The following is a 144,179-nucleotide window of genomic DNA, read 5'->3' on the forward strand; positions in this document are numbered from 1 at the left end:
ATGCAAATCTGATATAAACAGGAAAATGTTGGAGTGTGGCTGGTGACCTTTAAACTTGTTTCTTTCATGCATCAGTTAATATTCTGATATTTCCAATTAATCTATGTTTCTGACTGAATCTTTTGATCTTATAAAAACTAGACATTTTTTTTTCTATTCAAGTACACATTTTACCCAATTTAACAAGGCACCACAACCCAGCTATGCCTTGTCCAGCATTGGATCTGTTAGTGTCACCCAGCCTAACTAGCAATGAATTTGTTCATCCTTTCTCCCCATCTATCCAATACTGGAACCGTAACCCTTGCTTTACCAGCACTGGACATGTCCATTAGGGATCCTTGCTCCATCACAATTCATGCAGTACCTACCCAGTACCTGCTTTGAATCTTTTGGCAACAGCAGAAGGACTCCCAGCTTCATTTTCTGTCCCCCACCATGCCAGTTCTTGGTTACTGCTACTTTAACACAAGGTTATCTTGTCACCCAACTTGTGCGAGTTCAGAAACACACACAACACACCTACCCACTCTACGGAGGTACAAGTATAATCTAATTGGCATAAAAGCATAATCTGAGGATAAAACGTGTAATCTAGAAATTACATGCCATAAACACAATAATCTATGAAAACTTTATTTATTTTTACTAGTAAACAGGTTCTGCAGCTGGTTCAAGTTCTTGTTACAAATAGGCAAAATCCATGTGAATTAGTACTTGAATACAAAAATAAAATATACTGACAAATTATATGTACAACAAACAAATATATTCTGTCTGACTTTCCGCTTAATGATCAAAAGGTCAACTACGTACATCATGCAAGCTGCAATGAGCATGGTGATGCGCTAAACTTGAGCGCTGTATTACTGCACCAATCACGTTTTTTTCTTCTTTGAAATTTCAAAAGCTGATCCAACATGTTTTAAAGTTTAAAAAGATTCCTCTCCTCTACTGTTTTTGAGTCCTTTAACAATAACAATTCACACCAATAAAGCCAGTGCACTTGATATATTGTGCTGTTAGATACAGTACTGACTGGCCATCTTACCACTGTCTGCTAAGGAAATGCTGTCGTGTACAGCTGTTATAAACAGAATATGATGCTTGGAATGTACATATAGGTCAACAATGGATGGTGTACTTTTATACTATTGTTATATAGAAGCCTTCTTATTAAAGAATATTCTCAAATTTATATGTTGTGTTGATTTAAAGATATAATAATAAAAACAACACAATTTGTTTCCCGATATACCAAAAAAGTGTAATTGATATACAGGCAATCACAAGATATAATTCAATGAAAAACAGTGTAATGATTACGCCAGAATAGGAATGATTAGCAGGTATGTTACAAGCTCCATGTTCCTTCCCCAATCTGATGTACAGGAGAACACATACAAGTATGTCTTTATAGCATAGTGGTCACGGATACAGGACAGCACATGGACATATATCTTTACTGCATAGTGGACTTGAATGAGTGAGCTTCATCAAGTTTACAATTACATTTAAGGGGTGAAATAAAAATTTACTGTTAATATTTTGGATTTTGTAAATATTTTGTGTCTCTTTGGAAACTAAAATTAAAATGTTCTAGTGGCAAATGAGTAAACATCACCTACTTGTAATTAATGGAAAAAAATATCTGTCCTTGCATAACCCATGTGCTAACTCGAGCCCATATCTCATGACACTACACTTATTCTTGTATATTAGGAGACTTAAGACTGGGCCAACTCTAGGGCAAAGGGATTTAACTAGCCTTTCATCTAACCTCTTCTCCCCACTTACTATAATCAGTAAATAGATTTGTACTAAACTTGCTGCTTCTCAAACTGTTCACAGTTTATTATTTTACTTTTAGGTCCAAAATTTATAAAAGTTTGACCATCAGTTTCAATATTATCAATGTTTTTTCTTCTTCTCCATTTGGTGATAATATCCTTGTCTTATTAAAGTACAAGTAATGATAATTCATATGATACAATTTTTTTACAGTAATAACATTAAATAATGTTAAAGTTGTGTTATTCAAACACTAAATATTTAAAAATCTGCAAAATACTAAGTCTTCATATATAAAAGCAGCAATATCTTTATAAAGAACTCATCTTTCATAACAGTCGTATAAAGACTATTGCACTTATGTCTGAAACAATAAATAAATTCAATTGAATCATAATGCAGCAAGTATTCTTCTACCATTTTCATACCCTGAAATTTTCAGGAATTTAAAGCAGAGTACAATGCAATAAAAGAATCTAAATGAAACAAGTGACTGGTTCTAGTTAAATGTACACTTTTAACACACTTGTAGATACTAAAAGTAAAATCAATACTGAAAAGCAACTTAACAACTGGATGACTAATCAGGCATACAACTATAGCATTACATGCTATAAATTTAGAACATGTTACCTCATGCCTTTAGATAACGGAGGTCCAAGCAAATGAAGTATGAAAGCTCAGTGTTCACTATGAAAAACTCACAGGAAAGAAAATCTATGGAGTTGGAAAAAATTTTAGCCTGCCAGCTACATGTAACCTGCATACATTGCTTAATGTTTATCAATTTGTGAGATCATAATTTATGCTCCCAGATTTAAAAACATGCATTTTCAGTAGTTAATGAGAATTCCTTTTCAAATACAAATTACAAACAGCTCTCATTCCCCCACTTACTCTGAGCCATATATAGTTATTTTATACAATTTACATTGTAGGAATATATTTTTTTCTTCTTACTGGTTGCCATATTTCACCACGCTCACTGCTGAATCTGAAAATATGTAATCATCTTGACTGATTTTTCTAATGTTCAACTTCAATATTTTACTTTTTTTGTTGCAATTAGCAATCATAAATTTTATTTTTTAAATTATGAGGTGTGCATACGTAAGACAGCCAATCTGAACTTAACATGCAATATTATATGACTGACTGGCATCTTTACATTCCCAGACAGACAGCACTGACCTCCAAGCATAAGAAGAAACACATGTCAGATTTATATAAAATTCACAAAACATAATTTTTCAGGCCATTTTGTGGGAAGGTGACAACAATTTGCAGCACATTTTCAAACTCCTGGATTTTTACAATCACATCCAAGATTCACCCTATACGTAACTGTCATAAATTTGTAACATCATATTACTTAAGATTAACTCTAAATACAAATTTTAAATGGAAGCAACTTTAAATGACATGAACTTCCAATCTACACTTCCTTTTCTACATGATCCATGCTTCACTTTTTCCACTTCCTGCATTTTCATCTTCACACACAAATACATACATGAATATATATGAACAGAAACATTTGAAAAATGATATCTAGTAATTTTTAGTCTTTCTTCACTGATGTAGATGTTCCTTCAGTAAAAGCTGCATATACAAAAAGTCCAAGAATAATGTGAATGGTTCCTATGGCAACAAAGGCTGCATAAAAGTAACTGTCTTGGCTGGACATTCCCAGAAAAGCTGAAACAGAAAGAAAGAAAATTTTGAAAAAATTGTGTTTCTCCAAGAAAACTTGCCAAATTACATTAACATTAGTGATATAAGCTTCCTACCTAGAGAATCCAGCCCAACTAAAAGAAGAAAATCATCTTTTTCTGTCTAACTCTTGTCCATTACAACTCCTCTACCAGCACCAGGTGTCACTATCTTTTAAGCTGAGCAATTTATTAACGAGGATGCTCACATAACAGGGTAGCTGGGAGGGATTTTAAGTATTGTGATTGGGTAAGTATTCTCAGAGAAACACAATTTACTTTAAAATCTGCTTTCTCCTTCAAATATGTTCCCCAATCACATTAATATTAGGAGAATAGGTAATAGGAGTAGGGAATGCTGAGCACTATAACCTCTTCCTCAGATATCCTTCCAGGGAATGATGGCTGGATTCCCCAAGCTAAAAATAACCAGTTCTCCTAAGTACATATGCAACAGACGTGGCACAGAGTGGCCTAGTGGTCTAAAGCACTCACCATTACAGATCACTGCCATCTTGCCTATGCGTGGGTTGACACTATGTGGGTATGTGAGAAAGCTTGCCAGTAGCTTCTCATGGGTCTGTGGTTCTTTATGGGGTTTTCCTCCACCATTAATACTGGCTGCCATGTAGAGCTTATCTTGAGCTGAAAAATGGTGTTAAACCCCAAAACAATAACAACAACATAAGCATCACAGGCTAGGGCCACTTGCTGTGATCCCTACATATGGCTAACAAGATAATTATTGAAATTTTCTTACATGCAAAGGCTGTGTGTGTGTGTGACTTTCAAAAATGGTACCAACAGCTGCTTCACTTGGCTCTCAGCATTAAGAGGTTAGTGTTAGGACTGGTCGGCCTGGTGTCAGGAAAATGTGACTGGGTGGGACATGCCACAAGTTTGCAGCATGATGCCCCCATGCTAGACATCACTATAAACTGTCACACTGCAGACATCGTAGAGATATGACTGAAACTGTTTAAAAACTATGTTAAAAATCCAAATCACACACACACTTAAAAACTAGCAACACCTGGCAGTGGCAGGGGGTAGTAATGGACAAGAGTTATTACCCTTTGTCTATACCAGACAAACAGGAAAAGTTGATTTTCATCTTTTAGTAAGGCTGAAATTGCATGGTAGAAGGCTTATAGCCCTACCATTAATGTGACTGAGAATGTATTTGAAGGAGAAAATCAATCATACACATCTTCAAGATGGGCAGAAAAGAAAAAACCTTATCTTTCTGATTAATAATCAAACTTCTAGCTCAGGTGGCCACAAGGTCAAGTCAGGTTATGGTATGGCCCTGCATATTTAGTGCATCATCTGTCGACCTACTTCCATCAATAATAATAACTGTAAATTTCAATTTCTCACAAACTAATTTCCTGCATCTTTTCCCATTTCCCCTCCCTCAGAATGCCTAGTTTTTGTGTAATGCTCTGTAACAATTTCTCCTAAAAAGAAAATGAAATTTGGGACTAAGTCTTACCTGTGATGCATAGCCCAGAGGATGCACTGCTGACCTACATACAGCTTTACCCTATGGCATGTACATCACTGATCATCACAAAAGTTGCCCTGTGGCATGTATATCAATGACTACCAAATAGCATTACCTTGTGGCATGCACATTGCCGAACTATATGAACCAATTTCAACTAAACTTGGCAGGAAGCATACTGGCATGAAGGTCTTTCATATTTGTGTGAATGATGCCAATCTGCCATCCAATATGGCCACTGTTCTTAAACGATTATTTATCCAACAATGCTCAACATCATATGACCACATTTAATAGCATCCTGGCATGAAGAACTTTATAATTTGTACGAATCATGGTAATCTTATATGCCACAAAATATCACTGCCATTCCTAAAAACAGAAAAATCCTGGAACATCTTTTTCCGAAACCAACGCAAAATCTTAAACAAACTTGACAGAAATCACCCTGGCATGAAGCCATTTGAATTTTACACAATGTGTGCTGACCTGCCATCAACTATGGTCATCATTACTAAAAACAGATAAACCTTTAAATGGCTTATCAAAAACTGATAAAATAGATTTCATCAAATTTAACATGAAGCATCACGGCACAAAGACTTCTGACTGGGACTGAAAATACCAATCCTCCATTGCATATAGTCCATGTTACTAAACAAACAGAATACACTGCAATGACTTATTAAAAACTGTTTAACAGTATATCATCAACTTTAACGTGAATCTACATGGCATGAAGACCTTTCTAACTGGTACAAATAATGCCAGTCTGCCATCAAATATGGATGACGGTACAAAAGCTTGAGAAACTTTGAAACATTTTTTTTTGCATAACATATAATGAACAGCAATTGCGAGGTTCAGGGATCATCCTACTAACCAATTTTGCACCCAACTGCTCTTGCACTTGGTTATTAGATGGATATCAGTCAAGTGTGTGATTTCAGGCCCACATCGGCCACTTTTATGTCAGGATGTTCTGTGCCAAATTTGGTTGAAACTGGTCTGAAGATGTTTTAGGAAGTTGAAAATAGCAATTGCTGACAGATGAAAATGAGAATGTTGCTTCTTTTACATTTTTCATTTCATGACCACTGCTGATGCAAGTGGAAAAAAAATATTTGGTTTTTACATTGTCTGCTGAGACCTATAAAAAAGCAAGAATAGAAAGACTAACCTTCAAAAAATACACCTTTACTGAAGAAATACAGGAAGACTGGGAAGAACAACATGGCCAGGCTGAATATGACCATTGTCTTCAATACACCACTGTTTTCCTCCTCCTCCTTCATCATCCTAAAACATAAAATGCAAATTACAACTATGATATTTGGAACAACCAGAACAAGAGAATTGGTTATTTGCATTGTTGGACCCAAATACCCTCTAGCATGTTTAGGTTCCTGCTCTTCTCATACTGTTTCAGACTAATGTAATGCTGTTCCCTCCCAGCTGCATGTCTCAAAAAGAATTGATAGTCCAAAGAAATATAACAAAATTAACACTTTTGATATTGTTGTAAAATATTTTTAAACGCTTCTCTCTTTCCAAAATTGTCCAAAGGAATTTGCTTTAAATACAACATGACCAGAGGTATAAGAAATGCTTAACCACGTGTATTTGGACACAATTTTTTATATACCTGGGATGCAGAAAATAACTTATACAGGAGTCCTCTGTACGCACACATTTGCCGGACAGCAAATTCAAGGGCTTGCCAGTCCTGCTTCAACCATCTGCTGAGTGGGAAAAACTGTTGATCAAATGATCATTTTAGTTGTGCTGATATTTACAATGAGAAAATTCAGTGGCTTAAAGACCACCCAGATGTACATGTTGTCACTCTAAGAGTACATCTGAAGAACATGACCCAACAGCTTGGCGGCAAGTTCAAAGACTTGACTAGCGAAAGAGTAGTGGGAAAATGTACATATTTACAATGACTGAATTCAGAGGCAGAAAGACCCAGTGACTTACTTTTATGTAAGAGTACATGAAATGAGCAACTTTACCTTTCATTATTGTGTTCGTTTCCAAGTGTAGCCGAATAAGCAGTACATGTGACCTCGAAATCAAGACATGTTGAGAGTTAGACAAAATGCTGTTTGCAAATTTGGATAAGTATTTTGGGGAAAATTGACAAAGATTGTAATGAGATTCAGCAGAGTACTAGAAGTTGCTAGAACTGATATTTCACATGGAACAGTGTGCAGTGCTTAGCTTAGTGCATGGAGTAAGACATTTCCTTGGCCCGACATAATTCACTCTTATAGAGTTTAATGGACAAATAAGATTTATATGTCAGTGGTGTAAAGAAGTTAGAAAATGAAACTTGATTACTCGATTGCAACCACTGGTTCTACTCATCTGGAATTTTAGCCACTTTATGTATGCCCAATTCGCTTCTGGTGGGGGACTGCAACTTAGCTGGTGGGACTACTGTTTTTTTCTTTCAAAATAGGAGACCTGGACTCCTAGTTTTAAAATCCTAGCAAGACCTCTGACGATTTTTGCATCCTGTGGGGATTAACTAGAGCTGTTAGTGGTGGGAGCATTGCAAAGGCTCATGCTCAGTACAATTTGTAACACAGCACCACAAACAAAGGAACCTGCGTAGGGAAAAAAACTTTAGGAGAAAACTTGCATTCTGAATCCTTTAAATGACGACGTGGAATGCTTGAAATCCTCGTCTTTCAAGGACTCATCAATACATGCAACATCCCAGATAAAGATAAGTTACAAGTATCCGAAATGTACAAAATGGAGCTGATGAATTGAAACCTATAATAGACACATCTAGGACTATGAAACAATGTTCACGTCAAATTATACCACAATCTGGGTGGCCAAGTGGTTTAAAGTGCTCACTGTTCACTGCCAAATAGCTTCCTGTGGGTTGGTATTTCTTACAGATGTCCCTGGTTCACCTCCACCAATTATACTGGCTGCTATGTATAACCTGCACAGAGAAATGGTGTTAAACCCCAAAACAACAACATCAGAATAATTATGCTGAATGGTTCTTGAGCTGTGCTGTTACAGGCTATTTGTCAACAACAACAAGTCCATCAAAAATGACATAAAATCCCATAAAAGGCATATTCTAGGTCCATAAGACAGAATTTATAACAAAGTGCATATGATTCTTGAGCTATACTGCTTACGGTGAAGCTTTAATCTTAATGAGAGAGGGCAATGACTATGTTGACCCTCCCATGGCAGTGTTCAAACAACTTAATACAGCTATTGTAAGCCAATACGTATTCCATGAATTGGTGGTTGTTTATTTGTCTGCCTTATGTTTTAATTCCCTCTATGACAATTAACCGTAAAAACTGCCCCAAGGAAGAGCACTAAGCAGGACTTGGAGCTAAATGTTACAGGCAGATATTGCAGTGGTCAGTACTGCATTAGATGAAAATCACAAATAAAACTAAAACATATTATTTATACTGATTACAACTACAAATTTACTGACATACACACACTTCATGCTATTCGTCATGATATGATGCTGTGGCAGACTTGAACTTCCTCAACTAGGCAACGGTAAATTTGTTTTCAAAACAGTTCAGGCTTCTTGCTTGCTGTTCAATCTTGGTGACTAAAATTGTTGCAAATTTTCAGCACCTAAAAGCTAATGAGGTACTATAATTTTTCTTATTTTTCCTTGCAATGTGAAACACTCTATCACTGTCACCGATATCCAACTGAGAAAGGCAATTTATATTCAACATGAAAATTCACAAACAGTGCTTCAGCATTTGTAGCTTAAATTACATGAGTAGGAGGCTTACTCCGAGTTGAAATTTGTTGGGTGCTCTTCATTTTTCTAATATCTATATCGTTGCTTACAGTTTATGTCATGCATGTACTATATAATAACGTTATTATATATAATAACATTATTATATAGTACATGCATGACAAGACAATGGTAACAATACGAGCCTCTGTGCACATTCCAAGTTCTATAATTCACATCATACTAATGTATGAAAAGCATTATGTACATCGATGTTTGATGGCTGAATGCATGGCCAATTTTTGGTGTACTCCAATCTATATTTCATTTCGTGGAATACACATCTGTTTCTGTGGAGGCGAAAACATTTTAACTGTTGTGTAGCTTAATTACAACATAGTATTAATCCATAAAATGAAACACTGAATGATTAACGATTTATGGTGGCTGACGCATGTGCGGTGAATTATGAACTAAAACAAATTACAATAAATGCTGACCTTTCAATATCTGAAAAATTCCTACACTTGAATAAGATCTTTTCATTTTTGGTGTTTGTTTTTTTTTTAAATTAAGTTGCTACGAGTATGTAGATATGCCATTTTACAAACAAACAAAAAAAATCATTTGGGGCCTGACTTTCTTCACAAGTATTTGTAAAACTTCTGTTCTAAAAATAGATTATATACTTTACAATGCTTGCAATATGGCACATTGTAACCATCTGATATTGTTCTACAAACATCGTGACTAGCAATACACTACCATTATGGGTATCAGTGACCACTGCTGCTATTTTGACTAACACTAAATGGAACAAAATTTATTTTATTCATGATTTAAGCCAACTGAGAATTTGGGAATTCATAATTTTTTGCTTGTGGTGGGAATCCGTGAATCACTATTTAAAGTCATGAAAATCAAACCAAAATCTTGAGGGTTGGCAGGTCTGGAGCAGCCATTTTTTGTTATTGATATTATGTAATAACATGTAAATGAATAGGCAATTTTCAGAAGTTTTTCTTGAAATTAACATCATGCTTTGCTGCAAGTAAAGAAAATGATTCAAGTTTGTCTAAATCCCGAAAGTATATGCATTATGCATAACGAAGACATAAAAAACATAAAATTACCTAATACACTTATAAACCCATTCAAATTACCATTATTTTTTCATGTCAATGAATTTAAAACCCTGGTGCAACTTTAATGTTGTGGTCTGTCAAATGAATATAATCATGCGACTTATCTCCACCCACTTTGCATTTTGTTTTCCCTATTTTGCTGTTGAATTTAATTTCTCTCTTTATTTCCAGTTTTGAATGTTAAAAAAAGAATGTAATATATTGAAATCAAAATATTTTTTAAGAAGAAAATGCAGAGTGGTCTAAAGCGCTCTCTGTTACGGACCGCTGCCATCTCATCTCTGTCTGGGTGGGTTCAAGTCCAGGATTCGGCCAATGTGGGTATGTGAGAAAGCTTGCCAGTAGCTTCTCATGGGTCGGTGGTTCTTCTCGGGGTTTTCCCAGGTTATTCCTCCACCATTAATACTGGCCGCCATGCATAGCATATTGTTTGCTGAAAAATGGTGTTAAACCCCACAACAACAACAAGAAGAAAATTATTTATATTTTGGTACGTTAACATTTACTTAATTGTAGAAACAAAACAGTATCAACTGTTCTAACCCTTGTGATTAGTGTTCACTAACAACCCATCTCTAGTGAAGACTTTGTACAGCACCCCAGGCATTAGTGATCATGATACGGTGGTAATTGAATATGACATGACACCTCAAATTACCAGGCAAAAAACAGGGAAACAACTTGCACACTCCAAAGTTGATTGGGGCAATCTATTTAAAAGCAGAACATCTACCCCAAAAGATTAATTAAGAATACCAAAACGGAATAAATGTCAAAAATCTATGGTCTCTCTTTAAGAATATGATCTGCACCATCATGGACAAAAATATTCCAGCAAAACGTTATGAAATACAAAAATCTTGCCATGGTTTAATCACAAACTCAATAATGTTAAAACGTAAATCAAGGCTTTACAACCAAGCTAGAAAGACAAACCAAAGGACTGAATACAAATTATTTCAGCAACAGTGCAAAAAACAATTGAAACTAGCAGAGATCAACCTTATAAATAATACCATCACAAAAGGACTCAACAATAAAAACAATTAACTGTTCTGGAGATATGTAAAATAAAATATACATGACACCTCTGCATAACACCAAAAAAAGTTTCTTAGTAAATGGCAGCAAAGGAGAAGATCAAATACTTGACAACCAATTTAAATCAGTTTTCACCAAAGACATTTCCAACACTATGACAAAAATGTAAAAATCCTACAAATACAACCTACCAAGCATTATGATATCAACAGATGGTGTTGAAAAACTGTTGTTAAATATAAATACTTCCACAGCAAGCAGACCAGAAAACATTGCCAACTGAATCCTAAAAAACTGTGCCACTAACTAGCCTCTGGAATGCAAATAATTTTCCAATTGTCAGTTGACTCTTAAAGTTCACCAATAGGCTGGCTAAATGCAAATGAGTCCCTAGTGTTCAAAAAGGGGACATACACCTTCCAGAAATTTACCAACCAGTTTCCATTACATCAGTTGCATGTACACTTCTCAAGCATATAATATGAAAAGCATCTTTTTAACCACCTGGAAACAAAATAATACTGTCACTAAAATGAACCATAGCTTTAGATCGGAATGCTCATGCGAAACACAGCATCTTACAATAGTGCATGACCTATTTCAAAACAATGACAAAGGAATACAAGCCAACATGGTGATAATAGACTTTGCTAAAGCATTTGATACTGTGCCACATCATAAATTACTGTTCAAGTTGGAAAACTATGGAATCACTGGGTCACTACACCGCTGGCTAGAGATGTTCATGACAACTGGTAGTAGATGAAGAATCATCTGAAGCAGTCACTGTTGACTCCAGTGTCCCCCAGGGAACCATGCTGGGACTACTCCTGTTGAATCCAGCGTCCCTCAGGGAACCATGCTGGGACTACTCCTGTTGAATCCAGCATCCCTAAGGGAACCATACTGGAACTACTCCTGTTGAATCCAACGTCCCTCAGAGAACCGTGCTGTAACTGCTCTTTTTCCTTTGCAAAATGAAAGACCTTCCAGAATGTGAAATCTCAGGTCAGGTTGTTTGCAGATGACTGTCTCCTTTACAGAAAAATTCAAAACCAGAGTGATCACAATACAATATCCAATGACCTCACAGCCCTCAAAAAATGGGCGAGAGATTGTGGTATGACTTTTAATACCACTAAATGCTATCTCATGATTATGACCAGTAAATCAACAAAATCATCTCACTTCTACACTTTAAATGACCACATACTACAAGAAGTCAATGAAAACCCCTAATCTGGACTAACATTATCCAGGGACTTCAAGTGGGATTCACATATTATCAAAATGAGGAATAAAGCAAACTCTACATTGGCATTTCTCAAACAAAAACTCAGACACCATCCACAGTCATGTAGATGATCTGCCTATCTAGCACTAGCCAGATCCATATTAAAGTATGGTTGTGTCGTCTGGGATCCCTACTATAGTAGGGATATTGATCGAGTCAAGAAGGTTCAACGCCAGGCAGCAAGATTTGTATCTGGCGACTACAAAACCAGTCAAGCAGTATGTACGTGTATCACCAAACTGTTAAATGACCTGGGTCTACAAGCACTCCAAGACAGGTGTACTATGATCCGACTGACATACCTAGTAGCTAGTACTGGCTCTCTCACAAAATTTATTTTAAAACCATTAAGACAAAAATGACAAATTGAAGCCTCTGTGTTTCCTAATTCTGAAACTATAAAAACTGTAGAAAAACAGGTAACATATAACAGTAGATATTTTGTAGTTGAGCAATGTAGAACAATTTAGAAATTCTTTCTCTGTAAAAACAATTGTTGACTGGAATCATCTTGGTGACAGTGTTGTGTTTGCACAAACAATAAAAAAGCTTCAAGACAGCTCCTAAATTATTATTATTTTTAGTGCCTCTCTTCCAGTTCAATTTCATGCTGTAGCTGACCCTGCAATGTATACCTTCAGATTCAGAACCCTGTCATAAATGCATTATACTGCATGATTTTCAGAATGGTTGTTGTTGTTGTAGGGTTTAAGGCCATTTTCAGCACAACATAGACTATACATGGTGGAGGAAGAACCAAGGAAAACCCCAGAAAGAACCACCTACCCACAAGAAGCTACTGGCAAGCTTTCTCACATACCCAGTGTTTTATCTACCCATGTGTCATGCATCAAATACGCTAACTGTTTCGATTATACACATATAAATTACGATCGGTATGTCAATTGATGCACCTCAGTGTTGTTTCATTGATTAACACAAAACAAAGGTTTGGTCTACTTTTATGGCTAGGTCACAACTCTCACAAAAAGAGAAAACATGTGCATACCAGTATCTTACACAGGGTTATAATTGAGTGTGGACCCAGAAGTTGACCTTATATGACCTGTAACTGTCAGATCATTTGTAGAATCATGATGTTAGAACAATACAGTACCACAACGAAGAAAGAGTCAGAAAATAAACACGTGGTTTTAATTTTATTCTCAAGAGAAACTTATTTTATGCGTACCCTTGTCACGCAATGAAGCAACAATTTCCGTTCACTTAATTGTATGCCTTGTGTTGTACCAAGATACTGCCAGTGTTTGACTAAAATGTTATCGAACCGGTGGAGTCATCATTATCTAAAAGATGAGATGAAGGTTCCTTGGAAGATAAAACATACTTCTGTGCAGCAATGGTTGAAAACATACAGCTGGCTACATTTTCAAAAAGAAGTCAAGAAGTTTTAACAAAAGCAAACAAGATATTAAGATGATGTGATGTGATTTGGATTTTTAACGTAGCTTTAACAATTTTTCAGTCATTTTGCTATGATGTCTGCAATGTGGCAGTTTATACTGATGTCTAGCACTGGGCATCATGCCACTTACATGTAGCATGATGTACCACCCAATCACATTATCCTGACACCAGGCCGACCAGTCCTAACACTATCTTCTTAATGCTGAACACCAAGCAAGGCATCTGTCAGTACCATTCTTGAAAGTCTCTGGTATGACTCGGCTGGGGATCGATCCCACAACCTCCCATATCCGAGGTGGACACTCTATTAGGCCACTGGAGCGGTATTAAGAAAAAAATATTGATTCATATTAACATTGTTATATTTGCCATTGTTGCCATTTCCTAAGATCGAACATTTCTTTTCTCATATCTATACAAGAGCCGCCAGTGGCACTGTGATAAACAGCTCATAAACAGATGACGTTATAAGGAAAGCAAAATGTGGTACTCATACATAAACTGCCATGAAACATGTCTGCAGCCACATATAGTTTTACGTTTTGAATTTCAGTAGATATAATGATGATTCAAGTGTAAATGAACTTTTAATAAAACTTAGTGTTTACTAATTATTCTATGATTTCTTCTCAAGGGCTCCAAAACTGATATCGTGAGGATATATTAGTCCTATAATGTAATAAGTATCACATGTTATTTATGTTTTAGTGCTATATCTTACTACCCAAATAACGGCCTTGTATAGCATGTTCTGATGTCGACTGACATTAAAATGATCAGCCAAAGTTTCAGGAATAACTCACACACTTGGCAGCCCATATAGACACTCTTCCACAAACTGATATGTAATTAATATACTTACTGTGCTGTATTTATTCTGGTGGAATCAAATTCTGACACAAGCTAATGGACGCATTTTCATGTTCCACTGATATACGTTTGAATTTGCTGAAGTGCAATGGTAGTCGAGGTATGCGAAAGCATATTCAAGTAGGTTCATGTGTGGGATATGTTTCTTTAACGAAACAAAACGATGCTTACAGTTCCAATAAGCATAATGTATTTTTATTTGTTTCATTAAGGAATAACATTTCAACTTAACCCGATTTCAGAATTCCTGGCTTTGATAGCTTTCCAAGCCAACTAAAATGTAGGCCAACGAAACTTGAAAACAGGTCCATTTTTTTTGTAAGAATCTGCATTAGAGAAGACACCAGAGTCAATAAAGTCTGACTAAAAGATTATGACTTTACCTTGTGGAAAATAAAATCTGACTTTCAATATGATGTCAGACAACATCCTACACAACGCCATTAGTTAGACAGTAAGACCCAGACTCCCAAAAACAAAAATGTCAACATCTAGGTCTTACATGAAATAGAGGACATGTATATGTGTATATATATATATATATATATATATATATATATATATATATATATATATATATATCTGAAGCATGGGACTTAACACTGTGTGAATAGCCAACGCTCCATCTTTAAAACAGGTATACAATTAAATAATATCCATATAAAGCCCCCCAAAGTCCAAAACAGGTATTAATATAAACAATTAAATAATATCCATATAAAGCCCCCCTAAAAAGGGGACTATTAGAGTAATGTTTAATTCTGTTCTAATTTAAAAGACAAAACGTCAGAATCCTATTGATCTGGTCTATGACAAATTCATAACGGGAAGCTCTGACTCAAATATGCTAATTAGATGGATTGGATGTGGTTAAGTCAATACACATTTCTCTCATTTGCAAAACCGGTGAATTTCTACGAGGTGATAACCAACAGAAAGGAGAGAATCTATAAATAATTAGGAAATGATATGTAGTCACGCGCACCTGGTTCTTAAATCGTCTGCCATTGTTTACTAATCCCGCACAGAAGGAACATAGTTCTTTAATTGGTTTATAACATATATGTCACAACTTTTCTTTTTTTATATAATGAAATAAATTGCAAGCCAATAAATATTTACTTTTCATAAATTATAAAGCATAAAAAGTATGTTGAACGATTTATAATTTGCTTGCTTGATTAAAATATAACTTACCGGAAATCATCTTCTGCTAAGATTTCCGATCCAGACCCATTTCTTTGCAGCGGTGTCTCGCTTGCAGTGCACTTCCGTAACAAGAACCGGAAGTCCACAGCGAGAACCTCTGCCCATCATCGACATTGCGAACCAATTCAAAAGTAATTTCCCTTTAATTAAGAATTGTGCGGTAAAAAACAACAGCAACAAAAGAGCAAATAAATATGTTGCCCGTCTCTTCAAGTAAAGAGAAATGAAAATATTTCTTTGTGCACGGAGTACTGTAATGTAAATTGATTTTTTATCTTTTCTTGGTCGGTGGTTCTTACCTGGATTTTCCAGGGCTCTTCCTCCACCATTAATACTGGCCGCCATGTATAGCCTATCTTGTGCTGAAAAATGGCGTTAAACCCTAGAACACCAACAACAATCGTCTTTTCTTCTCACAGCTAAAGCGACGTCATATGAAAATCTCTCTCTCTCTCTCTCTCTCTCTCTCTCTCATATTTCCATGCAACATGACGAAATCGTCACATACGTTTACAGAGAAATTTTGTTTGCAAAATATTAAACCTCAGTTTAGAGCTATCATTTGTTCATGTTAAATTTATCATTAGTAAGTAAAAACTGAATCCTTTAATAAATAATATATCAAAAGTGACTCTCTCTCTCTCTCTCTCTCTCTCTCTCTCTCTCTCTCTCTCTCATTTAGATACATCATCGATAGGAATTAAATAATTGCACGAGCTACCGCACCTTACAGAGCGTATTGTGCAATTTCAGGTGAAATTAAGGGACTTTTGGAATCCTCGATTAATAATGGTAAACTCTGACATCGAACAAACAACTCCTAGTACAATGGACGTAATTATATTTCGTATTGCAGGCTTCCTTACACCATCCTCACCACGAACTAACGCCACTGGTTTCGGAAGCTATGATTTAAAACATAAATATAAGAGATATAAAAAGGAAATACATGAAAGTAAGATTTTACCATGTCTACCTTATACCAAATGCCACTTTTTCAATACATTGCTAATTTTCACAAGTAGATACATTTGGTTAATCTATATTTTCAGGGACGTTTTCAGCAGGGGGGGGGGGGGGGCCGAGTGGTCTAAAGTGCTATCCGTTACGGATCACTGCTATCTCACCTCTATCTGCGTGGGTTCGAGTCCAGGATTCGGCCAATGTGGGTACGTGAGAAAGCTTGCCAGTAGCTTCTAGTGGGTTGGTGGTTCTTCTCAGGGTTTTCCCTGGTTCGAGTCCTCCATTAATACTGGCCGCCATGCATAGCCTATTGTGTGCTGAAAAATGGCGTTAAACCCCACAAATAACAACAACAACAATCAGCACTTGGTACATTCTCAAACTGCTTGAAGGTGGAAATCTGAGATTGACCGTTCTATTTTGTAAAGATTCAAGCAAGTAAATCAGATGCAACAAAATAAAATAATAATTTTCTTTAGGGGCTGAACATGCTAAAGTAGTTGTACAATAAGATAGCCCAGGCGTCAGTATTGATGGTCAATTAACAATTAAGAAAACTAAGGGCAATTTTCTTCGACATTTGTAGAAATCAAGAGACCTGGTTAAAAATAATTTCTTATTAAAGTATTTATTGTTAGAAAGAATTTTGTTAAAATTTGATATGTTATTGGAAGGACCATAGAACAGTTTCACCAGTTCTCACGAGCAAAATCAGAATTGCATCCAAAAATACGTGCGTTTTGTTTGGCTGCCGAATTGTGACTTCGGCAAGCCCCTTAGATCCTAATACACTGGCACTAAATAAAGATACGTGCCTTGATGTTAATTTTTGTATATGTGAAAAGGGTACCTTAATACGTTTTTTTCAATTTTGCATTCGTATATCGTACATAGTTTATCGATCTATCTATCTATCTCTGTGTGTGTGTGTGTGTGTGTGTGTGTGTGTGTGTGTGTTTATATTCACAGCATTACACCATTGTGTTAAAGTAGAAATTCCTTCAGATAATTTATCCTACATAACCGCTAATGTAAAATTACAAGATTTGACAGAAAGCATGTAAGTATTAAGGCCTTGCAGTAGCACAGGTTACTAACGTTCCACCAGCTAATATGACGCTGTGACAAAAAAAAAACATAAAAATATAATAAAATAATAAATAAAAATCTTTAAACAAAATTGTTTCTTAACTCGTCTCTAATAAAGAATAAAAATGAATACAACTGGAACACATTTGAAAGAAAGTACCCTGGTATAAACACATTTCAATTTATACCAATGATACAGATTTGCCATTAAATATGGATGCAAGAGATCCTTAAAATAATTGTTTATCTTAACAAGTCAACTGGTTTTGTCGAAAGCTTCACATGAAGTATCGAACTAAATGTAGTTATGTGGCTTGATGATAAGGTATATGCCAGCAAGAGAAGCAATATCAGGAATGATGAGGTCACTTTCACTCCTTGTTTGGATCAATCAGACAGTATTGATCACAGTGATCCTCTTTTAATGACTCTCTTTATTCTAATCAGGGTGATAAACGACAATCACTTGTCGTCGAACAGGAAAAAGATCCTGACATCTCCTATTTGTCTCAGAAGGCCATTAGTGAAACTATAGCTACTGAAGTTCCTGTCTGTTATTTCATTAAAAATTGGATTTCTTATGAGAAACAGGAGACCTCCCGATGTACCTGCTGATGACGAATTGTCAGTGAACTATCAAGCTAAAGTTTCAAAACCTTACAGACAGGAAATACTTAGTCTGGCTCATGAAACTCCATTGGCTGGTCATTTAGGGATCAATAAAACTTATCACAAGATCTTAACTCACTTCTATTGGCCAAAAATCAAAATTGATGTTGCCAAATACTGTAGATCATGTCATACTTGTCAAATGGTAGGAAAACCAAATCAGAAAATTCCCAAGGTTCATCTACAACCCATTCCTGCCTTTGACGAACCATTCAGTAGAATTATGGTAGATTGTGTTGGACCCTTACCTCCGACCAAGTCAGGTAACCAATACCTGTTGACGATTACGTGTGGGTCAACATGGTTTCCAGAGACAATTCCTTTGAGGAATATAAAATCTAAAATGATAGTAAAAGCTGTGATAAAGTCTTTTACTCAATTTGGCCTTTCTAACTCTATCTAACAGACTCAAGGGTCAAATTTTAGGTCTGGAACTTTCCAGCCTATTGTGCTTGAATTCGGCATTCAGCAGTTCAAGTCAGAAGTGGATTTATGGTTTGACAGAACTAAAATGGAGAGAACCTTTGAGTTTTGTAATAGTGGAGTTCTGTCTCTCTTGCTCATTCTTCAAATTTTTCTTCAGATTAGATATAACGGCCCTTACAAAATTAAGAAGAAAATGAATGAGTTAAATTGTAATATCAGTGCTCCTGGGATCTAAATAAATTATAGGAGTACCAGTATATTGAAAGAGATAGCCAGGTTAAACATGCAATTAATTTAGTTGTACCTGTCCCACTCAGTGAAGATTTTTAAGTGAAGGAATATCATCAGAGTCTACTGACACTGGAGTGACAAATCTTCGGAATTCAGAAATTATGAAAGATCCGGACCAGAAACTTTCACATTTGCAAGAGCAAGAAAGAATTGAACTTAAACAGTTATTATTTGAATATGAGCAATTATTTTCAGATGTTCCTACAAGGACAAACACAGTTTTCCATGACGTTGAAATTGTAAATTCCAAAGCTGTCAAACAATACCCGTACATGACGGACACTCTCAAACAGGAGTACTTGAAAAAGGAAATTCAATATTTGCTGGAGAATGATTTTATAGTGCCCAGTAAAGGTGACTGGAGTTCACCATGCATACTTGTTCCAAAACCAGATAAAACTTTCTGCATGTGTACTGATTATAGGAAGGTGAATAGTGTGGCAAAAACAGATGCATTCCCATTACCAAGAATCGATCACTGTATTTATAAGATTGGGAATGCCAAGTATTTCACCAAATTTGACCTTCTGAAAGGATTTTGGCAGATTCCATAAACGGAAAGAGCAAACGAAATTACGGCATTCGTGACTCCAGATGGACTTTACCAATATAAAGTAATGCCGTTTTGGAGGAAAGGGTCGCCAAATACATTTCAATGCCTCATGAATATGCGTACCTCTGGTCTAGACAATTTTAATGCTTACATCGATGATGTCATCATCTACAACGACACTTGGAAAGAACATTTAGCAACAATTCGGAAATTCTTTGACAGACTCACAGATGCATGTTTGACAATTAATGTATCTAAAAGTGAGTTCTGCCATGCCAGTATATCTTTTCTATGACATATTGTGGGACATGGACAAGTTAAACCTATAGATGCTAAGGTCGAGGCTATCTCTGAATTTCCCGTGTATAGAAATGTATTATTTCATATACACTTTTCGTAATTCTTAAGAGTACTTCTTATGTTTTTCTTAAAACTCATGGACTAATCTATGGTAAGAAAAGAAAGCTTTATCATATAAATCTTTCTTTTTTATGGGGGAAGGTGTTACGTATATCTGGTTTAATTCATGTTTATTTTTAATTTAATTGTTTGTCAGTTTTAATTTTTTTATTCTATTATAATGTAAATTTATTCACTAGAGATGATACTTTTTCAGAAAATTGTTTGACCTTGACTCTTAGTTTATAAACACAAGGCGTTGATCTAAATTCTGTCCTTGATTCAAATTAGTAATCAAAGTTCTATTCTATTTTAAAATGATTGGTTGTTTCCATGGTCATAATGGGTTTATATTTAAGATGTAAATAGCTTTTTTTATTTTAGAGAGAATTATTGGTCCAATCAAGGCCATAGTCTGTGTACGTGTTATAAACATAATCACGTGACCCCCTTTTGATTTTGCAACTCTGGTTTTTCCATAACTACGCATTTGCTAGTTTTAATAGAGATGTGTAGAGAGAGATTTCTCAGTTTTGGGCTTTTCACACTGATGTCAAGTTAATTTGTTGTAGCCAGATCCTGAGCTATAATTTTCTTCAGATCATTTGGATTTCAAAATGATTAATTCTTTATTCTCTGGAAATATTCTGAGGAGTGCACACACAAACATTTTGGAAAGACATTGCTTGCAAATTTAATTTGGATTTCCAACACCGGAGTGCCATTATTTTATTTCTACAAGGACTGACTACAGCATATGTCATCATCATCCATCTTGGATTTTCGATCAGGATTCAAACTTGAAAATATTAGAACATTTATTACTAGGACTTTTGCAATTTAATTCGTGGATTATTCTTAGATTATTTTTAGATTTGATTCTTGAAACCGTAAGTTCTTCTCCTTTTTCATTTTTATGGAATTTTCCAGGAAAAAAAATTATTTGTTAAATTTTAAAAAGCTTGTTGTTTTCACTCTTTCTGTCTTACGGTTTATTCGAGCCTAAACAGGTAACAAACTGATCGACAAGATTTTGAATAACTAAGGGCATGTAAAAGTTGCCTGTATAAAAGCTTGCTACCATGCCACAACCTTTATCAGTAGTGTTGCAACATATTCCATGGGAGGACACTATTCAGACGTTGGAGGCTTGCCAAAACTTGAACTGTTTCCTTCGCATTTTCGACGTCGTGTCGTGTGCGTAGTAATGAATTGGTTTCTATGATTTCATTTGCTCGCAGATTCCTAGTGTAATATTTACAGATAGTATCTACAAGAAAGACATTTTGGTGTATCTTTAAATGCGCACGAGAGACTCGTTCTGTTAGAATTGTTGCACTTTCATCTCCAAACTTGTCAACCTCTGCTTGAAGAAAAGTTTCTTCGTAAAACTTTAGCAACTGATGATGCTGACGAAAATGTGTGTATAGCTTGTGACCTACACCCTGACAGGAAAGATGCACATGACTGGAAAAGTCTTGGATTCGAAACTTACACGCAGGAAACGGCTAACATTGCCAAAGATTTGTGTCATTTATTTCAGCACAAAAGTGAGCAAAAAAGTGAGCTAAAAACACACAGTGAAACATGTGACAGTTAAATCCGTGTTAGCCACAGTGATAGAAGAACCCGATACTGACCGTCATCGAAATCGACACCCCCAAAAAGTCATTGGGGGAATAAAGATATGATACTGTGCACAGTGCAGAGACTAAAAGAACATTTCCATGTGTCCCTAGGACACCACACCTTCATAAAAAATGCTGTACCGTGATTTTTTTGTATAGCATTTTGTTCAGGTTTGAAAGGCTTGGCACACAAGATTTCGCCATCTCGACTGACTTTGATATTGGACGCATTGTAGTGCTGACACTCAAAAGGAATTTCCTCGAATGTGCCGTTGAAGGCTGTATTTTTTACTATACCAATAATGAAACGTGTGGGTAACTGTCCTTCGAACAGATGATCTTCGATCATCGATTGATATGCAGCGGGAATGGTAAAAGGTTTCACTTCCACGCGTCTTATCGGATATTTGGTGATCGTTCTGCTCAAAGTGACATTGTAAGTAGAGTCTGGCTTCTTGAATTACTGTTTTCTGATAGGCATACTCCACTATAAAAAGGAAAGGGGCACTGCTACGGTTTAGTCTCAGGTGGACGATTTTGTTTCGTCGACCGTTGAATCCCACATTGTGATTTGGTTCTTATCTGTAATCAAATCGGTATCGTAGAATTTGCCTGTTGTGTCAGGTTTCCATATGACACAAGCATCCAAATGGGTGTTCTTGGCTTCTTTTCCGTATGTCAGGAGATTTACCAGGTACACTCTGTATGGTAAGTGTCCATGCTGATACTGAACAGTTTGCTATTCAAGTACAAATCCACTCCACTGAACAACAAATGCTTGAAATTGTTGACGGGGGCTACTTTATATTAGTGCTTTATATCGGGACCGTCCGTCAATGTGGCGATTACTTTCACTTTTAAGTACAAGTAACTGCTATTCAGATCAATGTAATCGTCGTTTTTTTATTACTATTATTTTGAACTCCATGGGAGCTGATTCTGAGTAATTGACAGGAAACGGGAAGAAATTCAAACCTTTGGGATTCTTGCATCATCATCATCATGGTTTGTGGCGTGGTAAACAGACCCAGTCTCGACTTGGAACAGGCGCAAAACACTCGGTGCATCATATTCTTTCTATCTTTTTTCCTCTCTGTTTTTAAATAATCAAACGCCTAAGTATCAGACAGTTCTTCTTTTCATGGTCTTTCAAGCTTTATGGGTGTGAAGGCCTCTTGAAGGGTGTCTTCTTCGTCTCTTTCAGCCTTGTCCTTGCTGTGGCATCAGGGAAGCAGAAACGCTTGACTCGGCAGCATCCAGACCATTTATAGGAGTTTCTCGTCAGCCAAAAATGTCTTTGCCTGTTTGATGCTAGACATTTGTACCTGCTCTCAAGAAAGCTTCTTTGGGGTTTTGTTTGTCGATGACATTTTGGAGAAATTCTTTGCCGTGCGTTAATGAGGTGTCTTTCAGAGCGTGCAGTCATTGTGTCAGCATCGGTTTCAACATCTGGGCCAAGGAACGAAATGTCGATTTCAGCATATCTCCTAAGCTATTTCCACGATATCGAGCGACACCTCGGTACACTGGAGACATCACTTACAACTCGTTAGAGAATCGTTTTCGCAAATGGAGTTTCACCTGACTTTCCCATTGGAGAATGGAATATTTTGTCCCAGATCTCTTTTTATAGTAATATTGACAGTGTCAAAGTATGACTTACTGACAGGTAAATAGTGAGGATGCACAAATTTGTGGTAAATGTTATAGGTGTTTTGACCTTCCGGGTCATTGGTCGTCGTAGAATCCACTTTGAAAGGAATGACACGTAACATGGTACGGAGGTGTGTCAAACTACGTTGTACTCCACCACATCAGAATACACAACGATCAACTTGAATTACTGATTCAGTTCTACAGGGGATCCAAAAGCCCTGTACAAAAATCATATTACTGTTGATCTCCGATTCAGATTATGTGCTACCATATGTGGATGTCCAACAGAAATTTCAAACAAACTACCATTAAACCAAATGGAAAACGTTTCGATATTATATGGTGATAGTGGTTGAAGCTGTTTTAAAGGACGTGTTGGTCACCTCTTTTTATAGTCAATGACTTGCAAAGCATCGATCCCAGAATCAAAACCGGGAGGATATCTTTTCCAACGCACTTCGACTTCTTTGACGCGTCATTTTCCCCACTTTACGGGGTCTTCAAAAATGATTTTGTACACTTTTTCTTCTCTTTTGGTCACGCACTGAAACTCGGGCAAGTAAAACGTTCCTTTTAATACTTACCAGTTCATGCCTTCCAATTTATAGACAGCAGGATGATGGCCACGCCCATGTCCAGTGACACGAAACAATTTGGTGGTCCAGTTGGGTAAGTAACCTTTGTCGAAAGTGTGTTTGATTTTGTCAATGCGTACCCAATCTCCTCATGACAACACTCCACCTTTCTTGGGGACAGCCACCGTCAGGGACATACCAAACAGGCACTTAAAAACAGTCACCTCATTTTCGGTAGTCACATCTTGGTGGGCATATCCGATGGTAAGATTGGTTGTACGCTTGGACTAGGTACGTTAAGACGTCGATGTACTTGAAAGTGTGTTGATGTGTAAAAATATTTCCATATGAGCTCTTTCAAGGTGAGCTGAAAATGTTCCATGATGCTGGCTTTGGTTTCGAGATTCTCGGTGGTAAAAACATGAATGTCTCGTTTCTTTAATTCTGTTTGAAAAGCTTGATACATAAATTCGGTGCCTTTGTCAGTTTGCCATCGAAGAGCGTACCGACCACTTTGTTTCAGCACCAGTTTGAGGGCTCGCACTAACTCACTGCTCAATTTGGAAGTCAATGGCACGGCCCATGCAAATTTGGAAAAGACGTCGATGACACAAAACAAATATGTGTAACCACGATTGTAGGTGGCCAAATGAGAGACATCTGCTAAATCGGCCTGCGATTGATGATCGATGCTCTCTACTCTGGTGTGACTTCTGGAAATAAATTTGTCGAATGGGCTTGTGTAAATTGTACGTGGATAGTTGTTGGAACCATCATTGCACTTGAGGTAAACGGAGTCTTTTGAGACGGGTTTTGGCAGCACGATACAATTTCGAAACTCGTCCTTAACATGAAGGATGGGCTGGATCGTAGTAAATGCTGGTTAACACCTTCCCCATTTGTTTAATAAGTCACCCACTCTTCGATGGTGCTACATTGGATGGGGAGAAACGGTGGTTTGGAAATGGTTTTACGTGTCCGATGTGCCGTGGTAGTAAGAGTCGAGGGTAGTGGTGGCAGTGGTGGTGGTAGTAATTGGATGGCTTTTGTCTTATTTTCTTTACACATCTGGTCTCCCTTCATTCTTTTTCACTTCTGTTGAAGGAGGAGTGGATATCATCTTTATAATCAAGTTTTAAGTTATTCTCGTTGAGGGGTGGGGAAGGGATCAACAAGAATGCAAACTCTTACTAGGGATTGGAGCTGCTGATAGTGTTTGAAAGACTTCTTGTACCTCTTCTGCATCAGACATTCATGGGGATGCATCTGTCTCTACAGCTGAAGGGGAGGGGTGGCGGTGGCGGTGGTCATGGTCCTTTCATCAGAGCCTTAAAACATTTCAGAGTTGGTAGAGCTGTTTCGTCTAAAGCTTTCTGGTGAAAGACTTGCAGTCGTTGCAATAGTTGATTGTATTGTTGCGATTAGTCTGTTTTGGACAAATCGATGCAATCATTCAATGATTGCATTTGGTGTTCTATCTGGAACATCTCGGGCAAACGACGGTTGGGAGGCAAATGCGAGGTCCTTTGTTCTTGCCATCGATGGTAATCCATCCAATGTTTGTAAGGCACTAGATCCAGCTTTCGTCTTTCCATTCGATTATAATTATCACTTCTGAAACCTTTTGACTCCAGAGGTTCATTTATCTTCTTGGTCCATTTATCTTGGACACATGAGTGAGACATATCCCAGCATGACTCCCGCTATTCCTTTGACAAGAGGTCTTAAAATAAATCCTCCGCGTTGCACCATCATCTTTTTCTTTTGACGGATGGGTAATTTGTTTTGGACTATTTGGCAAAGAACATGTCGATGTTTGGCTAAGCATTTTCTTCTGCTGTGGATATCGTGCCTTTCAAGACTGAATGAGTTGTTTTCACATGGGTTAATGAGCTTTGGACAGGACAGACAACATGTCCCAATGTTTTGGCTAAACAAGGAGGAAGTCCTTACCTTTTCATTCCTTTATTAGCCAGAGAGTGTTGTGTACTTCTTTCATGGGACATAGTTTTTGTAAAGGAGCAAACAATACACTGAAGTCCATCGTTTGACATACGTCCTTTTATCTTATTTGTCTGATAAGGTTTTAAAAATATCATCACTTTGGTTGCTCTTCTTTTTCTTTGGACGACTGCTTTTTCGGATGACGAGACTGTACTTTTATTTTTCATTTTCATTTTGGGACGGAAGAACTACGATGGTGGCGGTGTGTGATTCTTTGAGTGGACATCTTAGGGCGTTCAGGAGCACAAAAATACTAAGCCCCATCCTTTACCGTAGGTCGTTTTTATACTGGAATGCGTCGCCACTGGTTGTCTTTACGTCGTATCAACTTGATGACAGGCATCATAAGTCGTACAGGGACTCGAAACGGACCAAATCGGGACAGTTCTTGCTTGGGTAAATCCTCTAAACTCTGTAGCATGCCCGATCTCTCTTGAACATTGATTTTGGGAAGGTACTTTGTGAGCAGCTGCTACTGCAGCTAAAGAGGAGGTGGGTCTCAACGCTGGAGAAGATCCTGGAGACGAAGGTTTCCATTGTTGCATCCAATGAGGAAGAACGGCAATCAAATTGGGTTTTGGCAGGCAATACCAGCAACGGAGAAGTGGAAGAACCTGAGGCGTCTGTAACCACGGTTACCGTCGCTGCAGATCGTGGTTTGCAAATGTAACGTAGCGTCCTAGCCGAAGTGCTTCTCGTCCGGATATAACCTGTTTTCTGTGGCCTGCTCATGGGACATTTCTTTTTCATTGGGCTTTTCTATTTGGTGGCCGTTATCTGCTCTTCAATCCACTGCTCATTTTCCTTTGGTTCCGTCTGGCTTCTTGTGGGAAAGGCTTTTCTCTTGGGGAGGACTTTGGGGACATTGGGATCCCATTTTAAGAGAGAACGAACGATGAACCTCCTAGAGAATCCCCACCTCCAGATTTCAAAATGATTTGCTTTTTGGTTTGTCGATTGCGGGATCGGCCAGCTGCGTCAAGGCTACTTTGTTTCTCTCAAGAAAATGTTTGGTTTGACGAGGAATGTGAATGATGTCTTGTAGTAATTGACATGGTGTAACCGTAAACCATCGTATGAGTTCTTTGAGACTGGTTTCTAATAAACTAGCACGTATTTGCGGATTTTTTCGCGACTGAATTTCACGGGAAGATGAGAATGAAGGGACGTCATGTTGACGCTATATGAGACAGACCCAAAGTGTCCGAGGTTTGTACAGATTTTATTTTGTTGCTGTTGTGAAGTCAACGACGAGACGTGTACACGACAGGCCCTCCGTCTTGGCACCAATGGCGAAACAAATGGGTACATATTGCAAATAATCGGGAGTAATATATTTTAAATCCACGAGTAAATAGTCGTGTGAGGTTTCAGTGGCAACCTCGTACGCGTGAGTCTAGCTAGGATGTCGTAGCCTCAACTTGATTTGTTGTGGTTGAGGCTACGAACTGATCCCATATCATGTAATGGAGCAAAAACAATCATCACTAAAGTCAGATAAACAAACAGTGTAGAAATCAACTACATAAGTATAATCATGTTGTGAAAGAAGTTCGGCTTATTTTGAATTTATTAAGCCATTACACGATAAAACTAACCTTATCCTGTCCGCCATGACAGATAACGCGAGACTCTCACCGTGACCCCTTTTCTACGTAAGGCTTGCCAGAACATATTTTGGATATTCTACGCTATAGTATTATCAATCAAGTGCGAATAATCGCTTCGTGGTTAAATTTAAAAGTTGCCGATAAACCATATTTACTTTTAATGCGCAGAATTTCTGACCCAAAAGGCACTAAAGTTTTACTACGATTTGTTTACATTTCCAAATAAGGCGTCAATGTCCTTATATGGCACACAAACCAACGAGGCTGAGAACGGAAGTAATCATTATTTGAAAAAACATGGCGGACGATCTAGACGAAAATATCGGCTGAAAAAAGTAAACGAGATTTTACAACTATTTCTACAATGATTTTCGATACGTCCGATATTAAATAAGAGGACTACTCTATTTATTGGATTATATGCAAGGAATATGTTTAAAGTGCTATTATTAGGCTAAAAGAGCGCCGGGTGTGATTCACACCCGGCTTGCTCCATTAACACGTATAAGCTCATGTTAGTACCCTGTCCACGAGGTACGAGTAAGGGTACTAATATTAGTACTAGCGTGAGTCAGCCAAGGCGTTCCTAACTGTTTAAATTCTTTCTTCGTCTTTTTCCTAACATGTCGACGAAGACACGATCGCATCATCGTCGCCAGGAATGCCTTCCACAAACACGATGGAATTCACTTGACTTTCTCGCAATAGACTGTACACCGATTGCCACACTTTGTAACATTACACGATCCGTTCAGGTGGACGATCTATCAAAAAATATTTTTGTTTGATCAGTCGTTTGACAAGTTCGGTTTTGCATGAACTGCTGGGTCCGGCAATTAACATGTTAAAAGGATGGCGAAGATAAAAGGCCTCCCAACAGGCACGATCTAAGTATTTGTCGATGACTTTGAAAGTGGAAGAAGAGTTAGCTAAGACCGTAAATGTAGCCATATTAATAGGGATGTCACTTTTGACACAAAGATAGACAAGACAAGAGTTTTTATACTTTTTTCATTAAACGTTTATTGTTTTAAAATGGAACAACACGAAAGACAAAAATAAAAAAGAGCCAAATGGTTAAGTACAGCGATAAATACACATCATAACGATCAAAGTGAAATATAAACAAGTCAATGTACATGTTTTTGGTAACAAAGTTGTCCTAGGGACAGTGTGTAATGTTCTTAAGTCTCTTCGTTGGGTACAGTGTCACAAGTGCCCTCTCGCACTGGCCTTTAGGGAATTTCGATGACAGCCCTGTCCCGAAGGGAATGGTTTTCCTCGGTGACGGGTTCTTTATCTTCGGTCTTTGCCACTAACATAGGTTTAAGAGTTAATTTTTTCACTGGACGTTTGAACGTAGGATCACAACTCTTGGGCATAAGGGGCCACTTCTTTGGTCCAAGCCTCGAAACTCCAAATATTCCAGTACGTTTGTAGTCTCACCTCTGTCTGCGGCGGTTCGAGTCTAAGATTCAGCCAATGTGGGCATGTGAGAAAGCTTGCCAGTAGCTTCTCGTGGGTCGGTGGTTCTTTCCGGGGTTTTCCGGGTTCTTCCTCCACCATTAATACTGGCCGCCATGTATAGCCTATCGTGCTGAAAAATGGCGTTAAACCCCACAACAACAACAACAACAACAACAACGTTTGTAGTCACAAGCTACACACACATCGTCGTACACATCTTCAGTACCTAAAAATTGACGAATCTTTTTTTTCCCCGTAGAGGCCGAGAAGTATCCAGATGAAAGAGCAAGGCTTTTAAAAGAATGAGTCTCTTGTGGACATTTAAAGGTGTAACTAGATAACCGGATGGGATTTCGGATTTACAACAGAATACTTGAATGAGCAATTAATTGTGATTAATATGTGCATGTACGTGGCACTACACAGTCCAAGCACAGGGGGTGAATAATTCACAGTGATTTCACAACGAAAGAATGATGTGTTTTACTCAAATAGTAAAGAAATGTAGTATTTTACTAGTATAGTAAAATGTATTCATTCAAATAGTGAAATTATGTAGACAAAAAAGACATATACAAATCATCTTTACGGTCCAAGAAACACACTGGGTTTTACAAACCCCAAAAACTATCTCACAGCTAAAAGATTACAGGTTGGAGTTGCACTCCGCCACCAGCACACTTGGCTACCAGTCACACTGGCCAATCAAGCCGTCGTTATTCCAAGCTGGTCAATCAAGCAATCAGCATCTCCCCAATCTCGTTCAGCGACGTCCGATCACCTGCTACTCGACCGTCAACACTGTTGATTCAGTTCTACGGCTGCAATAGTACAGCTTCAAAGCTGATATGGTCAACAGCTTCACAGCTGATATGGTCAACTTCTAGGGTCGACTCCGAACACTCCGAAAACTGATTGCTCTGGTCAGCTCTACAGCTAATCACTCTGGTCACTCGGGTCAGCTGAAAATATATCTAACACCGTGTACTATATATGACACTGGCAAATACAATAAAACATAATGACGTGATATAAGGGACGTTATACAGATTACATTATAGACACAATTACAAAATAATCAAACAGTTTCAGAAGTAAACCTATCAGTGCCGGAAAAAGAATCCTACGGTACTAAACGTTTCTTGAAAATGCAGCTTTATATTGCTAATTTAAACCCCTTGTTAAGTCACAAACCAGAATAGAAAATAATTGCATTGCACTAATGTAAACCGAAGCTAAGTAGCAAATATACAAAAATAAGTGTGGTAGTACAATAGTTATAAGTTATGCATAAAAAATTAATATTTCACATACCTCTAAAGATAAATATGTGCAAGTCCTTAAAGTAGACCCCCTCACAAGACGTTCCGTAATGTGAAGATTTAATCTTACGGTGAGGCATTTATACACAGACGAAGTCGTCATACATTGTCTGTTCGCTGGAAGCATTCGGTTTTTCCCATTGAAAGCACTTCACACGGGCAGCATAGGATGAAAAACCGAGCTCACTATTTCGAAATTTTGTACAATATACATAAATCTCCAACGGGTATCGTTGTGCACAAAAAACGAAACCCGAGTACATGTATTTAATAAATAAAAAGATTTATACAATTCCGTGACATAAGGGAACACTTCATGTTGTTTTCTTTGGCGTAATCCCACTGTACAAATCGTACAGAGCCCGCCAGGAATGGGCTGGTAAACAAGTTCCAAGAAAGCAAGTCACTAAGACACGCCACACGACGATCCCAATTCATGGGACACAGTTCTCGTAATACCTGTTGGTAATCCTTCACCGTCTGAATACTCTCATTGATTTCCTTCCATGGAATTTGTTGCATCACCACTGATAAAGACCGTGGCATGGTAACCCGTTTTATACATATTTTTTTCAAAGGCAATAAGTGTACTTTCTGCACAGAGATGATCGTACTCCAGTGGCAAATCTGAATGGTTTAGTCACTAACTTGCACATCACACTCCGTTCAAAAGTTTCCCCTTGAAATAAGTTTTCACTGTGTAATATCTTGTGTTAGGAGTTTAGGCTCTAATAAACAGTAACAAAGAAAGAATGAAATCAATAAACTTTAAAACATTTATCAAATGATTTATTTCCCTAGAAAAAAAAACGTAAAAATGAAGAAAAAAAATAAGAATTTACGGTTGTAAGAAATCAGATCCAGAAATAGTCCAAGAATAATCCACGAATTCAATTTTAGAAGTCCTAGTAATGAAAGGCACATTATCGAATTCCACTTGAGAGTCACCGAACTTGAATGATGTCTGTAAAAAAATGTATTCATCTTTCTCTCTTGGTCTTTATAGCAACAATGAAATACCGGTCTTGAATGTTATCCCTTTTTATATGGTGACCAATATCGACTTGTCTGTACGGCAACGTGAAGTGGTTGTGAAGTCGCACTCTCTTCTGATACATGATTTGATACACTTTTTCTAAAGGCTGACTGACAATTTGGTGTGTGGGTAAACGTACAATCTGGTGCGGTTCGTAGGTGGTTACTTTAAAGTTGCCTTCCTTTCCAGACTTCAAAGTTTCTTTCAGCACACCAAAGTTCACCACTCGGTGTGCACTTCATCTTGTTTGTCCCGGAATTCGTAGCCTTAATTTTTAGGACCGCCACTAGCAAAACTTAGAATCTTGTCGCTGGGGTACTCGTCCGTCCAGGCTCATAAACGGTCTCATTCGATGTCATGGTGACATTGACCCAGGTGATCGATGTTGATGCAACTCTCTGTGTCAAAGTACAGGACGCGATCTCCTAACAGTTCTAAAGCTTCGTACAATTGGAAGCGAGCATGGGCTGTCACGTAAGTCGCAATTATGACATTTCCAAATTCATCGGCTTCTAAAAGGTCCAGCTCTTCTTCGTAATTGACTAAATCGATTGCTCACGAACGACTTTCGAGTTTTTCATGTATTTGGTTTTGTCGTGAATCATTTGGAATTAGCGTGAAGGTTCGGTCAAATACTCCGTCTTGGGGAAACACGGTCGTTGCGCCTTTTAACCCCACAAGCAATTTAACATCACTTTGGCAAGCGATCGCCTTCGTTTGTATTTCTCCACGTGGTCTAAAGTGATGCCTTCCAGATCCTAGTATTTCTCTTTGATATATTTTGGTCTTTGGGAGTGTGGCACCAGTAAGGATACCCACTGCTTATTGCTTCAGTTTCAAAAAGGCATCCACGTAGTCTGCGAAAATGTCATTCTGAGTGTCATTGCCCTTGTGGTACTGTTCTGTCTTGGGAAAGTGGTACATTTTGTAAACTTCTAATAGTTTGTATCCTAGGTCCAGAGCTTTAAACAATTCCAAGCTGACCCACGTTCCCGTCTAGACGCGTTCTTATTGGATGTGCTGACAAAGTTGGTCTTGGTTGCACGTTTCGAAACAAGTACGACACACGTGAAACATCAGTTTTCCTTGGCATTGGTAGGTAAAACAGGATGGTACAAGTCCATGGGATGCAAGACTTTGCACTTGACCAATCCTTTGTATTGTCGAATGTTGTCCAGGTCGATGTGTTCTGTCAGCAATTATGGGTGCCCTGAGGTAAAGATGAAGATATTTGCACATGTTTGGATAGAGCGAACATACTTCCAAGTACTTGATTACCTCTCCTTTCTTCTCGTCGCCTTGGTACATCAAACAAGTGGCATTCGCCCGCCCTCCGTACAAACTGTGTCGCGGTTTCAGAGGGTCCACCTGCTTGTAGCTTTCCAAAAAGCATTAAACCTCGGGATCGGCTTTCCAACGGTGATGGTACTCATGTTCCCAAATTTCCACCACTTGGTATCCTTGCTGTGCTAACTTCAATCGCCGCTGACAAGTTGCCTGGTACAAGTCTTCCATGGTCCGTTTTCAAATCTGATTTTTAGTTTCACATTGAGGGTAGCAGAGGGTACATTCATGAAATAAGCATCCGTTAAACTCGTACACGATCTTGGGGTTTTCTAAGTCCCAGTTATCCACCGAAAACGTTCCGATGGTCTTTTCTCCTCTTCAGTTGCGTGCGTCTTGAATCAATTTGCCTTTCTTGTCGCACAATTAATGTAGGTAGAATAGAGCTTTGACCGGGTATTGACGTTTGAAGATTTGTTTGAAAACAGTTCCGTGACATCATCCACCTGTTCCATTCCTATTATCCCTATACAGTCCCAATAATTGATTGTCCCTCTATAGTTTCATTCATATTAAAATTCCCTAGGTTAAATTTCCATTGTCCCTACGGTACAACCCTCCTAGTTTAACACTGAAGTCCCATTGTCGCTATACTATCTCCTTTCACTACTCATACTATACATAAATAGGACATCTAACACGCCAAACCCATATCTTCTTAATAATACCATGTGATAGCTACGGTGTACAAGAACATAACAATATGAGTTGACCATTCCATTCTGTTCTTCAGACCATTTTAACTAATGCCAGATCATTTGGACTCTGAATACATCATTTAATTGTTTGGGTTAAATTATTTTATTTTAGACAAAATAATTTCATTTAATACTACGTCATTTGGAAGTAGATTTCATCAATCCGTTTTGTTCTTTAAATCATTTTATTTAATACCACATCATTTGGAATCTGAATTCATCATTTCATTTTTTTGGGTTAAATCATTTCATTTCAGACTACGTAAATTCGTTTAATAATACGTCAATTGGATTCAGAATCCATCAATCCCTTTTGTTGTTAAAATCATTTTATTTAATGCCAGATCATTTGGAATTTAAATTCATGATTTCATTTGTTGAGTTATATCATTTCATTTTAGACTACATCATTTCATTTAATAGCACATCATTTAGAAGCAGATATCATCATTCCGTTTTGTACTTTAAATGATTTTATTTATTACCAGATCATTTCATTTAACGCCACATCATTTGGAATCTGAATTCATTGTTTCATTTTTGGGGTTCAATCATTTCATTTCATGCTACATCTTTCATATCACAAAACATCATTTGGAATCTGAATTCATTATTTCGTTTGTGGGGATAAATCATTTCATTTCATTTAATACCACGTCATTTGGAATTTAAATTCATCATTCGGTTTAGTAATTTTTGCGGCGACGGCTGCCCATAGACTAGTTCTTTATGAATTTAGATCAATGTTACAACTGTCTTTAGCGTATTCCAGTTTTAAAATACATCTGTAAAGTCCAGTTATTTAACCTGATAAAATACTTTGATGTGTGTGTGTATGTGTGTGATTTGCATTTTTAACGTAGCTTTAACAATTTTTCAGTTATTTCATTTCATATGATGTCTACAGTGTGGCAGATCATGCCACAAACACAGTCACATTATCCTGACGCCATTGTTATGTTCTTGGGCACCGTAGCTATCATATGGTATGAACACTAACCTCTTCATGCTGACCGCCAAACAAGGCATCTGTTAGTACCGTTTTTATAAATAACGATCCAAAAATGGAGTATAACAATTATATTTGCATTAATAAAATCAGTGTAAATCTAACTTTTTATACTCGTAACTGTGCTGCAATTAATGGTCATATTGATTATTGTGAAAGAATGTATAAGTGGTGATGAAATTCAGGAAGTCTTTGCAACTTTGTTCACTATGCTCTCAGTAGACGGTCAACAAGTCCACGAGTGAGCCTAAAGGTCAAGTGTTTGGTAGAATAAGAGAATCCATATTTTGGTTTGCACCGCGACAAACAAATCCCAGTCGTGTGGTTATATTATTTGTCTCCCCACATTGCTCTTCTCAGTACAAACCCCACAGCCATCTCACCTCTGTCTGCCAATGTGGGTATGTGAGAAAGCTTGCCAGTAGCTTCTCGTGGGTCGGTGGTTCTTTCTGGGGTTTTCCCGGGTTCTTCTTCCACCATTAAACTGGCCGCCATGTATAGCCTATCGTGTCCTGAAAAATGGCGTTAAACCCTACAACAAAAACCTATTTTTGCAGCTCTTAAGAAGAATACCAAGAAAAAAGGTTTTAATTGTTACGCGTTTTAAGTAATGCACCACAAGCATCTCGAGCCACGTGTTAATGTTTGTAAACACCAGGCATTAATAGGAACATGTTAATGAGGGCAGCGGGTTGAACTGTTGATCATATATGCATGCATTCTTTGCATGAGAAAATAGAAACATAACAAACATTTTATATTATTACTGTCTTATATAATGTTTGGATGTCAACTGAAAACAATAATAATTAAGATTTTGTATAACGTTAAATTTACATTACTTCTAATTTGGAAATGTTCTTTGTTAGCGACTATTCATGGAGAATAAGTGTTACTATTTTATATCATTCACTTTTCGTTGCGATAGATGAAATCATATCTGACATATTGTTGTTGTATTTGATATTAGTTGTAATATTACCACCGTGTATTAAAGACCCATCAAACACGATACCCAGATGAAGACCATGTCAGGAAATATCACAAGAGTTTGACGTTTATCAATTACATAAGGTGATATCTCTGACAACACGAAACCACTTTATCTCATCGTGCTGTATTGATGAAACGTCAGACTCCTGAGTTAAATATAGAATCTATGTTGGGGTTTGGACCGAGACAAGGTCATCCCAGTCATGGGGTTACATTATTTGTAAAATGTAACCCACGACTGGTATTTCCTTGTCTCGGTCCAAACTCTGAAATAGATTCTTTTTCTCAGCCAATAATTTCATTTAAAGTATAAAAAAAGAACTTATCACTTTTGCAATATAGTTTACGTGCCAATGTTTACATGTGGTGCATTAATACAAATAAGTTAATGAGGACTGTGGCGTGACCGTGTCACCTGAAGTGCACAGTTTTTATGCGTGAGCCAAACAAAATAACAACATAAAACGTTGCATAGTATCGAGGTATTATCACATTTAATATATGGATGTTATATGAAATTAACAATAAATAGTTAACATTTATTACAAGAATAGGTTTCATTTTCATCAGTTCAAATTTAGAAAATTGTATGTAAATAATGAAACAATTCTGGGCCCACACCTATGTTGTAGTGTATAGGCTATTATCATAACGAAAAGTTACACGTAGCACAAGTGTTCGTGCTTGGGTTATTCACGGGTAATTAGTGATCTGTGTCACTATCGTATAACTCCTTTTCTTTGGAGGACGTGAAGTTATTTGTGACATACTTGTGTTGTTCTTAATATTGATTGTAAAATCATGCCCTTGTATAAAAAAACCTCCAAAGACGGGCCATGGCGGATAACCATGTGCTTAACTTTCAAGTTCACGGATTCTTTCAAAATTTATTTTTGGGTCTTGGAAATATGGCAAGTGCTTTTTCTTGTTGAGTTTAATTATAGTGGCGTGCGCACAACTGTGCATGTGCCACTTTGGCAAGTGCTACCGTGAAATTTGCTTATGGATTAATGTGTTGACAAATAAATGATTCCTTCTGGTTGGTAAGTGCATTATTTGTCAATGAATATTATAGGTATATTTTTTATTCAACTAAGGCACAATGGAGATGCTTAACAAAATTCAAATAGAGCATGTTTGACATTTTCTGCTGTTACTAAGTTTTCTGTAGTTATTAAGAGAGTTGGGAAGCTATGAAGTGTATAGGTCTATAGTCTATGTGCATGGATCAGTGCTTTTGGCTAGCGTATATTATTGTTTGTTAATTGTTTTTGTTTCTTAAGTCCAACATGTCCTTGTCTTTGTCTGTCTCATTAAACTCGAAATGTTATAAATTATGTTCACAATCCCACTTGAAAGAGATGTCTTCTCACTTTAAGTTTCTATGTTCTTTCTCTACCCGAAGGTGCAAGATATTGTTAAAACTTAAAAGTGTTTAATAAAGTTGATGGTATGTTAGGGACTATCAGAGAGGATTCAAACATTTTATTCAAGTACTCCGCACTAATGCTCTTTGCAGTTTTGAATTATATGTTACACTTTCATGTATGCATTATACCAAATAACTAGACAGTGTGTGTGTGTGTGTGTGTGTGTGTGTGTGTGTTGCTAAAAATGTTTTGTATGATGAGTTATCAACTTTGGAGAGACCCTTAGTTGCTTTATGAGAGAAGTTCTTTTTGTAATATCCTTGTTGTTGCTGTTGTTTGAATTAAGACACCTCTTTCTGGCACATCAGAAGAGAACAAGGGTTTCTTCCTCTTGAAAAGTAGTTCCTAGCATGAAGATTCCACAATTGAGACAACCGGTATGAGAAAATCCAGACTGAGATAAGAAAAGTAAGGTGTGCCAATTAGCCAGATTCCTCTGTTGCATGGTGGGAATACCACAGGTGTTGCATACTTGAAAACACGATCATACACAAATAGGAATTGGAGACCTACAAATTACTGTTCCGGTCTGACATGAACAGCTTTTAATTAACTGTGCATATGTTGAGATTTTAAAGTCTCAATGATGTTGATGATGTACATTGTTTCAGGCAATGTAGAACTGGGTTTCCCTCTGTGAAAAACTCATGATGAGTACATATGAGAAGGAGATAACAATGTTTGGATTGTAATGTTCGCTCTCATATGATTGTTAATACATGTACTTACATTGTAAAATATTCACTCTCATATAATCTGTATATCTATTCGGATTTTAAAGGTAGCTAATGTTTTTTTTTATCATGCAAGACCTGCAAGACATAAGACGTGGAATTTTTCTGCACAGCTGAATTTTGTTGAAAAAAAGTAACACTGGCAAAACCTCTAATAATAAAAGAATGAAGAGATTAATTCGGTTTATATATTTATTGTAAATGTTTGTATGTTTGTCAAAAATGATTCATATTGCATGAGTATAGTTTATATTATCTCAATTCCTTTTCCAATCTGTTACTTTCCAGCATGAGCCCTGGAAAAAGAAAAGAACAGAGCATTTATTACCAAAGAAAATTCTATATTGGCTACTTTATCTGTCTGAAAATAAAATTTTCCCTTTGGTAAAAAAAGCAGGACAAGATCCTAAATTTAGGAAACTTCACAATTAAATGCACACTCAAATCCACATATTATTCATGTTGCTTCATATTTCTTACAGTTTAAATAAATTTCATCATATTTAAAGACATTATGACCAAAATGTATTGCATCTTTCAGATCACTTGCATGTAACATAGTTTATTTATAATTTTAAATCAAAACGTTGAGTTTGAATACGCAATGAAACTGTAGAGTCTCGTAACCTCTGTAAAGTCTCGTAACCTAACGCTATTTAACATGTCATAGCAAGATGCAAGTATGCTGGCTTATCTACACTTATGCTAACATATTATGCATGGCTTGCGACTCAGCTGGAAAAAGTGATGGGTTGATGTATCTTGGATATTTGCCTTGTCTGACACACAAAACAGGGCATCTATGAAGCTTTGTTATCATTCCTAATGACCATGAACTCAGATGTTGTCAGAATGTGCCATACATAAAAATGTATCCATGAGAAAATGTGGAAAACAATATATTAAGTTTTCTCTATAGAACATTCTGCCATTACACTTACCTGCAGTTAGATATAACTGACCACAATAAATTAATTTCCAGTATCATCTGATGAGATAGGAAAATAGCTGTTAATAGAGTAAAAGCTGATTCTTGAAAACAAGCAAAAAAAGTAAAAATGCAGTCCTTAATATTTAATACAGCCCTTACTATTTAGTACAGTCCTTACTATTTAATACAGTCCTTACTATTTAATGCAGTCCTTACTATTTAATACAGTCCTTACTATTTATTGCAGTCCTTACTGTTTAATACAGTCCATACTAACACAGTCCTTACTATTTAATACAGTCCTTACTAATAAAGTCCTTACTATTTAATACAGTTCTTACTATTTAATACAGTCCTTACTATTTAATGCAGTTCTTACTATTTAATACAGTCCTTACTATTTAATGCAGTTCTTACTATTTAATGCAGTCCTTACTATTTAATACAGTCCTTACTAATACAGTCCTTACTATTTAATACAGTCCTTACTATTAAAGTCCTTACTATTTAATACAGTCCTTACTATTTAATGCAGTCCTTACTATTTAATACAGTCCTTACTATTTAATACAGTCCTTACTATTTCTGGATGAGGCTGGTTTTACTTGTTTAAGTCCTCTGATTTTGTGATGTCAGCCATACTGGAACATCCAAATTGCACATGTTGCTTAAAAACAAGCCTTTCATGTGAAAACAACCTTTTCCAGCAAGCATTTTCTACATAAATTATAGTGAAATTAATTATTCATGTAGGTATAATGATCATGCAGTTTATGCAGGTTGCCTGGGACTCCAATCCCTGAGTTTAACCTACAGCAAACCTTGTTATGCAGGAAACTGCACATGGTTTATGTGGTAAGATTACCCATATACGTTAAGAATCACTATTATCTTTATCCTGAACGTACCTTGCTGCCTGGCAACCACACTCAGCACATACGTCACAAATGTCTGAGTTCTGCAGTACATGTGACTGGTAGAATTTCGTCACTTGGTTACCTATATAAAAAACTCCAATGTTTTATTCACTGTGAAAAAGTGATAATAAAGAAATACCTTTCATTATGCAAAAAGAAATAATTTATCCTTTCCTAAATCACGTACAATTTATTTTACAGTATAGGCAAGATGCAAGTTATAAATAATGTGGAGACAATCCATCATTCCACATCGAAATACTCCAATAATAGCTTTATTTGATAGAATCTTTATTTTGTATAATTTTATTATGATGTTTACTCACCAAGTATGATTTAACGAAAAATATTTCTCCTTAGCTTCAAAATATAGCAGTATATACCATGCTCTCTGATATACAATTCATCCCTGGTATATATATATTTATATTTAAATAAATAAATAAACAATTTATCTATTACATAACTTTCAAAATATAGTTCCAACATAAAGCAACGTTGCAAAAATAGTTGTAAAGTTAACATGTACAAACTTGATCATTGTAAATGACGGATATTTGCAATCTCTAATTTTAACACATTGTCTATTTGACTTATTTGGGCATTCTTCATGTTAATGTGCCTTCATAAGGTAGTGATGACAAGTAAAATAATGTCTTACAGCAACAACTATTAGACTAATTATATTCAGTTGGTTTATTTAATATTGTTATTACTTAAAACAAAAACTAATTAATGAACATTAATACTACTATATTGCTAATTTAGAATTAAAATAATTTTTTTTTATAGAGTTATATATATTCTCATAGCACAAATTATTTGTGTTTTATTTAATGAACAACTTAATATGATAATGGTTGCTTTAGCATGCAATGTCTTTGTTAGCACATGTACCATTTGGTATTTAGCAATTAAAACAAAAACCAGGAATCACAGTAATGAATATTTACAGATAATTTAATTTATACTGGTTGTTATGTAATTACTTTGCAACATTCGCTGTAGTTTGAAGTATACAAGCTCTTGGCCAAATATGACCCATATATTCGAGACCAACAGACATACGTTGCAAGCAGATGACGAGTTAACAAAAATTTAGCGAGAAGTACAATTTGGTTTCTGCATGTTGATATCAACTAACTATCCTCCAAATGTCTATGAATGGTTATGCTAATCAATTAACCTCCAAATGTTCATGAATCAATGTGCTAGCCTTCGACCAGACGGGCATGATTAACTGAATTTGAACATAATATAGTCTATATAGTTGACACAGTATCAGACGTGTTTAATTTATATTAAAATTTAGAAATCAAATTTATCTTCAACAACCCAGATAACTGCATATTGCAAATTATGAAAGGTTGTCTCTTCGTTGTCTCCTTTAGAATACAAAGTAAAGTAAAAGAACTGCTAAGCAAAACCTATTCCCATTCTCATTGCATGTTTACTCTAGGTAGATATTAATCTTCATGTCTGATCGGTGATTGTGTCACAAAATGACAATCTACCTAGTTTTAGTATATCTAACAACTAAATTAAAAAACTATAATTGGTGCCAATGAGCAGTTAAAATTAAAAAAAAACAGGTCATTAGAAACGTGTAATTCTACTTTTGAGTGACCAATATCAATGTAAGAAATAAAATTGAAGATATTTTCTAAGATAACTATATTCAACTCTTACCTGGCTGGTAGTAATCATACACCCTCACTGCCACTGGCTGGGACTTGGCCACAAGCCCAGTACGAACAACATCAATGGTTAGACACAGTGGCGTTGTGCTTATCTTGTTTAGATGAAAAGAAAATATTTCAAATGAATATATGTGTATAGTAGGCAACACATGTTCCAATATTTTTTCTAGTAGTTCAAATGAATAAAATGTGGAAGATTTCCTGTTTTAAATATTTATGAGTGAAATTAATGAGGACAATTTAGTCACCTAATTTAAGAATGGTATACTTTAAATTATGAGTATAACAACATCTATCAGGTTTGATATTTTCTCCTTAATTTATTCAACCTTACAATGAAATTTTTCATGCAAAAAATGGATCCTTAAATTCAGCTTTCATTTATTCCTGAAGGGATTAAAATAATACAGTATTTGCTGATACTGATTTGTACAGTTTTAACTAATACATGTCCCATTAATATATCTTATGAATAGTATCACAAATATGAAAACCCAATATCATGTTTACCTCATCAAAATATAGGATAACTTTCCTGTTCTGTGTCTCAACCTTCTTAAGCCCTAATACTGTGCCAATACTTTCCAGGTCCGCCTCAAACCCTGTTGGGACACCGAACTCCTGTACAGCCATTCCACTTGCCCCTTCTTTCAGCCACCTGCAACACACACCATATGACAGGCCAAAAATATTCAAAACGTTCTGAGATTTCTGCCAATATTTACATGGTACAGTTTCCTATTAATGATCTGATATTGCAAGTCGGTGATTATTGTAAGAACTATGGGACGAGGCACGTAGAGAAGTTATTTGCACCAGATAGAAGGCAATGTTTTCAACAAGTCTAGAACTATAAAAGCCTGGCATCATTTTGTTTTATGTTAGTTGTGCATTTTAGAGCGATACCATTTGCAATGGATGTTGATATTTAGTAGGTTAACAATAGCCTGTAAACTAATCTAATCTAAGCAAACAATGCCTTCTACCAATTTCAATACATTAAAAGCTTTCTTTAATGTGTGCTTCAATCGCAAACTAAAACCTTTATCTGACATGTATAATGTTTTTGTCTCCAACATGCTCCTAAATTTCTTTGCATCTCAATCAACATGAGATAAAATGTGGACATCAAAGATAGGAAGTGTTTATTTAACAGCATCATTAAAAGCCTCAAATAAAGCATATAGATTGTTTATTTAACATTCAATGTTTGAAAAAGAGGGAGTTGAAAGAACCTTAATTTAGAAAAAGTGATTAACACTTTCTAAAATGCAATAGAGATTAATTTATTAGAATGGCTTGAAGTTTGTTTCTGTTTCAAATATGCAGAGCTATTTGTGTAAACATCAGGATTGTGAAAAGGTGAATGCAAACATCAGAAATCCAGCTGAGATAAATTGAAATCTGTAGTGAAACTTCAAAGGGCAAAAATTCAAAATGTTCTATCTAAATAAGTCTCCATTTCATTTAATCTTAGAAAATAAAGCTCAGAGTGGAATTAACTGTTATGCAACGTATTTAAATTGTTCAGTAATCAGAGCATCAACACTGAGGTTCTATACTCATGTCATCATGTTAAAACTTAAAATATAAACCGGTATGATGAACAACAAACCTGAAACTCGAAGGCATTTTCCGTTGTAAGTAAATATGTTAGTTTTTACACAAAGCTTTTTTTGCAGATAAAATCATAAAACATCATCCATGTTCTAGGTTCAAAAGTGTGATAAAGACTTGTAAAAGCTATATCATCATATAGTTATGGGGGGAGCCTTCTAAAAAAAAAAAACAATGCATGAATAGTGCTGAGGAAAGAATGCCTGTTTTTTTAAACAGTACATAAAATGATGATGTCTTAGTATAATGTTCATAAACACTGTAATGTTGTATACAGGAAGGCAACATATGCCAAATATAATTCATCTCTTTCTGTATTGCATTTGAAACCTCTGCTACTAAAGTCTAAAGGTGACTTGTAGCACACTATTCATATCACAAATTCTGCCAACCGAAAGTAGCACATAAATTACATGTTTGGCTGTACCATTTGGCCAAGAAATCTTATTATTCAGCTTTGCTGTGTATGTTTCCAAATCACAATCGATGATGTCCCAATCTTTCAAAATCTGCATTTGAAAGTTAAGATCACACTATTCCATGCTATCTAAATAACCATGACAAAATCATCATAAACCTGACAAACAATATTCAGACACAGGCACACACAACTCAACCTCAACCCTATATGTTTATGTGTTTTATGGATGATAGTTCTCAAAATGTGGATAAAGAGACTAACGTTGCACATGTCTTCACGGTCAGGAAATCAACGGTTTCTTTCACCATCGTGATATCTACTTGAAAGGACACTTCCTCGATTTCCTGCTCAACATTGAAGAAAACACTGACCTGAAATAAAAAAAAAGCTCAGTATCTGTTTACACAAATTATGAGAAAATTAAATTATTTTTTGGCAATAAATTATTATTAAGTAACAATATAAAATAGAAGTTACAAAGGCCTGTTATCTGTGGTTTCATCAATATCTACCTTTGTGTATTTGGATAGGTATAATGAATCTTGATTTTTAAACAAGTGTAGCATAAATCCTACTAAAATCTATTTTAGCTAAAAGCATTTCATCCCCCTGTTTGCTTTTTGTTATTTTAATAAAGACTTCCGCATTGTACATAATAAAGCAAAACCTGTATATAAAGAACACTCTAATAAACACAAAATTTGCTATTTCATATGTCCCACTCAGCAGTTCTTAAATATTGTCATTTATGAGTATTTGTCTGTATGTAAAGGTGTCCTGGTTGGTGGCTGTCACTACATTTCAGCACTGTTTCTTTTTGGGGGCTTTAAATACCACAGCATATATTTATCCTAAAGTTCTCTATAAATGCAAGAAAAACTAGGATATTACTGCAAGTGAGGGTCAATGGTACCCTTCTGACTTTCAAAAAGAGCACTGTATGATTAATGAATACATTAGCTTGCAATTCGCTAAAAGGATACTTACTTCAACTAGGGCCATTCCATTGCCAATGGCTGATACACGGACTTCACTGGGAACACTTGGAAGCTGAAGCAACAAAAACGACAGTAAAAAATGCAGCCATCTTAAATAGTTCATGTTCAACAAAGCACTGAGCAACTCTTAAGTTTTTGGTATATAATGAAATTATGAAATCCAATTGTTGTTGAATATATGTTTAAATCAATGGCATTCATTATCTAAATCTTGAAAACACTGACGACTGTATTTCGAAGCAAGCAAGGAACCTAAAAGTGTCCAGGAAATATAAACATTCTGTAACTGGGCTTTACGTTCTTTGAGCAACATATTATTTTTAAGAAGAGAAACTGTCCATGAAGTAAAACCTCAGAACTGAAATATGACGTACTTATGAAAACGCCCGGATGTGCATGAATCATTTCACCAATATGTACACATTATTTTCAGGCAATAATTATTACACCATGACTACGATCAGATTAACTCTCTCTCTCTCTCTCACACACACACACACACACACACGTTCAAATATAATATGATGTTTTCTTCCTCTAGCTAACTAAAGAATAATTTAGTACCTCAGTAGTCTGGAGGACAAGGGCATTAATCTGACTGATGTCAAAGGACTTCAGGACATTTTCCGTTGTTACGTTGACATGGACATTAAAATTCTTTGAGTATGCCAATCTGGCAAATGATGACAGAGCTTGAAGGGCCAACACTGTGTCCTACAAATAACAAAACAAAGTGGTCAATATCATACGTGTTTCAAAGACGGTGGTACCTTAAAATCAGTAACCAGCCAATGATAACTATTAGATTTTCCTTCTTGTACATAGGTGTCACTGAATCATTAGAGGTATTTTGTTTACATGCCATTATTAAAATAGTAGACTGTACATTTACTACTAAATTCAAGTAAATCTCCATATCAATCTTTAATTAATGCATCCATTCATTATGTCATTTAAGTTGGTAGAGGAAAAACCTTATGAAAATTCAACATGTAAAATATTCTTACAACAAATTTAACACTTATTGTATGAACTATGCAATATGCCACACCCACAGTATGAACATTACTGTATTTCATACCCACAATATGAAGCATACCATATGCCACACCCACAATACAAAGCATACTATATTCCACATCCACAATACGGAATGCCATTACATAGTCCATGTACAAATGCTTTGTAAACTCTGTCAAGATATTGATAGGTCAAATTGCATGATCTTACATTGTCTTATAAGTATCTTTAGTAGCTACAAATATATTTGACTTCAGTTTTCTTGAGTATATTCAAAGTCATAGACTTGAAAGTTTTAAATGAAGTCAGTGGTAGTTCTCATCATAACTGATGATGAAAATATCTCTTTCTGGAGAACTATTTAGATTCTAGAATTACTGTATGGAATGCAGGTTTTATTTGTCTAATGTTTTCATTGACTGCACAGCCTCAAGTATGAACATAGGTCGGTCTGATTACTATAACATTTAGGCAGAGAAATGCTTTAAAAACGGTGTAGTCTTATGAATCTACACTTGTGGAATTAATCAAACGAAACACCTTGACAGTCATACAAATATCGTGTATTTGCCACATGAGTGGCACAAACGTGAGAGTCCCACAAAATGGCTGATAATGAATAACCAGACCTTAAAGCCTGCATCTGGGACTGAGAAAATTTACCCTTGGGTTTGCAGAATTCAACACGAGTTTATTTTACCATTGTACTATAGATAAAGATGAATAATTACCTGGGTTGAAGAGAAACCTCCTCTTGGATTTCTCTGGGTAATGATCCACTTCATAACATTAAGCCCCGCGCTGAACTGATTCTTTTCAGCATATACCATTAAAGCATAGGCGGTCATCTCAATGTCTGTTGGTTTGGATTGTTGATTTGGAGGTGTCCAGATGGCACTGCCATGTCCCGTTGTCTTGCTTTCAGGTTTGTGCCAGTGTTTCATTCCATCTAGTCAGATAAATGTTTTAAAACTTAGCAATAATTGTATTTAGGGGAATATTAATGCTAATTAATCCCTGGCAAATTTGTTTAGCTAAAAGAAGCAAAACTCGAATTGCTTTACTAATTTTATCACTTTAAATTAGATATAATATTTTTAGGATATTTTACATATTACATAGCAACATTTCTCTGAGTGATCAATGAATATTTTTTCCTGCTTTCTCTGTCTCAAAAGGAGATACAAAGAAATGCAAATTTATCTCCTATGGAATCATACTTTAGGACAAGAAGTCAAATACCAAGAAGACAGAAACCAAAAGTGTAATTAGTGAAGTGTTACAATACATATTCAAACTCATTACCAACTAGATTGTTTTATATAAGGCACTTCAAAAACAGTCTGTGTGAAGAATATGATGTAAGGAATATGAGGTGTGTTTATACCTTTGACAATAGCATGGCTTTCAAGTGTAGCAAAGACTCTGTCAGCAGAAGTGCTATGAGCAAGAGTAAGAGCATAGCTGGTAATTGCTAGAGGATAGTCATCGGTCAGGGTCGATAACTGCGATTCCAGGTAAACTATTGCCTTGTCGGTGGCCTTCTTGATCCGTTCTTGGATGCTCTATTAGAAACATTATGCAATTAAATTTTATTTTAAGAACAAAAATACACATTGGCTGAATTATATCATACAGTAGGGGCAATACATACTTGATTGATCATTAGTATGGGCATACATACTTGATTCATCTTTAGTAGGGGGCTTTCATACTTGATTCATCTTTAGTAGGGGGCATACATACTTGATTCATGTTTAGTATGGGGCATGCATACTTGATTTAAGTTTCCCACAGGATTGTGCAATCAACATTGATGCAATTTCTTTGGACAATAAAACTGTTGAAACTGATGGCTCCCAATTGACTCAAGAATTCTAATTTGAAAAAAAAACACATATTTGATCATTTTTCTGTTGAACTGAATGCTATATGCAAAGTAATCAATTCGTTTTCAAAACCTACCACATAAAACATAAATACAACTGCATTCATTTACTATACGTATAAATTAACACTGATGCACATAGCTTTGTAAGGTTTCTTATCAAGCTATCAGCTTTCAAGACAAGCTTAATGATTATTAAAACATGCCCATATAAAACTGAAGATTGTTATTGCTTTGATGAACCACTGAAATGTTGCAATAATTATTTTGGTCAAGGGTTCGATACCAGCCCAGGACAGCTATGGTCAGATGCCTTGGTGTGCCTTTCGGAAAAGCACTTAACCCTCATACGATATAACCAATAATGTGTTAGATGTGCCATCAAAACCATACAAAAAACACGTTTTATACATACATGTAGAATAGATAAATAGTTAAAATGATAATTAGTATATGATGCCGAGAGAGTGTAGATAAATTCAATAAACGGTTATCATCAATCAAGATTCTGAAAGAGAATGTGCATTTCTACACACAATGTTATAAGAATGTTGAAAATGTTTGAAATTTAACTGCTCTAACACTGCATTCGTCAGTTTAATTTTTCAAAGAATTGCTAAAGGTTCCTTCCATCAATGTCTACAAGTCCTCAGAATTCATAGACAAGCTGTAAATTAAATTTTAGTATACAATATCAACAAGAGTCAAATGTTTGGATGTCTAAGTGGGGAGTAGCAAAAACTGCCAGCTACAATGGTTCATACATCTATATAAGCCAGGCTGACTCCATATGTTAAATTTGTCTTCAGCTGGGTATAGTAAAAGTCCAAATAAGTACAATGGAACCCCCACTATAACGTGATAATTTATAACGAGTTGCAATGGTCACGAGTCACTTTTATATAAAAAAATTAAGCTGAACGCATAAAGCATAAATTATTTACTGGTCAACTGATTGCGTTTAATAACACCATCAAGCCCAGCAAACATGTAGGCGGCTTTTGTTTTTGATGTTTATAAAACTGTATGAATCTTTTATCGACCACCGCATTGTCTGCTGCTTGGTTGTGTATGCAGTTAAAGAAGAAACACAAGTTGGCTATTGTTTGAGCAATGATTGTATACAGAATTAATTGAAGACAATCACATAAACAACTTACTGGCTTTACTCATGGATCAGTAATAAGTAACATTTCCGATAATGTTTATTTTGTCATAACACTTCAAGAACCTCGTGATATTGTTAAATTTCAGAAGCTACGCCATCATCATATTATATTAAAATTCATATGCAAAGTCTTCCCCAAAATGATAATAAACATTTTACACACTATTTATCATACTTAAAAAAAAATAATGTTTTCCCGGTATAAGAAAAATACATGTATTTTAAATTTCAGGAACCATGCCACAATCATATTAAATTCGAATTCATAAGCGATCTCTTCCCCATAATTATAATAACTTTTTTATACACTATTTTATGTACTTTGAACAAAAAATATTTTTTCATGTGCGAATGAATATACGACATTTCAGGAGCCACGCCATGACCGCGTTATATCTGAATTTGCATTATAGCAGGGCACTTTATAATGGGGTTGCACTGTATTATAAATTTAGACTTCGTAAGTATAATTAAACTTAAACAAAGAAATCAAAGAAGGTATATTTAAATTAGCTTACTCCACCAATGTCTTTGTTTTCCAGAAGAGCGACAAGAACAAAGGCTGTAAGAGCTGGTCCCGATGACGAGCCGCCCTGAAAAAACCCAACATAAGTCTATCTTAAGTATCACCGTCCTTCGTAATACATTGTTTGCTACAAATACTCATGATGGCTGCAAAATGTGACAAAGGTAATAATGTTGAAATAAATCACACTGAACTAGAAAATTAATTGTTATCGGCTACATCAACCAAAATTGGTACCAGATTCATTTAAATTTTGTTTTATTGAATGTGAAATAATAAACTTCGATCTTAGAGAAGTTGAAGCATTCTTAGCCATCAATTATCATCAACTGAACATGAGAGGTGCATTGTTCTTGAAAAGACGATAAAATATGAAAATAATTAACACATCTTTAACCTGCATATCTGTGTGAATGACCCGGCCAGGCTCAGGGAAGGAACCATCTGCATTCTGTCTTGCTACCATCCAATCAATAGCCTTCTTAATAGTGTCATCATCAATAAAGATGTATTTCTTTGCTTGATGGAAAGATTTTACGACAAAAGCTGATAGCCTGAAAAGACAACAAAGGCACATTAATTGAATGTCATTGTAAATATCTGGCACAGATATAGGGAAATCTCAGTCAAGGGATTACTTTATTTGCTTTCTCACAGGCTCTGCCAATAAAATGGCAAATAAAGCAAGACTTACCTTGTTAAATATTTTTTTACCCATTTACTTATTCTTGTCTTTTATGAATGATTCACATAAGAGAAATGAAAGAATAAAACCGACAAATTGATTCTAGCATGAGAATTCATATTTGTAACTTGATCTAATGTAATTCACATTTTGTATTCTCCTGAAACTGGCCCAATGCAAATGTTCAGAAGACCCTTAATATATATATTAAAAGTTGAAAGGCACAAAAATCCTAAAAAAGTTAAAATCTAGCAGCCCCAGGTGTATGTCAGGTGAACTCAGTTCATTTGATCAATCGAACACTATTTTAAATGTTATTGTGTATGTAACATAAACTACCTTAAATTAACCGACTTTTTCATAACTGTGATCAAAATTGCAAGGCAGCCAAGCGAAATGAATACTTTGTAAAATAAAGAGCTTGATTTCACAGATACGGACCATTATGGACAAGCAAGTTTCAGAGAATTCTTGAACTGGCATTCAGAGATATCCTCAGGGATGATAAGAAGTTTCATTATTACTTCCAATGAAATCATGACATCAATATTGTACTAATTGAACAATACAAAAATTGTATTCAACATAGACGATTGTCTCATGAAATAAATGTTGTGTGTTTTAGAAAAAAAAGGTATCTTGTTTGGTGGTGTATCAACAGTTAGTCTAGTTCCCTGCTCTAGGGACTCCTGATTTGGCAGGATACTATTAAACACCATTAGGGGAACCAAACTCATCAAGAAAACAAAAAGCAGTGACGTAATACACAGATTTTTTTGCATATACATGATGGTTATTGACACCAGTTGGAATGATCTTTCACATGTTGGACATTTTGAAAATAAATGTTATTTAAAATAAATAACGAAAAACTTTATTAGAAAAAGTGCAATATTAAAAATTATTATCAACGTGATTGTAGAATAAGGATTCAGTCATTAAACAGAAGTTTTTGAGATCCCTTGGTAACTCGCGCCCTCACTTATAGTGCGGTCTATGTTTGTGGACCCCGTTGTGTGCGAGTTATCAATGGAGAGGTGTATATGGTTTGTATTCAATCCAATTTTTAATAATACAGGAATGTTTATTTGACTATTTACATTATTTTAGATCGTGACCAATTTTAGACAGTAATGAATAAATGTAATACACCCACAAAGTAATAGTTTTTTGGGGGGGTTATAAAACTATTTTGACATTGCCTTAAATATAGTTCATAATACAATAAAGTCAATCACTTTCGAAGGCTAACTGCTTTTGTGTGTTTGGTGTCTGAAATAAAATTTTGAGATCTATTCAATCAAAGTTTATCATGAATTTGCTATTGTGCATTTGCTTACGTTACAACATTTCATTTAATTTGTATTTAAATTAAACTAAATCTTGTATAATTTCATTTTGTTTTTCCTGATAAAATATTGTTCCTAGGTGTTTTATGACAGCTATACCACTGGATAAGATGGAGACTGTAAAAATGTAGATACTTTTCTGTTCATGGCAAAATGATATACTGCTTACTTTTCTGTCAAAACTTGTAAATATATATGTTTGTGTGTGTGTGTGTGTGTGTGTGATTATCTCAGATCTATTTTCCAACATACCACATGCTTCCAGACTGATCTGAATCACCAAAAGCACTGAAAGACCCATCCTTGTGTTGGAATGTCAGTTCCCTCTGGTAACCTTGAAATTGAATACAAACAGAATATGATATCAAACCTACGACATATGGATGATTATGCCGAATCTTAAAAATATCCATTGGAAAATTTGCTTCGCAGATGGGATACTATTAATTTCTGCTGCTGTAGAGGTACAGATTTAAGCATTACAAGAATTGTGGATTATCAGACAGTAAAATTTTACCGATCAATATATTTTCCATATTGCTTACACACCATAACTTGTCAGTTAATCGTATACACCTCAATTTTCAGTGAAACGTTATCGATTCGTTTTGCAGTTAAACGCATTTTTTAAGTTATATTTTGGAAAACATTTATTTGTTTTCAACTTCCGAATATCTCTATAACTTTAGGAAAGCCCTAAAAATATGTAATGCAAAATGCTTTAAGTCAGGAATACATTTTAAATGAAATGGTGTAGTTCAATGCATTTTTAGCAGATATAAGTTATGGCAAAACTGAGACTACAATCTCAAATAAAACTTTGATATAATATCACCGGATACGGCATACATATCCAGATCAAGGGTTTCAATTACATTTTTCCAGGACAAAATCCACAATCATATAAATATGAGCTTGTGCAATTGTTCGTCATCTTACTTTTGAAAGGTCCTCATCATTTTATTATTGCTCCTTCACAATATTCCAGTTTATATCATTGAACGAACTGCTGTTCATTTCCTAAAATTTGCATGATAATCACAATATTGATAATAATAATAATAATAATAATAACAGTTATAGTAGTGATAGTAGTAAATTACAATCATTGGTTTTGTCGCTAATAACGTGAAACTTTTCTCACTAATGGTCATTACACAGACCTTTCTCCATAAAGTTGATAGCCTTGTCATGTATTTCGCCTGTTAGCTGTCCTGTTGAGGACAGATAATCCGCGACAAATATATCTGGGGCAAATCCAATCATCGTCTGTTCTCCGCATCCATATGGCATGGTGAGAAGCTGATCCAGACCGCTAACAGTAGGGCCCATTAAATCACCTGAACAAAAATTAACAAGACGAAATATATTACCTTATGTAAAATAAAAGACATGTCAAAAATTCTATCAATTAGAAAAAGTGACAATAAGTTACTTTTGTTTAAAAACTGTGCGTGCTTCCAATTACTCAATGAAAGGAATTTATAAAAAGAAAATTAATTAATGTTGTAATTTATCAAAATGCTTCAATGAAAACTCAACTGTAATTTTGAATCTCTGGTGGTTTTACAGCATACAAAACACATGGTAATTATATTTCATGCCAGAAAGTAATATGCCTTGACGACAGACACACCACAACAGCCAGACTTGTCTGAACCAAAGGCAGAATTTGAACCTGCACACTACTGATCGCAAACCGGGCATGCTAACCAATGAACTACTGCTGCTCTTGCTAATAACATATTATACCATTCTAAAAATGAATCTGATTCGTCTAGAAAAGAGCAGATAATACGCTACCAAAAATATGTATGGCTTAGTGTATGAAATCTGATTTGTATTAATAATACTTTATATTATTTTCATAATTGCTACTCCTAGAAAAGTTCTACCTATTTATGAGAAATTATAAATCAATTTGAATTTATGCAATAAATAAAGTGAAAACCATCCAGGTGTTTGATCTCAAAAGAGACTAGGATCTCACAACAGTAATTTTGTTAGGTGAGATAAAGTAATGATTTGCAATGTGTTATATTATAATACTGGATGGTGGTCAATAACTGTCAATCTTGCAAATGGCATGATTAACTGAGATTTACCGATAGCTGTTACTCTGACCCTCTGCGACCCAGCAACAACACCAGCCGGAAGTGAGATGGGAATTGTCTTGGTGAATGTGGATGTGTTCTTCAGGTCAATGAGTACAGGGAAGTTGTATTCCTTTGGAACTCCCTCTGGCTGTCAATCAAAAAAGATAACTGTAGACAATAAATAACTGCTTATTCAGAGCTGTAATATAGTGAACTGGTATCTCGGCGACATATGGAATGTATGCTGGTGATATACATATACAATTATGGCAATGCAAATGCAACTAAAGTACAAGACCTAATTTCAATGTGTGCCTTAGGATCATCATGATTTTAATTATGTCTCCCTCTCCTCCCAACCCCATAATTATCCCCTGTACTGTAATTTTATTTCATGGCCATGACTAAAGGATAATAACCCAAAATGAGAGAGAGAGAGACAGAGGTTAATAAGACAAATAGTGAACTATAGGAATTTAGATGGTTTGTGGTTTAGATTTTTTTAACGTAGCTTTCATAATTTTCAAGTCACATCGCTACAATGTCTGCAGTGTGGCAGCTTAAAGTGATGTCAGACACTGGGGCATCATGTGGCATGATGTCCCACCCAGTTATATTATCCTGACACCAGGCTGACCAGTCCTAACACTAACCTCTTAATGCTGAGCGCCTAGTGAGGCAGCTGTTAGTACCATTTTTAGAAGCCTTTGGTATGACGGGGTTTGAACCCACAACCTCCTGCATCTGGAGCAGACACTCTAACCACTAGGCCATCGAAGCGGTCTGAATAATTGAGATGGTATTACTATGAGGATTCTAATTTTGACACCCACTGGATATGTACAATAAAAGATTGATAGAAATATATGTATAGATATATGTATGGGATTTAATTAGTTAGAATAATATACCTGGGATATTTTTTCAGACAAGTTAGAGCTGACTGCTTGTAATATAAATCATACATTTCCTATTTTTCTTCAAGCTGAAAAATTCTGTGAACTTTTGCGGAATATTAGAAGACATTATAACCATGCAGGATAACATTATTTTCTGCAGGTGACTTGCGTGGGTTATTACTTTCAAATGCTCCCAGACAGGCGAGCACATCCTGTAAAGGTATGGTATCTTTGAATGACTGATTGAATTGTGCTTGCATTAGCAGGATTGAAAATATTATAGAATCACCTAATGGGTCTAGAAGTACTTGCTATAATCTGGAATAGTGGAGTGGGTGGCCAGGGCAATAGAGGGTGATCACGGGCCCTGGTTGCCCTCCCCTTATGATGGCCCTTGGGGTGACCTAAGTTTTGGAATTCCGAAACATGATAATACAGGCAAAAATACAGCTCTTCATATTTTAGATCATTGCAGTATGTTGGTCTTTCTACCTTTCTACATACCTCGGTAATGTCTTTGCCATAGGCCATCCTTTGCAGAATATTAGAATATTACATACACAGAGAGAGAGAGAGAATGTTGCCATATAAAATATTTTGAGAAAAATATCACATATGTCACTGCATTTGCAGGTTCTAAACCTAGGATTTCCTCCTTGGGACATCAAGACGACTGCATAATTATTACAACCCTCTTTCAGACGCTCACCACTAAACCTGGTTTGGTGTATTTACAGCCAATGGTTTAGGAGAAGATTGAGTTTAGATCAGATGTATAAGGGACAGACAGTCGTAGGGTATGACATCAAAATATTTCGTTTCCCTCCCCATTCTGTCAAATTTGCACAAGCGTGAGGATGAAAATATGCAATACATGTAAAACTCATTATAAAATGCAGCTGTTGAGGTTGTATGTAATAAATACAGATGCTATATTTATAATAAATATGCCATATGCCCTCGGAATAGGTCTAGGTGAGACTTCCCAAAAATATTTATAATCTATCAACGTACTATAATACAAAGTTGAAATGTATATGATATATATGCTGCAATGCACACAGAAACACACACTTTATATATCTATATATAGTCTTCATGATTTATTGTGCCCAAGGGACATTTTGTACAGGCCAAGACGTTTATGATAGAAAGGCATAAAAAAATGTACATTATGTGAAGCACCCTCACCCACAAAAAGAAAGATCATTTCCTTCATTAACTGTGCAAGCATTTGTGACTGAGTGTTTAAATGGCATTTGAAAGGTTATCAGAATCTGGCAGCCCAGAGATTGATTCCACATATAATAGAAGTTATGGGCCATTTACCCATGCAAGAAATTATGTCCCATTTGCTTTGCGTGAAATTATGTCCAATTTGTCTCTGCAAGAACGTATGGCCTATTTATCAATGCAAGAAATTGTATTATTTACCCATGCTTGATTCGTTGGTAATAAGTTTTTGAAAGAAAGAAATGCGTACCTCAACCAGCAGCTGTCTTTTCACGGCATCAGCTGCAAGAGTGGATTGGGCCTTAACTGTGATGTCGATCTTTCCCAAAGATGTTGGAACTATAGGGAAGAATACAGATTTGGCCTCACCCGCTGGCACCTAAAGGACCCAGATATGTCAAAGTAATGAACTTACAATGTACCAGTAGCATTAAAAACAGTTACAAGCGTATTTATTAAGACTTATTGTAGCAACTTATACAACATACTCTCATAATACACTTTTGTTTCTCTAAGCATCATCTTCCATGCAATTTTTATTTACATGTCTAATTTTTTTTAAAAAGGATCCTTTCTACATTTTAAAGTTTACTACTATTCTAATGAACCATTATGTCAGAAAGAAAACTATGAATAAAGTTCAGAAATATGAATAACTTTGGAGGTGAATTTAGGATATTAAGATCGGTAAATATGATTAAAATCAACAGTATTCCCGGTACTTACATGAACTTGTTGAGTTGCTACCTGAGACAAGAACTGCTTGTGTCCATTTGAATCATTTATAATGTTCTTGAAGTCATTGGATTTCTCAAGGGTCACCAAAACCTGTCGAAGCAAAACAAACAAGATTGATCTGAGGAACAAAAGTTATCAAGTTGAATATAATTTTCCTTTTCTTACATTTTGTCAATAAAATTTTTAAAAATCCTTATTCACAATCCAGAAATACAGATTTATTTTTCTTCTCTCTTTCATTTCTTTTAATTGGAATATGTAACCTTCCATAACGGTAACTCATTAAATGTCATTCATACCCAGCTAGGCACTAATTTCTGTCAGTTCTATATTACCTTTATATACTGTAGACAACCTATGCAACCATATCGCTTGTACAGTCCAACATAATTCATCCCCTAGGTGAATATTGTGATGCCGACACTAAAATGCTGGTAATCATAATTTCAAACATTGGATAAAGTGGAATAAAATTTAACAGAAATGTATTAATATGACATATCTGACACTTTTAATGTCAATAGCAGGAGAACGTATGGCCACACTATTTGCTGCAAGATATTGTCTGCGGCTTAGACAATTGTGTTAAACTTAACAGACATGATTAACTGTGAATTGTGTTAATGCTGAAACTCGCTATTGCATTTGTGTTTAAATTCACAAAATTGAAAACTAAACATTCCCCATAACCCTCAGTTTTATATATTAGTCAAACAAATTTAAAGATATTTAAATTAATATATCTGTGATACAAAACTGAAAACAAGGTTAAATTTGTAGCCCATTGATAAATAATCAGACTACATCTGAGATTTAAAACTGAAAACGAGGTTAAATTTGTAGCCCATGTTTAGACATTCTTATACATGTACATGTTTTACGTAGGTACATAATTATGATGATAAAGCCTGTCCCATGTTCACTTCATTTCCAGGTGAAAAATCTATCGCTGGATGCACTGACATTTTTTAATAAAATTTGTGAACCTAAATGCAGAAAATAAACAAATGAAAACAACTTGTGTGCAATTATAATGACCGCTTTGCTTATCTCTGTATGTTACTCCTTTTTTTCTCCTTTTCTTTTTCTTTTCTTGTTGTTTTCTACTGAGATAAAATGTTTCCATTTTAAACTTACGTTCATATCCTGGGTCATGTAGTTGAAGACGTTGGCCTGAAGTGCCAGCTGTTCATCACGTACAACAGAGTAGGGTAGGTTGAGACTAACAAAGAAAGGACGGAACGTCTCAATCTGGAAATAGATGCGGTCTGCAGGTGAAGACTAATGAATACATCATTCAAAACATTTAGTCTTACATTGTATTAGATATGTATATCATAAATATTCACAAAATAAAAGAAATACTTGGTAAGCAATCTAACTCTCACCATATTTGTACATAGTTATTAATAATCAACACACACAGACAGACATACACTATCAAACTTGCCTCCATGCCAATACACTATTCATTTAGGTGAAAACAACCATAGGAAATAAAAATGCATAGGCATACACACCAAAAAGTGCAAGTATGCAGATATAATTTTATATATTGTTGCCTTGAATTACCTTAGCTGTGGACGGAGATACACCCAGCCCTGATACAGTATTTACAGCAAATGCACTAGCTATCCAAGATGTTATTGTGTCAGGTACTGTAGTTGATATCGTCACTTGACCATCAGCTCTGTTAATATATATATATATATATATATATATATATATATATATATATATATATATATATATATATATGTATGTATATATATCACATCATAAAATAGATATGCAAACAAGAGTTTCATATCGATTTAAAAATTAAAATAAATCATTGTTAGCCATGCTTGTGTAATTAAATTGAATTTTACATTTATGAACTGGAATGAAATAACATGATATTTAGCAAATGTATACGTCCACTCATGTATAATTAGCTTTTAGTTGAATATATATTAATATATATAGTACATATACAATTATGATTATTGTTATCATTCTATGTATGTCGAGTTAAACATTATATTACTTTTTCTCTGGTTTATTTAAATGTTGTCATTGACTATGTATTTCTTTTGTTCCTTTATCAGAAACTTCATTACTTTTATGTCCATTACATATTCATATACTTTGAAATATTTTACATACGATTAACATTAGATCCAACATACACTATGAAATAAATATAAAATTTTTAAAAAAGGTGAAGGCTAGAACTAGAAAGACATCAAGCGCTTTTATAGTTACAAGCAAAACAGAAAGCGAGGCTTGCCACAAGCAAGGTCAGTATGCTATTCCTAAAAGCTCATTTCAGAAGAAAAGATGAAAAGCAGTGGTCAAAAGCATAAATGGCAACCATTATAAAGACGTTATTTTAGATGACGATCTAGAACTGTCTCTCTTTTAAAAGCTAATTTTATTTAAATAACTAACAATTATTCAATTTGAATCCGTCAAAAAGTTTACAGTGTCAGTATTTGAAACACACTGGGATCTTGCATTTTTGTTAATCATTCTACATTGAAACAAGAGCACCTGTGAAATACATGTTTAGAGACCAAAGCAACAAACATAACAGAAACTGTAAAATTGTTGCAGGTTGTAAGTAATAACACTTCTTATTGTTCCTCTGTATCGATAATTATTCGAATGATTTAGAAATGCATTATCTCAGAGTCTTGTGTATGACTACCTCATGGTCATAGACTATTTTTGGGCCCAGAAAAAAAAGAATCCTTTATTTCTTACACAAATACTATGTAACACGTCTGACTATTAACAACACTGACTGACATCTCCATTTCTCCCCCAACCATATCTCTCTCTCTCTTCATTTTCAGATTTTGTTGACTTCTCCGGTGGCCTGGGGGTTAGAGCACCTGCCTCAGATCCGGGAAGTCGCGGGTTCGAACCATGGCCAAGTTATGCCAAAGACTTATAAAAATGGTACTAGCAGCTGCCTCGCCTGGCGCTCAGCATTAAGAGGTGAGTGGTAGGACAAGTCAGCCTGGTGTTTAGACATCATTATAAACTGTCACACTGCAGACATCATAGCGATATGAATGAAAAGTTGTTAAAGCTACATTAACAAATCGAATTCACACACACACACAAACATGCACACAAACACACATATTCTGTTTCATAATGGCTCTTTGTGGAGTGTTTGAAATCATCAGCAACTGCAATAATTGTCCCTTAGCAAGTTTGACTGAAAATTTGCTGGTTTGTATTTTAGTAAAATATTGAATTATTTGTTGCATTTTAAATAACCGAGTTCATATATAAAATATTTCTGTCCCGTACAGTGGATGTGCAGTGTATAATTACTGTCAACATTTCAATAATGTTCTTTTGTTGTTGTTTGCTTTATCACAAAAAGCAAACTGTATAAAATATATCTCTAACAGGACCCATGCAACGTAGTTTTGGTACCCACGGTGAGCCTTCCACTTTTTGCAGCTCCTTCCCGGGGATATCACTTATTATAAACTGTTCATTAGCATTAATACATATTTAGCATGATAAGTTATTAATTCCATTATTTAGTCCTACATATTAAATGATAAGAAATGAATAATCTGAAAGTGTACTTCATTTTTGTCGTCCCCAAAATCATGGCATCCTATTCAGCCGCCGAGTTTGCCTATTGGGTAAACTGGCTTTGGTCTCACAAACATCCAAACATAGGGCAGTGCAAGACTATTTTTGTATTTTATTTTAAACAGGCCCTTGCTCGACAAGAATAAATCACCACTTTTTGTTAGGAAATCATGAACTTAATAGTCCCCATAGCATAAATGTTTGGAGAAAAGTTGTCCAATATACGTTTCCTGGAGTCATTCATTAAACTTCATTGCAAACAAAAGTAGAATATTACACATAATTGAATATCATGGAGGCAATCTTTGATGTCTGTCAATGCAAGGTATTTACTTCAAGTGTTGGTCTGCTCCAGAGAAAATACTATAGTGACGGTCAGTAAATGTACATAGGAATTGAAAACAAGTTAAGCTTTTGGTTGTTTCAAGCTTTTTAACAATAATATTACTGGCTCAATCATTCTGAAATATATCTGACAAATGGCAGCAGAGTTTTCCATGGAGTATATGACCGCTTCAGTGGCCTAGTGGTAAAGCGTCCACCTCAGATATGGAAGGTCATGGGATCTAACTCCGACCAGGTCTTACCAAACACTTTAAAATGGTACTAACAGCTGCCTTACTTGGCGCTCAGCATTAAGAGGTTAGTGTTAGGACTGGTCGGCCTGGTGTCATGATAATGTGACTGGGTGGGACATCATGCTACATGTCTGTGACATGATGCCCTAGACATCACTACAAACTGTCACACTGCAGACATCATAGCGATAGAACTGAAAAATTATTAAAGTTACGTTAAAAATCTAAATCACTGAACATTGCTCACTGATAAGTTTATAAAGGTGTTTTAGAAGGACTTGTCTGTGGTCCCTCTCTCTCTCTTTTTGACATACACACACATACCATTTATGGAATATACATGGATTACTTTAACAGTAGATACAGGGCCCCGAGTGGCCGAGTGGTCTAAAGCACTCTCCATTACGGATCACTGACATCGAACATCTGTCTGCGTGGGTTCAAGTCTCGGATTTAGTCAATGTGGGTATGTGAGAAAGCTTGCCAGTAGCTTCTCGTGGGTCAGTGGTTCTTTCCGAGGTTTTCCTGGGTTCTTCTTCCACCATTAATACTGGCTGCCACGTATAGCCTATTGTGTGCTGAAAAATGGCGTTAAACCCCACAACAACAACAGCAGACACATTCATACTCATGCAAACATTTTCATGGTAATAAATTCTCTTCTGTCATATATGATCATGCAAAAATTCGTAATGCCATCAATTAAAGGTGACGCTTGTTGGAACTCTTATTAAGTGTTTATTGGTGACATCATATGTGCATGGATGTTATAACTGTGGTACTGGTAAAGGCAGGATTGGAAATGCAAAATGAACTTAGCAATGATTTGCATCATTACATCTACAGTTTGCTATGTATTCTTCTATTCTTTGACTCTTTGTAAATGTATTTACTTTTAAATTTGGACTGAAGTAGACAGAAAATTATACCAGACATGACAGATTTTGCACGGACCAAGCCTGATGCAAACTAGGCACAGCATTTCATGCAAAAAAGGTATACATGTTGAAGTACACAATATATAACCAGTCGATGTTGAAGTACACAATACATAATGAGTCCATATTATCTGCCCGTGAGAGTATTAAATTAAAAGGCCAATTATGTGACATGTTAATTTTCTTGATACGACTGTATACAGAAAATATGGATCAACTGTTTGAAACTATAATGAATACATGTAACTAATACTGCCACAAATGCGAGTAACAACTCACAAGAACATGACTGCCTGGAAACATAATATTTTATATAGAAAGAAATACAAAATGAAAATTCAGTCATAAAAGCATATTTATTTTGATATATCACGGAAATATGCAATTAGGTACCGTCTTCTTAGAGACTCAACAAAGCCCATGCAAACTATCAAGCTGAGGACACTGTGTCTACAAAGCTGGAGTACATGTGTACTTTAGAGACTCAACAAAGCCCATGCAATCTATCAAGCAAAGGACACTGTGTCTACAAAGTTGGAGTACATGTGTACTTTAGAGACTCAACAAAGCCCAGGCAATCTATCAAGCAAAGGACACTGTGTCTACAATGTTGGAGTACATGTATACCTTATGGTTTCATTTATCCATAACCATGTCTCTGGAAAAATTGTTCGAACTTTTTGTGGCACTTTTAGTTCTGAACCAGATGATGGAATCTGTGCACCGGAAATTAGGTTGTTTGATGCATGAGCAAATGCTATAGGCCCCGATCCTGCCATTAGGAAACCATGAAATCTTGGAAAATCTGCTGGGTTGAAAGAAAGAAAACAACCGCTTCTAAGACTATGTGTATTATGATTTCCCACCGTTAAGTTGTTTGCCTTTAAAATATTTTCTCCACTGCTTAATATGTAAAATAATTTGAATGACTTTACATATTAGGTTGCACAAATGTAGGCAAAGTATAAACACAAAGGAAGAAAAGTTATGACACAAAATCAGCTGAAATGGTTTTCACATCTGTGCCACAAATGTTTAGAATATATGGATTCATCATGAATTTAGACTCAGATGTCTTTATTCTAATCTTGTGGTTTTATTTATTAAGATTGTACACTGATTTTTAACTGTAAACAATCATTCAACTCAAAAGAAGAACAATGTGTATGAGTATGAAATAATGACGCTAATTTTTTATTGCAAATAACTGGCCTATATCACAATCTTGGAACTTGGTGAAACAAAGTCGCATCTGATTCGACTGTGGTCAATAAAAGCTATGATAAACCAAACTACACCAATCAGAACCAATCATTTTTTAGAGAAACTCATTCAGATATTTGTTTTTAAAATGTTGTGATATGTTACATCAAATATAAAGAATCTAAACATGTCAAACATTTTAGCTACAGCAAAACAATTTAAGAAAGTAAAAGTTCTGCTGCTTTTAAGAAACATGTCAAATATATTTAAATGTGGTTCGAGCAGTTAAAATTAATATGCATTATGAAAATCATTAAGGTTTAATTTCTTAACATTTCTATCATGTGTCTTCAGTGGAAAATAGCGATAACATGCTTGGAGAGCAACCAAAAAGCTTGTACAAATCGTATTATAGCATATGCCATGCAATTTCAGAAAGGTCAGAAGGCATTGTATATACATGGTAGTCCCTCAAAAGTAGCCAGTCATGGCATACTAGTATTTGGAAGGAAGCTGTTTGCATGTAACAAAAATATACAAAAAATAAAGGGAGGTGACAACATGCAATGTATGAAGGGAAGTAAAAATCAGAATATAGCTGGGTATGCGATGTACTTGCTGAAAGGGGTGAATTTTAATGGAGGTTGGACTGTACTGTCCAACATATTTACCCAACTGTATGATTTATCCAAAGCCAAGTCTCTGGGAATACGGAGCGGACCTTGGTCACTTCCTGCAGGCCCTGTTGACCCCCTGACTGGGCCGGAGCCACTGCACTAAAAGCCATGCCCGCTCCGGCTCCCATCATGGCTTCTGGTCCTCGCATGAATTCCACCATCTCCGGCCGGACAAAGTCTGGGATGTTTAAGATTTTGGTGTAAATTTAAAATCCAATAATATTTAGTGGGGTATGCACAGAAAACGTATCAGGCATTATGTCTTGTCTGAAAGAAATTCAGTATATCAAATGTGCGATATGGCCTGCTTTTAACGTGATCATCACTTAAACTGATGTCACAACAGCCCATCACAACTCTGTACAAATGTAAACTGATGTCACAACAGCCCAACACAACTCTGTACAAATGTAAACTGATGTCACAACAGCCCAACACAACTCTGTACAAATGTAAACTGATGTCACAACAGCCCAACACAACTCTGTACAAATGTAAACTCATGTCACAACAGCACAACACAACTCTGTACAAATATAAAAAGTTGGTGTAGCATGAAAACATAACATTATAAAATCATTAACAGCAAATGTCTACCACAACCCTAAATTTTACTGAAGAACAATGGTAAGCTTTATTAGTTCATATTGAAAGGTAATATTTAGATTTAAGTTTAACAAAAGGATTTTTGGGGTGTGAAACTTAATGGTTGTCCAAATGTTTTGGAAAGAGAAAAAAACGTAAAAACAAAACCAAATGAATGAAAAAAACCTTCCAAAATCCATTAATTTGAGAATTAATTAAAATAGCCATGGTTGAATACCAGAAATTGCTTATAAGAACTGACATCAGAGAGGAATCCAACATAGTGTCATTCAACAAACGGATAAAACAAATTAAGACATTGTCGTGTGCTCACGAACTTGTCAAGTATAATGCGAATCAGAAATCAATTGTTTATAGTAAATTTAATTAATTTAAGTAAAAGCCACCTGTGTTAATTTAAGATAGTAAAGAAGACTGTTTCTTGATGAATTAAATCTGTTTGTTTTCAGAATCTGTTAAAAACTATACATGCTGAGGGTTTCGACTATCACTATCTATTTAAAACTATACATGTCAAGGGTTTCGACTATCTCTGTTTAAAACTATACATGTCAAGGGTTTTGACTATCTCAATATGTTCAAAGCTAAAAACGCAGAGGATTTCACACATATCTGACATGAAAAGGCACAAATAGATGTGTGCTTTTATCTTGTTTCTGGTACATTTCTTGATCAATGAAAATCACATTGCTCAGGACAATTGGACGAAATAAATGAGTCAAGACCCAAACTTTATTTCATAGATATTGTGTTGTTTTTGATTTCCTAAGATGAATCGATAATGTCATATGATCATTAAACAAACCATCACCATATAAAAAAGCAAATTGTTTTAAAATGCATGGTTGATATGATGGAAGTGTTTTCCTGCCAGGAATAGTCAGTATGACAGACATGGATATGTTCACATATACGATGCTTACATTTTATATCATATCAACTCACTGAGACGTCCTTCATTTTTTTCTTTAAGAGGAAATAGCTTAAATGGTTATGATTAAGAGGGTAAATCTAACGTACATAGAACTGTTCTAAGGTGACATCAAGCAATCTTCCAACCCTATGAATAATAATCAGTTTCATCCAAACTCTGTAATCTTCAAGCCTCTGAATGATAATAGGTTTGGTCCATGTCCTACGACTAGTGATGATTCAATGAAGCTGCAAAGTTTATGGTATCAATGATGCTTAGACTAATTTGTAATGTTTATATGAGATTTAGAAACGCTTAAACGTAGTTGAAGAAATGTGTATGAGTCTAGCACAAATTAAACTCAGCCGTAAAATACAATATTAGTAATGCTTCAACTCAGTTGTAACATTAATGAAAAAAACTAAGAATAAAATTTTGAATATATTGTTAAATAACTGACTTTATGACAGAAATTCTGAGTCAGGCTATGTAGCATATGTTATTCACAGGGGACAGGTAAGCATGCTTCACACACATGGGAGACTGTGAAACAAACCTTTTCCATTCTAGTATATAGTCATTCAAAGTTTGTTCTATAAATATTGATAAGATTTTGCATCAGATGCAAAAGTCCACAAAAATACTGAATGAAACGCTATAAAGGTGTAACAAATTAAAAATGTCTCAACTGCTCTTTAGAAAAAAAGAAGTAATGCGAGATGAAGAATTGAACTATATTATGCGTTTTAAAGCAATGTAAATTATTTCAAATCACATGCAGTAAATAACCATAAAAGAGTTTTGTCTAGTATTTTCTATTAATTCCGCTCCAATTAATTTCAGGTAATAAAAGAACAACCCAGAGTCTCATTGCAATGCATTAATAAGATACTGCACAGTTTAGGCTTCACAAACAACCATAGCCATTAAGAGATACTGCATGGCACAGGCTTCACAAACACAGTAGCTGTTATAAGATATTGTACAGTATAGGCTTCTTGAAAGGCGGTAGCCATTACAAGCTGGGCAAAACTAATATAGTTGGAAAATCATCTGCACAGCAAGGGCATTGTACTTTCAGACACAGAAGCTACTGCATTGAAACTAGAACAGAAATTTACCCAACAGTTTGATTTAGCCAAAGCCACGTCTCCGGGAATACGGACCGGACCTTTGTCACTTCTTGCAGGCCTAGTTGACCACCTGATGGTGCTGGTGCAACACTACTAAATACTCCCATCATAGGTGCCGTTGGCCCTCCATGCATGAAATTCAGAATTACCGGATGTGTAAAGTCTGAGACATGTAAGATAAGTTTTAAATCCAATGATAACAAGTGTCATGCACGATTTTAAACTTGGGTTGGGTGGGGGTGCTAAGAATTTGTGCGTTTTTGTACGCAATCATAAATGCATGGACTCTTTTTATTTCTTTGTAAAAGATCAAGATATAGAACTAAATTAAACAATGTTGCTCAAAATACGAAATACCTGAAGGTAACACTACCCCTACAAATTCAAGTTGAGCTTTTATCACAGTTTTACCTCCTAGGAGAAAACAAGGGGATTATTATATGATCGAATGGCTGCAAAAGACAGAAAAGAGCTTCCGTAGATTACAAATACTTTATTTAGTAAGACTAGATATGGAAGCATTGGTAATATTGGATGCAAGCTACTTCTTCAAAGACAATCTTATCAATTCCGACATTAAATCAGATTCAAACAAGAATGTTCATGTAACCTAGTCTGAAAAGAACTGTGTTAAGTCGCTTAGTTTGTGTGGGCTTGAAACACAGGCTAATGTAATATCTATGACAGTTAAATTGGAGGGCGATTTATTTACCTTTTTTCAAATCTACCATAATGATACATCTAAGCCAGTTAACCAGTCAATAAGACAATACACCATAAATATCATGAAAATAAGCCAGAATTATATTACATGTTATCATTACTATATAAACCCTTTGCTTTAATGCAGAGAGTAAATATTTTATGTCAAGAAAGCAAATAAAATTGTTAGGACAAAAATATGCCCTAGTTAAATACGGAGTCTACAACAGAATGTACGAATTACAAACTTGAGACGCCAACAAAGAGTCAGATGACTTTAATAACTTTGATAGATCAAGTATGTTTTGTATACAAGAAGGGCAATATCTGTATCAAAGTATTTTCTGTTAATAATCTAATAAGATCTTGGATATATAATCCTTATGTGACCCAGTAAAAATGTTGTTGTTGTTGTTGTAGGGTTTAACGCCATTGTTCAGCACACAATAGGCTATACATGGCGGCCAGTATTAATGGTGGAGGAAGAACCCGGGAAAACCCCGGAAAGAACCACCGACCCATGAGAAGCTACTGGCAAGCTTTCTCACATACCCACATTAGCCGAATCCGAGACTCGAACCCTCGCAGACAGAGGTGAGATGGCAGTGATCCATAACGGAGAGCGCTTTAGACCACTCGACCACTCAGGGGCCCCAGTAAAAATGCAATGAGTCGCTATACATTCAAGCATGAAGCAAAATACATAGCAAAGTCTTACAGAAATGATCTTCAATTTTACAGCTCAGTGAAATGTACCCAGATGTTTAATTTTGTCCAGGAAATACAGCCTGAAATTTACTGCACACATACCACCAAAAAACTTTATCTGGCGCCTAATCATACATGTACCAGCTCTAGGCATTGTAAACTTAGAAACTTAGTCCAATCCATCATGAGCTTTGGCTGGAAAATGTTTGTGATGATTAAAACAAATCCAGTATCTTAGAATACTAAAAGTAAAGGAACATTTGAATAAAATTTACCTTTGATTTGCACAGCAAATGGTAGCAGTAGTTCAATTGTTTAATGTTTTATCCTTTAATACATGCTGGTAATGGCACCAGTTTCAGAGATGACAGCATGAAAAATTTTGATCTTGAATATACAAACATATACATCATAGTGTCAAGTCATTTATTTTCTGGGTTGTCAATGTTTGCAAATTTCTAAAAAGTTACAATTTCGTGGATACTTAAATTCGTCGACTAGTTAAGGGTCCTATTATTTACAGAACTGTTCACACATCCTTTAAATTTGTGGCTTTTAGGAAATGGAAAATCCACAAGAACCATTCCAACACAGAAAATAAATAGTACAACTCACGCAAAATCCATGACAACAATTACAACACAGAAAACAAAAAGCACATGCATGTGAAATCCACAAAACCCTTTAGCCATAAAAACAGTAAACTCACAACATGTGCAGAGAATAAAACAAATGACGTTAAATGTTTCTGTATTGCTAAGTGATTAAAACATGGAAACTACTTAGTTGTACACAAAAAACATGCATAATTAATACACTTGCACAGAGAGAGAGAGAGAGAGGTATACATTGCGGCACAGTACTTTATGCAGCATATGTGATTTTAACTAAACTGTTTTACAGGACTTAGTCTAGGGGAAGGAATAATTAATTTTATGTACACAACTGAGTAGATCTTGATTTTAAAGAATACATATTAGACTGATTAAAAGATTATTAAAATGAAACTGCATATTAGAAATAGTACAACAATTTAAGTTTGGCACATTCGCAGGAAACAACACTGATGGGTTGCATTTTATCAACGTTCATACAGCAAATAGTTGATATATGTACATATATTGACTACAATGAATACGGAGAAGAAAACAGAAACTATTTCTTATTAAAGTAGATTTACTAGGCTTATGGGAATTCATAAAGTAAATGGGAACATTTATTTCCTAACGACGTAGTCAATCAGAAGTCCTGGCCACATTAAATCTAGTGAGCAAAGTCAGTTAATAGAAATATAATTTTTTAATGTGAAAATTCATGCCGCTTAAATTAAATACTAGTAAGTATTCATTAGAGGTATGGTTCAGGAAGAGGCAATAAACGGCCTTCAGCAGCAGACATAGAATGTATTGCAAATAATTAAAAGCCTCCAAGTAAATAAATGCTAAAATTAAATAACCAGTCACGGACAAGATGCAGCAAAAAGGTCTATGTTCTGTGCAGACATGTATTCAGCAAACATGGTGCCCTTTTAGGGAAATAGGAGCATGTTAGTTATTACATCAAGCCCTTAAAAATTACATAACAGTTTTGTTTGTTGAAAATTATGTTTTCAGAAGCATGGAAGGGATACTGTTCACTTCCTGCACATTATATTGAAACCTGATGGAACCTGTGCCATACGAACAAAAACCCATACCCATACCCATACCAGCTATGGCTCCCTTCATGGCTTCCATTGGCCCTCCAGCTTTCATGAACTCAACACCCAGCAGAAAGAATGTCTGTGATATAAGCAATGAATCTGAAACCTTTCTGAATATAAATACTATGCCATGTCCTTGTTGTCTTCACAACTGGCACTGGCGTATAAAATGTTTACACATCTTTGTAGTTTGCTCAATGTCAGGGAATCATAGCACAGTGCCATCACATATTATTTCTAATTTATGCAAGCTGGAATACTATTAGTATTTTAAGGGAAGTGATGAAGTGCAGCAAATAAGAACATCTAGTGTGAAATATATTGACAACCAAACAACAAAAATCCAGCATCTCCAAAATATACTAAAAAAGAAATTTGGTTGAAATTTACTGAAGGGATGGAGATTTATCTAAAATGGCATGGCAGTTTCAAGCAAAATAAATATTGATTTTCAAGAATCTGGTAAAATTTAGAAGGAAATCAATGAAAAAACCAGTATAATAAAGATAATTAAATCGATATAAAAGGATATGTCACACACACACACACACACACACACACACAATGAGGACAATATTTGTTGTTCAAAGGTATGCTTCTGAGACTAAAAATGCTAACCTTTTCCATTTCTTGCAAGTTGGTACAATACCATCAGGTCCCCTACCGCCTATGCCCGACATGGTACCAAACCTCGCATATTGAATTCTGGCTAAACAGCTACAAATATGTTTCAAGGGCGCATAGGGGTCTGAATCCCATGCTCTTTTTTACTTTTTTGAATTTGATAATTCTAGAGATTTGGGTTAAGTTTTTAACACTGATGTAATATAAGGCATTTGTATCTTAATTTTGACCCTGCCAAGTGATAAAAGGTTACGGTGATGAAACTGAAGTAGCTACCAGAAGATTAAAATTAAATGGACCAAATTTACTCTACCACAATATTATCTACATTTTCATTGAAAGATTTATCTTACATTAGAGCTGAAGAAATTAAGAAAGTACAAAACAAGAAGACATCAGTAGCACGAGAAAGCATACAAATAATAACTCTAATTATAATAATAATATATAATTTTTTCAGTAAATGCTGTAATTTTCACTACTCTTATGTGTAATAATCAACACAAACATCCTGGTCTTTTAAATGAAGCCATGAGTATTATGATCACAATTAGAAGTAATAATTCCAAAGCTGACCATGAAAGTATATTTAAGTGGACAGACTGTATGCTCCCAGCTATGGAAAAGAGTTAAAGCATTCAAAAGTATTTGCAAGCAATTTTCTTTCTCCTAAGATAATTAGATCTCTGATGACAGTAGCAATTACAAGCTGAGGAAACTAATATTGTTGGAAACCATCTGCAGAGCAAGCACTTTGCACTTTCAGACATAGAAGAAGTTAATGCATTGTAATCAGAATGGAAATTTACCCAATGGTTTGATTTATCCAAAGCCACGTCTCCGGGAATACAGACCGGACCTTGGTCACTTCCTGCAGACCCGGTTGACCAGCTGATGGTGCCGGTGCCACACCACCTACTGCTCCGGCTCCCATCATAGCTGCCATTGGAACTGGGCCTCCATCCATGAAATTCACAATCCCCGGAGGAAAAAAGTCTGAGACATGTAAGATAACTTTTAAACACCAAGATAATATGTTTCAGCCACAAACCAAACAGGGGGGCGGTGGGGGAGTGTGTCAGGCATCACCAACTTGCAGTTTTTGCAAGCAATTGTATGGCCTCTTTTTATATCTTTGTAAAACATTAAGATATAGAACTGTATGTTGCTCAAAATCTGTCTGCTAAATGCTTGAAGGTAACAATACCACTACTGTACAGTAGGTAGAGCTTTTATCAAAGTTATACCTCCAAGGAGAAAATAAGCAGATTAATATATGATCGAATGGCTGCAGATGATATAAAAAAGCCTCTGCAGATTACTATTACTTTACTGTAGCAAGACAAGATATGGAAGCATTGGTAACATCTGATACAATCTACTTCTTCAAAGACAATCTTGAGGATTCCAAAATAAAATTATTCAACCAAGAACATTCATGTAACCTAGTTTGAGAGAACAGTACCAAGTTGGTTAGTTCATGCGGGCTTGAAACACAGGCTAATGTAATATCTATGACAGTTAACTTGGAGGGTGATTTATTTTCCTTTTTTCAAATCTACCATAAGGCTACATCTAAGCCAGTTTACCAGACAATTAGACAATACACCATAAATATTACAAAAATAAGCCAGGAACTGGATATTGTTACTAGATAATCCCTTTGCTTTAATGCAGACAGTGAATATTTTATGTCATGTAAGCACATAAAATTGTCAGCATAAAACCTATGCCCTAGTTAAATATTGAGTCGACAACAGTCAGAACTTATAAATTAAAAACGTCAAAAGCCAACAAATGAGTCGAGGTAACTTTCATAATTTTAAGAGATCAAAGATGTATTGTATGCAAGAAAGACAACACCTCTTTAGAAGTGTTTTGTGTTAATACTCTCATATGAACTAGGATACATAATGCTTATTAGACCTGTTATAAATGAAGAGTCTCCAAGCACAAAGCAAAGTACATAGCAAAGTCATACAAAAATGAACTTCAAATTTACAGCTCAATGGAAATTTACCCAGATATTTAATTGTTTCCAAACATATATCCGGAAAAATAAAGCATGCTTTTGACATTCCTTGTTAAGTTATAGTACAGACGTACTAGGCGGATGACATACCACTAAAAGCTTTATCTGGCGCCTCATCATACCAGCTCTAGGCATTGGAAACTTAGAAACTTAGTCCATTCCACTGTGAGCTCTGGATGAATCCAGTATCTTATAATACTAAAAGTGAATGAACATTTGAGAAAGATTTACTTTTGGTTTTGCGAAAAATGGCAGCAGTAATAAAACTGTTTTATGTTTTATCCTTTGGTACACAGTCGGTAATGGCACCAGCTTCATAGATGAGAGCATAGAAAATTTTGATTGCGAATACACAAATATATATATCATAGTGTCAATTCATTTATTTTCTTGGTTGTCAATGTTTGCAAATTTCTAAACAGTTACATTTTTATGGGTACTTAAATTCGTCAACTAATTAAGGGTCCTATTGTTTACAGAACTGTTCACGACAACCATTACAACACAGAAAATAAATAACACATGCACGTGAAAGCCATGAGAGCATTTAGCCATATAAACAGTAAATTCACAGTATGTGTAGAGAAATAAAACAAAAGACGTTCAATGTTTCTATATTGCTAAGCAATTAAAAGGAGAGAAAATGGAAACTACTTGGTTGTATGCAAGAGACATACATAAATAATTCTGAGAGCGAGATTTGTGATTTAGCATATGTGATTTAAAATAAATTGATTATACAGGACTTAGGCCAGAAAAGGAATAATTAATTTTATTTACAAACCTATAAAATTCTTGATTTAAAGGAATTTATGTAAGACTGATTAAAAGATGTTCAAATGAAACAGCATATCAGAAATAGTACAACAAGTGAATATCGGCATATTCGCAGGAAACACTGACAGGATGCATCTTGTCAAGGTTTATACGGCAAGTAGTTGATATATGTAAATATATTAACCACAAATGAATACTGACAAGTAAATAGAAACTATTTCATATTAAAAGCTCTAGCTTTACTAGGCCTATGGGATTTGATAAAATAGATCATATTGTGTATTTCCAAACAGGAAATCTAACAAAGTCCAGGCTACATTAAATCTTGTAAGCTAAGTCAATGAACAGAATATCATTTTACACTATGGAATCCTCTGACAATTAAATTTTTCCTATAGTCAAGACTCAACTACAAGTAATTATCATTATGGAGTATTGTACAGGAAGTTCCAATAGACAGTATTTGGCAGCAGACATAGAAATTGCAAATAATTAAAACCCTCTAAGTAAGTAAATGCCTAAAATTAAAATAAGGTCATGGTCAAGATCCTGCAAAAGCTTTATGTTCTTGGCGGACATGTATTCAGCAAACATGGGACCTTTTCAGAAAACAGGAGCATCATTGATATTATACCAAGCCCTTAAAATTACCCAACAGTTTTGTTTGTCCAAAGCCATGTTTCCGGAAATACGGAACGGACCCTGGTTACTTCCTGCAGGCCCTGCTGACTACCTGACGGGGCTGGTGCCACACCACCAAAACCCATACCTGCTATGGTTCCCTTCATGGCATCCATCGGCCCTCCACCTTTCATGAACTCAACACCCGCCGGAAAGAAGTCTGTGATGTTAGAATTTGTAACCTTTCAGATTATAAATGCTAAGCCATGTTCCAGCTGTGTTTGTATAGAATGTTTGCACATCCTTGTAGTTTGCTCAGCGTTGTGGAATCAAGGCATAGTGCCATTGATTTTTATTTCTAACTTTTGCAAGCTGGAATACTATTAGTATTTCAAGGCCAGTGTTGAAGTATCAAAAATAGGAACAATATATTTTTCAATATCTTTACAACCAAACAGCAAAAACCCAATATTTCAAAAGAAATTAAAATATAACATGTGGAGAATTTGGTTGAAACTTAACAAAGGACAGGATAATTGTGTGCTGATAAATAAACTGTTATGGCAATAGCAAGCTAAATAGATATTGACTGTCAAAAATTTGCCATGCTGTGGATGGAAATCAGTGCAAAAACAAATAGAATTAAGCTAATTTAAGTTAATATATAAACTCTAAATTGTAGAGACCGCTCCGGTGGTCTAGTGGTTAGAACATCCGCCTCGGATATGGAAGGTCATGGGTTCGATCTCCAGCTGAGTCATACCAAAGACTTACAAAAATGGTACTTTCAGCTGCCTTGTTTGGCTTTCAGCATTAAGAGGTTAGTGTTAGGACTGGTCAGATATATAAACTGTCACACTGCAGACATTGATGCAATATGACTGAAAAAATGTTAAGCTACGTTAAAAATCCAAATCACACACACAAACACACACACACACACACTAAATTGTAGAAATATAATCACACACACACACGCACATGAAATAACAATTACATTTGCTGTCCATAATCATGCTTCTGTGACAAAAGATGCCACATCTTGCAAGTCTTGATCATAATCTAACTGGATTGGTACGATATGCCCAAGTCCTCAACCGTAAATGCCCACCATCATACCAAACCTCACATCATATTGAATTTTGCTAAAATTAATCTGACATATCTTGATAAATTAAAAGCCCTATACATATTTCCTTCTTCCATATACAGACATCTAGATAACATGCTCTTTGTATTTGTTTTGAATTTGATAATGTTAGGGATTGGGTTAAGATTAGCAGCAATATAATTTAAGGCACTCATATCATACTTTTGACCCCGCCGACTTATAAAAGGCTAAGGTGTTGAAATTGGAATAGCTAACAGAATGTTAAAAAAAGACTGCCACTTTATTATCTACATTTTCATTAAAACATTTATCTAACCTTAGAGCTGAAGAAAATAAGGAAATCAATAGCAAGAGAACCTCATTAGCACTAAGAAGGCGTACCAATAATAATTAAAAATAGAATAATCACATTAAAAATATTCAGCGATTGATGTAGTTTTCCATGACACTCTAGAGCCATACAAATATCTTGGTCTTTTAAATGGAGACATGAGTAATATGACCACAACTAGAAATAATCAAGCCAAGGCTGACCATAAAAGTATATTTAAGTAGACAGACTGTATACTACTTGCTACAAAAAAGCAGGTATAGTATTCAAAAATATTTGCAAGCAATTCACTTTCTCCTTAGTTAATTCAATCCATGATAAGCAGGTCAACAAAAGACAATCTGGACATTCAACAACACTCAAGGTTTTGTTGATGTAAATATGAAACCAAGATTTCAATAAGTATCGAAGATCGAATCTGCGGTATTATACGAACGTTATAATTTTAAACGGGGAAACCATTATGCTCACTCAAGATACTGTTAAAAGCTTCAAATTCAAAGTGTAATAAGCTTTGAAAAAATTTTGCTGACAAAATGCAAAAAATATATGAAGCCTTTAAACAGACAACTACAATAACAACAATGGAGATAGGGAGGGGATGGAAACTGACCTTCGACTGATATGTATATATAATTAAAGAAAGCAACAATTTGCAAAATGCATGTTTTTCATGACTTTCGTCAATAAGGATGGCATAAAATTTAGTGTTTTCAAACACTACTCATTCAATGCATAGATTTCCAAGTGCAAGATTATAGCAAGCATAAAGCGACACAGATGAGGTAATCGCATTGTGCTTTAACGACATTATGATAGTTTACCCCACTGTTTGGTTTATCCAAAGCCATGTCTCTGGAAATACAGAGCGCACTTTCGTCACTTCCTGTAAGCCTTGCGGACCAGAGGACATGCTGGATGCCATAGGAGCAGGAACCATACCAGGCATAGGCATTGGAAATCGAAAAGGGTCTAAGATAATAAACATAAATCGAATATTGTCAAGATTTAGTGAGTAACCTGCCCTTAGAATGCAGCTATCTTTAGCAAAACAGGTTCAACAAAAATACCAATATGCTAAAGATATATGATCTGTGCGTAAGTGATTAAATTTCTAAGACCGCTGATTTAATTAAGAAATAGGAATGATGACACAAGAAAACAAGTCCAGCAGTTAATATTTTGATACACTGCCAAAGATTACGGTCTCATTTAAAAAATGTGATGAGTGAACTAAATTGAATATATGGCAACGGATCAGGCCATGCAATCACCTTTTCATGCATTGAATGTGTCAAAATGACTCCATGCTGAGAATCTAAATAGGTTTTATAATTGTGACATCATTGGTTCTTTTCACCTGTAGCACCATCTGAAGAGGTGATATAAAAACTCCAAAATATGACACTAAAAATGCATGTACAGTGTCATTGGTCCTAAAAATTTCAAGTTCGCATCTTTATTCTACTGTACAAGGATTTCAGTGACATTATAACACTGTACATGTATATACCATCATCATAGATACATACAAACAGACAGTACTGTCACTGTGCTTCTTTCACAGTGCAATTGATATGGAAGAAAATAGTGGGAAATAGTCGTGTTAATATTTTATCTAAAATTGGCAGTCAATTTGATATAGAATATCCATTTCAAGTAAATAAAAACCTCTCTCTTTTGAGTTTAGATTTGCAAATATATAGTAAAATAAGTTTTTGCCACCTGGAATATGGCTTTTCCATGAATCCCCTTTAAACATGAAGTAGCTTGAACATCTTCCTATCTTTAGCATGAAAAAGATTTCCATGGTGTTAACTCAGTAATTGGTGAAAATTATTTGGCATTTTTTTTTGTAAGGATGAAACATGAATGTAGGAGTTTTGAAACTGTATTTTGATTCTGACACAAGTCTTCTGAACACTTTTGTGTCCTGCTTCCAGAATATTTCACACGTTGAAAGTTAATATAAATGAGTCAAACATAAATATTAATTCCAACAATAGTGTTAATTTATAAATTCTCTCTCTCTCTCTCTCTCTCTCTCTCTCTCCCTCCCTCCCTCCCTCCCTCCCCAGATGACATGAAAAGAGCATGGAACTTCCACACTTGCTATTTCAGAAATCTTTGTTTATGGACACAATGTCTGAACAAATACAAATTAACAACTATAATGTTGTTTCATAACTACATTATCACACTATGAGATTTGAAGCCATGCTTTCTGCTTCATATATAAAACATTAGAAGGAGAAGGACAATTTTAAGTTGATGAAACTGTAGTTTGATCCTTGCATCCCATCATGGTAATGGACCATGTCTAAACAAAACACGCTGTAAAAGCAAAAAACAGCAGCGCAAATGATATTTGATTCGATTGCATGAATGAAAACCTCATTAAAATAGTATTGCAATTGTTTTATCTGACAGTCATGACAATTATTTTATTTCAGTTTGGGCAATTGGACTGCAAAGTGGAAAATATATTCACCCTGTTCACCCAGGGTCCAGCATTTATTCACAAATATGAACCTTTAAGACACTTTATATATACATTTGCCCCTTTTAGATAAGTATACAATGTTCTTAAATTTAATTTTTCTGTAACATAACTGATCATATTTTAAATTTTTCTTTCAGAAACGGCTACACCTAGGATGCCAGGCAACGAAGCTTTTTATTTCTCACTTACCTAAAATATTTCAGAGGAAATGGCTATCTTCAACAATGCCAGAAACATGCCTTGGGAAGAAACCACTAATCGTTTATGCATATTAAGCGCAAAACATTTTTAGCGATAACGGGAGAAACTAATCTGATTTGTATGAAAGTTTACCCAACGATTTTGTTTGTCCAAAGCCATGTCTCTGGGAATATGGAGCGGACTTTAGTAACTTCTTGCAGGCCTTGTTGACCACCTGTCGTGGCCATACCACCAGCTGCTGCACCATTTAAGACCATGCCCCCTCCTCCTCCCATACCTGCTCCCATCATTGCCATCGGCAGGAAAAAGTCTGAGATATTCAAGATAACTTCAAACTCTACGATCACATTCATCACGCATTTACAATGCCTTCGCTATGTGTATAAAGTCTTAAAGAGTCATACATAACCCCAAATCCTTCTACACTGTTACCTCTACTAGTAACATCCTGATACAAGAAACCTTTCCATTCATGATGCCAACTTTTGTAAGGTATACACCATCCAGTTATGATACAATACCATGTTTGATGAAGAGATATTAAATGGCCCAGGTGATATGATCAGAAATAAGTTTTAAGACAGCATCGATATTGCAGAAGTACTTACCAAAATAAAACCACTATAATATGCAAAACATGGTATAGTAACGATGCCTGTATATAAAGATTCATGACGACAGTTCAGGAGATATGAATAACACATGAAAGTGTAAAGAGATAACTAAATTTTCTCATAAAAGGAAGATACTTAAAAAGTGCTTATCTTACAAAGCCCATAACTCCACACTGTCTTGGCAGTGGACAAATACATTCCACATTTCATGAAAATACATGAAATAGTTCAAGAACCATTAAAGAAATACAAAAGTGGGACTGGGATACGAAGCAACTCTCAACCCGAACTCCCAAGTCTGGGGTAAATAGGGCAAATAAGGTACATACCAAGCCACAGGGAAAGTCAAACCACCAGTACTATACACTACACTGAAATGTTTACAGACTATTTATACTAACTGTAAAAAGAAGCATTTATTGAGATAGGTTATGTTAAAAGTGCATTAAAATAATATGTAGTTCTTCTGGCCAAATGATCCTTTCTAGCTGGATTTAAATAACGCATAGTTATTCTCGACAACTGATCCTTCTAGTAATAAAGCTGGATTTAAATAATTCATAGTTAATCTGGCCAACTGAGCCAACTGATCCTTTCTAGCAATAAAGTTGGATTTAAAACCAGTCATAATGTCCATGACTTGTCTCCAATTTGTTTTTTAAACAAATGAAAATCATGATCCATAAACAAAATAATAAATGTTGTGAAAATGTGAAAGCAGCAAGAAGATATTAAAGAGGACAGGCCATGTTTCAAATTAACTAACAATAATGTTGACATGTAAGCATTAAGTATACCTTAGGATCTGATATAAATGGAATGGTTTCGGGAAGAATAAAAATGTTTTAGCCGAACAAGGGCCATAATTGCTTTTTGGTTAAACAAAATCAACTCTAAATTCATTCCACATCATTGAGATACATTGACCTATAAGTAAGTATTACTAAGCAAAACCTATCATTTTTATTTATGCAAAAGATGTTTCACACTGCAAAACTGATGAAACCATGGTGACATGGGTAGGCAGACAGCTAGAAATTGTGTTCAAGCGTTATTCCATTGATGGTTCCTATTTAGCAAATATTAAATCAAGTGGATGCATGACTATTTATATTGTACAAATGCATAATACTTTCTAAAGCTAGGAAATTAACCACACCCTGACACTAGTACAACAGAGAAGTTATAATGTTGCCATGGGACTTGTAAGCATACTGCATGCCAGAGACGAGAAAAGTACAAGTCAACAGGACTATTTAATATACCCAATAGTTTGGTTTGTCCAAAGCCATGTCTCCGGGAATACAGAGCGAACTTTATTCACTTCTTTCAGACCTTGGTTGCTGACAGACTGAGTCATAGCCATCCCACCACTAAAAGCCATATCGGGCAATGCCACGGGGGCTCGATCTCCATCAAGCATGAACTCCCAGCGGGAATGGTCTGATATGATTAGAAATCATTAGTATTTTGCGATCGCAAGCAAACTGCGCAGATTAATCCTATTGAAATATAGATTTGTGTCAAAATCTGTAATTAAATGCGAAATTGTCCACAGAAATAATGCCACACATGAACGGACACATTCAAGAACCAAAAACATTAGAGACATTAGAGTTGTAGTTATATCATATTGTTGGTTGTTACATAGATACTGGACATCAAATTGTGTAGCATTTAAGCTACCAATTTGTATTTTGATGTAAACACATGAATCACTCAAAATGCTGGAAGAATCACTGTGCGAACACGAACCAAGCAAGCGTATAGCACACAAGGGGAAAATAATTTATTTTTATATATATATATATGCATGTGCGATATTTTACCCAACGGTGTGGTTCATCCAAAGCCATGTCTCCGGGAATACAGAGCGGACTTTTGTCACCTCTTGAAGGCCTTGATTTGTGACAGACTGGGGCGCGACAACTGAATTAATCATCCCTGCCCCAGATGCCATACCAGCCATAGCCATAAATGGTCCATCAACCATCGGCCCGAAAAAGTCTGAGATATTTTTATTGCAAATGTAAAGTTAATACCGACGAGAAAGGTTTATGTCTTACAAGCACAAAGAGTTTTTCAAGGATATTATGATCAAAATTAATATTGAAGGAATGCATCAATACTTCAACAAAATCAAAATGAAATGGACCCTTCTACCCACAAAAAAATTTCCTTTTCAAGTACAGTCTACCATTTAGTCACAGCAGGGTATTTTGTAATATTTTAATTTTCATTATTTTTTACTAAATCAGTCCAATCAAGTATTTATTTAATAATTACACTGAAAGATACAGTGCATGTATTAAAGGGAAAAACCAATTACAAAGAAGAAAAATAACTTTTCTATGGATTCCAAAAATTTTCAACGATTAGCCTAATTGTCCTAATTCTAACATTTCTTTATCACTGTATCAGATTATTGTGTTTAAGTGACCTGCTTCAAGTTATTGAATTCTGAATGAACTATATCAAGTCAATGTGTTTTAAATGAAATGTCCGTGAATGAAATTTGCTGAATAATGTTTAATCTGATCAGCACATATATAATTTTCTCTAAATATATCAGTGTGCAGGGGTATAAAAAGCTATTGTTTTGCAGATTACTAACAAAATATAATTAACCCAAGATAATAAGAGATGGATTAATAGTAATAGACATTTCAGTACTCTCATTGGGGATCAAACGGCAGTACAGTAATTGTACTTGAAGTCTCACGAGTGAGAACAGTGAACACCCTAAAAGCACCTGTTTACATGTTTACATTCAAAACAGTTTTCTCTATACTGCTGCAAAGCAGCCTTAGATAAAATGGAAATAATGTCTCTTGATGCAAAAAGAAAAGATAAAATTCAAGACAAATCATTAAGAACACTGCATTAAGATCATAGCATTGATTAAGACCATTGCATTGATTAAGACCACTGCACTGATTAAGACCATTGCATTGATAAAGACCACTGCACTGATTAAGACAATAGCAATGATTAAGACCATTGCATTTAGTAAGACCAATGTACTGATTAAGACCATTACATTTAGTAATTCCACTGCAGATGACATTAATTACAGATGATAGCCATTCATATGTCTTGTAAACTAATGATATCATGAAAGATGGAAACAAACATACCACTTTGAGGAACATGTCATTGTATGAGAGTTTGCAAGATGAGGCAGTTTTGAGGAAATTGGAGCATCAATGCAATATACATATTTCTGATATTGCTGCAAAACACACGTATTTCTGATATCACTGCAACATACATATTTCTGATATCACTGCAATATACATATTTCTGATATCACTGCAATATACATATTTCTGATATCACTGCAATATACATATTTCTGATATCACTGCAATAATATATTTCTTACATCGATGCAATCCATGCATTTTTATATCATTACAATAAATGTATTTCTGATATCACCGCAATACACATCTTTCTTATATCACTGCAATACACATATTTCTTATATTACTGTTATGCACATATTTCTTATATCACCGCAATAAACGTATTTCTTATATCACTGTATTACATGTATTTCTGATTTCACAGAACATATTTACTTCGGATATCAACGCAATGCACATATATCTTATATCAATTAAATGCATACATTTCTTATCTCACTGTAATACATGCATTTCTGATATCAATGCAATACATTTACTTCTGATATCAATGCAATGCCTGTATGCCTTATATCAATTCAATACACATATTTCTTATATAAGTGCAATACACATATGTCATACATATATGTACACATTGTTTAGAATGAATTTCCCTATAGGAATAATTATGAAGAAGTTTTGTTTGGTTTTAAAATCTGTGTATTGCATTTGCAAGATGGTACACCCTGGAAAATTCATCATAAACACCGACTGTATCTATAATTTACCAGTGGAACAATTTCAGATGCATGACCTTGACCCTGTAACAGCTGGAGAGCCCATTATATTGAACTGCCACGTTTAAACCATTTTGATATCTGTACTTTGCTACCTCAAGCACAAGTCTTTCGACATATATACTGCTGTTATTTTCAAAGGTCATTTAAATGCATTTTATTAAAAGACCATAATAACATTAAAAATGAAACAATAAGCAAGCAAAGACTTACAGTTGGGTGTTGGATGATGATAAACAGTGGCATCTGTGATGACCTTGACCCCAGCATTCTGGAAAGATGTACAAAATGAAGATTTATTCATAATGTTTGGTGCTGATGTACATAATGTAAATTAGAATTAAAACTACCTGGACAGACATGAAGTATTCATGAAAAAACTTTATGAAAAATGAGGAAATCAAAGAAATGTGGGACATTAACATTCTACTATTCTCACAAACATCTATGAAGAAAATATATACAATCATTTCAAAATTTAAGTACACAGTAGTCCCTCCCTTTAACATACCCCTTGACCAGCGGTCAACCACTTCTTATGGCCAGAATCCCCTGGCACCAACAAGTATGTATTCAAAAGTACCCCTCAGGAACGACCACCCCTCTAACTCAACCAGCGGCCATCATATTAATACAAAAATGTAAAATGTTCCCCTTACAAGCAGCCACTTTTTTTCCAACTGTATCCAAAACAAATAAATAATTAATATCGTGATGTAAAGTAAGCAATCAGATTATCTCTATCATTGATACAGGTCTCCCATTGTCAAGTTTCCATTACTGAAAGAAGTGTTGAGTAAAGTACATGTAACAGTAAGATTAATATTGTATCATTGTCTATAAATCTGATGTTTACAGGAAATGGACTCAAAAATGTTATGATGGAGTTTTGGGCTTCATTCAGCTGTCAAGCTGTTCTCTTTGTTGATTACAACTGGACGTAATTGTCAAGATCATAATAGGTTCAGCATAGGCTAAAAATAGATTTTGTGCATTAACATACACATGCATACAGAGAAATTAACCTTGACCTTGAACAAAACAGGGTACCAGACAAAGACCAACAAATCAAGTGACAACACATCTGTTGCTTCCTTTACGAAGAAGGCATTACGTCCAATCAACACCAAGATAAATCATTACCAAACATTAATATGTCATCACGTAAATGGAGACATATTATTTTAAAAGAAAGTTGGTTATTCTACTTGACTACATTGAGTGATGTGGGGACTCCCTCCCTTGCCAAACAATTTTATGCACATAAAACTCGAATAAAGTAATTTTATGTGGAAGGACTCTAATAAACAACGTCGTAACCAATATGGAGGTCATTAAGTTACAGAGGGAAAATGGAGTAAATAGAAAGTGAATTAGGTATGTACCAAGATTTAAATGACGTTTTTGAATGGTTTTGCAATGTGCATGACAACAATACCTGCTCGCATATAATGTTTATGCCAAGAATAAGAACTATTAATGCATATTCAGTTGAAATAAGTCTACTATTATAACAAAAAGAACATTTTAATAATCAATGTTACTTTTAAATGAAGATATTAAAGGATGATATTAAGTGCTTTGAAGTATGTACATTACTTATACTTCTCACAAAAATTTAGTTCCCCTCTGGAAAGGCCACCAGTCTTCTAAGGCCAAATTCTCAGTGCAGAACAGGTGGCCGTATAAGAGGGGTACCACTGTACTTTCATTTCTTGTAGAATGTTCTTTAGTTCTCAGTCATTGTACTTGAATTTCTAATAAGACTCGTTTCCAAAATTTACCTCAAATATCTGTTGAGCATCAGATCCTCCGTAATATGTGGGGTATGGCCACCAGACCATTCTCTTTTTTCTTCCGAGGGGCATCATACCACAACAGAAGGGATTATGGGGTTGGGTGATGGAGTCATATGACTTCAACTCATCAATTACCTATAAATATTGGACATATGAATACTATGATTTGAATTCATTCATAAAATACTTGCATCTTTCTGACTGGAATTAGTCAATGCAAAATGGATTGACATCCTAATAAACTAGTTAAGTTACGATTTGCAGGAGGTTCAGATTTTTACTTTATGTCACAGTGAAGTATCAATTATCAAATACTGCAGAAATGCAAATGAAGAATTTTTAATGCAATTGTTTTTAAAATTTTTGTGTGAAAATCATAATATGCCGTTTTGCATCCATTAAATTTGCCATGGATTTCTATCAAGAGACAAAAGTCAATGTGATCCCGTTGACCAAAGTTCATATACATAGTCATTTCAGTTCTCTACAAACTGATTACAACAAGGCATCAAAATTAAGTTGTTTGTTACTTTTATCACTATCAATAATGCAATCAAATGATTCCATTGTTTTCTGGTTTACACAATGACACATACATACGCACATGCACATGAGAACTGCAATGATTAAATGGGATCTCCCGTTATGGTAATCAGGCTATAATGTACAACATACTATTTTATTAGTTCCACCATAAGTTTAGGATTAAAATATTTATATAACACGATTTAAAAATGAGTTAGTCATTTCGTGCTGATGAAAGAACACTCATAGCATTTATGCATGTAAACTTTAAAGACACTGCAAGAAATTTCACGTCTCATGCTGACAAATGCACATACACGCATGCGTTATCTTGTGGGTATGGTGTGCGTTCATGTGCAAGGCTGTTGTTTTCTTAGCATGTGCCAAATGTTAAATGGTTAGGCAAACCTGAGTGGCTGTAACATCATTTCCAGACTTCAAAAGGAGGACACTCTGGTCAACAGCCAGCAGATGAACCACGGAATTAGCATCGGCTTTTACTACCACATGCACATTGTCACCAGGCTGGGCTCTGGTTGTATCAAAATCTATGTCGACCTGAAATACATACAAGTCCTGAGATAAGTATGAAGGAGTATACCTTACTTTATCATCAGCGAGACTGTTAATTTTGACCTATAAATTTGATTATAGTTTTGAGTTATGGCATTCTTGATTCGATCTCACGAGCTGATACTATCTCATTTTTTAATAAAGCAGATCATTGTTCTGGGCATGCCCAGAATGGAACCATATACAAGCATATTAATATATTGAAGACAACAGTGCATCTAAAGAAATGTGCATTTAATAAATCTCGAGTCTTTCAAGCTATAATAGTAAAACAATTATCTAGAATGCTCTGTTGTTTGGATTTTTGAACCTGAACTGCGAACCTTTTTGCAAAAGGATATTCCATTGTAAATATTCATTCATTTCATTTCTCTCCTAACCTGGCTGGTCATAGAGGTGCTACATATGTACATATGACTTTTGACAATCCCTCTCCATTTGCCATGTTCTTCAGTGCTATTTGGTAATTTGCAAAGTCCATGCCTGTCCACTCTTAGATGTTACCTTCCATTTCTTCTTCTGTCCGGCTCATTTTCTCTTTCCTCTGACTATACCCTGTAGGATTCTCTTTGGCAGGCCAGATGAGTGAGACGTGACCATACCATCTTAGTTTGCCTTTCTTTACAGTGGTAATCAGATCCTCATATTGTCCAACTGCACCTTGGATTCTAATGTGCACCACCTCATTATATAGAGGGGTTCATTAAGGTCGTTTATATTGTATAAAAATGTTGTATAATAATGCATAACATTCCAGAATTTAATAAATAGATGCCAATATTATATCAAATAGTTAGATAATAAAGATTTTATGAAACTATTAATAAGAAGGCTTTGCACCAGGATTCGCACACATTTTGAAATATAATATTTATCATTGAAGGAAAAGGCTGATACTGTGAAATAAGAATAATCTTAACCTTGTTTTGGAATGCTCCATCCACATCAAAGCTGATGCTATCAGCGACAACTTCTCCATCTGTTCTGACGTAATACACAACAATGCGTGCATTGGGCGCCATCTTGTCGGTAATATGGATGCTAAAGCTGACAGTGTTAGTGTGGTTTCCAACCAGACCTCCTGTGGCCACAATTGAACCCCTAGACATAACCTGAATTGGAAAATGTGGTGTGATTATATATCAAATATTACCTAAGGTAATAAAAATAGAAGTGTACACCAACTGAAACAAACATGACACCTTAAATATGTGGTACTTTAGCTTGAAATAGACATGTAAGTCTATATTGTTAGGCCTCTGCTGTATCTATGGAGGGGACAAATAACTGTTACTCATGTTTGTCACATCATAAACTCTGTCTCTCATGAATTTCGTTCCTGCATAATAATGTTTTAAGGACCTAATGGATTAAAGCCAAATTTGATGAAAGTTTTTAAATTATTTTGCAACCTGATCCTTATTAATAATTCAAACAATCTCGTTTCTAACCATTTTAAATAAATTCTGCCACACATGTACAATAATTATTTTACTGACATGGTCTTGTTTTGTTTAATTTTATTTTACTGGTTTAAATTATATCTCTTGGGAAGAATGTTGGAACTGAAGTAATTTTTTTTATATCTTGGACAGTTAATGTTATAATTAGATGCTTTATCGAGGCCATATTGATACTGCAACAGTGACATAGGCTTGATACATATATTGCTTACATATGTGGTAGATTTTTCATGTGTATATATGGTCTTGTGGATTAAGACGCAGTGATTACAAATGCCTTCAACAAACTAGTTGATAAAAATAAAAAGATTAGAAGAAATTGTTATCAGAATCATACCTGGTATATGGCCGATGAAACAGGCTCAGTAGATTTTATCTCAAAGTTGGCAGGATGATTCGGCTGAAAGGAAAATAACAATCTGCATATGTTCCAGCATTTGCACCAAAAAAAAAAAAAATAAATCAAATAAAGTAATCAGATATTTTGTGAAAACTTTTGCACCGATAATGACAAAAATGTTAAATTCAAGCACTACTATTAATGTTTAAAACTTTGTTTTGAAAAATGGCAGAGCTCAAACTTCTGTGTGATATGATATACACTTTAACTGCAACGGAACAAAGAATGTGTACTAATCATGTCATGAATATTCAAAAACATCACATACACATGAAACATATCCAAAACGTATTGAGACAATTTCTAAGAAAATATGTGGGATGTGTAACTTGGGTATTAAAAATGACTATACCAGTAAGATAAAATGTTTCAATAACTGCATCTTACTAAGTTTCATAAAAGGATCTCATTTTACTATGTCTTGTGAAAGACATGAACATATTATCTCAAGAAAGGTCTCCCATTACTATCTCTTACAATTGGCTTCATCATACTATGTGTCTTGAAGGGCCTTATAATAATGTCTCATGAAAAGCCTCAACTTACTATGTGTCACGAACAACCACATCTTACTATGTTTAACGAGAGACTTCTTCTTACTTTATGTCAATAGAGGCCTCAGTTTAATGTCTCACAAAATGCCTCAACTCACCATGTTTCATGAAATGTCTCATCATACTATTTTCATGAAAGAACTCATCTTACAAAATGCCTCATCTTGGTATGTGTCACAAGAGACCTCATCTTACTATTTTCATGAAAGAACTCATCTTACAAAAGGCCTCATCTTGTTATGTGTCACAAGAGACCTCATCTTACTATTTTCATGAAAGAACTCATCTTACAAAAGGCCTCATCTTGTTATGTGTCACAAGAGACCTCATCTTACTATTTTCATGAAAGAACTAATCTTACAAAAGGCCTCATCTTGTTATGTGTCACAAGAGACCTCATCTTGCTTTTTTCATGAAAGAACTCATCTTACAAAAGGCCTCATCTTGTTATGTGTCACAAGAGACCTCATCTTTCATGAAAGAACTAATCTTACAAAAGGCCTCATCTTATGTGTCACAAGAGACCTCATCTTACTATTTTCATGAAAGAACTCATCTTACAAAAGGCCTCATCTTGTTATGTGTCACAAGATACCTCATCTTTCATGAAAGAACTAATCTTACAAAAGGCCTCATCTTGTTATGTGTCACAAGAGACCTCATCTTACTATATCTCATGAATGACCTCAATTTACTATGTCTTAAAACAAAACCTCTTTTACTATGTTTCTCAAAAGGCCTCATTGCTGTCTCAAGAAAAGTTTCATCTTACTAGATTTCTTGACAGGTTTTTATCTATGCCGAGTAAATTATGTTGACTCAAATTATTAAAGCATAATTTTACCTCACCAGAACTTAAGTCTAAAGGCTTCCTCTTTCTTTTAAACATTTATAATATTATATGAAAGAAAAACCTCATAAAAATAAGTTTTCTCGCATTTTAGCGAGCTTCCTTACATGTGAAATACCTCTAGGGCTTTGTATCTTTCAAATTTTAATAACATTAAATAATTCAAATGTCCTTCCGAGAAATAAGTTACAATGGGAAAAGAAAAACATATTCATAGTATGCAACAAAGGTTAGGATCATTAATCATCACCTTTTGTTTACTAACATGATTCTTTTATTTCCATTTCATGGTTTGTCAGATATCTTACCTGCAAATTTGTTGAATGCAGGAAAAGCTGAATGTAATTGCCACTGGGGGAGTAGGTCTTGTCCAAGCTGAGGAAGGCCGTCACACCGTCATAGTTGGCCTAACAAGACAAAGTTATAGAATTTGAAATCAGTTTTGTTGTGAGCTACACATCTATTTAACGTTATATCTTTGATATGGCTCTCAATTCTAATGTTCAATCCGCATTAAAGTATTTGACACCAAACTTGAGCAAGTCAAGTCTTGTTTCACCTTCATCCATGTGTGGATACTTTAAAATCTACAAAGTCCAATTTTTAAAAGTCTCAATGTGATTCTGAATTAAATTTAAATTGTATAAACAAAGATACAGCAAAGATGATATGTAAAGAATATCAAACAATATTCTTACATTGAATAAAAGTGACAAGAAATAGTCACTGAACTATGAAACATATTATATAAAGTAACAATTTTTAAAAGGAAGTCAAAATTCATGTTTACAAATGACATGTCAAATATGTGTATTTTTGTTTACATTATTTTAGGTGATTTTGTCAAAAAGACTTGCATAAAACAGTCTGGACTGAAAATAGCTAAAAAAGCTAGCAATGAACATGAATCACGGATTACATAGTATATATGTCAGTTCAGCCATTGATTACACTGTATATATACAATGTCAGCCATGGATTTCAGTATATGTACGATGTCAGCTACAGACTACACAGTACATGTATATATAGCATGGATTACACAATACATCTACATGTCAGCCATGGATTATACAATATACATACATCAACCATGGATTATACAGTACACATACGTCAGCCATGGATTATACAGTGCACATACATCAGCCATGGATTATACAATATACATACATCAACCATGGATTATACAGTATACATACAACATCTTTCATGGATTATACAGTATACATACAACATCAACCATGGATTACACAGTATATATACAACATCAGCCACAGATTATACAGTACATATACAACGTCAGCCATGGATTATACAATATACAAATGCAGTCAGCCATGTATTATACTTTATTCATGGATTATACAGTATACCTACAATGTCAGACATGGATTATAAAATATACATACAACATCAGCCATGAATAATATAGTATATATACAGAACTTCAACCATTATTATAATTATTATCATGTGCAGTGCATGCTCAGCCTTTTTAACAACATCATCATCAGCAAGGTCCAGAGCCTGCTGTCCACCGGGGAACTTTGTGAGTTAGTGGTTTGGTCCCATCGGACAAGGATGACTGCACAACAACACTGTCCTGTCTGAAAGTGGTTCAGTGTGGTCTGCAGATGACAATGAAGGTTGAAGCCATGAGGGCAGACAGATAGCTCAGGTATGAGTGAGCGGTTTACAACATATACCACTCGATACTGCATGAGGAAATAGCTGTCATATCTTCCAGCAATGGACCTAACCAAATTGGGCATCTCGAAGTCAAGCGGACTGCTGGAGGTGATGTCCATGTACAGTGGAAGTTTCTCATTGGCATAGACCTTAGCCAACACTTTTGTGATTGTTTCCTGGTGACGCAGCTGTGGAGGAGGAATGTTTCTGAGTACTGGCAGCCGTGGTAAAGGAGTAGGACGTAATGTTCCAGTGTATTGTTGTGTTGAGCTGGACATCAATTAACTTAGTGTAGGATGATCAAGCCCAGACAGTAGAGCAATACTCGGCTGCTGAATAACAGAGGTCCGGTGCTGATGTCTTGTGTGTCTGAGCGGTAGCGACCCAGATTGAACCAGCCAGCTGCAGAGTACTTTTGTTTCGAGAGCTACGTTTTGCTGCAGTTTTCCTCAGGTGGTTGTAGGATGTCAGTCATCTGTCCAGATTCACACCAAGGCATGTTGGTGTCGGGTCATGTTTTATTTGCTGCCCAATGAGGAGGATGCAAAGTTCACAGCTTGCATTTGCATTGATAAAGTGGAAGACACTGGGGACTGTCTTTGTTGTGCTTGGCTGTAGCCATTGATTATGCAGTATTCTTTCAATGTCAGCCTTGGCTTATGCATTATACTTACAATGTCAGCCATGCTTTATGTCATATCCATATGTCTTTCACACATTACACAGTATACATGCAATACAAAAGAATTCCTAATTTCATCGACAATATGAGCTGAATAAAAAACATTTCATTTTTAGGGTAAAACAATTATTTATTAAGAGAGAGAGAGAGAGACAGAGAGAATGCATTCCTATCTATACTCACATCAAGATTGATATGTGTAGCATTGTTCGGGATGTTCACTTGTATCGCCACAATGCCATTGTCAGGCAGTGTATAATTGACGGAAGGAAGGTTGTAGGACCGTTGTTGTGGGGAGTAGAAAGGGTAGGGTGTTGGAGTGACTCCTGGGAGATCGTAGGTTACTCTTGTATTGACAGAGACTTGATGTCTAGCTCCAGCCAAGGGGCGGTCATCCTGTTCTACCACCCGCAACTGTATGGACAAATATGGATCAATTATCCAAGTTTCAGTTTTTCACTAAAAGTTTTATAATTTCTTATGAAATTGGAAAATATTATATTGCCCATGATGCAATATGACTATAATGGAATTTTGGTCAAATGTAGAGACAGAAAAATAAATAGAAATTATATACATACTTAGCATAGTGTTAAATTTGAACATGGAAAATACATATCTATACGTACTCAGTATGTAGTTTAAAATTTGAACATGGAAAGTACATGTCGATATGTACTCAGTATGTAGTTTTGAATTTGAACATGGAAAATACATGTCAATATGTACTCAGTATGACTTTATTTTGATTATATTTGTTTTGTAATACTGAAACCATAAATGACTTAAAAACAACGAAGTGGCAATTTTTCAACAAAGCCAAATCTGCCTTAAAGGTCGCCTGTATCAAGCAATTATCTTTCTTAAGCAGCCACCTGTATTAGGACGCTAATCTCTTATTTGTCCAGTATGAATGGTTCAGGTATATTTGAATACTTCTTAAATATAAAGCATCTCAATTTATGTACAGCATGAAAAATTGCTTCACTAAAAGTATGATTCAGAAAGGAAAACAAAGCAAATACACAAATGGTAGAAGTCATACAAATACACAGTTTCGATGCTCGTGGTTTTGACCCTTTTATCAGGAACATGTTCAACGTCAAACAGTACATTTTCTTAACATCCTTTGGTAAACAACAAAAAATATTTTGCCGAGTAATAATGCCTGTAATTATAAAATGAAAAATTGGAGAAATGCCTCCTGGAAGTTAGTATAATATGTTCCAAAATTTCTTGCTGCAAGTAGATATATAAATAAACACAAAAAGTCTCCCAATTTTTTTTCCGCTAATTTTGATTTCAATGAGGTACAATACAGACAACCTAGCTAAAATCCCATGAAGTATACTATATATATATATAACTTACGTAAGCGGTGTAGGGGAGATTTGGCTTGAATGTTTTGGGGTTGGATTGCAAAAACTCCATCTTGACAGCCTTCTCATAAAACTGGACTGTGCTAGATCCTGTCCTGGTGATTTTATTTAGACTCTCAGTAACATTGGCTTCCACCACCAAGGATCGACCACTCATGTATTGAGAAATAGTCTTGATGTGATCCAGTGGGATGATTAGAGTTGCCTCCCCTGTGATCTTAAAAACATAGATACACGCAAATTACACAAATGCCTCCTTAAAAGACTGAAATAATGATATAGCCTTTCAATCAAAGTGTCCCATGTTCAGAGCTGTCATACAGAAGAATGATACCTGCATAGTCCATGTACTGTAAAGCATTGTACATCTTGTCTTTTTCATTAAGTTAATCGAAAATCAGTCCAAAAGAAATAAATAGGCCTGGCAAAATATATTAGGACTGATTCATTTACTCATGCAATACCTAAGCCCAGATATATTAAACATTAGAACAGTATGAATAAAAATGGCACACATTTTCCCTGTAAACATGATGTCTTAGTTAGAATTATTGAAAGTGTACTTCAATGTTACTCACTTCTGCTGTAAGATGCACCATAGGTTCATCGCCTTGATAATTCCATGGTCTATACCAATAGTTAAGTTTTGCTAGAACCGAGACGGTGCCTTTGACGGGTTTCCCATATGTATACCTGAAATAATGATGATATTTATTTTATTATTTGTCCTGTTTTTCTTGTTTGTTTGTTGTTTCTTTTCTGATGCTGAGATGCTTAAAATTGATTCTTTACAAATGGTATAAATCTGCAGCTTAACAAAGTTAAAATAATTTTGAGGTTGTAGACAGTAACTGTAATTCCATCACAACAATGTACAATGCTTTTTACAGCAATTTATAAGCCACCTCAGCTCTATAATGAGAGAAAGAATTTGTATTTCCTACTATCAGCAGTTCACTGACAGGTATACAGACTCTGAAATCCTACTATCAGCAGTTCACTGACAGGTATACAGACTCTGAAATCCTACTATCAGCAGTTCACTGACAGGTATACGGACTCTGAAATCCTACTATCAGCAGTTCACTGACAGGTATACAGACTCTGAAATCCTACTATCAGCACTTCACTGACAGGTATACAGACTCTGAAATCCTAATATCTGCAGTTCACTCACCGATACTCAGACTTTGAAATCTGCCCAAAGTAAGAATAAATTTTTCACATTCATGTGATAACAAAAAAGAATATTTCATTTCCGTCATTTTTTTCTCCGATTGAAAAATATATAAGTCACCTAGAGTAATATTACTTACATAGCTTTTACTTTAGCAGTGATGGAATTATCTGATGAGAGGGCAAATGGAGGAAGCTCAACTGTCACCTCAAATTTTGGCAGCACTGTAATTTATTATAAAACAATTAATTGCTTATTGAAAAATACAGAAATAATACTTGCAAATTAAAATCAGGGAAACTCAGATTTAAATTTAATGTTCTTATTGAAACATTCTGAAATATAAATGATTTCAAAAACAGAATTTTAGAGATTAGTGTGCAATAACTGAACTTATAAATGATGAAAGAGAAATAAGAAAGGAATACATATGTGTATTTTAAAAAGGGAAGTAAAACATAATAAGTACAGGTATTTAAAGATATTTAGTTCGAGAAAGTTGAACAAATAAAAACAAAACACACATTGCCAATAAATACAATTAACTTTTCAATACCACAAACAGTATTTAAATCTTCTGAGATTGGGCGTATACAGAAATTCACAAATAGACATTTTAAAATTTGTTAATATTTGGCGAATGTCTGTTGACTATTGATGAAAATGTAGAATCATTATATTATACATTATTTGTCATATTTTAACCGTGACATAAAACTATTCACTTCATCAGAGTCTTGTAACTCTCGTACAAAAGTGAATGAACAGCAAATGACATTGATGTTACAGTTAGGATATCGGACATTGATAGCAAGAAAACAACTGATAGCAGTGAGGACATGATATGACACGCTTTTGCTTTCCCATGACTAGTTTATTAAACAAGATTATGAAATTATTTCCCTTTAGGATTCTTTATTTTGTTTGGGCTAAATAAACACCATTGAAAGTCACGGCAAATGACCAACATTTGGATACTTGTTTTAACAGCTTATGCTTTTTACTTTTTGAAGTTAAATGGAATAAAAAGACATTCATTTTGAAATAAAGGAACTATTCCAATTTCCATGTCAGATCCACATGTACATTAGAATGGACAAGTAGAAAACATGCATTTTAAATAAATGAAAACCCCATTAATTTAAATAGATCAAATATAGTTCACTTTTGATTTTGAAATAATAATTATTGAATGAATCAACCAATAAATAATGTGTAAGACGATTGTCTGATTCAACTATTGAAATGCATGCTCCATGGAAACCAATTGTTTGATTCTACTATTGAAATGCATGCTCCTTGGAAACCAATTGTTTGATTCCACTATTGAAATGCATGCTCCTTGGAAACCAATTGTTTGATTCCACTACTGAAATGCATGTTCCTTGGAAACCAATTGTTTGATTCCACTATTGAAATGCATGCTCCTTTGAAACCAATTATTTGACTCCACTTTTGAAATGCATGCTCCTTGGAAACCAATTGTTTGATTCCACTATTGAAATGCATGCTCCTTGGAAACCAATTGTTTGATTCCACTTTTGAAATGCATGCTCCTTGGAAACCAATTGTCTGATTCCACTTTTGAAATGCATGCATCTTGGAAACCAATTGTTTGATTCCACTATTGAAATGCATGCTCCTTCAAAACCAATTGTCTGATTCCACCTTTGAAATGCATGCTCCTTGGAAACCAATTGTTTGATTCCACTATTGAAATGCATGCTTCTTGGAAACCAATTGTTTGATTCCACTACTGAAATGCATGCTCCTTGGAAACCAATTGCCTGATTCCACTTTTGAAATGCATGCTCCTTGGAAACCAATTGTTTGATTCCACTATTGAAATGCATGCACCTTGGAAACCAAATGTCTCATTCTACCATAAAATGCATGCTCCTTGGAAACCAATTGTCCCATTCCACTATTGAAATGCATGCACCTTGGAAACCAATTGTACTATTCCACTTTTGCAATGCATGCTCCTTGGAAACCAATGATCCCATTTTACTATTGAAATGCATGCTCCTTCGAAACCAATAGTCCCATTCTACTATTAAATGCATGCACTGTTGAACCCACATATCTGATTCCACTGTTTAAATACCCGCACAGTTGAAACCAATGGTCTGATTTCACTATTTAAATGTATGAACCATGGAAACAAAAATTGCCTGATTCCACTGTTTAAATGGATATACCTTGGAAACCAGTTTTTTGTTGCACTATTTAAATGCATATACTGTGACAAGTTATGTACTTTAAAATATGAATATTATTAAAAAAAATTGTCACTTACATATTTTTAATACTATTAATATTTGATGCATATATTTGACTATAATAAATCTTTTCAAAGTATACTCTAAAGCTACATACATACATACATACATACATACTGACATCATTAATCAAAGCATTTCTGAATGATTTACTGACTTGAACTATACGAATGATCAACCACCAATGGACAATAATATAGTTTAATTTCCATTCAGGTTTTAATAGCCTACAGTTCAGTTAAAGCTTTTATGTATCACTACAAATATAAATCAGCTTATAAAACCTGAAAAATAATGATCTCCTCTTATCTCAAAAGACCCAAATGAGGTGCCCACTGCTGTAAAACAACATATACTATATGTGTCCACAAACATGTTGATTTTAATTTCAAATACCCAATTAAATATATAAAAAATTAACAACTTCTAATTTAAGTTAAATAAAGTACAAAAGCCCAAAAAGGTGGAAAAAGCATTTTATGCTCAACCTTTAATTCTGAAGCATTTAAAGGCAGTAATGACAATAAAACTTTAATGTAATAAAAGCATGGTCTTGAATATGCAATGGAGTTTTATTATGAAACAGATCCATTTCATGCAAAATGGAATTAAAATAATTCCCAAGTTGTATAATCAAAATAATCATTTATTTAATGATACTGTGTTGTAAAAAAGTGACATAAATTTAGGGTTTGGAAACTGTTTAGGTCAGTGACAAGTAGTGTCATGAACACACATAACCACACACACAAGCATATACAATCGAGTATATATGACAGGTAACTACGTTAATTACATTTCACATATCTACCTTTACTTAATGTCTCGATTAATAATACATTATTAACTTTCATGATACACTAAAACAAAATTAAAACCGTTATGTTATAAAATTTACATTAACGTTACGAGTCCACCGTCCATGATGGGAAATGGAATTATATCTATAATTAGTTCTAATATTATGCTTACATAGATAGATATGTTTGTAACATAAAAGGCTTTGTTTCTGATAATAATCGAAAGCATTATTTGTTAATGATTTCATTTCGCAAACCGATCTCACTTTCACAACCATTATTCCATTACGTGTGCCGAAATTTAATTTCGCATTACTTTATCAGTCTGGAAAACTTGAAATAAAATATAAATATTTATAACTTAAGCTTAAAAACCGAAAATAGTTTTAAAGGTAATTATTTTACTGATTGAGTAAATTAAGAAACATACAGTGTCAATACTTCATTCATATTACCAGCTTTCAAATTAGCAACACAATTAATATGCAGCAGCATCAAAAGTGATGACTGCTTTTTACTTTTAGGAAGTAAACTAATATTTGCATGACGTTTTAAGTAAAACAGTATTACATAGTTGCTAAATTAAGACAAATCTATAACTTAAAATAATTCAGTTCCAACTTGATATAATTAGACATTTTCACATAATGAATATCTGTTTAGTGCCAAAAAATGTTCCCTTATTTCCATTTAAACAAGATGACCAAAACATGTAAATTATTACAGTATTTTGACTATAATTATAGCAATAAGAGAAAATGGTGACCCAGTAGAGGTCGAGAGAATATTCATATTAATTTTCCAAGTTTGGTTTATGGGTCAAGTGCAGATGGACAAGTATTCAAAATAAGTGTCTCGTTTCTAGAACAGAAATGTTTACTAACTAAAAAAAAAAAGAAAAAAAGAAACAAAACCAAAATAAAAATTTAGTTCGGTAAAAGTAATGATGAAACAATTCAGATAAAAAGGAAACATAATCGTTTCTGTCAAGCTTTAGGTGGCAGAGGACAGTTTCGTAATTGGTCCCTGGCAAATTTCATAACTTACAGGTATGGTGTGACTTTTTGAGCTATCTTTGTGTAATAATTAAAGATATGAATATCTTTGTGAATTTGGTTTGTGTTGTTCTTTAAAATGATGTGAGGCATGTAGTCCTCATGTAGTCATTGCACAGTATGTAGCCAGTGAAATACCAATATTTGGCTAGAAAGCAGAGATAGCCATTTACAACAATAGAAACGGTTCAAGGCAAGTAGAATATATCTAAAACTGCCTCGATGACAACTATTTTGAATTGCATCAAGCTGTTAAGTACACAGTGTTTTTCAAAATTATCACCCAGGGAAAGGGCATTTGTTTGCACTGTGAGCATAACATGTTCTCAAAAATGGCCTTCGGACATGAAAATGCATGCATAATTTTGGGTGGGGTGCATCAACTTTTAATCTTTGAATTTCCACTGACTTGTCAGGTCAGTGAATGATATTCTTGTGTGTTGCTTTATTAAACCTATCCAAACATATGGACCTTTTTGACCAGACTCATGTATTTTATTTATTTATTTTTCAATTTTTATATTAGGCAGGTGTATGAAACATTAAATTTGTGCATAAAAACAGTTCTTTAAGTCTTTAAGTCTTAGCAACTATTTCAACTGTTGGTCTTGACTTCCTGGACAATGGAAACAACTTATATTCAGCAGTAATGACTTTTGATTTTTATTGACTGATATTAGGAATGGCAACTCTTCCACTATGCATATTGTAATGGGACTGTTAAGTTCTGTATACATGTACTTACTCGAAAAAGTATTGGGCAAGGACATGGTGCCTGCATGAACCAAGTTGGATGAAAATCTACGAACTACTGACTGTAAAACATTATAATATCAAAGAGAGACAGAAAGACAGACAGGCAGAGATGGGGAGACAGAGAAATAGAGAGACAGAGACAGAGACCAGTTGGACCAAACCTCCAGAGCCGAGTTTTGTTTCATTTTATTTTGTTTATAGTTAGGTGATCAATATCCCATGGTTAAATTAATATAAAACCAATCTACAAAAGTCCTTGGCTTTCTGAGGGGTCAGCTTAGGGAAGTTTTATGAAAATTTCATTTGTTTTACAAAATTTATAAATACAAATTTTGGTAGGAACATGAGGACAGTTAATGACTGAAATCCTTTTGATTGTTATGCAGAAAACAACAAGATATTGAGAAAGCAAGAGTAAATTTAAACACAGGCACTAGTCAGAGGATTGTTAAATTAAGAACTAATTACCAACAAAAACTTACCATAATGAGCCACTGTAAATACTTTCTCTGTTGAAAATCCCTGAAACATAGGATTGTTTATCGTATACTTATGTTTCTTTGGAAAGTCTTTTCTTGCAAGTAAAACTCATAATAATCTAAGCTGTGTTCAACTTTAAAGGCAAAGGAGTATTGAAAGATATAAAATTTGTGTTAATGCCGTGGCTTGTATATGGGCACACACACTTACACACACGCATTGATTCATGTATATTATTTCTATCAACTATGCATTTTTATTCTTTTCCTTTTGACTAATTAGTATGCTTTCTGTCGATTTAATATTTGTTTAGGTTCTTAATATGTAAATGGAAAAGCTCTTGTTACCCACCTACCATCCTACCTACCTACCTGCCTACCTACACATACACACACACATACATACATACTTGGAATCAGTTTCACCAACCTGAAAATATCCTTCTATCCAAAACATTCAGAAAATACTGACCTAAATTCAAATTTATGTTCCAAAAGTTAAATAAGCAGATTGAATGACATTAACTTCACAAGAGCTTTTTTAAATATCAACCTTTGTTTTATTAATGGATTCTCCCTCTTTAACCTCTTCTTCAACAGCCTCAAATATTTGTGTTCATTTCTAAACAGTGTTGGGCACAATTGAAACTCTAATATGATAAAAAATGAGCTTTACTCTTTTTTAATTCAAGTTTTCTCAATCTATTTGAAGTAAGATTTTTTATTTGCCTATAATTTGCTGTACACCACTCCCTCGATAACTCATTATTACTTCCAATGAAATCATGACATCATTATTGTACTAATTGAACAATACAAAAATTGAGTTTCGATGTAGACAATTGTCTCATGAAATAAATGTTGCTTGTTTTTGAGAAAAAGGAATCTCGTTTTGTGGTATATCAACAGTTAGTCTAGTTCCCTGCTTTTTGGACTCCCAATTTGGCAGGAAAATATTAAACACCACTACAGGAACCAGACTCATAAAGAAACCAAAAAGGAGTAATGTAATACACAGATTTTTTCGTATATATGTGATGGTTAAAAACCAACTGGAATGATCTTTCATATGTTGGATATTTTGAAAACAAATGTTATTTAAACAGAATAGTGAACAACTTCATTTAAAACAAAAATGCGTTATTAAAAATGAATATCGATGTGATTGTAAAATGAGGATTCAGTCAATAAATGGACCAGCTCCCTAATGCCTCCCCCCTCCCAGCTTTCTCGATGTCAAAGCGATTTTTTTAAAAAAAATGGGAGGTCCCTTGGTAACTTGCATCTTGCTTATAGTGTGGTCTTTGTTTGTGGACACCGCTGTGCACGAGTTATCGAGGGAGAGGTGTATTTGCTATATAATCATGAGTTCCTCATCGAATCTCACACTTCAATCATTATATAAGTCTTCTCTATAACAGCATATTTAGCTTGTCTACACCATAACGTAGTGCGAGTATGTTCAGCTATTTGAACACCCCAGCTCAATGCCAGCATGGTTAGCCATTTGACATTCTAGCTCTAATTCGGTCAATTAAGCTATCTGACATTCCAGCTCCATGCCATTATATTTAGCTATTCGACACAATGGGACAATACCAGCATGTTTATCTATTCGATATTCTAGCTCTGTACCAGCATGTTTAGTTATTGCATATTATACCCCCTGAACAGTATATTTGGCTATCTGACATTCTAGCTCCATGCCAGTATATTTAGATTTCATTGGAGAATGTTTTTATTGGTAAAATAATTTTCATTCTAAGGACATTTAATAATTAAAAATATGGTATTCAATATCATGTGTATTATTGCAGTTATACTATACATGAGAGAGATGGAATAATTTTGGTTCGCAAAAGACGATGTGAAAAGGAAATGTTTTAGAAATATACAGTGCACTTATATTTTATTGCTTTACGATATCCTTGGTAACAGCTTATTTTCTTTTCTTTATAGCAAACACTCCAGTTTCTAATTTAAGGAGTGCGTTTGGGAACAAAACTTATCATTTGAAGAGATTTATTTGAAAATAGAAATAAACAGACTCAGATGGAGAAAATAGATGAAATCTTACATGTGATTCCACTTTCAGTTTCCAATCTCCAAGTACAGGCTGGGTGTCCATGACCATCAAACCAGTGAAGACTCCAGATGCATCATTTACGTCTAGCCATTGCTTTATCTTGTTACTATTTGGATCCTGTATTTGTGAGAGAAAAAAGAAACATAGTAAAATTATTGTAAAGTCAAATAGAAATAAATTCAATCGTAAATAAAGTCAAATGGAGATAAGCCTATTCATTTCCAACCTATTTATTTCCAGCCCTATTGACTCAATCTTATCGACTCTTATGACATACGCACACATTGCTAGATATGAAATTTGTACCATACTTCAAACTCTTAAAAGTAGCGTAGCAAGAAAATTTAATTCTGGGACCTCCTACCAATAACAAATGATGTTATACTCAGCCACTCTCAAGTGTCATAGATCATCATCCAGTGTCTCACCAACTGTACACTGATGACACCCAAATACACAAATCTAGCCACTGAAGTTGATGCTACCATCCAAGGTGTAGAGAGGTGCATTTCTGATGAAATCATGGATGACATGTAACAAGCTGCAGATGAATGATGATACAACTGAGGCCATTCTGATCACAACACAAAGACTTTCTCATTCACATCCTTTACCTCAAACAATAAATATCAGCAACATCAACATTAAATTCACACAATCAGTATGAAACCTAGGTGTTACTCTTGACAGTACTCTCACATTGTACCAGCATGTCATGAACACATGCAAGGCTGCATATCTTGAGCTGAGACCCATCAGCTCATTTCACAAATATCTTTCAGTTGATGCCACTAAAATACTTGTGTGTTCATTAGCACTTTCAAGACTGGACTAGTGTAACTCAATTCTGTCTGGTTCATCTCAATATCTATGCCAGAAACTTCAAAATGTTCAAAACACGGCTGTTCAGATCACACTTAGAGTACCACGATCAGAGCACACCTCCCCGCTGCTCTGTACCCTACACTGGATATCCATTCGATCCAGAATCAAACACAAAATTTGTTCTCTGTGCTACGTTTCACTGACGGACTGCAGTCCAACATACCTATCCAACCTCATCCATGTGTACACAGCAGCAAGATACGTACACTCCTCTTCTGACAATCGTATACTCATTATTCCCACTATGAAAACAAAGTCATATGGACAGTGTTCTTTTGCATACCAGGGCCCAGCAATGTGGCATGAATTGCCCACTGAACTCAGACACAAAGACAGTGATACCATTCAAGAGTGCTCTCAAAACTCACTTATTTTGACTGTAGGAACAAACTTAAAGCCATAATAATGTTTCCTACCTTAAATATTTGCAGCATGTCTTTTATGTTTTCTAATTTCATTGTGTTTGCTTTTGTAATCATATCATTATATATGTTTTTTATCTTATAGGTTTTGTCTAATGTTGTAAAGTGCTTAGAGCTTCTAAAGATTAGGCGCTATACAAAGTCCTCATTATTATTATTATATATACTTTTGGGTCCATGCTAGTCAAGCCTCCACCACTGTAGTTGCAGTGGTTGCATGGGTTATTGCTACGCCACTGTTTTTATATTCATATATCGTGTCTTTCTATCAATCAAATAATTATTACAATAAGGCTTTAAAAAGATGTCTGTAATATATATATAGTGCCAGTGGTAAGTTATTGATTTAACGTCACTATTAAAATGATCAATAAGAGGTATTAGTACATGACTGACCAATACTGTAGCATAAATTAACATGCATTTCAGTAAACAGTACCTTCTAATCGGACCGGACCTTAATACACTTTAGAATACACTAAAAGAAACAAGAGTTTTTAGTGAGCAATGGCTCACAAGAGACCCTGTATTGTTATTCGACCAACTTTAGAAAGTATGTCATGTAAATCTGTTTTGGTCTGATACAAGTTAATCAAACAGGCAACACTCTGTTACACCTACCATCCATATTTCGTGGGAAACAGGTTAAAAGATATTGGAATTAAAGCACAAAAACAACTTTAAATAATCTTTAAAAGCCTGGTAATGGTATAGAGGTTACGTGGGACCAAGTTTTGATATGTGTGAAATGCTATCATCTTCATCTATTATTTCATCTATTATATGCCTCTTCATTGTAACTTTGGTAAAATTATGTGAATAGGTATTGGAATTAGAGCACAGATGATGTTTTAATTAAACCAGTAAAGTTGGTCACACTGACCCAGGTTTGAAGCACATGCTTGTTCATCCCAAAATGTACACTAATTCGTGTTTGAATCATTAGATTGAATAGTGTCAAAGTTTTAAGCAAGTTTAAATAAATTATGGAAAGTAGCAGCCAATGACCCAATTTTGGGAATGTGACACAAATCCTTTGGAAGATATACCATCCATGTAAGTTTGGTGTCAACTGGTGATGATGTATTGGAATTATTACATGGATGCAATTAGTATTACTTAATTAATCAACAATCCCATTCAAAGTCTTTTGCTGCAAAGTTTGGTGTCAATTGGTAACACGGCATAAGAAACTTGGATGTAAATTTACTGTTGTTGGAGTATAGAAATTACATCCCAAATATGAAATTCGGATATAAGGATGGCATTGTACTGTTGGAATATAGAAAAGCAGTTCAGATATGAAATGGACATCCGTTTGCTGTCGTGCATTGTTGGAGTATGGAAATTACAATTCAGTTATGAAATTTCAAACAGTTTTGAAGAGATCCTAAAATGTAGATCAAAACAACCAAGTCTTGATGCTCTAGACAAATTTGGTCTAAGATGCACCCCAAGTTATAGCCATGACAAAGATGATGGAGAATTGGACAAATTGAATGAATATAATATACCTCCACCGCCAACCCCACCCATGTCTTGAAGCTGAACTGTAGAAAATGTCATTGTATTTCATTGCTTAAGGAGAAACAATACAGAATAACGTTACTTACATATATGCTAATGTTCATGTTACCAGTGTAGACGGCCAAGTTAGGGTCCACTCCAAAGGTACGGAAATTAACTGAAAGAGATATAAAAGAACTTCAAATAGTCGCATTCAATTACATTTACTCTGAACATATTTTATATATATATATATATATATATATATATATACACACACACACAGATATAGAGAGACAGACAGACAGAAACAGAAACAGATAGACATGCATATTATAGCATACAACAAAAACAGAGGCAGGGAAAAATAAGTATCAAATAAGACAAACACACAGACATACACGTGCACTCATATACGCATAGCTTGTTCCATTAAAATATATAAATTATGCTATTTTTTTTAATGTGTCTAATATACATAGAGCAGAGTCCAATCGGTAATGTTACCTGTTCATATATATTTACCTGTCTGTCCAGGTTTGTACATGGCCTTGTCAGTCTGAATGAAGAGGGACATGCTCTTACTCTGAAACTCCAGGTCCGTCTCATTATAGAAAGTTACACCTCCTGACCCTTGTACAGTTAGTTTGTAGGCCCCGGAATGCAAGCTGGATGGGACCTGTGATACATGTTCAAAGGATATTTATAACGTATTGTTTTTTATGTAGATATCAATTCACTGGTCATCATTAATACCCGCAAAATCAGGTCCATCTAATAGGCCTATATCATTCTTAAACCATGACTCCTCCATGAATCTCTACATTAAGCGAATGTCTGGAAAAATGAACCTTTACGGTGCTTCATACCTTTTTCCAGGGTAAACAAGAAAAATGTGATAAATGGATGGATGGATAACTTGATAGCTACGTTGTTAAGTAGAAAAAGAGACCTTACATCAAAACCACAGAATATATTCCTTTTACTTGCAACCAAATGTCGCAAATGCCAGTAAGTATCCACCTGTCACATTTACCAGTGTTTATAACACTGACTCTACAACACATATTGTGAAAATGAAAACTGCAGTACTGGCAAAGAATATCTCAATTTGTAGATAAGAAATTTACTGATGTGTGTGTGACATTTAGAAGCCCTAATATGGCAAGTAAAAATGTGAAATTTTTTGGTGACTTTGTGTGCGATGTCAACTTGAATTCTCACTTATGACATTTACTTTTGTTTGTAACATTTACTGTTGTTTTGATACTTAATGTTATTTGTGACACTTAATGTAGTCGTGACACTTAATGCCATTTGTGACATTCACTTTTGCTTGTGATCTTTACAGCTCTTCGGAGTAGCATTGATAGTTGCTACAACAGCCAGAGGGATGCAGAGAAACGATAACTGTAATTAGTACGCAATCTTTATCAAGTTATATACTTTATAACATCTATGATGCAAGTACTAACTGATACAGCAGTAAAACTAAATGATCATAATACTCTGAAGAAGTACACGAAACTGCTCCTTGAAAGGACGGTTATCTGCATTAGCCACTATTCTAAATAGCAGCATAACTATTTAAATGCAAGAGGTTGGTACAATTGGAAGACATTTCCCCAGCTTCTACATCGACTGTTTTACAAATCGACATTGATTATATCTCAAACCACACTTCTCTTCGCATAATGAACTTAGAATTGACATTTAGCTCAGATATCATATAAAATCTACATAAAATAATTCAATCCGCAACATACACATATGACTGTGATAATCTCCATCATTAAAAACAACGATTCACATCCTCATTTACATATCCACATTTTACAAAACAGAGTTTTGTTTTCATTATTTTATCAGCAATTAATACAAGATTCATAAGTCTTGGGAATCAATGAGAGGGTTTTCTAATTTTAGTATCAGCAGCCATATTTGATGTGGGGCATAATTTATGCAAACTTAAAAATGTTGGGGCCTCCAAACCATGATAGTTACTAGCAAATATGATTTCATTCTGCTTAGTAGATTTCAGAAGAAACAGAAATTGTATATATGGCATAACTTTATTATGTTTAGGAGGCCATTTTAATGTTTGGGGTGTTTTGTAAAATTGTGTTACATTTTGCTAAGCGTTTTGGGGATTTTTGTGGAGACGAATTGTTTTTATTATTCTAATGTCAACAGCTGCTGTCTTGGATGGTGGGTCACCATCGTCTGTAGTCCTACAATGTAAGACGTAGCACATATTGTGTTTGTTTTAGTGATATCGGGTGATGTGTCTTACCGTACATCGTTTGTTAAAACCCGAAAGATTTTTAAACCAGGAATGCTTTATGTCAAATTTTGTTGTTTGGACTTTAGAAGTCGCTTTAAGGTTTGTTTTGTATATGTAATAAAGGCGGGCAGTTAGCTGACGGATCGACTTCTTTTTCCAACATGTTTGACTCGCTTCCGAGAAGAGTGCGGTTTTGAGTTATGCCATGGCCAGTTTGGGTCGACCATGTTGGTGTGTTCATGCCCAAGGCCCGTTACTCCGATTGCCTTAGCATCTTTCATGTGTTGATATTTCGTTTACAATAGAGCAACAGTGAGTTTGTGCAGTGCATAGGTCATGGATGCACCTGCTTTCCCTACTTTTGCCGTTTTGAAAATGTTCATAGTGATTGAAACACGACTCGAGTATATTGTTAAAATTGAGTGAAGACTATTAAAGTTATAGAGAATTTAATTTATAAATGTAGTATAGTAAATTATGGTTTTAAGTCCCACTCGGTAATGCAACTATTTGCTTGGTCGCTTGGTTTTCCAATGATTCACATGAAGTTGGGGGTAGAATTGGTTAATGGTCAATTGGAATCTTTGTTACGTGATAGATTTAACATTTGCATGTTCGATGATACTGTAGTTAATTGTGATAATTACTGTATTCGTTACAGACAACTTATCTAGATTTGCCAAACGAGTCAAAGTTTGACATCGATACACTTGGAGGTATGTCGTGTAATTTAGTAGAAGAGTGTAGAAATATAAAAGGAGTAAATGAATAAAAGGCGGAGAAGATGGTTATAGAGATGCTCACCATAATCGATAATGTCCCTGGCTTGCCTGAATAATAATAATAATAATAATAATAATAACAAAAACACGGTGATGATGATATTTATGATTATGGTGGTGATTAGTTAACTGATTGATTTTTGGCAAAATAGATGATTGAATATCACACTTATTACCACCATCGGGTTTATCAACATATATGCCATTCTAAAACATCTTGTTGGATGAGGTATGTAAGTCCCAGTCCATGATTTTAAAGAGAACATGTGGGGGAAAATAAATAACAGGCGATTTAACTCAAAATTAATATTTCTTCTTTCTGTCACCATTTATTATACAGAAAATGAGTATTCTCTCTCTCTCTCTCTCACACACACACACACATCTTCATAGAGGGAGCCAGAAGTATGCTTGATAAAGTTAATATAAGTACCGTGACTGAAGGCTCCGACTGCGCTTGCAATTTTGTTTTTCGCATTGTCTACCAGATCTGCTTCCACGTGGACTACTGCTGTTGCATGGAGAATGTTTACGCTGATTTTGAGTGGAATACCAGGTCGTATAGTCTTCGGCGAGATGACTACGTATGTGCTGTATAAAAATAAAAAATATATATATTGTTAATGAAATTACAATTTAATAACTTTATTTCAGTGTAGCTTGACATAATAATGTCAATATCAATTTTCCTCGCAAAAATATAGAGCAAAAATTGTGCTGACTTTTTTTTTTAAAAATAGTGCATGAAAAAAGAACCAAAACAAAGCTCATACAAAAACAATAATAATAATTTTTTTACGACTTTAGGTATTTCACGTATTTCTGCATAGCATTACAGTTCTCCCACTTCCATTAGTCACGAGCCGTTCATCACGATTATACTGTATATATAAACAATACATTATCATGACAATTTTCCTACGTCCATACTAGTCACGACTGGACTACATATAGGTACAATATATTAGTATGACAGTAACACTTAGTGAATCTGGTCGAAAACACATAACAAGGCCACGCAAAATCGCTTCGACGATAGCCACGTAAAATAGAACAAGTAAACATATTTTGCACAATTAAGATTTTTCTTAAAAATCTGCGATTCCGACCAACAGATATATATATATATATATATATATATATATATATATATATATATATATATATATATATATATATATATAAAGTATTATTAAAGTAAGTTTTCAGCCCTAGTAATGAACGTCTGATATTAACATACATACATCTTAAATGCATGCCCATTATCAGGCTAAATAATTGACTTACATGAAATACGTGCCCATTATCAGGCCTCGTAATTCACTTTGGATAATATTGTACATATACTTGAAATGCGTGTCTATTATCAGGCCCGGTAATTGACTTTAGATACTATTGTACATACACATGAAATACGCGCCCATTATCAGGCCTGGTAATTGACTTTAGATATTACTGTACATATACCTGAAATACATGCCCATTATCAGACCTGGTAATTGACTTTATATATTACTGTACATTTACTTGAAATACATGCCCATTATCAGGTCTGGTAATTGACTTTGGACATTATTATATATTTAAATGAAATAAATGAAAACTAAATTGAAATATTGATGCTAAATTGACAAAGTATTCGATATAGTTGAAGCGTAACTGCATGCAGTATACTATAGCTGACCATTTATGAAGTTTTATTTGAGTGGACTATTTGCACTATTATATACGCAATTTGCATTAGACTAGTTGCACTACTATATATGCAGCTTGCATAGTTTTGGAGGGGAGAGCAAAGCAAAGAACTCTTGTGACGTCTGAGTCATTGTGAAAATAGAAGTAACGGCAATGCTCTTAAACGAGTCACTATTATGCAAATAAAACGGGTGTTTGACTTAAGACTAAATAAGAAAATACATGCTTATGATGATGATAAATATCGATGCTCATAACAGAATAAAATAGGTTTTAGACAATGTTCTTCTAGATGGAGAATTAGGTACGGGGAGACAGGTAGACCGACATACGCACATACAGACAGACGCAGATATATACATACATTCTGTTAGTTACTTACTCTTTCGCCGCTGATAAAGCCAACAAGCTTGCAAATATCAAGCAAGCTGTCTGCATTTTACACCTGAAATGCAAACTTACATGTTTTGAAAAGACACAACAGAATGATGGTTGTAGTAATTTACAATTTGAGTATTTTATTTACTTTGTGAGTGATTAGGTAAAATTTACACATCGATAAATACCCCACCATGATCATTTAATCCTATATTAATTAATAAAAGAACAAGATTAGCAAAACTTAAGAAACAATGAAGGAACTATGTAAGAACATACCAAAGAACTAATAATAAATGTTATAGGAAGAAAGAAATAATCAAGAGAAAATAATGTTTGTGACACCAAAATAATGTGTCTGTAAATAGATGCACAGTAGCATCATCGTCAATAGTGCCACTAGTTCTTGTTTTTATACTGTATTTTCATTAGTAGCAGATAAATACACGGTTACCATAATTTATTATTTCCTAATATGCTACCAATGCAAATACAGCACAAAATTTAAAATAAGTAACAATCGAACGGCCACCGATTCATTTCGGCCATTGGTACACAAGTCCTTAAAGTTAACTAATACAGTGACACAAACCTTTACGTTTGAGAGCTCTGATGAATGTTGTTGGATATCTGTCTGCAGGTTGTTACTACCAGCTAACATTGCTCTTATATAGTGGGTCAGATGTGACACTGCACCTTGAAGATATTCCAGGTGAGGAAGCTATCTGGGTTACATTAATCTCATTTAATGAGATTATTTTGACAGTTACAAGGGTATACCACTAACAAAATACTCCAAGAGATAAAATTAGTTATTGCTTATCTAAGGTTGTTTGTCCTGAAAATAGCCAAATATTGATTCCTTTTGTCAGGGTCGTTTGACAATATCCGAAAACAAGTTCATGGCGTTCTGAATGTTCTAATCTTGACTAAAATGGAAAACTGAATACATGCTGTATTGTGAGTTTGATTCGACTTTGAAATGTCAGCCATAAGATACAAATTGTACGAAAGCTTTCGAGGGAATGTGTCTTACATGTGAATGGTGTCTTTGTTTGAAGTTATTATAAAGACAAACTTATGACGTACTTTTGTTCTTAAATCATTCATCCTACCAATTTATAACGTACCTTTACTTATCAGCCATTCGTACAACCAACTTCTAATATACCTTTGTTCTTAAGTCATTAATACGACCAACTTTTTAAACATACCTTTACTCTTATGTCATTCATAAGACCAACTTCTAACTTACCTTACTTTGATGAACAATTTTTATCACGTGAAGTTGAGCTTTAGAATCCACAATTAACATTATTCAACATATGTTTGAGAAAAATAATTATCTTTGATGTAACCAGGACATTTATACAAGCAGTTTTTAGCCTAGAAACGGTTATCTGATCATCATAAGAAAATATTATACCTTTAAAAATTTAAGAGATACACTCGGGACAAAAATGACATAATTCAGAATCCATAGCAATGTTTTCATGTCTTCAAACATGCCAGCACTCTGATACGGATAATAAAAGATGGAGAATCCACGAAAAGTTCATTCTTTAGTTTAGAAATTGGGAAAAACGCCATATATATATATATATATATATATATATATATATATATATATATATATATATATATATATATATATATATATATAATGTATATTTAATTTGTATTATTTGTGTTGGCTTTTCTTAATGACAATGTTATGTATATCTTTATTTTGTACTTGTCCTTGTCCAAAATCAAGTTTATGTTGTTCCTGTCAATTGACGCTTATTTTGTAAACAACATAATACAAAGCCCGTATTTCTGTATTAGTGCGGATTAAACATTCAGATCATTGTCAGTGAGATAAACATGCTTATTTGGGTCTGGAAGCAGGACATCAGATCTCCATTTGGACAATCCTAAACTTTTTAACAACACTGAATGTTTTATAAAGGAGACTGACCTACATCCTGGCTTTTTTATTGTGTCTTAGCTATTTGCTTAATCTTGTTTAATTTAAATATTTTTCACTCTTGTCCTAACATCTTGAAGCAGAATCAGTCTTACTGTTGTGTTCAGTTTTTCATTGGGATGGATTTATTTATTCACGCTAATATTCAATGGAGATACAAAGTAATCAGTGATATTCTTGGACTGGAACATCAATTAAAAATTACAGTGAATTAAGACAAGACCATTTTGAATTATAGTATTGTGATACACTAAAAAATACAAAATTAGCATATCATCACAATCCAGGCCCCTGGCACATTAGCATATTAGACACACTGGTACATCAGTAAATTTAATATTGGAATTTAATTGGAATGACAATGGGATTCAGTTGAAAATCCATCCATATAATTTGTGATTGACGTTTTAGGACTATTTAGGATTGAATTCACAATTCTGTAAAGTTTCATTTTGTATTCTGGGGAAATACATCTTCGTTGCTATGCATATAGATCCATAATTCTAATTTGTTCATCTTATTTAAGTTCCAATTTATCATAATTTATAGCCGCGTACATCGTGGGATATTGAGAAATCAGAAACAACAGCAATAATAATAATAATAATAATAATAATTCTGGATATGCATATAACAGATTCACGGGCTAATTAAATCTGAAAGTTCCTATGTGATATTTCAATATTTTGATATTTCTTTCCAAAGTTAACTGAATCAGTTTCCATAGCCATCTGACTTAATGTCAACTCAAGTTATTCACTCATAGTGTTGAAATTCAAGCTACAGTTGCCATGCAAATATATGAATTCGACTATCGTTGCCATGCAAATAGATTAAATCAAACTATCGTTGCCATGCAAATACATGAATTCAAACTATCGTTGCCATGCAAATACATGAATTCAGACTATCGTTGCCATGCAAATACATGAATTCAAACTATCGTTGCCATGCTTATTCATGAATTCAAAGTATCGTTGCCATGCAAATATATGAATTCAAACTATAAATCATAACCCCATTGTTGGAAATCTCAGGGACATATAAAAGAAAAGTTGTTTATCAGTATCATTTGTTAGACACATGCATTGTGCTGAAACAAGCAGTTTTAAAAGCAGTTCTTAAGTTGAAACATTTGCAGATCCTAATTCGTGTAATGTGTTTACTGCTATAGAAAGAGTTTATCTACAGGTCGAGCACCTTGATGACTTAGCGTGATATACGTGGTAGGAAAATATCTTGAGTAGAATTGTTACGTTAACAAGGCTCTTTGACTCCATGCAGGGCACTAACATACTAGAATGTTTGATTTTCCCATTGTAGAAGTTCAGATCATACAAGTGCTTCTGAGATAAACATGCTTTAATAAAGAATTTTGTCTTGGCACATCTATCCTTGGGATGGCTCACAGATGGTTAAATGATAATGGTGATGTAGCCTGCCACTCCTCACCACCACTTACGCACCCCCACACCCACGCCATCCCTGGGAAAGTGGGAATGGTTCGTTATTGATGTCTGGGACTGATGCCAAGGTCCATACAGTGCACAGCGAGCGATAGCAATGAGTTCGCTTCTCCTATTATGCTTGGAATCGTCAATCCTATGAAAGGAAAGATAACCGAAGTGTCGTCTTTGGTGTATGCATTGTCAGTTTCAGTTAAAAGTGTAATCACATTTAGCTTGGTTTAAATCTTTAACCTCAATAACTCTGCATTTGAAGCATCATAAATTGTGAATACTACCAAAAATTACCGTTATCATGTACAATTTGCTGCTATTTTCGAGTATTAAAAATACGCACTGCCAAATGAAGTTATTCAACAAGGAAATGTAGAAAACCGTATATGCTGATATGATATGGTTTACACAAATTAATATTTTTGTTCTTTCTTTGCTAAGAGTGGCTTCGATGGATGATGTATTACAATCGTTAATACAAATAAAGAAAGTGCTCAAAATATTAAAGCGATGATTTGTCAAATTCGATCCAGTTATGTTGCGTGTATTTGTTTTAAAGAAGCCGCTTAAAATTGTTAGAACTTTAAAAATGGAAGCTATTTTAGAAGTCGAAACGACTTTATATGTTTGCATACCTTAATTGCGATCAGAAAAATCTAATCTAGGTTCGAATCATGTCAGGATCATAATAGTTCAAACATCACGAGGCATCTCTGGACAGGAGACATTAGTCCAATGACCCTGGAATGGATATAATCTCTCATGTACTGATATTTATTTTAAGAAATCTAAAAGTGAAGTTAGGAAAGAGCAATAAGTACTTTTAATGTAGGTGAAAGTCAACATAAACATACCAGCATTGTCAAGCACAAGGCAGCTTCACCTAGTATGTAGTAAAGGGATATAATGCGTTTGAGTCTTCAGTATATGTTAAACAGATACAATCCATTCGAGTATCCAGCGTGTGTTAAACTGGTACAATGCATTCGAGTCCTCATTAGGTGTTAAACTGGTACAACGCGTTCGAGTCATCTCATCGGTATGTACTAAATTAGTACGGTGCGTTGGAGTCCTAGGTATGTGTTAAACTAGTACAATGCACTCGAGTCGAATTAGGTGTTAAACTGGTACAACTGATTCGACTCATCGGTATATGCTAAATTAGTACAATGCGTTCGAGTCCTAGGTATGTGTTTAACTAGTACAATGCATTCGAGACATCGGAATGTGTTAAACTAGCGCAATGCATTTGAGTCCCCATTACGTGTTAAACTGATACAACGCATTCGACTCATCGGTATATGCTAAATTAGTACAATGCATTTGAGTCCTCGGTATGTGTTAAACTGGTACAATGCATACAAGTCATCGGTATTTGGTAAATTATTACAATTTATTTGAGTCGTGCAATAAAAATTACATGGATCTAGAAAGGTACTGTTCGCATTTCGAAGTGCTTCATGACCATGTATATATTGTTTGAAAATTAGCATTGTCATTTTTCATTACCATATGTTTTCTAATATCGTCTTCGTCACCTGCGCTGAACCTTTTGCATAATACTTTTAGTTTGATTTGCAAGGTATAATTTCAACTTCTAATCCAAAGGATGGAACAATATCCAGGTCTTACCTCCAGAACAATTGTCCACACGAATATTATTTTGTGATGTTCAGTCCTGTATCCATGTGCCGACCGTTAATGTCTGCGATTTTCAAGCTCCTCGCCGAAAGGCCATAAAACCAACATTGGCAGAGCTTTCTGGCATGAAGGTCTATCAGACAATACACTATTTTGTCCACGCCACTTATTTGGCAGGGGCATACAGCGCTTAGCTTGCCTGTTACGAAAGACTCCTCTGAAAATGTGGGTATGTGAGAATGCGTGCAAGTAAGTAGCTTCTATTAGGTTGTTTTTTTTCTGGGGTTTTCCAGGGTTCTTTCTCCACTATTTATACTGGCCACCCTGTATAGCCTATCCTGTGCTGAAAAATGGCGTTTAACACTACAACAACAACTATAACAACAACGAAAGACTCATTTGTGCAAATACTCTTGCATCTTTCAACGACTATATTAGACGTTGACAAATATCGCTGACATGAGATCAAGATGCTCATATCGGTCTTGTAGTCACGTGTTTTGATGTGTTTCTTAAAAAACGACTACGCTTTTTTGTCTTGTTATGTATATACCATGTATCTGAATTCCTTTGTTTGCAACTGTTCCTAGCCAGCGTTACAGTCCGGTAAATTTTCTTTAAGGTTCGATTGGAGGGCTGGGCACATGCGAAACATTTAGTGCAGCGCCCTCTTCTTTATCCCTCGGATTAAATGGGATAATTTCACGTTCGATAACTCTGTTCAAGTTGTCATTTCTAAAAATACCAATGTTATCCTCATCGCCTCTTGATTGTCATATGTTTCCCCCTTTTGCGAAATTAGAAGAAAAAATGTCCTTATAATCGCTTTTATCGTGGATTGTATTGAATTGGAAGATTTTGATAGACAATTACCAATTACATCAATTGGCGCGTCCAACGGCATTCTTGCCTCGTTTTGGACAAGGTAACGGTTATATGGTAATTGGGTATTAATAGCATTGATCATCATGGACAACAATTCGCATGTCTCCAGGTGTCGATATCGCCACAATGTCAACAGCGTGACATTAAGTAATGATAACCTATTTTCGACGGGTTATCAGCGTAAGAATACAAATAAAAGAATACGCTGTGAAAGTAAAATCGTGGACGACTGTACCCAGGTTAAAATGTTCCGAAAGCTAAACAGACCTCTTCCCTTTGACTTGCTGATTGGGAATCCCCTCATAAAAATCACTAAATAAAAGTACAAAATAGCTGTAGTGGACACCATTCGGAGTGTAAGATCTATAAAAAAATTGTTATATCTCTGTAAAGCCGGTTGCATCAAAAGTTGTATTATATCTCCTAAAAGTAACAGTGTCAATGAATGATGCCGAGAATGTCATGTGTTAGGGAATAAAACAATGTGTCTCTCTTACTAATGTGAGAGTGTGCCTCTCGCAATCGTGTCTCTCTTGGTAGATCGAGTTACTCTAACTCATCCCTGCCTGATTCTGTATAAAATAAACAATTTATTCCCTTTGTTTGGAGGTGGAGATTATGAAGGTTTTATCACCTACGACAGGCTATTTTCCACGAGGGCTTCACTCGCGCAGAAGACGACCAGCCTTGCCTACAATTAATCTTCATAACAAAGGCAATACATATATAATACATGTAGTTAAGGCGCAAACAAGGATACTGTAAGACTCCAGGATCCCAGCAGACAGGTTATCGACAGTGTAACTATTCACAGCAACCAATTCTGATCGAGCATACATCATTTATTATTATTATTATTATTATTATTATGTATGATCAATTAAATTCACATCAGTGGTTTACATAATGAACTGAAAATTCAATCTTTAGCTGCGGTTTGTCTTTCGTCTGCTAATAATTCAAAATTTTAGCAAGTGTCGTATCATTCAATTGAGGGAAATTAATATCACAAATATCATATAATAAATAATTGTTGACTTTTCATTTCGGTTGGTACAGTGATTTTTTAAATCAACTCCCCCAAAAGACTAAGTTTAAATTTGGCCTCCTGCTTCAAGACTGTATCATCCCTTTGTAGTAACCGAGTAATTTTAACATAAGCCAGGAACGTCCCTTTCTGGTGTTATATGTATGTTTCTATACATGCTGTGTCTTTTGCGTTTGCGTATGTGTGTGCGTGGGAACTAGTCCAGCTGTTTTTTGATGAACTGCCCTGAAAGTTGAATGGGAGTATTTACACAAGATGAACATGTGCATACAGCTTTATCATCAAACAAGAGTTGACCTGCTTTTGGTTCAAATGTATTTCCTATATATATGAATTATTGTATATGCGATTGAAGCTTACCGTCGGTTTGTGAGTACCCCTTCCGGTATAAAAAATGGACATCATCCAGGATATTCAAAATGGCACAAAACAGAATATAATGAATACACTTTTCACATAGAAGAAATATCATGAATATATTCGTCCTATACCCATAAATGTAATAGAAACAATACACCGAATGCACTTGTCATATACCCATAACTGTAATAAAGGAAATAACACGAATTCACTCGTCACATAGCCATAAATGTAAGAGAGAAAATGACATGAATATAGTCGTCACACACATAAATCAATAGAAGAAATATCACGAATACTCTGGTCATTTGCCCATAAATGAAATAGAAGAAATATTACGAATACACGCGTCATCTATCCATAAAAGTAATAGAAGAAATACTATGAATACACTCGTCATATAGCCATAAATGTAATAGAGGAAATATCATGAATACGGTCGTCATATGCGCATACATGTAATAGAATAAATATTATGAATACACTCGTCATATACCCATAAAAGTAATAGAAGAAATACCATGAAAACACTCGTCATATAGCGATAAATGTAAAAGAAGAAATCCCATGCATATAGTCGTCACACACGCAGATGTAATAAAAGAAATGTCATGAATACACAAGCCATAAATGATATAGAAGAAATACCGTGAATACACTCGTCATATGTACAGAAGTTAATAGAAGAAATATACAAATATCACTAAACTCGTATAATATTGCAATCACCATATAAAATACAAATGATAGACGTACAACACATTCCCATCGTGTCTTTTTGTTAATTGATATCATTCTTAAGTGTTTTGTTTTCGGTTGTTTTTTGTCACATGATAAATCGTAATCTAAAAAGTACACTAATTTGTTTTGGAGACGATTCGGTTTTAATTTATTTTCACTGTCATAACGCAACTATAGGTCCGACGGTTTATATTTAACATTTAGCATCATTTTTCCTTATGGGAAAGAATGAAGTTTTATACATTACAAACATTCACTTATAGGAATACTGCTTGATTGCCTTCTTTCACTTTCATCGAATTCTGAAAATGATCTTAAACGTTTGTATCGAATTTGGCTTGACAAAGTGGACCTCAGGCCATAAAGTCGACGAACTCGATAGGGAAGAGTGGGGTTGCTGAAAAAAGGAGATAAATATACAGGAAGAGGGAATGGAAGAGGTAGACTTATTTGTCCAGAAAATCATAATGATTGATCAATATTTAGAATTTAAACACAAATATATAATAAATATATGATCCATTACTAAGGGTATCAACGTGAAGGATTTATACACAGATATTAACAAAGATACGAGTCTGTCACGATGGAGTTCCAAACATAGAATTTCTGCAAATGTGAATAATTTTTCATCCACAAGTAGAATTTTCGGTTCCACGGATCTCGTCGAATGATCAAGGAGCAAACACGCATGGCCCGCCCCTCACAGTCTGCAGAATAATCATTCAAGGGCCTCTATACTCCCTCTAGACCGAGGCTTTGGTTGCTCACTAGGAGAACATCAACATTGCCCTCTGAGCCAACGTCACCAGCAATCGTGTTGCGAGAACCACAGAGTTCAACGACTCCTGATCCAAAAGTCAGCTAAAAAAATAACGGGACCATGTAGGTTACGATACACAGTTAAAAACGAATGCAATGGTATACGTTATGCATGCGCGCCTACGAGTTAGCTTTTTACAAATTAAATCATTTCATCAAGACTACTTAGTCAGGCTAGTATTATGGTAATGAAGTTGGTACATGGATCTGTATCCCACACGAATAATCTTACTAAATTACAAAAACTCGAATATTTTCGCATCATTTAATACATGCGGTCTGCAGTGTAATATACATGAATTCAACGTGTATTAAGTTACAAAATAGCATTTTGAAACAGACTATAGTCTATCTGTTATCCTCACATTATGGCTTTTTGGAACAGAATATAGTCATTCTGATGGCTTGACCTTAGCCAGGCTATCTGTAAAATTTCGAATAAACACCGAAATATGCAATATATTAAGCAATTATATCAATAATACGGATAGCGAAATGGAATGCAATTTCACCTACCTCAAAAGCTGAAGCTTGTTCAAGTACACGTTATTGGGGTGTATAGTTTTCAACACAATGAATACCTGGTTTGGTTGGGCAAAGCCATCTGTAAGATCATTTTTTTCAGGCTTTTTATTGTCTATGAAGTTTTCCATAAAGGATGTTGTTGTATGTATTTTTCAACACATCGTCAGTACCTGGTTTGGGTGTGCAGAGCCCGTTGTAAAATAGTTTACCTTACAGGTATTTTGTCGTTCAGTACACCATCACTGGACAGCTTCCCACACAACTCGTTGCATTGTGATACAACAATGACCGTTTACTATAACAGTAACCAGGCTATCGTGTAATGCACGGCCTGTGTGCTGAAGGTAATCAGGTTTCATACTTCAGATGCTTTTGTCGTGCAAAAAAATAAACCAAACTCAATATTTTGAAACAGCTATATACGAATAAAAGCCACCTTAGGGTAACGAAGCTCGAGTAAATTTCGTACTTGTATGACGCAGTAGCATTAGTGTTGAATACCAACGTGGATCTCGCACCTGGAAATAGGGAAGCGGCTTTATAATGAGTGACCTAAGTGTTCTGTGATCAACTATAGGTTTGTATGCATCATTTTAAACATAAATTAGCTGTCACGTGCCCCCTATGGTATTAGTACTAACGCCGGAGAAAGACGGACACTTAAAATATTTAATAGCTCCGTGCCTCTAAACAGCAACGCAGAAAGTCCAGGTGTATAAATATATTAAATAATAAGGTAAAAGGTATAACAATTTAATAAATTACATCACGGTATTCAACAATTACAGGACAATTTTTCCACGAAATTTCAATACAAAGACTTATTCAAATTGCCAGTTATTTCATCACACTAAATTAAAGGTAAGAGTGTTTCCTTCCCGTGTCCCTTCTACGTTACTCATCTGCAACTTCCGCCTTGTATCCTGGTTCTTTACTTAAGTTACCCTTGTTTCCGTTCTTCAGCTCTGTGCCCTCTCCCAACTGCCTATTCTAATGGCCCGGTGTTTTCGCCCAACTGCCCTATTCCACGTGCTCTCCACGTCTTCTTCTCTCTCTAATCATCGGGTGGCGCCCTATTCCATCCGGAAATCTTCCTGTTGATTAGAAGGGACATACAATTTCGTCTCCTTGCTCAATCACATGAGAATTAACAAACTCTCACAGATCTTAATCATTATAATGACAATTCAATCATTAGGTTAACTCATACTCTCACATCTGAATAGTCTACACACACTTGTTCTATAATAATGGCTATAACAACAACACTAATGTCATGACTTTTAATACATGCACGCATATCCCTAATTCTCGACATTAAAAAAAAAAAAAAACATGTTGGAAAGTGAGACAGATTCGGGAATAATATATTTTGGAGTACGTGATGTTTCTTTTGTCTTATCAAAACCTGTGCTAATTCTTCCAAAATGAATTTAGCATGATAATGTCTGTCTGCTTGAGAAACCCGCCCCAAAGATGACTGTCTTAGTTCTAAATGGATACGGGTGGCCTCTTTGAAAACTGTCTGGGGTAGTAGTACTGACATGTTATACTGTCTGGCTTTCCGGTCTCTCAAGACTAAGTCATACCGTTGACATCACTGGCTGATTACAATAGATAGTTTAGCATCATCGCGGCAAGGTTCTCTTTGAATTAATCGCGAACTTGACTATGACGCAATGGCTAAGTCACGGACAGGTATGTTCTTTGTTTCAGAATCGGTCTAAAGTCGTTATATTATATAACACGGATTGACATTACCCAAATTACTTTGAATTACGAATTCTATCAGAAGACTTTTGTAACGATGGGGCAGGAATTGTTAGTAAATTTGTTTGCACAACGTCACAGTCATATGCTTTCATTATTGAGACATTATTGCTAGCGTAATGCACGAACTGATGGTTATTAAGGCACTGTGACACGTATGAAAGAATCATGTTTTAAAGGTTCCCATAGTACGACGACAAAGGCTATCACGAGGTAACCAGCAAAGCACAGCCACTTGATTGCGTTTGACTGGAGAAATATTTCTGTCTTAAAATAATGGAACACAACCATTCGTTCCTTTCTCTGCAAAGTAGTTAGTGAAATATGTGGCTCAGGCTCAGTTGATAACTTGTTGTTAGAAAATGTATTTTCATATTCTTCCAGATCCCTAAACAATATCTGTATATTACTGCTCATACTGTATAATGTATATAGCACACATTATACAGTATGAGCAGTAATATACAGATATTGTTTATGTCGGGCTGACGCCATTTTACAGCACATGTTAGCTTCCAAAACATGAGAGACATATAGATAAAGAGAGAGGCAGACAGACAGAGACAGACAGAAAGACAGAGGCGTGTTCAGTGCCTTATTATTTACATGCAGTGGTTGAAATTCTTGTAAAGAGCTATAATAAGGATGCAAATTTCTGTTGATCTATGAAGCACATTAACTTAGAGCCAGATTTTTGGAGACAGGTACCTTAAATCGCTATAGTGCAATGATTTCTAATGTCTGTGTCGGAAGAGAAAGTGATTCTTAATTAAGCCTTCGTTTATTTAACCGTTAGACGACTAGAAAAGGGAAAGTTAAATTCGATTTTATATCGGAACTGTCAGAGTTGAGATTTTCCAGAATCAGTTTTTTTGAAATCTAGAGGTCGGGCTGACCGCAATTTTTGAGCCTATTTTTAAAAGGGCGGTAGATAAATTTAATCCTGATTTGTTAAACTAAATAAGGTTTTCCCCACACGAAATTTCCTATCCCTCATCGAATAATCTAATCAGTCTGCATTTTTCCTGCAAGAGTGAAACTATAAGGAACTTCGAGATTGAATTTAGAAGAAGTTCTCTCGTAAAACGTTTGTCAGAAGGACCGGATGTCTAGAAAGTCGACGGACACAATTCGCCGGTAGAAGCGAAGAAAGCTTGAAAGCACAATGTATTTACGTCAATCTCATGCAATTCGTTGATAACAATATATTAATTTGTTTGAATTTATTTGCTTATATTTGCATGAATTTATTTGTTTAAATTTGTAGATCAACTTTCCTGATATGAGTATAACTGTGTTGAGTTCATGCATCTGAATTCTTGATGTAAGTTTGACGAATTGTTTAAATTTGTCGTCTTGATTGTTATAGGAATCTAAGAATTTCATGCATTACTTAAGTTGATATGAGTTACGAGAATCGGTTTGAATTCACCGATCTGATATGATTGCATGTATGCTAAAGACTTGAATGTTTGTATTTGCTGAAAATAACTTAGTTAAACCATATAATGAATTTCATTCATTCATTTTTGTAATTGAGACGATAACGGAACTGTTATGTCTCGTGTGATGTTAATGCCAGTCAGTGATTAAATATCCGTTAGGAAGTACGCTAATCTTATGAAACTAGATTTGTTTATGGTCTGCCATGTTTAGCTTGACCAGACAACATTATGTATCTGTTTGAATTCCGATAGAACTATATCTCACATAACGAGAGGGGAGTAATGATTTGTTGACAGTAGGACAACTAACAGAAGATTGAGGTTGCTTCTCTGTTTATTTTGAAAAGGGAAATAACTCCAGTGACGTATCCACTGGGGTATCCATGGACGTATCCCTGTACCTACTGATCCAAGTATCAACGTATCTACGCACTTACGTATCCACCTACCCACAAAAAGTTTGAGGGCCGAAAAGAGGCGATACAGTAGGGAGGTTGGAGAAGAGAAAAGCGAAGTGACCATAAGGAACAACCAGTGAAGTATGAGTGGACTGGAATAAGCAGATTATAAAGTTGTACAAGGCAATTACTTCGATTGTTCACTCGATTATATGATGAACCAATTCTATCATTTAAATTAGATAGGTTATTTATGTAAATATATTTGTGTTTGAACTTCGGTGAAAGATTAATTTAAAAAAGAATCGTATCTTCCTAATGTAACGTATTATCACAGTTGTTTGTGTAATTTGTTAAATTATTGTTATATTTTTTATGTACGGTGGATCATGTGATTGTGTTTTATATATCTGGACAGATATATATTTATTCCACCCATAAGTATCACACTTTATATTAATATAAACTCGATCCGGGCTATAACACTGAGGGCGATCATCTCCTAGATAACAAGAACCGAATAAAGCGGACACCTTGTAAAAACGCACCATGCGCCAATCAACTACATCACCCATCAGCACCTCAGCAGCTATGATTATTCATTTCGCCCATCCGCCGGGAAAGGAACTGCAAACTTCTGCGTTAGGGGTGGGGGTAAATTTATGAACTTCGCAGTAATGTATTTTTGCTCTTCCTTTCCTACATTTATAAATTTGAACTAACCTGCATCACTGTCGACTTTCTTCAGTTTGTATTTGTCCATTAATCATGTATATTATATAGAAGCCTGTTTCACATGCATTTGTATATTACTCTTTTTTCTCCATTTTAGTAGATTGTAATCGTTAAGTATATAACTATGCTTTTTGGTATGCTTCGTTTCTATATGCTGATATTTTAAAAACATTTTTTGGGGTTTATTTTCCGTCCTTTTCATTCATTTTGTTGGAGCCATATTTCTGTTAAATGTCTTGCTAATCTAATGTAATTCCGATTGGACTAATCGTCATTTCTGTGTATGGCGCAATTCTAGTTGTATTGTGTAGTTTCGACATGGGAAAAGCGAGTCTCCCCTGCAGTTTTTGGCACGTTTTTCACCTTGTGAATGCATGATGTACTTTGTATTGTTTAGTAGCTTCCTAAGCGTGTCTGTGTCTCTGTGGACTTCATTGTGTGTATCTATATACTCCTTGATTGTGTCAAGTAAAAAGAAATCCTCTGCTACTACAACATGCTTGATGACTTCTTTTCAGTGCCGTTCTTACCAGTATCTTGTAATGGATGCTTAGATAGAACGTCTATAGGATCTGTTTCATCTCTGCCAGGTTCATGGGCAAATTAGTTGTCAACATCTTGTATGTCATTAACCTACTTCAGCGTCATACATGGTTCTCTTGATGAAATGTATATGTAGGCGTCCTATGTATCTTTCTCAAAATTAATTATATGCATGAGTTAAGATAGACTATAGTGCCTTCATATGAAATTCTAGTTCCCAGGTGCTGATTTGAAGATATCTTGTTCAATCAGCTCTCTGATGGGTATCTTTAAGTAAGATGCACATGGATTTGATTTCTGTGTTATTGGATTTGCTTTTGGTTTCATGGTGAGTTTTACAAAAATCGCGTCATTTCTGTCATCTTTAAACCAACCAATGCCATTGAATCATGTCAAAAATCATTTGTGACATCTTGGATTTGGCTCGCTATGGTCACTTTTTCTTTTAATGCTCTTCGAATATTAGCAAGGGTTCCATCTGGTTCAATATGTAGCATGCCCAGTTCGTCGGTCTGTTCTTGGTTATTAGTGCCGGCGAATCAATTCTCCCTCTCACCATTATTAATCCTGTCCTGGTTTGCTTTGTTTTACTCCTAAAGACTGCATTAAATTCATCTTTTACAAGAATTCCCCTCTAAAAAGTATTTAGTTTGATTTTACTGTACATTAATTTCCACTTTATGTTTGATCAATAATTTAATGCTTTGAATTGGTGCTTATACATGATGTCTAAAATCTCCGTCACTATCTGGTACAACTCTAACACCAACATTGTATATTGTTATTATATCTACATTATCAGTATTATTTTCATAATAATAATTAATCAAGGTAATTTAGGTATTAATATTTTAATAGATATTTTTTTCGAATGAGCGAAAGTTCATCTTTTAAAGATAAATAATTCTTGTAGTGCGTAAACCCATTCATAAGTTCCAAGGTTGAGTTACACGTTTAGTTTAAGTAAACATCACGCTGCATGATTTTCAGGACATGTGTTTGAAAGAACAAGCTGACCTAATTTATGTTTAATCAGTGTAAAACAGTAAATCGTGTTTAGAGCTGAGATTGTCAATTACGACGTTCTCTCTTTTGGCGTGTTAGCTTTCTTAATTATGTATTCGTCGTATTAATATCAGTCTTGGTCGGACATTTCTTTCTTTGTTTATGCTTGCTTGATTTAATTTAACCATTCATTAGAATTAGACAGTGCTTGAGCTATTCAGATTTTGGATTCATTAAAAGACATTTGGATTTATAGCTAATTGGAATTACTATGATTTCATTTAAAGCCTCATTTGGATTATATCGGTGTTCACTCGGTACTGTTGGTACATAAGTATATTAGAGTACTACTGGAACTCGTTTGAATTACTCGATACTTTTATATTTTAAGGAACTATTTATGACTAGTCAGGATTTTATTTTCAATACTGTAAACTATGCGTACTTTGTGACCCTGTGCATTAGGGAAATGAATTATATTTTTAATTTTATAAAAGTTGTTGGTTTTCACAGTTTTTGTTACTTAGTTTAAGACTATAGAGTCACAATGTCTATGATGACTTTCACTGTCTTAGCTGCGTCTTCACGTTTTTTTCAAAATATACTATTCTTACTGGCCTCTGTAGTTGCCTCTTTTTGTTCGAAAACTTTATAATCATTACTTGCTGAAGTTTGTTTCCCCAGTTCAGTGTGGCTTCTTTTGGGTCCGATATCGAGCTCGATTTAGTGTTGATAATAATTTTGATTGGTGTGCATAACATAGTTAATACAGTCTTGGCTCTTGCAACACCCAGACCACAAACAACATACACGACCACACACACACACACACACGCTTGTTTGTATCAAGCAGTGTGGTTCTTTTGGTGATTTCGTCTCGCAGCTGTTATGCCACATCGATTATTTTTTAAATGTCGGCAATATTGAAGGTCCATCATAGTTCGTCTAATAATAATGTGGTCGTTAAGTATAATTGATCAACATATTGGCCTTGCCCAGATGTATCACGAACATGCACATATATCTACATGCACATACATCTAACCGATTACACGCTTTAATTGGTACAATTATCATGCGATCATAGAAAATATACGTATGGACAAGCTCTCCGTCGATTGTGCGTTCTGGGTGCCTTGCATCACATCCATGTATAACCATAAAGAATGCTTCTGTCCTTAGCGTCTTAATCGATCGTTTTTATCATCGCCTAAAAATTGGTACATGGACAAATGCGTCCCTGCTGAATAACTGTCGAGATTTTTCACTTCTTAATGGAGTCAATGTTGGTAAAATATAATTAACTGGGAATGCAACCGGGGTGGATTGGTCGGTGATTTCCACTTCATCATTGTGGCTTCATGCCTGGTGGTAAGTCAGTGACCGAGCGCTTTTACGTGCTTAGCTTCCATTGGGATTGCCTCACCAGGATGGTGCCAACTGTTTATTTTTATAAGACCCTGAACAAAATTATATATCAATGTATATGAGGGTCCGAGATTTTCCGCTGATCTGTAGCAACGTTTTCGATGTTATGAAGGACTCACATTGCAACTTATTTAGTGATCAGTGCATCGCTTGAAGACACAATCAACATTTATGGACCTGCAAGCCATACTTAGACAATATCACAGAGGCTATATCCGTAATACGTCGCGTAAACGGTTTTACTAGCGTTGACCGTGTACATCCGTCATCGTATTGATTGGTCGATCTGTAGTATACAGTTATATCGTCAAGGACTCACCGTCCAGGTCAAGCATGTGCTTCTCTTGATCAAAACTTGTGAAACGAAGGTTCCTCAACCAAACATGGTTGCATGGAAGATACGTGTGCGTGGGAGTAATCAATATCAGATCACCTGGGACCTCAGTCTAGGAACCCCGAATTATATATATATATATATATATATATATATATATATATATATATATATATATATATATATATATATATATATATATCCCGGAAACGCTTGCATTGTCTATATTGAGCCTTCATAACTGCCACTGATAGCGTCACAAATCAGATCAACATGCGTCGTAGAGGTAATTCTGAGAGTGTTTGGTGCTGTATTGCATCTAGTACTTTCCGATTCTGTACGCACAATTCGTTTGTCGACGTGAATATATTACAATTTTAAGGCCTACCAAGAACTGTTCTTAGCGACGAGTCGATTGTGCAATATCAGCTGCATACACTGTAGATTCTACCGAGATGGCAGAGTGGAATGTACGATAATCCTCCGTCAGATCTTTTCATCGACTGATTCAGTCTTGTACACACCCATGGAAAGTCCAACAACGTCCCGGGTTCCTTCGAGACCACTATTCGCGGGGAAGTCTCTAAATGACCATGATCGAATATTAGGTCATATAATTCGATTTCGAGTGTGAGGGATTAGCCAGCAGTGAGTGATGTCGAGAAGGCTACATAAACGTCTGGTTTCAGTGTTGAGACTGTAGTCTTGGAGATGACGCTAGGGGTTGTATAAGCAACGACATGCGGCACTGATTACACCTTCCACTTAGAGCGCATCAGAACTACTCATTGGTATCTGCGATCAAAATTCTTCGTATCCATCATTGGTGTCTTCAATAAGTTCACGCACCTATTCTCGAAAAGTCCATGTGTCCATGGTGTTGTTGGTGAGTAGCCGCAGGCAAATTGACGTCGCCTGATGGATGATTTCTGGTACATTGTTTTCAGCGTGAACTAATCTAACAGGTGTTTTCAACCTCCTATCCACGAGTTCATGACCTGTGGTCACGCAGTAAACAACAAGTAAAACAACACCTCCAAAGAATTCTTTTTCCGGTTGTGGTCTCTTGAGTAGATTTATATAAATTTTGACATCTTGTTCCCGAATGTGCCCGTGTGCTGTAGATTTGATAATATTCCGGAATTCGTTTTTGAACGACGCTTCATCGCTTCTTTACCTGGTTCGTATTTAGTCGTGATAACTGCCCAATAATCTTGTGCATCACCACGAAGTTTATGAAGGTCAAACTCGGGGATTCCTGCAATAGATATATACTCATGAATTATTAAAAAATACTTTACTTAGGTGCGAACATCTTTGCGATATATGTAATATAGCCACACAAATTAAACAATATTTGTATACCGTATAGTTGCAATCAATGATCTGATTCCAGCAGTGCTATTTTTGCAATGGTATTTTAGTCTTACAGAAATTAAATCTCCGCATACGCAATATAGTCAGAAGCAATAATATTGGCCTGAAGGAAAACTTCATTTGTGTGCATAGGTTGTGTGTGTGTGTGTGTGTGTGTGTGTGTGTGTAATACAGTTCCTAAAATAGTGATCGGTTTATTCACCATGTGCTTCAAATCCTGATCGTGTGCGTGTATGTACTTGTGTGTACCTGCATTTGTATTTGTATTAATATATGGCTCGAAAATTGGTCACTGTGACGTTGTGTGAACAAATTTGCTAACAATTCATGTCTCATCTTTATAAATATCTTCTGATAGAATTCGTAATTAAAAGTAATTTGAGTAATGCCAATCTGTGTTATATAATATTACGACTTTAGACCGATTCTGAAAAAAAGAAACTACCTGTTCGTGACTTAGCCATTGTGTCACAGTCAAGTTCGTGGTTAATTCAAAGAAAATCTTGAGCGGTGGCGAGAAAGTCTGTTTTGCAATCAGCCAGAGATATCACCGTTTGGTTTAAGCTTAGAGAATGGAACACCCGACAGTAAAACATGTCAGTGTTACTACCCAAGACCGTTTTCAAAGAGACCACCTGTATCCAATTCGAACTAAGAGAGTCACATTTTGGTCGGGTTTCTGACGCAGCCAGACACTATCATTTATTTTGGAAGAATCAGTACAGGTTTGACGTGATTAAAAAAACATAACAGTACTCCGAGAGCAAATTGTGCACTCGTAAAAATGAGCGCGAAAAAGAAGATCTAGGAAATTCCAACGAGATTTGGAACAAAGACTTCTGAGGTCAAATATCTTCGCCCGAATCTGTCTCACTTTCCTAACTAGGTGTTGTAAGATTTATACGTTATTATGTGCATTTAATTTAGTAGAAAATTAATCTTCTATGTAAAGCTGAATTATCAACATGTCGTAATGTAGCGTATAGTAAATTATTAATATTCAAGAATCATTTATGTAGTTGTTATGATATAATCAAAGTGGATGGTGTAATCTGCTACGACGTTGCGTCATGGTGCATACATGAATTTAATAGTGAGTAGGGTTAGAACTTGTACTTGTTTGTATTTGAATATATTGTTGTCGATTATGCATAGTTAGGCTTTATTGTCCTTGTGCACGTATGATTATGCATTTTTATATTTGTATAATTATTTTATAATTTGTAAGGTAGGAAATACATAATAATATTGTTGATGTTGATAGTTTACTATATCGAGAATTATATGTATATCAGAACTCGTGATACTGTTGCTTTTGTAAATGCCTTTATTATGGAACAATCGTGTATGGAATATTTAGATATGAGTATATGAGTTAACCTAATGATTTGATTGATATTATGCTGATGAAAGATATGTGAGAGTGTGTCAATTCTCGTGTCATTGAGCAGGGAGACACAATTGTATGTCCCTTCTAATCCACAGGGCGCCACCCGAAGATTAGAGAGAGAAGGCGTGGAGGACACGGAAATAGTAGGACCAGGAAAATAGACAGTTGTGCAAAGGCGCAGGGCCGGAGGAATAGGCAGTTGTGCGAAGGCGCATGGCCGGGAGAATGGGCAGTTGTGCGAAGGCGCAGGACCGGGAAAACGGAAGCAATGGTACAAGAAGTACCGACAAGGTTGAAGTTGCAGATGAATAACATAGAAGTGACACGGGAAGAAAACGCTCTTACCCTTGATTTCACGTGATGAAATAGCTAGAAATTTGAATAGGTCTTGTATTGATTGGAATCAACTGCATGTAAAAATTGCCCTGTAATTATTGAATACCGTCACATAGTTTATTAAATTGTTATACTTTCACCATATTATTTTTATATTTTATACACCTAGACCGTCGACCTTGCCTGATTGGAGGCTCGAAGTTATTTAATCTTTTAATTGTCCGTCCTTCTCTGGTGTTAGTACTTTTCCGTAGGGGGGCACGTGACAGTCACGTCAACGGAACTTATATCACAATGTCAGAGAAGTTTTGTGCACACTGTTTCCATTTCACTCGTGAATAAGTATTTCTTTACTTCTAACACTAACATAGATACACTGCTCCGGTGGCCTAGTGGTTAGAGCGTCCGCCTCGGATGCGGGAGGTCGTGGGTTCGATCCCCGACCGAGTCATACCAAAATGGTACTAACAGCTGCCTCGCTTGGCGTTCAGCATTAAGAGGTTAGTGTTAGGACTGGTCGGCCTAGTGTCAGGATAATGTGACTGGGTGGGACATCATGCTACATGTTTACGGCATGATGCCCCAGTTTCAGACATCACTATAAACTGCCACATTGCAGACATCGTAGTGATATGACTGAACAATTGTTAAAGCTACGTAAAAAATCTAAATCACATCACATCACTAACATAGATACAGTATATTTTACACATCGACTCCAAACAAATGCTTGCCCAACATAACAAATCGTAATCCATATATTGAGAGTAAAGACGCAAACTTCACTTGACTAACAGGCGTTTGATGCACGGGCGTGACGACAATGGCAGGGTCATTCAAATTTCTCCATCAAGAAAATTAGTATAGTCAGTGAAACTGGTTAGAATCAGATCTGAATAATAAAGAACATTTCGCAAAACAAAAAATGTTACTTCCCCTTTTGTTCCCCCCCCCCCCCATTTTTTGACAAAGGAGACAACGACAGGTAGTACAGTATCCAAGACATCGTGCATTCCAAAGTATTAAGCCAACACGTCGGGCACAATTCATTTGATGACGGGTAAGAAACGTTGTAATCGGTTGTTGAGGGAACATACGTTGTTCTGTCAGCATTAGCAGTCACGTAATGTAGCCAATTTAATTTATGCTTTTTCATTTTATTTTGAAACCAATAATGAGGTTCTAAAGGCTTATCATTTTTAAATATTAAAATGTCCGAAAGCCCCCCATCCCCCGTCTCTTTCTCTCTGTGTTGGTTGGTCAGGTAGCAGATTAAACGGCTAACAGAGAAACATAGGGATTGCACAAATAAAATTGTGGCAATTTCCCCAGAGAGATCTCTGTCTCTCTGTGTCTGTCTGTCTGTCTGTCTCTATATATATATACACATATACACATATACATATATATATATATATATATATATATATATATATATATATATATATATATATATATATATATACGTAACCATCCCCCTCCACCCACTTATTCCAGATCTTCCCCCATCCCCATCATTCGTGTATAAGCACCAATGAAAACAAAGCTATTTTCCTCTGAATCTATTCACGTAATCCAGAATGTCATCCATATCACAAATTTCGGATCTCAAGGAACCCTTTTTGTCTCGTAATTGTTTCGAACCTCAGGAAAGCCTTTTTAAAGAAGAAATTTAATGCAGATTGTCCATACGTTTTGGTATGAAATTACACCGTTTCATTCAACACTGGTCAAGCGTTTTATATTTTATATATTTTAATTTTTTTATTTTTTTAAATAAGAAGTCGAAATATCAAAGGCGGCGAATGACGGAAAAACGGATGTACAACGGATGCAGGGTAATGACATATGCTAACAACGCTTATTAGGCCAAAGGTGGTGCCCTACAGTTTAGTATTGTGCATACGAGGTTAGATTTTTTTAAAAAAAAGTCTTTCCTTGGATTCCCTCGCTGGCTATACTAGATTTTTTTAATATAAAAAAATGCCTTGAATATCTTGGATATTGTTAAAATAACTTTTATTTCTCTTTATTTCAGTGCATAATTGATGGGTTCAGTTTGAGTTTTAGAGTATACAGATGAGCCTTACTTCAGATGTTCTTCTACACACACACACACACACAAATGCTCGCCCAGCTTGGTCATTTTCACATCCTGGACTTCAGATGTAAATTGCTACCAAAAAAAAAAAAAGAGCCAATGACATTTTTTTTTACACTTTATATATTTTGTTGTTTATTGTTTAATCTGGCAAACCCATTCATGTTGATTTTTTGAGCATATATCAGCAGTTATTTTTTTCAACTGTCTTATTAGATTATGTGCGATTTCCACAGGTACACTATCCAATGAAAATTTTAGACGCAGTACATGAATTTAACATAGATATATGCCAACATTCTCTCCACTGTGCATGTTGTAAATGTAACAATTTCACCTTACACCTGTCTCACTCTCTAAGAAGTTCATAATATCTGTAGAGCGCCCCCTAAACTGTTTCTAGAACCGAAGTAAAACGAATGATGCGTACACACCACCCCACCCCAATGCTGTAAACCGTACAGGACATAAACATGGTTAGGTGGTCGACAAAATACAGTTAATATTAAACAATATTTTATACAAAATATTCTGTATGTTTGTTGCTGTTTTTGAGCGGAAACTCTTCAACAGGTTTTAGATATAAATAGCGACAATGTTTGCCGAATAGAGGGCTGCGTGAAGGGCTGCGTGATTGATCGTAAATGAAGGGGTAAATGACCTTGTCAGGCCGAGATTATGGGGTAAATGACCTTGTCAAGTCCCAAGGAATCGCAAAGGCCAAAGATGATATATAATGATCAGTGAGTAGTACATTAGGTACCAGACAGAGGCCATTCCTTCTGACCGAAGATTACGAAATGAATCATTATTGGTCAATTACTATTTCAGGTGTTAAGTACGCTCAAAGACCGAGGACAAACGTACTGACAAGTCAAAGTCAAGTTCTATACATGGAGGTATGTATGTATGTATGTGTGTATGTATGTATGTATGTATTTGTGTGTGTGTGTGTGTGCGTGTATGTATGTATGTATGTATGTATAACGTCTAACGGCACCTCAGCACAGTATATCGATTATATGGTGGAAATACAAAGTCAAGTTGTACAGTTGTATAAATAAAGAATTGTACCAGTGTGTATACATCTAATTAGACTATATGCGAAACTATGGGAGAATGAAGGAGTAAAGTTATAAGTGTTTTGGAAATGGTAATTTAAATACCACATGTATGTATGTATGTATATATATATATATATATATATATATATATATATATATATATATATATATATATATATATATATATAATAACACAGCAATCACATGTGCAGGTAGAGATCATGGGTTTCAACACTTGTTGAATATGACAAAATGCCCACAAGCAATATGTGTGTGCCTGTGTTCATGTGTTTGTTCACCTGCCTCTGTACTTTTGTACAGCATGTTCAACGTTATTCCTAGCTGAGACGAAAACGTGCTTAATGGGGGTGGGGGTGGGGGAGTAGACAGTACAGAAGCTGAGTTTAATAAGGTATTTTAAAGAAATTAGATACAGTTACTGTTACATTGCACCTTATATGAGAAAAAAGCAATGAAACAGTCTTGAAAATACATAAGTATTATTTCAAGTAGATATCATTTTTAACCGCTTGTTACGGGGTACAAAAGATGCACGCACTAACATCCTATACAAAGTAGATTACCAACCAATTTATAATGTTCACCCATGCTAGGGCTCAAGACGATTGCGCTTTACACAGAACAGATTGGTAGTTTTACACCAGGGCGATAGTTTATCAAAACTACATAATAGAGATCAAGTTAGGGTTCATTAACATTATAAATTCTTGCTTTTACAGTGTTGACAAATACAGACCCCAAGTGGTATGGGTAAGACCCTTTATCAGTATCAGATGTCTGAACTATCTATAATTGTTTGTAACATTACCATATCTAACCGCTTAAAATCCCTTATCAGTATCAGATGTGTGAACTATGTAGAATTGTTTCTAACATTACCATATCTGATCGCTTAAAATCCTTTATCAGTATCAGATGTGTGAACTATGTAGAATTGTTTCTAAAATTACCATATCTGACCGCTTAAAATCCTTTAAACTCAAACTACCAAATACACACATGCCTCTTGTCTTAATGATAATCAATATTTACACAATACCTTGAGGGAAATGTAAAGTATTAATACGATGACAACACCGCTTTTGTATGGATGTTAAAACGATTCTAAAATGCCACAACGATTTAAAAGTAATTTTCCCATATAATGAAAGTAACCTTAAGGGGAAAAAAAAAACGATTGAACATAAACAGACAGTCCAAAATTCAAATGTATCTGTACTAGAAAATCCTTCATACTGTTCTTTTAGATCTTGTAAATAGTAGACATCATCAATTTCTTCTACAATTAAACTATCAGAAAAAATAACTGTACAAACACAATATAATATTGTAACCTTTGTTTGTCACAAATGAAATCACTTATCAGCGTAATAAAAATCAAAGCGCAATGATATTACTGCATTTTTCTGAAATAAGGATATATTTTTATGATGTAACAAATGTACGAATGCGTTATGAAAGTCAAAAGAAAATCCGCATAGCATGAAATCGACAGACGCTGTTAGGAACACGATGACATGTTTTGCATGAAATCGACGTAATCCTTAAGGAACACAATGAATTTGTATTGCATGAAATTGATATAATCTGTACGGAATACAAAAATCAGTAACGCATGAAATTTACAGAATCTGTACATGAATGCAAAAAACTGTACTGCATGAAATTGACAAAATTCGTACGAAATCCAAAAAATTATGTATTGCATGCAATTGACAGAATCTGTAGGGAACACAACATATCTGTATTGCATGAAATCGACAGAATCAGTGAGGAACACAACAGATCTGTAGTGCAGGAAACTGACAGAATTTGTGAGGAATACAAAAATTGGTATTGCAGGAAATTTACAGAATTTGTGAGGAACACGGTAAATCTGTTGGATGAAATGGACTGAGTCTGTGCGAAACACAATAGACCTATGTCGTGTGATCTGGATAGAATATGCGAACACAATAAATCTGTGTTGCGCGAACTGGACAGAATCTGCGAGGAACACAATAAATCTATGTTACATGAAATCGACAGAATCTGTGAGGAACACAATAAATTAGAATAGAAAGTGTTTGAAAATATCCCCGAACACAGACTTAATAATACCGATGAATCAAAAATGTACTAACTGGTCATATGATGCAAGAAAAGATGGAAATTTCTATTTCAAGCCAAAACATAAATGTCACCACTAAAACACAAGAGCCACTGCATCGAAACTTATATAAATTAATATGGAATAAATCAAATCAAATTTAATGCTTCAAACTTCTTATTAAAAATTAATTAAAGAGTGTCACGCATTCAAGACAGATTATCATTTCATGTCAAAAGCACGCAAATAAACAAAGAATGATCAATTCATGAATTGGAGGGCTATCAATACAGTGTTGGAGGGACTAGCAATACTGAGTTTGGGGTAACTATTAAAACTTATTTGCATGGACTAGCAATACTTAATTGCGTGGACTAGAAATACTTAATTGCAGGGACTATCAATACTGAGTTGGAGCTAGTAAAGCTTTAGGTACAAAATGAAAATGCTAACCTAGATAGTATGTACTCGTCTAGTTCTCAAATTTAGAATTTGAATTTGTATATATCAGCAATAATTCAAATCATTTAGCACAAAATATCGCAAATAATGGAAAAATTTTAATAAAAAACTACAAAACAACATATGTGTTCTAAAATAATGGATAACTGTTCCAACGATCCCTTTTGTTTTCTCAAATAATGGAAAATTGTGCAAAAGCATCCTTTCTGTCTTTTCAGATAACTGAACGATAAGCCTCAAGAGGTACGAAATATCATTTGTGTCTTCGTAAATAATGTAACACTCTATCCACTCAGGACATCGGATAGGTACGAAAAGTATAACGATATACTCAGCTGGAATTTATGTAAACAAGTCTAAATCTGTGTCGGAGAAAGAAGCCACTTCTGATGAGTCTTAACTTTAAAAAGAAATCTACGTCATCTTAATGGTAAGTCCACCCCCATCCCCCCCCCCCCCATCCCCGCCGGGAGAGAAACACGTGATAAGCGTGAAGAACAAATAAAACCAAAATTGCAGAATGTCCGTGATATCAACGTTGAGCATGGAGAACTACCAAGCTCTCACAGACGTTTGAAAGAAACAAAACTGTATAGAACCAATACAAACGTTATGAACGTTACAGACAACAAAAGAGAAAGGAAAGGAGGGCGATGAGATCATTGCTTATTTTTTTAAAATTTCAATGTGCTTGATAAGTAACTACTCTGACGACACGAAACCATGAGAGATATTCATTGAACATTTGCCTGCAGCTCGATTCTCGTACACAGGCACACCCTGATGGGAAATGAAACTTGTTACTGAAATAGCCCGTCTTCCTTCCCGCAATGCAAAGCTGATAAATGGGCAAGTTATTTTTTGAATCACCTTGTGTATAATGTAATATATTAAAAACATGGCTTACAGAAGCGATTTGTAATAAAAAGGTCTGATGTAGGTGATAAATCCGTAGCAAGTTCAATGTTGTTCGAGTCTATAGTACTATAAAATAGGTCCTGCCTCGTGTTATAAATGAGCAAACATACTGCCGTAGTAATACAAATGCACGGAATGTTTGATATTCCACTGGAAAACTTTTCAAACGAATACACGGTCCCGATTACATCGACATATTCCTTAAAGTCAAGTCTAGACGTACGGCAGTTTTGATCATTAAAATTAAAAAGAAAATAATTATACTTTAGACGGCCAAATTGCTAGATTCTTGTATTTTGCATGTTGTTGAAATCCAGATCAGAACGTATTTTTGCAAGGTACTAATATCTATATTTAGAACACTGAATTAATTAATATTCTCACTACATCCACTTAAATTGAAATTGATATAGTTTAACAGTCAATCGTTTCTGAGAATGAAGAAATTCATCCAAATGCAGGTAGCTTTTGAATTAATTTCTACAGCGAATATGTCAAATTATACCAAATTATTATGACACTGCATACCGGTTGCTGTTAATCGAACAGGGGAAATTTGTTAAAATTAAATTACATTGCTTTTATATTTTTAGTTTTCAGAAACGTATTTTTACGTTTTCCTAACAATGGTTTTGCACACACACACACACACACACACACACACACACACATAGAGAAAAGAAAAACGTTGTCATAGCATTTTAGCAAAGTAAGCTATTATGCAGCTGAAAAAATAATATAGATACTAATATAAGCATAAAATCAAGAAGAGATTTAATGTGAAACTGTAAATATTACTTTTAATTTTAATATTAGTGAGATTATATATTATTATTACTGATATATCGATAACGTTATGAATATACCGAATTATGTGCAAAGGCATTTCTTACAATCTTAATAATAACAATGAATATTTATAGAAAAGTAATAAGAGGTCCAGTGGCTGTCATTGACCTCGATTCACCGTACGTGAAGGAGAAAATTGAAGATGTGTGCTTGGATGGACTATTACATGACGTAATACTTAGATGTCATTATGTGTTGCCACAACCGAAGCCCGATACCTGCACACCGACACCGGTGAGTGCTGTGGAAACCAGGTCCAAGAGTCGACAGACGAAATCGACGTCGATCGAAATTACGTCGAGACAGGTTAGTAACGTACTTCCGGTCGAATTGAGCAATCTTCAGCAGGAAGACGCAACTCTGGCACAGTTGTATAAATACGCTGAAGATAGAATGGAGAAAGAAACTCCGAATGGCGCGGTGAAGTTCGCATTGAAGAAGGGGATCTTGTATCGCCACACCAGGAAAGGACACGAAAACTTCAAGGAAGTCGTCGTGCCAAGGGAGAAGCGACGTGAAGTGTTGAAACTCGCGCATGAGAGTCTCATAGGAGGACACATGGGAATTGGTAAGACGCGTGATCGTCTTGTTAAGGAATTCTACAGGCCAACGGTCCAAGGAGATGTTAAGCGGTTCTGTCTCTCCTGTCACAAGTGTCAGAGAATGGCACCGAAAACGTATCATCGACCCGTCCCCTTGGGGAGTACACCCTTTATCGATGAACCGTTCTGACGCGTTGCAAAGGATTTTATCAGACCGAGAAAATCCGCGTCGGCACAAAGAAATCGGTTCGAGTGATACTTATTCGGGCGGAAGTTCATATTGGAGACAGACCATCAACCTCTCACCTATCTCTCGAAGTTGAAATTGTCAAATGGACACTTGATGCAGTGGTCGCTGTTTTTACAGCAGTACCAGATGAAGATCAGATACGTGAAAATAACAGAGAACGTAGGCGCCGATTGCATGAGTAGGAGCGCTGAAATGGCATAGATCGCTTAGTAGATAACCATGAATTTGTTTCTTTTATTGCGTGTAGTAACGCACATTTGCATTTGGAGCAATTTCGGGGGAATAAAATCCCAATTTTATTCTCGAGCGTGGGAGGGGATGTCACGTTTTCTCAGGCCAGTTCGTGAGGCGTGTATAAACTAAGGTATTAGTACAAGCCATGGTTGGGGGCCCCGAGTGGCCGAGTGGTCTAAAGCGCTCTTCGTTACGGATCACTGCCATCTCACCTCTGTCTGCCGCGGTTCGAGTCTAGGATTCAGCCAATGTGGGTATGTGAGAAAGCTTGCCAGTAGCTTCTCGTGGGTCGGTGGTTCTTTCCGGCGTTTTCCCGGGTTCTTCCTCCACCATTAATACTGGCCGCCATGTATAGCCTATCGCGTGCTGAAAATGGCGTTAAACCCCACAACAACAACAACAACAACAAGCCATGGTTGCTGTCTAACCACTGCCGCAGGCTAGAGTCAATCTCTTACGCACGGTTACCGTGAGCAGAGAGGCGACCCGGTATCTTCAATCTACATAGGCGTTAGATCGAGCGACTTCCCACCTACATTTTACAGCTTTGTCGAAAGATCAGAGGAAACCGCGAGGAACGGAGCGTATTCTAAATCCGTCCCCACGTGGACAGAAAGCGAGAAGGACATTGTCCGCTAAGTTTGATTGGATCGAATCAAAGCGACATCCGGTCGGAATTGAGACATAGGTGTGATAATAATTTCGATCCGAATTATAACTTCTAACTAGTAAGCAAAATTTAGTTCTCCTGGGAAGATTGCTGAGCAAATAGGATTACTTAATCCAATTTACATGTACAACAGATGTCAATAACACTTTTTATCATTAATCCAATGTACAGGTACATCAGATGTCAACAAAAACTTATTATTAAACCAATATACAGGTACAACATATGTCAATATCACTGTTCATCATTAATCTATTCATCATTAATCTATTGTACAGGTACAACAGATGTCAATAACACTTTTATGATTAATCCAATGTACAGGTACACCAGATGTCACTAAGATTTCACTTGGCTTCGTAAAACAAGGCGAGATGCATACTTACCGTGTTTGTAGAGTAGGATCAAAAACATAAAAATGGTACATTTTATAGTCAAAATTTCAGTAACAGTTGAGAAATTACAAGCAATATTCGTAAAGTGGAGAAATGGATATATATTTCTGGAGTCACACTCGGATGATATATTGCCATATTATCATCAGGTGCAATTTGTTTAGTATTATTTATCTATTTTAAGGAATGCAATATATTCGTTTTTGTAATGGATTTGATTGCTACACATATCCACTCTTGTGAATTATTCTCAACACTTGCGAAGTCTCTTCTGACTTTAAAAACATTTCTTTGCGTTTCCTGTCAATTAATGGTATTTAACGGATGAACTTTAAACCATTTTTCAAGAATTGATATAACGGGAATATTAAATGATTTTCGTATGCTGTAGAAAGCTATCTACTGTATATTCAAACGTACGCTATTTGTATGTAGCGAATCTTTTTACAGATCTAAATACCCATTGATATTTTACATCAAATATTATTATTATTATTATTTATAGTAGTAGAAGTAGTATTTCTTTTATAGTATCCCCATAGAACCTTTTTATGCCACTGTCTGTAAGGCGTTGCCCACTTCCCCGCCACTGATATTGTATTTGATAAAAAATTTGTTATTCTCACCCATCGGAAAATAAATTTGTCGTTCTTCGTTACTTAAGCGCAGTTTTCTGGTGGTCCTAGTTTGGTTGTGATTAATTTCGCCTGTCATGAAAATGTGCAAATTGTTCAAGTCCTACACGAAATATGTTAGAACTAGTGGTGCACATGAAGTTTGTAAAGGTAGGTTACTCCTGTATGTGTAGTATTCAGACTTTACATAATTACCTCCCTCGAACACATGGGCCTCCTCTCGAATCATTGTGATATTAAATTATGTTCATTTAAACAGAGTTCCAAAATGAGGACATTGATCTTTACCATATGTTATAAAGTAGAGAAATCATGTGATCGGATTTACAAATTGAATTGATCTATTCAGAATGTGCAAACTGGGAAAAGGCAATTGTTTCAAAAATTGTATAAAATATTAAACGAACAGCAAGTTCATTAAAATATCCATTCAATATCAGGCTAACAACAACAACAACGGATTTTCCTATCATAGATACAGAAGTGCAAGTAAGTGTATTCAACTTTTGGACGCATTTTTCCCATTTTTAATATATGCTTTGTTAATGAAGAGTTTCTTTTATGATGCATAAAAATCACCAAGCTTAAACAACTCGACTTAGGTAAAGAATATCGTTTATCCTTGAAATAATGTTAATACCGATTAAAAAATAAATCTTTCAACTTGCATGCACCTCGAGTTAATTCTTATCTATGCTTCCTTTTAGAAAAATGACATTGATATGTACAGTTGGATTTTCTTCTAAGTTGTGGATAATAGGGATTGGGGGTGGGGAGGCAAAACTGATGTGATCCATCTGCAAGAATTAAGCTATGTCTATATAATTGTATAGACTTCTTATGCGTAACGCTTCCAGGACTGAAATGTTCAACTGTTCCTCTGTTAAGTTTAATGGCTGTCGAGGAAGTGAAGGGTCAACTTAGCTCTCATCCGAACAAATGAATGTCTCGGACAATCTCTGTTCTGACAATGTTGAGATGTAGTGATCAATAAACAAGCATTTAGTATACTTACTTTTTTCTTCTTTCATGCCAAATTCAAGCAATCTGATTGGCCACGCCATTTGTTTATACCTGTATGGATGATTTTTTTTGGTGTAATTTAGCCACCCCCAATGGCATTACTTTTTCCGATATTCGCAACTAATTTTAAAAATTTGTTTAAACTTATTTGCAAATTACATTGACGTAATGTCGGTTACATCAACAACGAAGGCTATTCGATCATATCATGTATATGGTGTAAAATAAATAATGCAGTGGAAAAAAAAAGAGTATACAGGACTACGAAAATCCAAGAGAGAGAGAGAGAGAGAGAGAGAGAGAGGCCTATGTCCATGCTTTCATTTTTTGAATGAAATTTGAGCCTGGAAGAAAAGCTATAGAAATTAACATTGTCTTCACTTTAAATTCCAATACGTCCCTGGGTATTTTATATTTAGAGCTTTATCATACTCACCAATAAAAACAGTGAAGCTGTCATAGACTGGAGCAGACACCATCGGGTAAAGTTTTTGTTGTTATGAAGTTTAATGCCAATTTTCAGCACAAGATAGGCTATATGTGGCTGCCAGTATAACTGGTGGAGGAAGAACCTGGAAAAACGTTGAGAAGAACCACCGACCCACGGGAAGAATATGGCAAGCATTCTCACGTACCCAAATCGGCCAAACCGGAGACTCGAACCCACACCGACAGAGGTGAGATGACAGTGATCCGTAATGGTGAGTGTTTTAGGATATTCGTCCACCCCCCCCCCCCCCCCCCGACTGGATAAAGAAAAATAAAGGCAGCTGAAACTAAAGTTAATTGTCAGATTTAAGGAGATCTTTGTCCTGAATGAATACAGTTTGGGATTGGATATATTGACGACACTAACAATAATTTTATGAAGGAGAGCTTTGTTGTAATGTAATTAAACAGTCAATGAATCTAATCAATTAATCTGTCTATACTAGTGCGCATAACGTCAAACAACGGATTTGACAGAATGACGAGCAAAGAATTCAACAACTAATATAAGGAAATTATGTCCTTCCTAATTTTAACAAGTCCTTGTTCAGAGGCAGAACAGTGGTAAGGCTTCTGCAAGAAGTACCACTGTGCCACCGATGTGGTTGACGGCGCCGATGGCATCCAGATCGTCACGTCCATGGCGGGTGGCTATAAGGCTTCACCCTGTTGGTCACAATCGTCGCCGTACCCATAGCGTTAAACCTCGAAGGCATGAGAGTGGGCTGTGGCCTGCTGTCTCTGTGATCCGCCGATTCATCAAAAAGGTCAAAAGACACGACGAAATAAGCGTTCTGGTGGATGCTAAGCACAATACCATCTTAGACCGTGTATCCTTGGCGCTGCATGGCCGTTCCACCACTAAGAAAGAGTTCAGGCTCATCCTAGACACTCGTGACAAGTACGAGATGGCCAAGAACGGGCAAGAGCTAACGCGCAGATGGTGCACATTGCCCGATCACTTAACGAGGCTGCATATAAAAAGATGAAGCCAGCGTATGGATCCTGGCAATCCTGTTTGCAGTTAACAAGTTCTCTTGAACTGTGCAGTGTTTCTACTGCCTCTGCTAGTGTATGCTGCACAAAGTCCGCAGCTCTTCAACGGCCAGCCCACCTTGCCATGAGCCCTGATAGATAATTATGGATTCTGACACCTATTATGGACCGCTCCGGTGGCCTAGTGGTTAGATCGTCCACCTCGGATGCGGGAGTTCGCGGGTTCGATCCAGGCCGATTTATATCAAAATCTTATAAAAATGGTACTAACAGCTGCCGCGCTTGGCGCTCATCATTAAGAGGTTAGTGTTGGGACTGGTCGGCCTGGTGTCAAGATAATATGACTGGGTGGGACATGATGTTACATGTCTGCAACATGATGCCCCAGCTTTAGACATCACTATAAACTGCCACACTGCATACATCGTAGTGGTATGACTGAAAATTGTTAAAGCTACGTTAAAAATCCAAATGACCCCCCCCCACCTTTACCTTTTATTATATAGGTACGGTGGTGAATGCGCCCTCTAGCCTTCACCGGATGCGTTCGTACTTGTCTAAGGGCACACCAAACATGCTCCATACCTATTTTCTTTTGTTGTGCTAAAGAAGAGTTTGAGCAAGACTGATATAGGAGGCAGAGAGATAGAATACCACCACAAAGAAATATAAGGGACTTAGTTCCATCGCGCTCAGACTAGTCAGATAAACGGTAACCGCTTCAGGGAATAAATATTATAATGCCACCTTTTTGCGGACGTAATCATGGACTTCATCCGTGTTGTCGTCAGTGATAGGTCACTTTGCACTGAAAGGAGATTCCTTTAACGACTTCTGAACTTCACTTCTCCAGTACTCCTCTGGACCTCAATTAATACATGCTGCTATCGATCATGTCTTTGATGGCATAGCATAGGCACCCCTCATCTCCAAAATAAACGTTGCATTGATGACTGCAAATAGTGTCCATATTTTGCCCCCCCCCCCCCCAACTTTGGATGGAAACGCTATCCTCAGTGATATAACCTTCTATATTTACTGTCAGCTTTTATAAACCAAACCCGCCGAAAACTCCAATGGTGTAATAGAAAAGGGTTGCTTCTCTGTGATTTATGTGAAAAAATGCAAGTCAAAGTCGAAGCTCCAGAAAGGGGAAGGGAGCCATCGGGAGAGTTGAAATATCAGCATAAGTTTTCAAACCAGATGAAAAATTCGCCATAGCAAAAGTTATTTAAAATTTACTTATGACAGCACTGTACAGTTTAAAAATCTTCTTGCAAATATTATATATTTGTCTGTGTGTTTACATTTTAAACCTATTTGTGAGGTTGCTAAAGGAAGGATCTGCCTTTGTTGTCAAATACTTTAGGTACACCCGTGCTTTGCAAGAAAAACTATATTTCATTTATTGCAGACAGTTGTTAAGTGCAGTGCAATGATTGATGACTTTATCACGAATGAACATCAACATTGCTCTTAACATTGGACTTAGAGATTTGAAAAATTGTTAGTGACATCCAGCAGCCTTTGGTATCATTTAGTGACCCTTCGTGACAGTCAGTAGCCTTTGGTATCATTTAGTGACCCTTCGTGACAGTCAGTAGCCTTTGTTATCATTTAGTGACCCTTCGTGATAGTCGGTAGCCTTTGGTATCATTTAGTGACCCTTCATGACATGCAGCATCCTTTGGTATCATTTTGTGACCCTTCGTGACAGTCAGCAGCTTTTGGTATCATTTAGTGACACTTCGTGACAGTCAGCATCCTTTGGTAGCATCTAGTAACCCTTCATGACAGTCAGCAGCCTTTCGTATCATTTAGTTACACTTTGTGACAATCAGCAGCCTTTGGTATCATTTAGTAACCCTTCATGACAGTCAGCAGCCTTTGGTATCATTTAGTGACCCTTCGTGACAGTCAGCAGCCTTTGGTAACATTTAGTGACCCCTCGTGACATTCAACTAGTGACGTCAGGAATAATTAGTTACCTGCAACTTTTGTACTGGTGAAAACAGTGCTTCTTTACCCTCACACAACCAGAAACAAGCATAAGGTGACACATGTAGAAAACAAAGGCCCTTGAAAATGAGATGTGCTTAATCGACTCAAAGCTGGAGGCATGCCAGCGTAGAATTTACAGAGCATAAAAACAGGATAAACCAGACAACGGAGAAACAGCTTGAACTGAACAATATCACAATACTTATTTTAGCAGGCAGAATCATAGCTGGGGAAGGGTTTAGGTTACTGCCTATTGGCATGGTATGTTTACAATCCTCCAGTTCGAAGGTAAAAATAAAATTACTAACTAGTTTATTTCTGTGAGTACGCGAATAACTGATCAAACCAAGATGTACCCTGAACACTCTGTGGCACAGTTGACAGGAGATTCAGTTTGTATTTGCTTCAACAATTGAGGACGTGATGCTGAGATTTCCGCTGCTAGCCCTTCTGCACTTCCTCTACAAATCTCTTCTGTTCTAAGTCTGTAGCTCTAGCATGGATAGGGCTCAGCCAGATGGAACGATCCTGTTTGCGAACTTTCCAAGACTCAGAGTCAATCTTGAAGTGTTTCAGGAATGACATAAAGGAATCTTTAAAGAGTTTCTTCTGACTACCCTGAGATCGCTTTCCCTCATTCAGCGCATTGAAGAAGATATTCTTTGGAAGTCGCTTCTGTGACATCTTGGTGACGTGGCCAACTCATATCATCTGGGGTTTCATCAATAGAGTATGGATGTTTGGAATGTCTACTCGTTAATCTCAGTGTCCCTTGACCTGCCATCTTAACCTCATCAGTGTTTCCTGGCAGTACACTTGAGAATGATTCTGCTTAATCGCATGGCACATCTGTACACAGTCCTCGTTTCACACGCATACAGTTTGTTCGAGAACACGATTGCTTTGAGGACGTTAAGTTTTGTTTGCAGACTGATCCCTCTGCGCTCACACACATTTGCATATAGTCTGACAAAGGTCACACTTGCTTTAGCGTTGGATTCATCATCTCTGGGGGCGGCACTTGACTGTATGGTGACATGATAGGTGAACTTGCCTATTGCCACGAGGGTTTTGCCATTGCCTGTGATAGTAGGATCTGCATAAGGCCTTCCTAGTGTAGGTTTGTGCATCTTACTTCTTGATGTTGATTGTGATACCAACATTGTCACAGGTTGCAGAGAAATGATCCATACTGTATTGCATATCAGACTCAGATTTGGCATTTAGGGAATAGTCACTTCCTATATCTTGTCTTCGCCTGTAGTCTCCTCAGCTCCTCAGAGCCTGCCATCAGTACGGTACCTAATATCGACCCCAGTATCATGGTCCCGTATGGAATCAGCAAGCATGACAGAGAACATAATACCAAGGAGGGTTTGGCTAAACACCCAG

At 35.5% G+C, this 144,179-nt stretch overlaps 2 protein-coding genes across 12 annotated transcripts; both read right to left on the reverse strand.

The window, feature by feature from the left end:
* Positions 1 to 622: 622 nt before the first annotated feature.
* Positions 623 to 15,569, reverse strand: LOC149797373 (vacuolar ATPase assembly integral membrane protein VMA21-like). The gene is made up of 3 exons (XM_089962138.1): positions 15,522 to 15,569; positions 6,191 to 6,309; positions 623 to 3,489 (listed from the first exon to the last, which is right to left on the reverse strand). The coding sequence occupies exons 1-3, from the start codon at positions 15,542 to 15,544 to the stop codon at positions 3,353 to 3,355; spliced, it is 279 nt and encodes a 92-aa protein (XP_089818264.1). The 5' UTR covers positions 15,545 to 15,569; the 3' UTR covers positions 623 to 3,352.
* Positions 15,570 to 37,819: 22,250 nt separating this feature from the next.
* LOC149797374 (CD109 antigen-like) lies at positions 37,820 to 108,523 on the reverse strand. 11 transcript variants are annotated; one of them, XM_089962146.1, is made up of 37 exons: positions 108,429 to 108,523; positions 107,841 to 107,903; positions 106,197 to 106,354; positions 105,786 to 105,811; positions 103,223 to 103,376; positions 102,805 to 102,875; positions 99,876 to 100,001; positions 97,802 to 97,841; positions 92,566 to 92,650; positions 91,828 to 91,942; positions 91,242 to 91,466; positions 90,054 to 90,284; positions 87,805 to 87,903; positions 86,030 to 86,092; positions 85,150 to 85,341; positions 84,065 to 84,214; positions 83,117 to 83,266; positions 81,546 to 81,603; positions 61,574 to 61,751; positions 57,400 to 57,517; positions 56,965 to 57,078; positions 55,816 to 55,917; positions 55,340 to 55,468; positions 52,967 to 53,105; positions 52,025 to 52,201; positions 51,114 to 51,195; positions 49,225 to 49,381; positions 48,820 to 48,894; positions 46,633 to 46,810; positions 45,977 to 46,194; positions 44,790 to 44,939; positions 44,215 to 44,277; positions 43,489 to 43,598; positions 41,700 to 41,847; positions 41,179 to 41,281; positions 39,481 to 39,571; positions 37,820 to 37,937 (listed from the first exon to the last, which is right to left on the reverse strand). In XM_089962146.1, the coding sequence occupies exons 2-37, from the start codon at positions 107,894 to 107,896 to the stop codon at positions 37,919 to 37,921; spliced, it is 4,350 nt and encodes a 1,449-aa protein (XP_089818272.1). In that variant the 5' UTR covers positions 107,897 to 107,903; positions 108,429 to 108,523; the 3' UTR covers positions 37,820 to 37,918. The 11 variants fall into 11 exon arrangements, with proteins under 11 accessions (XP_089818272.1, XP_089818269.1, XP_089818267.1 ...); XM_089962143.1 differs by having other exon boundaries at positions 61,574 to 61,754; XM_089962141.1 differs by lacking the exon at positions 61,574 to 61,751 and adding an exon at positions 62,821 to 63,004.
* Between the last annotated feature and the right edge of the window lie 35,656 nt (positions 108,524 to 144,179).

This window comes from Sinohyriopsis cumingii, chromosome 6 (assembly GCF_028554795.1).
Source record: "Sinohyriopsis cumingii isolate HCF-2022 chromosome 6, ASM2855479v2, whole genome shotgun sequence".
NCBI classification, from domain to species: domain Eukaryota; kingdom Metazoa; phylum Mollusca; class Bivalvia; order Unionida; family Unionidae; genus Sinohyriopsis; species Sinohyriopsis cumingii.

What these genes read in the sequence shown, in the direction of transcription:
- LOC149797373 (XM_089962138.1), bottom strand. Translation starts at nt 15,544, where the DNA reads ATGGCAGACGATTTAAGAACCAG. An exon ending in GCAGACGATTTAAGAACCAG is followed by an intron (nt 6,310 to 15,521) that starts GTGCGCGTGACT and finishes TTTATGTTTTAG; the next exon opens with GATGATGAAGGAGGAGGAGG. An exon ending in TAAAGGTGTATTTTTTGAAG is followed by an intron (nt 3,490 to 6,190) that starts GTTAGTCTTTCT and finishes TTTCTGTTTCAG; the next exon opens with CTTTTCTGGGAATGTCCAGC.
- LOC149797374 (XM_089962139.1), bottom strand. Translation starts at nt 107,896, where the DNA reads ATGCAGACAGCTTGCTTGATATTTGCAAGCTTGTTGGCTTTATCAGCG. An exon ending in CAGGGACATTATCGATTATG is followed by an intron (nt 103,377 to 105,785) that starts GTGAGCATCTCT and finishes CATGTATCACAG; the next exon opens with GTCCCATCCAGCTTGCATTC. An exon ending in AAAACAAAGACATTGGTGGA is followed by an intron (nt 46,811 to 48,819) that starts GTAAGCTAATTT and finishes TGTTTCTAATAG; the next exon opens with AGCATCCAAGAACGGATCAA.